The 121896-nt window shown below is 33.6% G+C and overlaps 2 long non-coding RNA genes across 3 annotated transcripts; both read left to right on the top strand.

Annotated features, from left to right (window-relative positions):
* Positions 1–1179: 1179 nt before the first annotated feature.
* LOC150007707 (uncharacterized) lies at positions 1180–63239 on the top strand. Of its 2 annotated transcripts, none has more exons than XR_016511648.1 (10): positions 1180–1233; positions 3124–3150; positions 14576–14605; positions 15321–15338; positions 20088–20120; positions 20241–20267; positions 29531–29578; positions 35184–35231; positions 57678–57728; positions 63185–63239. It is a non-coding gene; the product is annotated as an uncharacterized LOC150007707 (long non-coding RNA). The 2 variants fall into 2 exon arrangements; XR_016511647.1 differs by having other exon boundaries at positions 3121–3150.
* A 35058-nt stretch (positions 63240–98297) lies between these two features.
* LOC150007706 (uncharacterized) lies at positions 98298–104768 on the top strand. Its single transcript, XR_016511649.1, has 5 exons — positions 98298–98368; positions 99665–99712; positions 101439–101486; positions 102730–102747; positions 104724–104768. It is a non-coding gene; the product is annotated as an uncharacterized LOC150007706 (long non-coding RNA).
* Positions 104769–121896: the final 17128 nt, after the last annotated feature.

The raw sequence follows: 121896 nt of genomic DNA, 5'->3' as shown, positions 1-121896 counted from the left end.
TTCTTTTGTTTTACAGAAAAAAAATAGGATCTTTGCTTAATAATACTTTGCCAAGTTATTATGAAATCTATGAAATCTATTTTATAACTTTAATTATAATTGTCATACAAGATTTGGCAAAAATAGGAGATGCAAAACAGTTTATTATTGTATTATTATTTATTGATTAATGTATTCTTTTCCATATGAATAATTGTAAACCTATTTTGACTCCATCTTGTATTAAACTAACTGAAATCAACATTTCTTGTTAATTAAATAAGATTGAATATATGTATGTCGACTACTATGTTTATACCTAGTTAGTACATACATATAACAAGTCCTAATTAAATATGTGATAAATAAATGAATCAAGGTTAATATCTATGACAAACGACCAAATCTTCCTTCCCATATTGTTAAGTGATAATTCAATTATTGAAAACTTAATAAAGACAGTCAGGGACCACTGCTTAATGCAATGAAATAAACTATTGCCTTTTAAAATGTTTATTTCCCTTTTATATTTCATGCTAATTAAGTAACATATTTAAGTGTTTATTAACTGTTTGTGTATTCTGTTTCTTAAAAGAGAAAATTCTGAACAAAGGGGAAACAAACAAAAAGCAAAGATGAGGGAAGAAAGATTTAAAATGAACAAAACTAGCTCATTCTCTCACAATACATTTTGTTGCTTCCCCTCACCCCCTAACGCCCCAGCCACATGGCCATACAGGGAATGGTAGCAAGTCAAAGACTGAAGCTGGAGGTGGGTTATACTGGGCTTTATTCTCATGTTAGCCATTCAGGAACCTCCAAAGAGCCACTTTATGTCTAAATGTTCTATGCATTTCAAAAGATCTGATCATACAGAGATGATTTACAAAGAATTTTAAGGTTTTCAAATTTAAGTGCTGAACAAATGCAAAGTGTTCCATAGCCAGTAAACAGTGAAGCAAAACAGGTTGGGGAAACGTCATTTTATGCTTCTCTTTTGTTTAGTCATTTTTTGTCTCGGTAAGCCTAATTCTCAGCTATCTCCCTAATAATGATGTTCAGTTCTTAACAATGCGGAGTGATAAGTGCAATCTTTTTTATATTTGATTTTGGTTTTGTAAATTTTCCTTTAAAAATTTTTTTGTTTGTATTTTTATGACAGTACTTTATGTTAATTTATGTATCTTTTCTCTTTATAAGAGCCAGGGAAAGCCCCTGAAACCAAACAAGGAATTATAAAAGTTGCAGCACAAGGTAAGCGATGAAATGCTTTAAAAAATTGTTTTCCCTTAAGACATAGCACTTTATTGACAAAAGCAAAAGCTGTTCATTGCAGAATAGCACCATCTGCTGGGTTATTATAGAAAACATTGCATTGTTACATGAAGATACACATTTCAAGTATTTAGTAATCGGAGAAAGCATGACTAGTAATCAGAGAAAGCATGACTCAGACAAACGCCAAATCTGCAGAAGAACCACTGAAGCATCTTGACTCTAGTTTCAGTCATGGTGCTTTTACTTAGAACTTCAAAAATAAACCACAGATTGATTGGTCAATGGATAGACAGATAACATATAGCAATATACAAATAATATACAAAATTTCCAATGTTTTCAGTTATACCTTCTAATTTTGTGTCATGCTAGAAAAATCTGTCAGAATGTTTTTAAATTTCTATTACTTCATCTATAGACCAAGACTGAAAAAGCAGGTTTCAGATATGGTTACAAAGTAAGGGCCCTACTTTTTATGAGATATTTGAGGAAATCTACTTTGGGGTACAAGAGTGATGTTTTTAAAGAGAACTTCAGGAAAATATTGAGTCTTCAAGTCACCATTTTGGCAAAAGCAGTTCTTTAAAATAACTTTCCTATAAAATTAACTTTTAGCTATCAACTGTAATCACATTTTTTGAGAAAGTTCTTCTAACTTCCCTATCCCAAGCTCGAGAGAATGGAATGCAATGAGTTCATGTGACTTTTATTCTCAAACCATGAGTAATAATATGATGGAAGAATAAGGAAAGGCTTAAAATGTTCTGCCTTTGTCATCTATGGAAACTTTACAAAACACACTTAGGGGAAAAAAAGGTGAAATAGTTATTGGAGAAAATCTTTATTTTCTCTCCTATGCTACAATATTGAACAATTAAGTAGGTACAGTTAGGTGATGGACCATTTGTTTCTGGGCAGAAGGCTCTTGTAGCAGACTTCTTAGCATATAACATGATTGCATCCTGGACCTGACTACTTGCAAAATCATCCTGGCAAATATTGGCAAAGTGGGCTGGCTAACTGCCATTTGACCCAACAATGTTGTTTATAAGCAATATATGCTAGAATGATTAAGAGCTATGATGTAAGACTTTAGTTTTCTTTTGATCATCAGGGTGTTCAAGAAAACTGATTCTTCTTTAGATGAGTTCTGAAAGAGAATGTAACAAATATTATAGGATGTAAAAAGGCAGGGCTAATACTATGATCACTTTTCTCTTTTATATTCATGAAAATTCAGCTCAGTGTGAATTCCTCAAGCAAATGACTACTAGTTCAAGGGAATCATTGCAGTTAAGGTATATATGTTCTTAGAAAGAACTGAGGCTTCTGAGGTCATGGGGGCAATGGAACTATGACTTGAGTCAGGAATTTAGTGTTACTTTAGCCTCATAATAGAGGAGCTGTGAGGTCGGGAGAGGCTACAAAGATAATCTGAAAACTGCCTTCAGATTTGAGTTTGGGCCATAGGCTCTTCACTTTTATATTCCAACTACATTGGACAGTAACTTAGAGTTTCAAAAGCTTGTTAGAATTCTCCTTTTAAGGAAATTAGGTGAAAGTGCTGATTAAGCACAGTGTACAGGTAAGAGTTTGGGCTACACACATACTTATTAAGTTGGCTTCTTATCTATGTAAGAACATTTTTATTCATTTCTTGCTTTATGTTTATATCTCAAAAAAACTTTGTTGAAATAATATTTTCAAGTTATTCTTCCATTTCAGATTTAGATAGGTTAATTAGTGCATAGATATCCACTGAATTTATGAATACATGTAAAACATTCTTATAATCCCAGAAGTATTCTGAGGAATCGCCATTTAGTATGTTTTAACACTGTTTTTTTCTTGTCCTTATTTCAGCAGCAGCTAAAAAGGATGAAAAGAAGGAAGGTATGTTTTAAGCAAAATGTCACTATGCCTTTTGTGTGAACAGTTTAACAACATTCAGAGTGAGGCTTTGCCTGCCATCTTGTATATATTTCCTTTAGGTAACTGGTTCTATTATGTGCCTACATTTTGCAAAAATATGATTTTTATACTTCACGTAAAAGAGTGAGATATTTTTTAAAAGTAATTTTAACCTAGTCTTTCTAAAGTTAGAAGGTAAAACATAACCTCTCAAAATTTCAGGCCCCCTATCCATTAACAATTTTATCAAATTTCAAAAATATGTGAAGTACAGACCCATTCTCCTATAACAACTGCTTACGACTCTGACAGTGAAAGCAACTGATATCACTTTGTTGTGTTAAGTTTCACATCAGTCACCTTCAAAAGATATCTTTATATTGAAAAAGTCCAGCTTTCAAAAAAAAAAAAAAAAAAAAAGGATGGAATTAAATTTGTGAGGAAGACCTGACTCAAGACTATTGCAATGAAGGTCAAATCTATTGCAATAGGAGAAATGGAATTTTTCTTTACTGAAACAAAAATGAGAGATATTAAGCTCTGGGATGAGCAAGAAGAATAAAGGTACCAGAGGAGGTCAGCTGGGTTGGAGGTGGGTGGCAATGTGATTGGGCCACCTGTATCTGCTAATTGTTGCTTACTGACGTTAAGTTTCTTATCCTCCCACAGAGACTGAGAAAGAGGGTCACTGTCTCCTTGATGATTACATTTCAAGGGGTTATCTCATACATCTTAAGAAAGCTATTTCTGGTTGTAGAAGACTTATATTTCAAAGGAACAACAAAGAATTTGTAATACAAGCTCTCTAAAGTATAAGTTCTAACAAAACTGAGGTCAGGAGCCTGTCGTCAAGAAGAAACTTGTTGAAGTTTAGTCAAGCTGATGAGAATGTTAGGGACATCTCAGCCACTGTGATTCTGTTTAGAAAGATGTTTCTAATGCACCCTGGTAGCACTTAGACCAGCTCTCTAGTTATCATCACTGTTTATTAATCTAGGCTTATTCTCTCAGTAAAAATAACTTGTAGATATAAGCAATCACTTCTAACTTTGAAAATGACAATAATATTCTGATTAGTTTTTATATAACCTGAGGAAAATAAGAAAGCAAATGTTGCATTGTATGTCTAGTGTCATTAGGATTATATATAATTGTAATACCTTGGGAGTCTCATTCTGCTTCTGTCAAACAGTCAACAGGCACAAGAGGGAAAAATATTTTAGCTGATTATTATTTGTTTAGAGAGAACAAAACCATAGTATCATCATGAAGTTAACTAAGACACATCAATGAGTTTATTATTAAGAGACTGAAATCAGTATTAATTCCCCCGTAAAAAATAGCAAATATTTTAGTATATTTTTGGAATTGCATAATTTATATGAGGAATGTTGTGATGAATATACAGAGACACTACAAAAAATGCGAAGTAGTGAGTTTCTGCCACAGTTTTGGACAAATAATAAGTCCTTGAAAGTGTTCATCTTTCCTCCACCACTTCTTAGGAATAAGAAACAATTTACCATTTAATTTAGGTAAAGAATTAATATAAAGTTATTTTTTATTTATTTGCATTCAAAGACATTTGGGTTTATAAAACCATAGTCTAAGTACAATTGCATAGCTTTAATCATATATAAATATTTTTGTTCATTGCTATGCTCAAAATTTTTTATGATTTTCCTAGATTATATGCCTCATTCCTTTTTTTTTTTTAAGAAACTATCCATGTTCAACATGCAATATTTGGCAGAGGTTGGGAATATTTGCTTTTGGAGATTCATGTGATCTATGACCCACCAGCTACAAAACATATAAATTATATGCCCTTGACTATTTATTAACATTATCATTAACATTACTATGATTATTAAAATATTAGTTTTAAAAGATTTCTTATCCCTTATTTGGAAAAGTTTTATAATTGCTAAAGTGATTATATTTAAGAAAAATAACTAAGCTATCTACAATAATTTTTATTGTTCCCAAAATATAATAGAAAAATTGGCTTAATGTTCAGCTACTCTAGGCAGTCATTTGGTTTATGTTTCATGAGTTCCTATTTATCTTTCTCTCTTTACTCCTATGAAAGGCAGAGAAATATATAGACATAAGCTTCTCAGTTCCTTACTTTCTGTCATCTCAATAACAATCACAGATATGAGCACATTTTCTGCAAGGACAGGGAGCATATATTTCTTCACATGAACCAAATTTATAACAAATCACCAAATACCATTTGGATTTTCAACATTTATTTTACACAAAGTTTATTTCTATTAACATTCAAACTTTTGGGGTATAGTTCAAAGATACTAATTACTGACAACTTTCCTGGAGAAAGAGAAAATGAGGAGGATTTTAGGAATTTAATTAGAATGCTCTTGAGAAGTTTTTTTGCTGGTGAATTTCAAAATACAGAAACAAAAGTGCGTAACAATTTTCTTGTTATCAAAGATGATCTGTGCATCAGGCCACAACAGGTTTCTTGCATTAGTGAACTCTGAAGATTTGATTTTCATGTTATTATATTATCTTAAACTTGTCTCATCAAGTCTTTTTCAGAAACCTTAACAAAGGAGACCCTTGGGTCCATGTGCTTTTCCCATCAATTTTACTATTCTTGGGAGTACTGGCTTCAGATCAAACCATACCTTAACCCAAGCAGAATGACATTACTGAATATTGAATGAGGTCCTGCCTTTTTCTACTGAAGTTTTCCTGTATACCACTTTTCCTCCCCATTCAGACACTTTCCTCATGATTAATCAGCAAACATTCTCTCTTACTTTCTATTAGGGTCTCTACATCAAAGTCCTAACATTGTATTTTTCCCTATAAAATGTACTTATACTCTATTTTTTCTTATGTAAAGACCCCACTCTGCTTATAGGCACCAAGACTCAAATTCTGGTATAAGCTGTAACCTCTGTTTTACTTTGCCCTGACAATTAGTCCCTCCATAATTTTTAAATTGCCTGAACTTTTTTTTTTTGTTTAATCCTTAAATTAATTAGAAATACATACCTTCCTTCACAGCCTCCAGTACTCTTGCTGTGATCTCACATTGCTATTTGTGACCTCACATAGGTATTACAACTTCTCATTTAAACCAAGAAAATATCTCTGAAATGAGAGGTTCCCAAGTGCAGGGTCAAGGACGTCTGGAAGTCACCGAGATCCTTTCAGTGGTTCTGCTACGTTAAAGTTATTTTTATCAAATTATGAAGTCATCATTTGCCTTTTTCACTCTTATGCTCCCATGAGTGTGCACTGGAATTTTACAGAGACTATTTAATATGTGATATTGCAACAGATTGAATATATAAGCAGATATGTAAATCCAACTGTCTTCTCAATAAGCCACAAGATTCACAAAAGTGTGAAACAAAGAAAATGATCTCATCAATTTTTGTATTTTAAAGTATATTTGTCCTAAGAATATATTATTTATGTTAACATGTAACATGTTTATTATTATTTAAATAAGTATCTATATTTCAAATTTTCTCAGCTTTAAGTTTTAAAAACATAAACATAAATTGGTAGAATCCATATAAATAAATGCTGTTTGAGGTCCTTTAAAGTTGCTAAGAATTTAACAGAGTCCTGAGATGAAAATGAGAAACTCTGACATAATAATTATCCTGCCTATAATATTTTCTCTAAATATTTTCTTCCAAAATATTGAACTGGCTGCAGGAAACTTTTCATGTCATTTTCTGTTTAAAATATTTGGTGGCTCCACGCTGACCACAAAATAGTCTAAAAGATTTAATCTGCAATTCAAGTCCCTGCAGTCTCTTTCTTGACCTCTTGTCATGCACACACCTGGGCAAAGTCAAAACCAAGGCCTAAATAGTGCCATCTGTAAAGATGCAATGGGCACTTTTGAGATTGAGAAAATCACAGTTGGCCAAAGGAAGGGTAGTCAAAAATGCCAGCTCTTCATGGTCCTTGTCCTACATACACACCACATACCTAAAGGAAAACAACACAACACAAGTTAGGAGCGCTCCATTGCCGAGATGCCTATTCTAGACAACAGCTGAATAGTTTCATGATCTGCAGGTCTATTACAAAGTGTTCCAAGAAGGAGAACCACGAAAGTGATGAGAAGAAACTGTCTCATGACCTCCTCCAGGACAGATAGGTTGGAATGTGGAAGATGACCTCACAGCAGCTCCTCACGGGCTCGTACCATCCTCTTATGTTCCAGAAGGATCACAGAGCATCTTGTCAAGACTCAAATTAGCTGTGATTCAAACCTTTGCCTGCTTGGCCCTTATGGATATGTACAAAACCACCACATCACTATCCTGGAGCCTTTACGCTAGACTTCCCCCAAATTTCCCCCTTTATGTATCATATACTTCATCTATTCTAAGCCATTCTCAATTGTACATACATAATGTGCTATCTTGACTTTGTTTCTGCTGTTATCACAGCAGAGCTTACCCTTTCCTTTTCTTCTATAAACAGTCAAGTTCTTCAGGGCTCAGGAAAATTTCTCCTTCCTCTAAGACATATCTCCGATCCTCCCACTTAAATATACTTTCTTTCTTTTATAACCTCCCATCAGATGTTATCTCTAACTTCCTACCATCATTCAGGTCTTGCCACCTTGTATATCATATTACTTTTTATTCATTTTCTTTAACTCTAGTTGACTTTAAAGCTTTTGACTGAAGGCACCATGTTTAATTCACTTTCATCCCCTACAGGGATTAACACATTTCCTCATTTCACACACCACTCAACAAATACTTATTTTGTGAATGAATCAGTAATGTAGGACTTTTAAGATAAATATAATAGCCACAAGAATTATGAGTAGGCACTTGATTTTTTTCACATCCCAGCAAGGAAGATTCTTTATTTATAACTGGGAGTTATAATCCAGTGAGCTCTTTAGGGCTGCGGAATTATAACCAATTGCTGGCAATTTAATCTTAGATGTATTTGAACACTAGCTGCTATTTGGGTTGCATGAACACATTTCTGTAGATCTCATCCAGTTAACCTCAGCTTCTTGATGAGTTGCCACACAGATTGTCTTCTGAAAGATACAGATCCATTGAGAGCTAGCCAGATTAGATTTATTGTTTTCTGTAAATAGAACAAGAGCAAGTAGAGTTAAAGACATGTGAGAATTAGTCCCAAGTTTTAGGGCTTCAGAGTGGAGATTTGAAGAGGAATCATAATAAAAAACAAAGCAGAGTATCTGGTTTTATAATTGAGTAATATGTAAATTGGGTAAGTTTCACAAAGTAGATAGCGTACTTCATTACCAACATTTTTAGGCTATGAGAGAATTATTTTTCCCTTCAATGTCAATTGGTAGTTCATTTTGCTCTGGCATCACTTATGAGCAAAATGGACCACACCTGGTACATTACTAAAGATGAGTGGTGAATTAAACAGATTGCAAGCACATCACTGCTTTTAAGTAACAGCTGCTGCAGGCCTCAATGTTCTTAATAAAAGACTTACTCAGATTATGGGGCAGATGGTCTTAAGGGAAGTGTAGTCACAAAGTAAGCCTTTATGATGTGTTTAAGCTGTTTCGGCAGAGTGCTGAGAGGGCATAATGAAGTTTACCGGCATTAGTATTAATGTCTGGTGCTTAATAGCTCTTCAGAGTTAGAATGTGATCTTTATATTACAAGCATTAGATTCTTTGGTTGCTTGAGTATTTAACTTGTATAAGTCTGCTGCTCTGATAGCTCCCAACAGACACGATTTTGGTTAGTGTATTAAGTAAATTTTACTATGGCTGCCACTTCTTACAGCAACAGTATTAAACTTTTTAAAGACCTAGTTGGTTAGATCATGGCTTGTAATTTTTTTTTTAAATTTACTTATTTGTCTGTTTGTTTGTTTGTTTATTTTATTTTTTGAGAGAGGGGAAAGGAGAAAGAGAGGGAGAGAAACATCACTGTGTGGTTGCCTCTCACTCACGCCCCCAAATGGGGACCTGACATGCAACCTAGTCATGCGCCCTGACTGGGAATCGAACCAGCGACACTTGGCTCGCAGGCTGATGCTCAATCCACTGAGCCACAGCATCCAGGGCAGCTTGTAATTTTTTATATTTCAACATCATGGAAAAGGAAAATAGATTTAAAATAACAGATGTTTTACAAATATGTATATTGTATTTAGCTTTTCCACACCTATCACATGCCAGTATCTAGTTAGAAATGGGGGTGGGTGGGTGGTGGAAATAATCTTGCTCTAACTTGGAAATAATCTTGCTCTAACTTGCCACATTTATCTTCTTTCCCTTTCAACATTCTTCCCAAGCTTTATTTCAATTGTATTCTTGAATAACTCCATGTTTACCATAATCTGCCTGTGTTTTTCATATTGGCTGCATTCTGGGCTCAAAAATTTACTCATTAAGGATTACATGACCTCTCGGGCAGGCAAAAATCCTGCTCCACTCTACTGGCACCAATGTATTAAAAAGTCATAATTCCCATTGAACTATCAACTTCATACTTTCAGGGCTGTTCTGTAGAATCCATGTCCGCAATTTCTGATTATTGACTTTGCATTCTACTACTTGCTAAATTGACTTATTATGTTGAGTAGTTTTTTGGTAGAGACTATAGGGTTTTCTATGTACACTATCATGTCATCTGTAAAGAATAATGACAGTTTTACTTCCTTTTTCCCAATTTGAATATCTTTTATTTCTTTTTCTTGTCTGATCACTGTGGCAAGAACTTTCAGTACTATGTTGAGTGGTGAAAGCAGACCTTGGTCTTGTTCCTGATCTTATGGGAAAATCTTTTAGTTTTTTCCCATTGAGTATGATGTTACAGTAGGTTTCTCATATATGGCCTTTATTATGTTGAGGTATGCTCCCTCTATTCCCACTTTGCTGAGTGTTTTTATCATAAATTGGTGCTGAATTTTATAAACTGCTTTTTATTGATATGATTGTGTGGTTTTTGTCCTTTCTTCATTTTATGTGGTGTATTATGTTTATTGATTTGCAAACATTATAACATCCTTGCATCCCTGGGATGAATCCCACCTGATCATGGTGCAGGATCTTTTTAATGTATTTATGGATCCAGATTGCCGATATTTTGTTGAACATTTTAGTATCTATGTTCATCAGAAATATTGGATTGTAATTTTATTTCTTCATTAATTAGGATAGTACTGACCTCATAAAAAGAGTTTGGAGTCTTCCTTCTACTTGATTTTTTGGAGTAATTTGAGAAGGATGGAAGTTAGTTCTTTTTTGAATTTCTTGTAAAATTGATCTGTGAGACCATACAGTCCAAAGCTTTTTTGTGCCAGTAGTTTTTTTCATTACTGCTTCAAATTTGCTAGTTGGTACTGGTCTCTTCAGGCTTTCTGCTTCTTCTTGATTCAGTTATTAAAGATTATATGTTTCTAGAAATTTATCCATTTTGCCTATGTTTCCAGAAATTTATGGCATTTTTGTACACCAACAATGAATTATCAGAAGGAGAAACAAGAACAAAATCCCATTTACTATAGCAACAAGAAAAATAAAGTACCTAGGAATAAATTTAATCAAGGAGGTAAAAGACTTGTACTTGGAAAACTACAGAAGACCGAAGGAAGAAATTGAGGAAGATACAAGTAAATAAAAGCATGTACCATGTTCATAGATTTCAATAATTAAAATGTCCATACTACCCAAAGCAATCTATAGTTTCAGCATATTCCTTATTAATATATCAATGGCCTTTTTCACTGATCTAGAACAAATACTCCAAAATTCATATGGAACCAAAAAAGACCTCAAATAGCCTCAGCAATCTGGAGGAAAAAATATATAGTTGGAGAGATCATAATATCTGATATAAAATTATACTACAAGGCCACTGCAATCAAAATAGCTTATTACTGGCATAAAAACATGTATAGATCAATGGAACAGAATAGAGAGCCCAGAAATAAACCCAGGTCTCTATGGTAAATTAATATTTGACAAAGGGGGCAGGAGCATACAATGGAGTAAAGTAGTCTTTTCAATAAATGGTGTTGGTACTGGAATACTACATGCAAAAAAAAAAAAAAAAAAAAGAAAAGAAAGAAACTAGACGACCAACTTATACCATACACCAGAATAAACTCAAAATGGATAAAGGACTTATATATAAGTCATGATACCATAAAAGTTCTAGCAGAAAACATAGGCAGTGAAGTTTCAGATATCCCATGTAGAAATATTTTTGCCAATATATCTCCTAGGGCAAAGTAAATAAAGAAAAAAATAAACAAATGGGTCTACACCAAATTAAAAAGCTTTTGCATGGCTAAAAAAGGCCTTCAAAATGAAAAGGGAACCAGCTCTATGGGAGAACATACTTACCAATGATACATCAGACAGGGATTTAATCTCCAAAATACATAAAGAACTCATACAACTCAACACCAGGAAGACAATCCATTAAAAAATGGGCTAAGGGCCTAAATAGACACTTCTCTGAGGAGGACATACAGATGGCCCATAGACATGTGAAAAAATGCTGAACATCATTAATCATCAGAGAGATGCAAATTAAAACCACAATGAGATATCACCTCACATATGTTATATTGGCCATCATTAATGAAGCAACAAACAATTTGTGCTGGCGAGGATGTGGAGAAAAGGGAACCCTGGTGCACTGCTGGTGGGAATGCAGACTGGTGTAGCCACTGTGGAAAGCAGTATGGAATTTCCTCACAAAACTAAAAATGGAACTGACTTTGACCCAGCAATTCCACTGCTGGGAATATATTTTAAGAATCATGAAACACCAATTCAAAAGAACTTATGCACCCCTATGTTCATAGCAGCACTATTTACAATAGCCAAGTGCTGGAAACAGCCTAAGTGCCCATCATTGGATAAGTGGATCAAAACACTGTGGTACATTTACAAAATGGAATACTATGCAGCAGAAAGAAAAAAGGAACTCCTACTTTTTGTGACAGCATGGATGAAACTGCAGAATATTATGCACTAAGTGAAATAAGGCAGTAAGTGAAAGACAAATACCATATGACCTCACTTTCAAAAGGAATCTAATGAACAAAAAAACTAATGAGCAAATAGAACCAGAGATATGGAAATATAAAACATACTGACAGTGGCCAGAGGGAAAGGGAGAGGGGAAATAAGAATGGAAAGAAGGGGAAAGGAACTATCAAAGAATATGTATAAATGACCCATGAACATGGGCAATGGTGTGGGGATTGACTGTGGGTGCAAAGTGGGGGTGGGTGAGCTGGGTGGAGGAGGGCAAAGGGGGAAAATTCAGGACAACTATAATAGAATAACAATAAAAATAAATTAAAAAAAAACACAAAATAAATTCATTTAAATAAACCCCTCCAAAAAAGAGGGTAAAAAAAGAATAATTGTTGAAAAAAAGAGACTTCACTTTGGATAACATACACACAATAAAATATACCAATGATGTATTATAGTATTGTATACTTGAAACTTATATATAAGTTTATTACCCAATGTCACCACTATAAATTTAAAAAAATGAATGAATAAAAACTAAAAAAAAAGAACCCATGTCTTCAAACAGAAGTAAGCACTGTATATTATTAATATATTGTTAGGTATATGACTAAGATGATATTTATCATATTCTTATATAAATTTTTAATATATTTTTCTATATACTTGAATTACTCATGAAGGAAATGAATAAGAAAGTGCTAGCAAAGCACATATGTTTTAGATATCAAATTTAGCCTAATTCATTTTAATTCCTGTTGAGAAACTGAATGGCAAGAAAAAGATCGTTTCTTTGCAGGGGTGGTCATGTATACTTATAAAGTCTTGTCTGATTTTTTTTTTTTTTTACTAAGCCATTCTGGACACAACAATGTTTAAAAAATGATTACTAAATAAATAAATGTTTTGTTCTCAGGATTTATCTTCTCGGAAAATAAGACTTGTTTTGTTTTTTCCTTTATATGTAAAACATATCCTTATTACAGAAAAATTAGAAATACAGAAACATTGTTTAAATGACAGTGTGTTCTTTATAGTCCCCCTACTGTTTAGAGAATACTGTTTAATATTCTGCCAATTTAGAGGTGAAAAACCATTTCATGAAAAAAGCATATTCTTATATTTTTTATAGTAATTGCATTTTTTTCATTGGAAATTTAGAAGCGGAATTACTATGTCTAAAGCATGCACATTTTTATGATTTTCTAAATTCTGTCCCAAGTTGTTTTCCTAAAAAAGTGTTTCCAGCTTATCATTCTATGGAAGTAGGTTGCTATTTTCATTACACTGTTATTGTAATTTGTTATAATTTTTTCAAATAACAACTCAGTTTATCATCTAACTGTCTTTTGTGAACAAACTACTACTCATTTTCATCTTCAAACATTTTGGGTCCATTACTTACTTCAGTGTGAAAATAAAATCATGGTACCAACCCATCACTTGTAAGGCACAGAAACCCATTAACTTGCAAACAGTTAGTGGATGTCTGCCGTTCTAGGTCTAACCATATACATGTCAGCCAGAAAAGAGTTTATCTACCTTTTGCAAGTAGCAATTTGGAGTTCATTGTTATGATCCTAATTTCACTAATCTTCAGAGAATTTCAAAACTCAATTGCAGAAGATGTAAAACAAAGAACACAGAATATAAGAAATAAAATATTCTAAGCAAAAATCTAAGTTAAGATGCCTTCATCCTAAAATAAATAAGGTCCAAAACCTCTTTATTTGAAGTGATAGGAACAGATAGTTTCACAGCCTATATACTGGAAATAACAAGTTTCTCAGATCTAAGCTGAATACCCAAAAGACTAAAAATAAAACTGATTATCTGCTAACCACTGAATAAATCTTACTAAACAGCAGTTACTAAGTATAATGATGCATTCATTAGTAACCATGAGCCAACACCCACCAGTTTCTTTTCCATTGCAATAGGAACAATTGAATGTTTACACTGAAAATATAAAAGAGACTCAAAGAGACTGCACCATTTTCACCTGGACTGCTTGGATTGAAAAAATGAAGAAATTATAAACTATATATGCATGGACTCCAACCCATCTTTATGAAAACAGAGACCGTATTTGTTTAGTTTGACTTTCTGTGAAAATATTATTATCTTCAGTGGGTACAATGCAATCTCTGAAAATTGTATATGAATAGCCTTTTATATTTTTCTATATTTTATACTTTAAAAAATTTTTCATTTCCTGCTTCATTTCAATAATCATCCTCTTAAAATTTTCTCATTAAAGCTAAAATTTTTTAAGATATATCATATAATCAATCCATTTTGTTGAAAATGTTTTCAGAGTGAATGGAAATTTTTTGGTGACCTAATCAGTTGTTGATTTATCTTATCTGCTTTATCAATAATTCTTCTTTATGTTTTCAGATTCCAAGAAAACAAAAGCAGCTGCTGAAGGTATTGGAAATATTTACTGATTCTGTCTTATAAATTGCTTCTTAAAGGATTAACATAGAAGAAAAAGCTATATATATGGGATATAAGACAGAGAAAAAATATTGAGATTGAAAGAGAGAAACAGAAACAAATGAGAAAAACAATCAAGTATTTTCTGACAATACTGCTGAGAAATATTGGGCTACTGCCCAAAAACTAAATAATGTATATTTTTACCTTACACAATAATTATTTTTAAAGAAATATTTTCTTGACAAAAAAAATTGAACAATGCTTAGTATCATGCATTTATTTTACTAGAAAGCATACATTTGATTAATCTTGGGTACAGTAGCATCAGTTAGGAAACTAAATTGTTTCTTTAACTGTTGAATAGAATCATAATTCACATAACAAGTATACCTATTTCTTCAGTATTTATTCACATGTGCTTTTGTATTTACATGTATTTGTGAAGATTGCAAGGTATAAATTATTTAAAGTGGTTAGACAGTATAATCCTAAGGCAATTCATTTTCAAACAGTATTTTACAATCAAATTAAGGAAACCCCTACAATAACCAGCAGTACCTCAAAGCAGACTCACTGTGAAATTTAAGGGGAGTGGAGAGAGGTGTAGTTGAAAAAATTATAGTCAAGCAGTATGTTGGGGGGTACAACTTTATCATTAAATGTTTTAAGAGCAATGGTTTTCTGTTTATATTTCTTTCAACAGAACAACCCAAGGGAAAAAGTAAGGAAATGCATGTAAATGTATGTTTTCCTTTGCTACTACTACTGGCCTGGCACACATAGACTTTCAGTTTTGAATCTTCTTCTTCTATATTTTATGCATGAAAATTATTTGTTGTTTTTTTTTATCAGAATTAAAGAATGCACAACCTGGTGGTGTGTCAGAGTGAATTGAAATACATGGCATTTATTCTTAATGTCCTTTTTCAAACTCATGCAATCATTTAATAATATTATCCAGGGCCTTGTAACCTAAAATACAACTGCATTCCATTAACAAAAACTGTATTATGTTGGTGTAAATTTAATCCCTATAATATGGTTAGTTCTGTTCATAGAAAAGTCTGAACAGAAATTATTTTTCAGGCTAGTTTTAAAACTTCTTTTCCATTTTTTCTTATTGCGATCCAAAATATATTGGCATTTTCCCATGATATATAACATTTTGTTCATAACATGACTTATTCTCCTACAACTGCTACTATTACCTCTGTGAAATACCATTGCTTGGGATCCATATCTTAAGCAGCATCTACTGTTGCTAAAGCTTTTTGCTGAAAAATGAGTAAAGCCATGAGGTGATGTCCTTTGCAAATAGATACTCTCCTTTAAAGAAAATAGGATATATTGAACAAAGAGAAATAAGAAACCTTACCTTAACCATATTTAATTAGCACAAGAAATCATCACATTTCTAGGTATGCAGCACTTTCAAAGATTTCAGTAATATTACAAACATATTTTAAAATACACACCAAATTAAAAAATATATTTATGCATAATTTAGTCCTGTAAAAAAGACAGGACACTGAGAAAGTCTATGTCATAAAAATGTTCTAAAATATCTTGTGAAGAGAATCATGAAATTATACTACAACTCAGCCAGAGGAGGGAGCAATATTCCTAGTAAGAAGGATGTGTTCCTTCAGTCCCAGAGTTATGTATGTGCAAAGCTACTGATGAACTCTAGCACATGAATACAGAAACCACTCTATAAATCATTGCTTCTATAGGAACATGAAGGATAATTGGAGTTTGGAAAAAATGGTATTAGATTAGAATAAATACATATAATTTCCTAAGGCCTTCACTTTATTGCAGTCTATATAGTTTTTAAAATTCCTGCAGACATCCTGTGACAACTTGGCAAATTGGGGGACATTGGTGTAGTTAATAAAGAGACAAGCCTTCTTAGGAGTTTATTTACATCTCAACTCCTTTTTTTCTTAGATAAGTTGGTAGATTTTGACTTGGGCAATAATAGAGAAAAGAAAAAGATTTGTTTTCTAAACAACTATTAATTCTTTTCGAATTGATATTTTTGTTCTGGTTTATCATCAAGATGTTTTTATTATCATTATTTCATCTTTGAATTTGTTTGATTTAGTTCTTTTGTCTTTAAGATTGCTTCATTCAAATGGTAAGAGTCTTCTTTCTTTGTGCTGCATAGTATTCCATTGTGTAAATGTACAACAGTTTTTTGATCCACTCATCCACAGATGGGTACTTAGGCTGTTTATAGCATTTGGCTATTGTGAATAACACTGCTATGAACATAGGGGTGCATAGGTTCTTCTGAATTGGTGTTTCAGGATTCTTTGGGTAACAAGGGTTTGATTTCCAAAATATGTAAAGAACTTACACAACTCAACATCAGGAAGACAGACAATCCAATTAAAAATGAGCAAAGGACCTGAATAGACACTTCTCCAAGGAGGACATACAGAGGGCCCACATGCATATGAAAGAATACTCAACATCACTAGCCATCAGAGGATACAAATTAAAATCACAGTGAGATACGATCTCACAGCAGTCAGAATGGCCATCACCAATAAATCAGTAAACAACAAGTGCTGGCGAGGATGTGGAGAAAAAGGAACCCTAGTGCACTGTTGGTGGGAATGCAGACTGGGGCAGCCACTATGGAATTTCCTCAAAAATAAAAACAAAAATGGAACTGCCTTTTGATTCAACAATTCCATTTTTAGGATTACACCCTAAGAATCCTGAAACACCAATTCAAAAGAACCTATGCACTCCTATGTTCATAGCAGCGCTATTCACAATAGCCAAGTGCTGGAAACAGCCTAAGTGCCCATCTGTAGATGAGTGGATCAAAAAACTGCGGTACATTTACACAATGGAGTACTACACAGCAGAAAGAAAGAACTCCTCCCATTTGTGACAACATGGATGAAACTAGAGAGAATTATGCTTAGCGAAATAAGCCAGGCAATGAAAAACAAGTACCATATGTTACCACCCGATAAAGGAAACTAATGAACAACACAAACAAACAAGCAAATTGAACCAGAGGCATGTAAAAAAGAAGCATATTAACAGTTACCAGGGGTAGAGAGAGGGGAAAGGAAAGAAGAGGGGTATGTAATGGAAGGGTCTAGTCAAAGAACTAGTATAAATGACTCATGGACATGGATAATGGGGTGGGGATTGACTGTGGGAGAAAGGGTGGGCTGGGTGGTGGGGGGAGCAATGGGGGAAAAAGTGGGATAACCATAATAGAAAAACAATAAATAAATTTTAAAAAGTTTTCTTCATTCAATTATACATCCCCAACCCTATATTCTTATTTTGACCCTACTCTTCTAGTTAACACAAATTAAAAGGTTGTATTTTTTTTTAGTTTAAAAATAAATCTTGTCATGGTAGGGGAAACAGAGTGAAGAGTACAGGAGATCTTCATTTACATTTTTATAAATTGTTGTGATTTATAATTTTTTCAAAAAACAAAAAGTAAAAAAAGAACTCAAAAAGTCATTCATAGGCATGATTTTGGAGATCCTGTGGAATTAATGGTTAAATTAATTTATATTTATCAAGGGTAATTTAATAATTATTTCTTGAATTATTCCATACAACAAATGCTCTCAATAATCTTTTCTTGCATATTGTCCCAGATTAGTACAGTACTTTCCTTATTTGATATGATTGAAAGGCCTTTATTTTAACTTTGAAATCTCACATATAGATGGTGTTTGATTTTGATGCAACCCAAGTCTGCTTGAAGTAATTTTTTATTGTCATCACTTTACAGAGTTCCTATAAATGTTTTCTAATTGGTGTTTTCCACCAGCCATATATTAAGCTATATATTTAATCCATGTTTTCCAGACAACTTTTGCTGATGTTACTTTGTTGAATTTTGCTAAGCTGCCTAAACTTCTTCCTTGTGTTGTAACACTTGGGCAAGCCATTTGTTTTGTTTTCCTACCTGCACGGTATCTTGGGGGTGAATACATTAGTCCTTATACCTTTAAAACTACAAGCCTGATAAAACTGTACACTTGACAGATTGTGCACTTGACTTGATTACACTTTGTTTCTAAAATGTAGTTCTTAGAATTTTTTCAGTACAAATATCTTTTAGTTTCCAAATGTATTCATTAACCAGAACTTGAAGAAATCTCTCCATTCTTTTTCTTTAGAAAAAGTGAATATACTATAACTATGTTAAAACATTTCTTGAAAATTCTCTTTTAAATTAATTCTACAGGCCTATCAAGGCAAATTAAATAAGAAAAGAGATGTACATAATAGTGCTTTATATGAAATTAGTTCTTGTGCTTCATATAGAATTAGTTATTATAATGTAAATATAAGTTTGTTCTTAGGCCAGAATAATGTTTTGTCTTGTGCAATATTGACAAAAGTGGCTTCTTAAAAAGGAACACTATCTGAAAAGGACTCTCTAAGGAACCCCGTTTAAGCAAAGAATGTGTTTTGCTTCTTTCTGAAAATTCCTAATCTATTTACTTTCCTAAATGTGCCTCAGCAAAGCCTTTTTTTAGCAAAACAAATATCTCTTCAATATAAGAAAAGATCACCCTAGAAGTCTATATAAAATCTGTCCATCTACATCTGGAAATATTTGCTAACAGCTACAATAATTATTCTCAGTGCTTACTTTTACTCCGGCCCTGGCTGGTTTAGCTCAGTGGATTGAGCGTCGGCCTGCGAGCTAAGTGTCGCTGGTTCGATCTTCCAGTCAGGGTACATCAGAGAAGGAAAACTCTGACTCCAAAAAACCTCCGCTGCCTTGCGGCATACCTCTTCAGGGGAAAGGCTAAGGGAGTAAACCCCGACAGAAAATCCGGAGCCGGAGTCCCTAAGGCGGTTTGACGTTGTAGTCAACACCGGCAACTCCTGCGGCGCACCTGAACCCAAGCTGTATCGACTCCGTCTTTCCCTTGGACCCTTCAGCTGCGAAGAGAGGGGGGGGTCTGCTGCATGGGCAACAGCAGACCCTCCATATCACCCTGCCCAGGCTCTGTAGCTTCAGCGTCATCGCATGATGTCGATTCAACACGGGAGGAGACAGATACCATGTCACTCCCGAGTCGGACTGCACAGCCATTCTCGGCGGTGCAGATAGACTCTTAAGAAGCTACACCATCGTCTCTCGAGACGGACGGCTGCCGACGACGACGACTTTTACTCCAAATTTATTTTGTGTTGACAGAATACCAAATTTGATTTTTTTTCATCCTTTACAAAACAAACCATATTTTATTTTTCTGGTTAATTACTTATGAAAAATTTTAATTTCTTTAATGTTCAGAATATTTTCATGTTATTCTGTGAGGGAACTCTGTGGAAGAAAATACAAGGAAAGACGGGTTCTAAATATACAATATTAGTCTTTTTATGACACACACATGTTTCTTTGTGTTAAAACAATTAAGTTGTGACACAGAACTGTAGTAATAATAACAATAATATGTTTCAGAACAGGAAAAAAAAGAAAAAGATGTGGAACCAGGTAACTGCTTTTAAATGCCTCTATATTCGTAATTTCAAGTTATTTAATTTGCAATTGACTAGTGAATTGGGATCAAATAGCATAAAATGATGACTTTTTTTCTTTTCTTACTTGATACAGCAAAGCCACCAAAGAAGGAGCATCCAAGTGAGTCAGACAAGTATTACTGGGTTCTTTCTTCCTGATGTCCAATGTTTATTAACACTGCAGCCTCAGGAAGGCAGTGAGGGTCATGACATAGTCTTTTGTCCAAGTTCTTCACATAATGTTAACACTAATGAAGATTTGGAAAATGAAAGACAAATAATATGCTACGCTCTTGCTGTTCTGTGCGTTCTGTGAAGCAGCAGCATCAGAAGCACCTGAAAGCTTGTAAGCAAAACAGAATCTCTAGTCCCACTCAAGACCTTCTGAATCAGAATTTAAAACCTCCTGAGACCACCCCCTCTCCCCCTGCTCAAGGATTTGTCTATGCAGTGTTTGGGAAATACTGTTTTACAGTTTAGTGTAAAAAAAAAAAAAAAAAGAAATACAAACAGAACAAGACCAAAACACTTTCTGTGAATGCATCTGATATTGATTTGCCTTTAAAATATAAAATACCTAATTCCAGCAAATATTCTCTCCCTATTTCAAATGTTACTTAATGACATTTCTTAAGTACTCTGGGGAGTTGCAATAAGAGCAGAGTATTTTTTCCCTCAATATATTTATAGTCTAATGGTGAAAAAATTAAATTGAGAATCAGACAAGCAGAAAAACAAACATGAAAACAAACAAAACCTACAACTTCAGTTAGTATAGATACCAAATAGTTTTCTAAAAGATTTCTAGCATTTTACTTGCCTTATCAGTGGTTTCAAATGAAAATAAATGCAAATTTTTGAAAATTTTTATTGATTTCATTTAAAAATATAACTAGTTGATTTTGCCTGGCAAAATTCTACTCAGGAAACTTCACTGATGTTTCTAGTGGGTGTGTAGAGGTGGTCAGAGACTAGTATAATGTCTATCAGTTGGTCCTGCTATTTTATTGTACCTAAATGGAAATAATGTTTCCTCGATATTATATAAGTAATCATGTAAATATAGCTCAACTATATATACTCTTACCCCTGCCAGAGACCACAAACCACCATAGAGTTGAAGTCATATTTCTTATTTGTATTCTAAGTTTGCAAAACTTCCTCAGGCAACCCAAATCCATTTGGATGTCTTTCCAACTAATTCTCATAACATTATTTTCTGCATTTTATAAAAACACTCATATACTTTTATAATCATATTACATTTTCTTCATTCACTTTAAATAACCAGAATTTAAGGGATAAGAGTTAATTTTTGTATCTTTATTTCCAGAGTGTTTATTATAAAGTCAGGCACATAGTGAGGACTTGATAATGGTTGACTAAATGGAAAGGGAAATATCAAATAGGATAAACACATTTATTCTTAAAATTTAAATATGAATGACTTTCAACTAATTCACATTAACATTGATATCACTTGTCATTTTGGAAGGAATATTTTTGTTTATCTCACAGAAAACAGACTATCTGTTCAGGGATAACATTCCCACATGTGGACCATAACACATATTCTCACTTATGCATGCATGAAGAAAGTCAAAATAAAGCATACAACATAGAAACAGAGAGAAGCAACAGAATGACTATGGGTGTAATCAGTTTCAAGAGTTTTAATAGCTAAACATTATTATCTAGTATTGAACATGACAAAATACAATAATTTAAATTCCTTAAAGTCATTATGTGCTCCATTCTAGGGTGTGATGATGATGTAACAGCTTAACAATGACTAGCTTTATATAAAAAATCAAAACCATTGGAGAATTTATCAGTTTATTTTATTCATTTCATATCATTTTATAGGCTTTAAGGAAAATCATGAATATATAAAAACAATTAGATTCTTAGGTATTTTAGAGTGGAAAACAAAGTGAATGAGTTGTGAATGAGCATTCTGTATTAGAAAAAGTATATGAATATTTAAAAAATCTATGGTTTGTGGCATATGTTTAAGGTATATCTAAGTATATCAGACCTATTTTTTAACAGGTTAATAGTTTCCAAGGATAAAAAATGAAAATAAGTTTAAAACTATGTTAAACAGAGACAAGTAGATGTGTAATTAATTTAGACTTTATTATTTCTTGTCATTAACAGTGCCAAGTGAAAAACAAGTGAAAGCAAGTATGTTGAATAAAACCCTTTTTAAGAAAGCATATTTCAGCAGCTTACTCATTAAAGTTTTCTGTTATAGACATTGCTAATGCTAATTTCTAAAGCTGGCTTACCAAATATTCCTTGCCATGATTATTTATTTTGTTTATAATATGTATAATTATTTAACCTTTTATTTTCTGTGAATTCATTCTTGTTAAAATTTATTTATAGATTTTTCATTTGTACATGTTAATTTGTCTCACTTAACACTTTCCATTTTTGTGAGGAATTAAGTGATCTCTTTAGTCTCTTAAACTCATTAGATTTAATTTTCCTTATGATTAGTCACTTGATCAAACCAGTAGGCAACATTATTTGTTTACCAGTAAAGTCATTTTATCTTTAATACACTGAAGCTTCCCAAAATTTTACTATTACTGCTGTTATGTCATAGTTTTCATTTTTAAGATGTGTATTCTCAGATTATAAATATTGACTGATAACTGTAATATACTATGGCATTCTTTTCAATAGCAGTTTTAACAATATGCTTAGGGAGAAATGATTATTTTGTCAGTATCTCTTGATTCAATAAAGTGACTAACAAATCGTCGTAATAAAAATTATTTTAGGATAGTTGCATATATTTAATTCTAGAGAAAAATATGCTTTTAGCTCCTCTAAGCTTTGCATATAGGATTTATGGTTAAACCTCAGTTGTATGCATAATGTAATTTTTTTTTTTACAGTTAAAGCTCCTTAAATATTCAAAATGGTACTGGTTCATAAAACAAATCTATTTTCTATTGATTGCTGTTTTTGGAGACAGAGTGTATCACTAGTGGATATAGCAGAGAAAATTGGAAATCCAATATTGAATGACATTGAAAGTATATCTCAAAATTATAGATGGAAATGTTCACATAGATATAGCAGACTTTGAAAGAGAGGTTTAATATGAATTTAAAATTCCTTTTATATTGTATAAAAATTTTAGTTAATATAAATATGATCAGAACCTTATTATAAAGCCTTTAGGATGCTAATACTTAGTAGGTAGAAATGCATAATCAAGAAAATATGTAAAATAAAACTGATAATTTTCCAGTAGAGAATTTTAAGTTGGAGATTATTCTTAAATGAACATTTTCTTCATAAAAATATAACGTAGATAAAAATATTCATTTACAATAAAAAACCTTGTAAGTTCTGCTATTTATGAAACACACTATCAAATCAAGTTTTGACGAGATCAGCATGTTTTCCAGAAAACTAAGTTTCCAAGTCATCTTAGACCTAATATAAAAGATTCAATGGAATTCATATTCAACTCCCTGTATGGTTGAGAGATTTGGACTTGGCATGGGCATTATCCCTAAATACAAAAAATTAATTAGAGATAATTCATAAATTGTTTAAATTCTCCATTGATAATGTAACCAGCCATTTCCCCTACTGAAAAAAAAAAAAAAAGTATTTTTGCCTTAAAACCATGCAATTTTTTTTTAACATAGCTGCTATATACAATGGGCTGTTTATAAAGTTCATACCCAAAGTGAACATTTTATATCATTACAAATACTCTTAAAATTCCTTAAATCACCCATATGTTAAGGTGTACACAATTTTGCATATATGACTTTAACATTCAGAATATTCATTTACATGATCTTAAATTATGAGAGTAAATGAAATAGAGATTTATAGTTTAATGAACATAAATTGTGTATGTGATGAGATTTTATATTATTTAATGTAAAAAAATAGTTGAGATTCACTGGGTTAGAGCAAGTCCATGAAAAAAGTAAAAGGTAATTTGTCATTAGCACTCACTTAAGTGGAATAACTAGAATATGGATTGAGTTTTTGGTGTAAAACTTTACTGTAGATTGGGAGGAAACCCAAATCACTGGAGGAAAAATGCTGGAGGACACAGACAAGCTTGGGGGCTGTATTAATTCAGGGTCAGGGTTCTCATGGTACCATAAACAAAAAAAGGGGGGAAAGCATTTAAATTCAATGATGTAACGCTAAGGAGAGACACATAACATTTCCACCTATAAAGTTACATGTCAGCGATTATGTGGTTGGAAGAAGAGTACCTTGGACGAAGCAAGGATGCCAAACCTAGATTTACAATTTCTGCAAATCGACAGAGTTTTTTAGCATAGTACATACAAAAATGCCTCAACAACCCAGTTGTCCTTGCAATCTCCTGCACCTACTTCTGCACACATTGGATAGTGATGTAGGGGTTGACAACATCATTAGTTATTTCCAAGTCTCCAGAGAACCAAACAAGTAGATTTTTAGCGTCCAGCATATTTCAGATTTCACACACTCTTCTTGGTGAATCTTTAAGGGAGAGTTTAGTAGATAATGCTTAGTAAATAATTTTGATCACACCCACCTCATTTTTTCAAATAGGACTTCAAGACCAGCTGGGTACTACACTTATCAGAGGGTTACCTTCATAAAGTATATAAATGTTGTACACCTGTGAATAATATATTTTTTGTAAACTGTAATTGAAGAATAAATTTATAAAAGAAGAAGAACTGGGAAACACTGACATACATCACTTCCTTCCATATCAAGGACCATGTGGATCTGATCATGTATTTCATGTGCATGTTCAACCATCCAAGGATCAGTCTGAATTTTGAACAAGAAAATAGAGCCAAGGTAGAGATCAGGACTAAAATATAGTAATTTTTAATCATGGGTCTACATTTATATGAAATGTCAAGTCAGGCATCTTTTAACCCTTGAGTTTCACACCACACTAGATTATGTGGTGTGCTCAGCCACCAAGCCTATGTTGTCACCTTAACTACATTTAAATACCTAAACTTATGAATCAAATGTCTTTCACTTGATTTACATGTTAGAATCATCCAGAAGAAGTTAGTATGCAGAATTTTAAAATAAATTTTTTAAATTTATTCAGTTATATAATAGTTGAAGAATATTTGGGGAAAATTTATGACAAGTTATATTTGTTAGAAAAGTAAAATTGCTTTTTGAACTCAAACATTTTTCATGAAATTTACTGGAGGAAAAAGTCTATGGGCCTGAACCAGTAGACCTGATATCAAATGAGGTGTTCATGGCAGTCTTGGTTTACTAATATTATTCCCTAATAATTATTAATAGCACCTCTTTTTACTTGCTTGGTTTAGATAATAAATTATATGATTACTACCCAAATCACAGTTGATGGTGAAAAAATGAACTCAAAATAGTGCAGATAAAGTGTCAGGGTGATGGTTTGGGTAGATTTTAGTATCAGGAGAAATAGAATGCGAGAGACCAGGGATTGACTTAGGTGGCAAGGCAAGACATGCTTCTTGTTTAATCATGTGTACAAACCCACAGCTGACATCCTGGGTGACAGCCTCAGACTGGGCAATGTCATGGTTCAGAGTCACTGAAACGCTTCAAAGAAGTCCAAGTTAGATAATTGAGTACTAACAAAATAGAATCTGAATCTGTTTGAACATAAGAAAGGAGGGAGAGAGGATTTTAAATGAGAAATCAGAAGTACATTTTAGTATTAGGAAAATGTAAGAATGAACACATTAAAATAGTTCTACAAAGTATGACTACTGGGACCAGTACTATGTGTTACAAGTCTTAATAATAAAACAATATCCTGATACTATGTTTTAAAGAGTAGAATGGTATTATTGTAAATTGAAACAAGTTTTCCAGTAAGACAGAGAAAAGGGAGATATTAAACAGGTCTCAGCTGAACAAAAATTTGATATAAGAATGAGCAGCCATTTCAGACAGCTAGAAAATGGATATATTATTTTTTAATGCTGCTGATGTAGATGGTATTCATTTAAAAAAAAAAAGTGTATCTGTATTTCTTACAATTCCAAAATATCAGTTCCGTATGTTCCAGACATAAATGGTAAAGACAAAACAATGTATTAATTCACAAGAAAGTATAGGGAGATTTTATATATATACCCCTGGCTGGTTTGGCTCAGTGGATTGAGCGTCGGCCTGCGAGCTACGTGTAGTTGGTTCGATCTTCCAGTCAGGGCACATCAGAGAAGGAAAACTCTGACTCCAAAAAACCTCCGCTGCCTTGCGGCATACCTCTTCAGGGGAAAGGCTAAGGGAGTAAACCCCGACAGAAAATCCGGAGCTGGAGTCCCTAAGGCGGTTTGACGTTGTAGTCAACACCGGCAACTCCTGCGGCGCACCTGAAGCCAAGCTGTATTGACTCCGTCTTTCCCTTGGACCCTTCAGCTGCGAAGAGAGGGGGGGTCTGCTGCATGGGCAACAGCAGACCCTCCATATCACCCTGCCCAGGCTCTGTAGCTTCAGCTTCACTGGAGAGGACACTCCAGCGTCATCATCGTAAGATGTCGATTCAACACGGGAGGAGACAGATACCGTGTCACTCCCGAGTCGGACTGCACAGCCATTCTCGGCGGTGCAGATAGACTCTTAAGAAACTACACCATCGTCTCTCGAGACGGATGGCTGCCGACGACGGATATATATATATATATATATATATATATATATATATATATATATATTGAAGTGTTGGAGGATTTACATTATGTATGCAAAATTAAGCCATAAATTAAAAAGCTGATACATTTTATTACATTAAATGAAGAACTTTAATCCATAGACACTATAAAGAAGGATAAAAGTCAAGCTAAAAACTTGTAACACATATTTGTGACACATATAAGTAACAAGAGATTAATAGCAAAAAAATAAATACTTTTAAAAATAAAAAAGTAAAAATCTTATAGGATAATGGGCAGAAAAATGGATAGAAGACATAAGCAAGAATAAAAAACACAAATAGCATATAAACATTTCAGAAGATGTTCAGCTTCTTAGTAATAATGGAATTTTATTTAAAACCACAATAAGATTCTATTTTACACATACAAGATTAACCAAAAATGAGGAAAAACTGATCATTCTGGTAATGGTGATGCTATGAAGCAATAGAGACTCTTACATACACTGTTGGTGTGAATGTAAAGTTTTTTGGAAAAAAATGTGGCATTTATCTAAAGAAGTAAAATGAGCACATGCCATCACCTAGTCACTTGGCTTCTAAGAAAATTATTGCACATTGCAGAAGGAATGTACATGAATGGCCATACCAATATTATTTATAAAAGCAAAAAATTGGACATGACCTACTATCTATTGGAAAGAGAATGAATATATAATTTGTAGAATATGTATACATTGAGCTACTATACAGAAGTTAAATAAGTCAACTACAGCTACGCACATCAACATGACCTCTTTTAGAAATAAAAGTGTAACTGAGCATGCAACAATTTGCACAGGGCAGCACCAAACCTGAAAAATGTTTAAGGGCATTCCATTGGTAGCTGCTAGCACCTAGCACGAGGTTTTTATAGAGAAATGAGGAAGTGAAGCAAACAAATTACTTAAGTGGCTATAACATAAGTTGCCTTGTTTGGGAACATTTAGTTAATTTGCTGTTGTGATAGTTGCTCTTGAATTTCATTTTCTCAGATTTGAGAAAAATCTAGTTGACTCTGGCTTTGGTTTGTTTACATAGGCTACCAAAGGCACTAGCGCTACTCCAGCCAAATGGCCTGCTTGTTGAACTATTTTACCACTGCATCTCAACACGATGCTTTGATAGAAGCAAATCACAAAAATTAAACAATAATATACTTCAATTTACATACATTTATTTCACCTAAAACATAATTTAATCTATAGAAAATGGTCTTGCCTTTGTTTAAAGATAAATATATGTAATAAAAACTGTATAGAAAAATAAAGAAATAATTAATACAAAATTTAGAATCATGACGACTAAGGTGTAGGGCGAGGCATGTAATGATAGCTGGACAAGTAAGAGGTTTCCAAGAGTGATAATATCATGTTTCTTAGGCCTACAAAGGTTTCAAACATTGGCATTTTTAAATGCCATTCATTAAAATGTGCATCTATGTATGTGCCTTAACATCTTCTGTTAGTATATATTCCACAATTAAACAAGTTTCAGAAAATAGAGGACGAGGAGATGAAAGTGGTGATGTCGAGTGTAGCAGCTCCTCTGGAGGCTGTGCTGGACCACAGAGACGTGAGGCAGCTGGCCGGGGGGGTGGGACATAGAAATGAAGGTTGGGGTTGTCTGAGGTTATGAAGTGCGACACATGTTCCTGAGCTGATGTAAAAGCATCTGTGAAGTGAAAAACTGATGAAGAAGCAAAATTTGGAAGAACAAAGGCCTTGACAAGGCAAAAGGAGATGGGATGAGGACAAAAATGGAAGGCTTGATATTAAATGGGAGCACAGACTGATATTCTTTTGGACTGGAAAGAAGAGAAATCGTGCCAGTATGTGCTGGAGAGGTGGTGGAAAGAAGAAGTAGTCTAGTCTGCTTCTGGGTTGTTTTTTTTTTTTTTTCAATGAATTTCCCAACAGCAACTTGTTTATGTTACAGGATATTGGGAGTTTGTGGAGGGAAGAGAATGTTGACAAAATTTTATTGGCTCATTCTTATTTTTATTATTTTCCTGTGAATGAGAAAAACCTTCAACTTTATTAAGCCTTGATTTGAGGTCCAACATTTTGTGCCAGGACCAGCGCTCCAGATTATGTACTAAGCGCAGCTCTCCTATCTTCCACACCAGATATTCAGAGAAGCTCCAGGAAGGCATTTTGGCCTTTTAATTCTATTTCTTTCTCTTGCAAAGCAATATTTAAATAGAGTTTTGTGTTATATTATAGCAAATATCTTACAATATAAAGCCAATTCATTGAAGTCAAATACTGCTTGATATCCCCATAATTAAAGGATAAAAAGAGAAGACCTTGCAGTCTCCTTCCCCATAACTCATATCACTTTAAATTTAAATATAATAAATTAGAATTACAGTGTTTATTGTGTGGAATAAGCTGCCTTCTTTTATGGTCATTACTTACATGAGCTAAAATTTTAATATTGCTTTGTTTTATCTTGGAAGAGAGTTTCTGTATTACTGCATTTTTATATTACTTTTTTAAAGTTCATTAGTTTATAAAAATACAAGCATGCTATAGTTTTGTTTTCTCTCCTGCTGGCTTTGCTCTTAGATGCCACACACATTTTATCTTCTGGACAGTTTAGTTGTGTCTGACTTCCAATACTATAAGATATCTACCTGGCCTCTCTGATATTTATTTCTCATTCTTTAATATCTGAATGTGCAGAAATTGATCGAGCCAAAGAAGAGGTTGGTGCTGCCTCAACTAAAAAAGGTAAATGCAACTTAAGGAAAAAGATGTCATGACTAAAACTTATTTCTGCAAAGGTTTCTAACTTAATCTATTGTTTAGTGCTTATAGAAGAGCTTTATTTATTGATTTTTCTATTTCATTGATTTGAAAACAAACTCACTTTGCACAAGATTTATAGTGCTTCTATTAACAAGGCTTTGTCTTCAGTGTTCTAACACCAACAGTTTTATTCCTTTAGGACCATAAACTAAAACTAGCAATCGCAGTTCAATTGCAAGTTAGTTTCTGACAAATTGAAGAAATACAGCTGTTCAACTCAGTGGGATCCCAATTACTTGGAAAGCATTCAACTGAAATATATGACCTTAGTGGTTGGAGCTCAAATGAAACTTGGACTTGTAGAACTTACATGAATAATGTACATTTTGTGCAAGAATAATATCAAATTTAAAAAATGTGTTCCTTGGAATATTCACTTGGAAACATTTTAAGAAACATATTAGGAAGTTTGGAATTTGAGTTTTCAAAGCTATTTCTCTTGTTGAATCAGAAGCAACTAATTATGTGGGTATTGGAGACAGTTTTAAGAATGTTTTATGAACATTAAAAATAATCAGCAAGATGGAAAATTTTGCATATTCCCAATTAGGAATAAACTGCAACAGTTCTGAAATTTGTGACAATTTTACAAATAGACAGAAATGAAATGAGTAATGTATCCAATGTCTTTGGAAGTACATAAAGAGACAATACCACAAACCCATTCTCAATATACACTCACATACACACACAAACCGGCCTTCCAGCCATTTCAGTGACAAGGTGATGGTCATCAAGTCATTAGATTTGTCAACTAGACAATTGTCTAGTTAATGATTTTCAAAAGAGAATCTTCAGAGGAGTGACACAAGTAAAAGCTAAAGGATGACAAATTGAGGGAAGAAAAAGTAAAAGATATAGGTAATGATGCTGAAGAAAGTTGCTGGGAATAAAAGCAGTAATGGAAAACCAGCTTGGTGTTCCTGTTTAATCTATATCCATCTCTTTTTTAACTTTAGAGTTAAGTGTTTATCCTTCTTTTCAAGACCAGCTTCTCCAGCTGTGTCTTCCTTAATTATCATTCATGTTGTCTTGTAGCATCCTCCTCTTTCTCATTGCTGGTTTTGTTCCTCAGTTTGAAAGTAGTATTCTCAGCTTCAAATTTCTCTTTCTGTATTCCTATAGCTCCACGATTTTCTCTCCTCCACAGGTTAGTCAGTCTTCTGAACGCTGGAGTGCCAACGTCCCTTCTCCCTTCCCATGAAGATGAGGTTTCTCTCCCTGCTTTGCCATTGACGCTCTTGCTAATGCTGATGGCACTACCATTGCTAAACCAATGAAACCATTCTAGATTTCTCAGTTGAATTTACCTATTTGTCTCTTCTTTCAGCCTCTCTGCTTTTGGGTTATCATGCCAATATAATCTTCTGGGTCTCATATTCTCTAACATTTGTTTCTGACTTTTTTGTGTTCTTTTTTCCCTTTGCTGCACCTTGATTATTGATGTTCCCAGAATCCATTATGAATCTTCTAAAGTTCTCATTCTGTAATCTCTCTTTGTGAGATATGTCGCTCTCAAGATTGAAACTCTGCCCTTTTAAGCTAAAGATTCTCAAGTCTATGTTGTCAATTTAGAACATTATGAAAAGGCTTTTTTCCATGAAAATTTCAGCTACTTTGTTTTCTTCATATTAGTCGGGATCCCTGAAGGAGTTCAATAAACATCTACTTTTTTTTTTTTAAGTAAATCCCTCCAAATGTAGAGAAAAGAAAATTTATTCTCTCAGCACTAAAGGAGGTTGCAACGACCTTGTGGTATTGAAAGAAAAATTGATTAAGATCTTTTGATTCCAAACAGAGCATGAGCTGTTTGTTTCTAACACTCACTGTCCATAGAATTGGGCTTAGTGAATTTTACATCAGAACCAGAAATAGAAGGATTGTTATTTTATGCACAATGTCTTTTGTGTGTGTGTGTAAATATTTGGCATTTTCAGTGACCTTTTCTGAGTATCAAAAAGAGCACTGTAGGCGACTAGCCTCTTCTACATAACATTAGTGCAAGGAATTATGAACCCACCCACCAATAAAAACAAACCTTGGTGTTTATGTGTAAGTCACATTATGGTAATTTTCTGAAAGAAATTTATCTTCAGAGGATTAAAATTGAAAAATTCATATTTTCTGCACAATATTAATAATGTGTTTATATATAGAAGAATTGCAAATTAACTGTATACCCAAGATCTATTATAACTGCAAATCTTCAGTGCTTTGCTTCCACATTGATTTGAGAGAGAACATTAGAAATGACATTATATACCACACATTTTGCTAGCTCCTTAAAGCATCCATAATAAAATCTAACTCTTTAGTTTGGAATTCAAGGCCTTCTGCAATTGGCCTAATCTTCTATTTTTAGATTACTTCATATTTTTTCAGTGGGAATCTTCTGTGTCAGTTAAACTTCAGCATACTTTCCTCTAGGTACACCTACGGCTTTTTGCTACTTTGCCTTTCTTTACATCTTATTGCTTATAATTAAACTTTTAACTCTTCTGAGAAAACCACTGACACCAATAGAGGTACATATCTCCTTTTAAGTTGTTTTTGGTTTTTTTCACCCTATATTTATCACAGTGTTATTTACAATAACAGAGTTGTGAAAGTAACCAAGCACCCATCAATAGATGAGTGGATAAAAAAGTTGTGGTATATGTTACTCAGCCACAAAATAAATGAAATCTTACCATTTGCAATAGCATGCATAGACTTAAAGAGTATTATGACTAAGTGAAGTAAGTCAGGAAGAAAGACAAATACCATATAATTTAAATTCCATGTGTGGAATTTAAAGAACAAAATAAAATAAACAAACAGAACAGAAACAAGACATAGATACAGAGAATGTTTTGATGATTGCCAAAGGAGAAAGATGTTAAGAAGATGAGTGGAAAAGGGTGAAGGGAGTAAGAGGTACACATTTGTAGCTACAAAGTAGTCATAGAGATGTAAACTACAGCACAGAGAATAGAGCCAATAATATTGTAATAACTATGAATGGTGCCAGATGGGTACTTGAAATATCAGGGCATCACTTTGTAAATTATAAGATTGTCTAACCACTATACTCTTCATCTGAAACTAATATAGAATAATATTAAATGTCAAAAAATAAAATAAATAAAGCACAGGTTAAAACTAAAAAAACAAAACTAACAACAAAATTGATCTTCTTTCTCTTAATCCAAAATATTTATTATCAAAATGTTTCATATGTCAATTAATAATACATTTAATCACTTGGTTTGTCAGAAACAATGTGAGATGTTATGAGAAATGCAAACTTTATAATTTTAAATATCCATGGGTCAAATAAAAACTGACAGTGGAATTTTGGAAATATGCTGCACTAATGTATGATGAAAACATTGCACTGAAACTTGGGATCCAACTGAACAATGTTTAGAGTGAAATTTAAAAATATTCACTTAAAAAGGCTAAAATTCAAGTATTAAAGAATCTAAATCATTTTTAAATACATGGAGCATAAAACCCAATGCAATTAGAAATTTTAAATGTAAGAGCAGAAACTAAGTAGAAATTAAATTATACAATAGAGAAAGAAATAAAATAAAAATTAGATTCCCTATAAAAACTAATACAGTTGATAGACCTTTATTCAGAATTTTAAGAAGGAAAAAGGCACAAAGCATCAGTATCAGAAAATAAAGAAACATAATTAAATATCCTACATATAATAAAAATTATAAACATTTTAATAAGTTTGAAAATTTTAATTAAATTGATATTTTTGAATCCATAATTATAGTTCTGCATCAAAGAAAATTCTAGCCAGATGGCTTCTTTCACAAAATTTTTCAAAACTCTAGGGAAAAAATTAATCTGTATCAAACCTTCCAGATATAGAAGATGAGAAACATTCACCAATTTTAACCTTAATATCAAAACCTAACAGGAACTGAAAAGAAAAGAAAAGAAACAGGCTATCTTCTCTTGTAAACATGAAGGCATAGACCTGAACAGATTAAGTCTGATAATATATGTGAAAGATAAAATGCAACCACGTTGGTTTTATTTCAGAAATGTTATATTTAAAAAATGCAATTAACAAGAATAATAAAATAACAGGAATAAATAAATGCGTCATAGTAGATGAACTTGATAGAATTCATCACTAGGGTAGAAAAAATCTTCCTTTAGCAAATGTCAAACTCAATGGAAAAAAGTGGAAAGATTTTCTCCTGAGAATTAGAACAAGACAAAGATATATGCTATCACCACCTATTACACATTGTACTGGATATTGCAGCAGTGGAGCAAAGTGAGAAGAAGAAATAATAGGTACAAGAATAGAAAAGTAAGAATAAAACTCATTACTCACAGATGAAATTATCTACTTGAAAAATTCAAAAGAATGTACCGATAAACTCTTATAACTAATGAGTGAATTTAACAAGTTTTCTGTAAAAAAGCAAATCTCTCTCTCTCTCTCTGGTTCTTGACACTAACTTTTTGAAATGATCATGGCAACTTACCCTGGAGAGATTTTTTAATGCTCTGATTGTATCTTCATATGTTTCTTTGGAATACTTTTTAATATGTTCTGTATATCCCATATTTGATTAAACTGAAAGCCAAATCTTTGGCTTAACTGGATTTTAGTTGTTTTGTCAAGAATCTTTCAGAGGCTATACTGTATACATCACAATTCATGTCATTAAGAAGCACAGAATATCTGGCTGTCCTATTATGAATGAATGGTTCTAAGTTTTACCAATGTCTTAGGTTGGTGACAACCACATATCTTCATTCAAAATTGCATTTTTCACCCTTGCAACTCTGTGTGGTAATATTTGGCTATAATGCCAATACTCAGTTCCTCACTCATCTTTCATCTAAAAGTTGTTAGTCTCCTCTGAAAATCTTTACTTAAATCAATTATTTCAATGGGGAACACTGATTCTGTGTGATTCTTACTGTTTTGGTGTATAAATAGGTAAACAGTGAATACTCCAATAAAGCAAATAAGTCTCAGAGAAAGCATAGTTCCAAGGAAACAGCACCTAAATGATAATCTTGTTTCTCTTTTGATTACTTGTGATTTGGGATGACTTTATTTAATATTTAAATAAATCTCAAGTGAGACTACACTGTCCTTTCAGTTGATTAAGCTATATTAAGCTTGAATTTAAAAGAGCATCTAGTTGACATTTTAAAGACACTAAATGACTCCAGCAATAACCTGAAATGCAGGTCGATTAATCATTGTCTTGTCAAGTGGAATTCTTTGTAGAGCATGTTTATCAAAGTACAATATAAAAGAACAAAGTAGAAAACAGTATGGAAAAACTAGTTAGAAAAAAGCAAGTGGTTTTTTCCTCTAATTCTGTAAGATTAGATTTCAAATGAGTTTCAGTTGGATTACTGAGAAATAAATGTTCCAAAAGCTTTGAAATAGCTTGTTGAGAAGAAATTTTTGGTATTGAATAGGTTAAAATGCTTTTTTGAGCAGAAGCAGCATTTCCATGAAGGACTTTTATTCAATCCTTATCTCTCTTTGCAGCTGCACCTGGAAAGAAGGAAGAGAAAACAACCAAGACAGTGGAGCAAGGTAAAAAAAAATGAAGGAGGTTGGCATTATCTTTAGAAAGACAACAACATGAGGAGGACAGCACTGGACTCAGACAGGCGGAAGACAATACCCGTTAAATCTATTGCTCTCTGTCACTGTCCTCGAATGTTCTTCTGTGCCAGGGAGACGGTGAGGCAGCAATCTGGGTTTTGCTCTTTGTATAACTAAACTTTGAATGTAAGTTTAGAACAGGAAAACTCCACATGCTGCTTAATTACATCAGGAAAAATGCAGAAGATTGTTGGGAATAAGGGAATGATCTGGGCCAACTGGTAGGCATTTTTAAGTTTGTGGTTTTAGTAACACCTGACCAAAAATAGTTTGAAGAATAAAGATGAAACAATTCCATTTATGCAAAAATAATTTTTATTGCTTGAAAAATAACATGAAAAAGTTAAAACAAAGGAAAAGACAACAACTAAAGTAAGCTATTTGAGTTTATATTATAACTTCATCAATTGATTCTCTCATGAGTTCTGAAATTTTAATTTTATATGTCATAATGCTATAAATAATGCTTTTTTATTTATGCCACTATATAATTCATATATCACTCCAGATATGCTTGAGAAAAATGCTACATCACAGTAGAGTTAAATTTTAGAGTTAAAACGTTTAAGATATGTTAGATTTTTTTGTTAGAAATCAGAGTGCTAATAATTTTATTTGTTGCTCCCCCCCCTTTGGGATCTTATGTATTATATTATAGTATTTATTATTTACTATGATAAATAAATAAAATCAGAACTAGCAATAATTTTATCAAGAAAAAGCCAAAATAATTTCTCTTCTTAACTTGGAAATGTAATAAAATTTCCAATATTAAAAATTTTGCAATATTCTTCAATTCCTCACATTTTATATAAGTAAACTAAGGCCAAATATTGAGTTAAACCAATGTTAAGGATTCAGTTAAGACAGTTAGTAAAGTATTTATTTCTTTGGGCTTTTCTAAATAAAAGTTACATTATAATCACATTGAAAGAGGTTTCAAATTAATTTTGGCTTCTGGGGACTACCTGGAATTTTAGAGTTCAATGGAATGTTTCTGTCAGCTTATTTTTGAAGTTGATATTGTAGTCTCTGAAATAAAAAGTAGAGTAAGACTATTGGATCCTAATTTCAACTTGTTCACTTAGGCAAAGTTCTGAGCCTAAATTTCTTTAAAAATGAAGTTAATTATATCTGACCTGCATATCTGACAAGACATAGAGCCAAAATAAAAAAAAAAAACATATGTGAAAGGAGATGAAAAAATTATAAATTCCTAGGTAAACATATAGTATTTACTTAAACATTTTTCTTATAAAATCTGCTTCAATATAGTTGAGATCACCTATCAAATTACTTTGATTTCACTAAGTTTCATACTTTTCTCCTTTGTATTATAAAGACATTGATTACTCATTTTTTTGTGGCTTTTATAGATTTACTTGATAGCCACAGAATATTAGGAGAAGAGTGATTAGAATATTTATTGACTACACTAATAATGGTGCCTAAAAGATAACTGATTTAAGCATAAATGGTTCATTTTCTCTTACCTTCATGTTAGTGTCAGCTTTATTAATTCCATAATGTTTCCTCAAGTTCATAGGAGACTGAAAATGGCTCTTATCCATTTTGAAGTAGATGTGAACTTACTCCTTCAGCTGATTTTGTAATTCATTTTTAAATTAACAATACCTTTTATCTTATAAAGACCATAAGCTCTTGGCTTATGTAAAAAATTTAAGAGGTAATTTCCATCACTTCCTTCTATTGATTTAGTATATAATTTCAGTTTTAAATGTTGTAAAAGAATGGCCTCATATTTTTCAACTATAAAAGTCATAAGAAATAGAGTATTTGAATAACTTGCATATTTTATGATGGTATATCTATGACTAGTAATTGATATGAAAATATATACTTTGTGACTTTAAGAAAGCAGAGAGTTTATGTGAGAATAAATCAATCAATGACATCCTGTAGATGTCATCATAGTGTTCTAATATTTATTCATAAGATGATGTTTTGAGACTGTCATGTACTTTTCTTTCTAATGTAGTTTTTAATTATCTTCCAAAGTATACATAACCTCAAACTGGTTCATACTGCATGGAAATACAATTAAATACTTTATAGAGAATTATTTTCATTCATTTAAGTTTGAACATGTAGACTTGTTCAAGAGAAAAAAACTATAATTTTCATAATGCTTAATGGATGTCAAATAAACTTCAAGATCTATATAAAATTGTGTACAATGAACTTCTGAACTTAGTATGCATTATAATTTGGAAAACTTGGGAAATATTGATTAAACTAAACTGTATAGGAAATTCAGGTAGTGAAAGATGACATGAACTTTATATTAATGTAACTTGACACACTAGATATTATATCATAAGTAGAAACTTGGTTAACCTAACTTCTGCAAAAGTCCAAAAATGTAACTCTATGTCATCTCTAATTTATGATGAATCATGTGTTTTTTAGTTATTATTCCCATAGAGATAATAAATTAACTAGATTAGAATTTTGAGCATTAAGAAACTCTTTATAAATTCCTTCACCTTAAGGTGCATGCACATGCATGCACGTACACAAACACCATTAACTATTCTTGTTTAGAAAGCAGTTAACTAGAAGCAGCAGGAGAAACGTTTTCCACAATAAATGTTACTCTTTTTCTAGTGAGAACTGAGGACTGCCAAAGATAAAGCACATGTTATTGTGTGAGAATTCATTTTTATATATTTGTATACCATATCTAGAAAAAGTACATCACCTTTCATTAAGCTTAGTTTATTCATTTGTTGATAATTTCTCATATATAGTGCGTATTTTCCTCCTTGATATTCCTTTTCAGAATCAACCTACCTTCCTAAATCCTATTTTCCTTTGTGTTTTTCAATATCACTTTTTCTGAGGAGAAAATTTTAAATAATATTTGCTAGTTGCTAGCCAGTGGAGCAAAATGGTCACTTTAAGGAAGCGTACAGGATCTTGCTACTTACCGGGGCAAGGAAGGAGACCAGCCAAAACCATTAACTTCAAAGACCTGAGTTTTCCTTCAAAGTGACTTAAGTTCAACAGAGAAAAGGTGAAGTAAATAGTAATAAATCAAATTACTCTCAAATCATTTTTCCTTTTCTTTCATTCGTACCTGTGTATGACGTCCTTAAATTCTTCTTTGAGAGCCTCTTGTAAGAACTTATGAATAGTGCTGGCATGCAGTAAGTGTTGAATAGAGATTTGTGGGGTAAAAGGAAACATAGAGGCACTGTCGATGACAGGACTATCAGTGACCCAGACGGCAGTGAGCTGTGTGCCTCCATGAGTACTGTGCCACTAGGGGAGCACTTTAATATCAAAGTGTGATTTCCAATAGTGGAAACTGCCAAATATTTCAGAAAACAGATGATAAATGATTAACTCCTTCAACTACCCCCATTTTGAAAGTGGAAATAATAGAGAAAAAAATAATAAATGTCATTAATTAATTACACTTTTAATGATAAGATCTTTGTAGATAGTGCTCTTACATAAACAAAACTGCATTGCATTCGTCATCTGGTTAAAGATATTGAAAATATCAAATTTTAGTAATTGCCATTATTATATTGTAAACTATTTCTAAAAACCAAGTGGGATAGAACATAAAACAATTGCCTGTAAGAACAATGTATGAGTCTAAATATAGAAATGTTAAGCCTTATCCTTGCTTTTCTTCTTTATACAATTAGGAAACTGAATTAGACTATCTCTTCTTCTTTCCCTTTTAAGGGAAGGCTGGTCTAGAAGGACTTTCATTTCTAAAATGCTAGGGAAAAACATACTTTATAAACTTGAATATTTATTGATACTTCATTATCCCAAAACTAAATGGAAAGATTTATTATAAAAATATTAAGTGTACTTTTTCCATCCTCTTTATAAAAATATAATTTCAAAATCCAATTAAGTAGAAACCTGACAAAAATATGAAAAATATTAAATAGAATTGAGTGTTTATTAACTTTCATATAGATTTGAACTAGTTTTCATTTTAAAAATGGTAAATTCAAAAAACGTGGATCATAAATGTATTAAATGCAGTTTATTTCTTGTAATAAAAACATCAATTTTGCCGTAAATCAAGAAATGTTTCTAAATTCATAAATTTGCTAATTTGTGATTACCTGAAGAGTTTGTCTTTTTTTGCCTCTGATGCTATTTTGTAAACAATACTACCCTACCCTACATAATTGTATTAATATTTTAAATTGTCACAGCAACAGGAGAAACTCAAGTAGTATTACATGATTTGTAAACTTTTTTTCACCCGCCTTTTCAGATTCTTTTGTTCTTTGTATCTGCACTGGTCTATGTAGAATCTGTGATGTGTACCTATTGCAGTTTCAGCACATACTTTAAAATGAATGTTAATATCTAAGAGCAATGATTTCCCTGGAAGAAATGTATTTATTTAAACGATGAATGTTTACATTTCATGGTGTGTTAATATTATTTAAAGAAAGAAAACAATTTAACATTTAAGATCAATGGAGTAAAACTAAACGCTTAGTTAATACAAATTGTATTAAATTACTTGTTTATATCTGATTATAAAATAACCTATTTGCACATGTGGTCTAAGTCATGCTGTTGACTCTCAATAAATGTTAAATGATAATAACAATTTACTATTGATTTCTGTGAATTCCAAATTTCTAAACAATAGCTTGTACTTTAGTTGTTTAATATTTATTGAGCGCCCACAACAGACTAGGCGCTGGAGATTGGGTGTGAAGAGCATGGAGTGAGCTTCAGAGAGAAGATGGTCCACATACGGAGCCCCTGCAATGCATGTGAATATGAGTGTACACAGCTTATTTACATATTTTCAGGGAACATTTTGCAATTCTCCACTGTCTCACTTGCTCACATAATACATTTCACTTCTTCTTACCCTGACTTTAACACTTTTAGAATGTTCTCACAGTTCCTTTATCTCAGGCATGGGAAATGTCTTTCTAGTCCCTTCTTCTCATCATGTTTCTGCCCGCTCCCCTAATTCCTAATAGAGACAGGTCTAATCCTATGTATCACAGCAAAGCAACGTAGTAAAAAAGTTAATATTTAACATTGATCTTCAGGGTGCCCCCTCCTGCCATGCAATATTTGGTTCATGTGATTCAAACACATATTGGTAGGAATGTAATTCAATGTTAAAGAGAACTTCAGCCCAATAAAGGAAGAAAATGTGCCAGGGATGTTAGTAAGATTTGGAAGTGATGCAATAAGACATAATATCATATTATCTAATCATCTCAAAATCATCATATACAACCGGTGCAAGCACGCTGCTGCCAACTCCAGCCCTCCCGAGAGCAGCAACGGCTCAGGGCTGTACACGACGGCCACCCCAGCGCCCAGAAATCCTCGGGGGTACTTCTGAATGTTCCTGGTCCCAGGAGGAGCCAAGGAAGGTCAAAGCCGTGACAATAGGGAAGACTTCCTGCAGAGCACCTAGAATTTCTCATTTTTATTTTATTTTTAAATTATTTTTACTTTTATTTAATTAATTTAAAAAAAATTTTTATTTTTACTATTTATTGACTTAATAATTTTTAAATATTTTTATTTTAAGTTTTGTTTTAATTTAATTTATTTTTTAATTTATATATTTCATTTTTTATTTTTACTTTTTATTTTTGTTATTTACTTTTATGTTTTATTTTTATTTGTTAATTTTATTTTAATTTTGTTTGATTTTTATTTGACCTATTTCTTCTTTCTTTTTTTATTTATTTATTTTTATTTTTTTATTTACTCCTATCTATTTGTTATTTTTAAAAATATTTTTTGGTGAGATCAACCTCTTAAGGACAAGTAGATTATACTCAAAAGCCTTAATCAGATGATCCTCTTAGGGTTTAATGAGCTTAAGTATTAGTGAGCTTAAGGCGTTAAAAGGCTTAAAGCATTAGTAACATTAAGGAGTTAATGAGCTTAAAAGATTTAGGGCACGTGATCAGGGCGTGATCAGCGCTTGCCAGGCACGTGATCGGGGCGTGATCAGCGCTTGCTGGGCACGTGATCGGGGCGTGATCAGCGCTTGCCGGGCACGTGATCGGGGTGTGATCAGCGCGAGTCGGGCACGTGATCGGGGCGTGATCAGCACGTGATACGGGAGTGACCAGCACGTGGTTGGGGCGTGATCAGTGCATGTTGGGCACGTGATCGGGGCGTGATCAGCGCCAGTCAGGCACGTGATCGGCGCGTGAACAGCGCGTGTCGGGCACGTGATCGGGGCATGATCAGCGCGAGTCGGGCACGTGATCGGGGCGTGATCAGTGCGTGTTGGGCACGTGATCGGGGCGTGATCAGCGCGAGTCAAGCACGTGATCGGCACGTGATCAGCGTGTGTCGGGCACGTGATCAGCGTGTGTCGGCCACGTGATCGGCGCGTGATCAGCGCGTGATAGGGGAGTGACCAGCACGTGATAGGGGCGTGATCAGCACGGGCCGGGCACGTGATCGGGGCGTGATCAGCGCGAGTTGGGCACGTGATCGGGGCGTGATCAGCGCGAGTCGAGCACGTGATCGGGGCGTGATCAGCGCGTGTCGGGCACGTGATCGGCGCGTGATCAGCGCTTGATAGGGGGCAGGTGGCTCAGACACCAAGTGGGCCATCTCTACTCCTGTAAAGGAGGAAAGAGGAAGGACATCTCTAAAATCAGAGAAGGAAAACTCTGACTCGGAAAAAAACCTCCGCTGCCTTGCGGCATACCTCTTTAGGGGAAAGGCTAAGGGAGTAAACCCCGACAGAAAATCCGGAGCCGGAGTCCCTAAGGCGGTTTGACATTGTAGTCAACACCGGCAACTCCTGCGGCGCACCTGAAGCCAAGCTGTATTGACTTCGTCTTTCCCTTGGACCCTTCAGCTGCGAAGAGAGGGAGGGTCTGCTGCATGGGCAACAGCAGACCCTCCATATCACCCTGCCCAGGCTCTGTAGCTTCAGTTTCACTGGAGAGGACACTCCAGCGTCATCGCAAGATGTCGACTCAACACGGGAGGAGACAGATACCGGTTATAAGCTCATCCGATTGGCGAAGGAAACGAGCGCCAGAGGTCTCCTCTGACGGCGGGAGAGGTCATCGCACCTCACTGGACAGCTATCGCCTGCCTCAAGCTGGGCAGCCCCAGCCAATTAGGTGCCCTCTCGCCATGGCTCGCCTGCCCCACTGGGTGCGTGGGGATCAGAGAGGCGCCTCTCGAAAAGTGGGCCACAAAACACCCGCACCAGTTAATTCCAAGCAAATAACAAGAAAGAAGCCTCCAGCTCTTCGCCTCACTAGCTGGAATATCAGGACCATGTGCCCCGGACTTACTGCAGACCTTCCATGGATCAGTGGTGCCAGGAAAACCGCTGTCATCGATAGGGAACTGGCACGACTAAACATCGACATTGCGGCTCTACAGGAGACCCGGTTGGCCGACAACGGAACTATCAGAGAAACCAACTACACCTTCTACTGGCAAGGGAAGTCTCCGGACCAACCAAGACAGCACGGTGTTGGGTTCGCTGTAAAGAACACGCTTGTTAACTCCATAGAGCCACCCACAGGAGGCACAGAGAGATTACTTACCCTCCGATTGTCAACAACTTTCGGCCCAGTCAGCATTCTTAGCGCGTACGCCCCAACCCTCTGCGCCACCATCGAAGAGAAAGAACAGTTCTACCATGCACTGGACGAAGCGTTATCCAAGATCCCCAGAAGTAACGCTCTCTATCTCCTTGGAGACTTCAACGCAAGAGTAGGAGCCGACCACATGGCCTGGCCCACCTGCCTTGGAAACTTTGGGAGAGGAAAGATCAATGAGAATGGTCAGCGACTGCTTGAGCTTTCGTGTCACCACGGCCTGTGCGTGACAAACACATTCTTCAAGTGCAAAGAGATCCACCAGGTGTCATGGAGGCACCCCCGCTCCCGCCATTGGCACCAGCTTGACCTCGTCATCACCAGAAGAACGGATATTGGCAGCACCCTCCTCACCCGCAGCTACCACAGTGCAGACTGCGACACGGACCATGCCCTCGTGGTAAGCAAGGTGCGCATAATGCCGAAGAGGTTGCACCACTCCAAGATGAAGGGTCGCCCACGCATCAACATCAGTTGTGCCAGCAACCCAGTTAAGACCCAGCAATTCATCAACAAGATGGAAGATGCACTCGGCGAGGGAGTGGCGGCAGATGACATTATCGAATCTAATTGGCTACGTCTCCGCGACGCCATATACAACTCCGCCATTATTGCTTACGGGAAGAAAGAGCGGAAGAACGCTGACTGGTACGAGGCTCACTGGGAAGAAATGGAACCCGTGATCGAGGCTAAGAGGAAGGCCCTACTGGCTTACAAGGCCACGCCCACGCCCAGTACACTTCAAGCTCTACGGGCTGCCAGGAACAAAGTCCAGAAGACTGCCCGTCACTGTGCCAACACCTATTGGCTAAACCTGTGCAGAAGCATTCAGGAAGCCGCCGATATAGGCAACGCACGAGGAATGTATGAGGGCATCAAGAAGGCAACAGGCCCAATCCCCTCCAAGATCGCCCCCCTTAAGTCCAAGACAGGTGAGGTCATCACTGACCAGGAACAGCAAATACGGCGGTGGACCGAGCACTACCTCGAGCTGTACGCAACGAAGAACACCGTAACAGACACTGCTCTTAACGCCATCCCAGACCTACCAGTCATGGAGGAGCTAGACACCCCACCTACTGCGGCAGAGCTCGGCAAAGCCATCGACCGCCTCGCTTGCGGGAAAGCACCAGGAAGCGACGGAATCCCTCCAGAAATCCTAAAGAGTGGGAAACCAGTCCTGCTACAGCCGCTCCACCATCTACTCTGTCTCTGCTGGAAGGAGGGTTACATCCCCCAGGATATGAGAGACGCCAACATTATCACCATGTACAAGAACAAAGGAGACCGCAGCGACTGCAACAACTACCGGGGCATCTCTCTCCTCAGCGTCGTCGGCAAAGTATTCGCCCGGGTCGCTCTTGCCCGCCTGCAGACCCTTGCTTCCCGCATCTACCCAGAGTCCCAGTGTGGCTTCAGAGCTGGCCGATCAACAGTGGACATGATCTTCTCCCTACGCCAGCTGCAGGAGAAGTGTCACGAGCAGCATAAACCACTCTACCTCGCCTTTATCGACCTTACGAAGGCGTTCGATCTGGTCAGTCGAAGCGGTCTCTTCAGCTTGCTACGGAAGATTGGCTGTCCACCACATCTGCTTGCTGTGGTCATGTCCTTTCATGACAACATGCACAGCACGGTGTCCTACAACGGCGCAACCTCTGAGGCCTTCCCAGTCAGCAGCGGAGTAAAGCAGGGCTGCGTCCTCGCGCCTACGCTGTTCGGAATCTTCTTCTCCATGCTCCTCCAATACGCCTTTAAGGACAGCAGCGAGGGTGTCTTCATTCACACCAGATCCGATGGCAAGCTCTACAACCTGGCCCGTCTACGAACCAAGACCAAAGTCAAAGAGGTGCTCATCCGTGAGATGCTCTTCGCCGACGACGCAGCCTTGACATCACACTCCGAAGAGGGATTCCAGCAGCTAGTCACTTGCCTTTCCCACGCATGCAAGGAGTTCGGACTAGCCATCAGCCTGACGAAGACAAATGTTATGGCTCAAGGCACGGGGACTCCCCCATGCATCACCATCGACGGATACACCCTGGAAGTTGTCAACGACTTCACTTACCTCGGGTCCACCATCTCGAGCTCTCTGTCAGTCGACTTGGAGGTCAACCGGAGAATCGCCAGGGCAGCCACAGTTATGGCCAGACTGAACCGGCGAGCGTGGAACAATTCCAGCCTCACTGAGAAAACCAGACTGCGCATCTACCAAGCCTGCGTACTCAGCACTCTCCTCTATGGCAGCGAGACGTGGACCACCTACGCAAGGCACGAAAGGAAACTCAACAGCTTCCACATGAGGTGCCTGCGACGCATCCTGCATGTCGCCTGGCAGGATAAGGTCCCCAACACCGAGGTGCTGAAGCGAGCCAATATGAGCAGTTTGCATGCAGTTCTTAGCGAGAGACGCCTCAGGTGGCTCGGCCATGTCAAAAGAATGGATGCAGGCCGTATCCCCAAAGACCTCCTCTACCGCGAGCTAGCAGAAGGCAAGAGGATGACAGGGCGCCCAAAACTGCGGTTCAAAGACATCTGCAAAAAGGACATGACACAATGCTCCATCAATCTCAACACATGGGAAGTTCAAGCAGACGACCGCCTAGCCTGGAGGCTCGCGGTCAGGCAAGGTACGTCACGCGCGGAGGCTGCGCGCAACGAGGAGGCGGTCCAGAAAAGATCGAGGCGGAAGCAGCGTCAACAGCAGCAACAACAGCCATCTGCCTTCACCTGTAACAAGTGTGCCAGGGATTGTCACTCCCGAATCGGACTGCACAGCCATTCTCGGCGGTGCAGATAGTCTCTCAAGAAGCTACGCCATCGTCTTTCTAGACGGACGGCTGCCGACGACGACGACGGCTGACGAATCATCTCAAAAGTAAACAGTTCTTTGTTATTAATGATAACATGATCAATTGTTTCATGAAAAATATGCTATAGGCAAGTACAAGTGATACGGAGAGATAATTGTAATGCCCACATACTTGTTTCCATAAAAATATTCTGCTGCTGTCTAACGTGACCTCTTTTTCCCTTCATATCTCATTTTTTGAGGGAAGAAAGCACACTAAATCAATAAGATTACCCCAGGAACTTCACCTTGCACTTCATACTGGGATCACCATTCTTACCACTAAATTTACCTTCCTAACTCTCAGATCAGAGGAATTGGTTAGCATATGGGCTAAATTAAGCTATCTTATATTTTCAGAACAGACAACATGCTAAGGACCATGATTCATCCAAGTGTTTTCCTTTTTTTTTTAATTTATTTTTTATTGTTGTTTTATTATAGTTGTCCAGTTTTTCCCCTGTTACTCTTCACTGCCCTGCCCACCCTGCCCCTGCTCCCACAATCAATCCTCACCCTGTTGTCCGTGTCCATGGGTCATTTATACATGATCTTTGACTAGACCCTCACTTTCCTCCCTCCTCCTCATCCTTCCCCTTCCTTTCTTGTCACTGTCAGTCTGTTCCTTGTTTCCATGCCTCTGGTTCTGTTTTGCTCATTTGTTTGTTTTGTTCATTAGGTTTCTATTATAGGTGAGATCATATGGTATTTGTCTTTTGCTGCCTGGCTTATTTCACTTAGCATGATACTCTCCAGTTCCACCCATGCATCAAAGTATTTTGATAAAAAAAATTTTAATTATCTTTAAAGTTTTTAAAAGCAACAGACTTTTTTACATCAAATGTATGTTCTTGTTTTACCTAGCTTATAATTCTTAAACCTTGTCTTGATTAAATGTGCAACAATTTTCACACAAAGCTAATAAAATGCAATTACAAGTATCTTCTTTTTTTTATGGTGTTCCCATGAAACCTTATTGATAAAGGCAGGTGTTAGTACAGATGTAGTCCAAGGGACCATGTTTTGCTGATCCCTGTCTGATAAGATCTAACCCCTGTTTCTTCATTCCTATTCTTTTTTTTTAAGCTCAGTCAAATCTAATTGCAAATATGAAGAAAGTTGTCATGTGATCTCTGAACTTAATGACAGTGTACTTCAGATTTTTTTGGCAATACTTTATATAATTTAATAATGTTATAATAATGTAAAGTGTATATTCTTCGTTATTGTCTATATCTTAATATTAGGTTGATGGTTCTTTAACACATACTTAAATCTGTAATAGGCCATTTTCATTCTCTTCATAATGAAAATTCTGTTACAAATTCTACTTTTCATCACATAAATTTTTGACCACCATAACCAGAATTTGGAATGTAAATATAATTTTTAATTATATAATATAGATAATTGAAGATTAAAGCTGTGTTCTTTAGAGATAAAATCTATATCAAAGGCTGTGGAAATGCATTTTAGTATTTACATCACGAAAACACCACCTCACAAGCTCAAGAATATTAGGTGTTAATTATGTCTCTTTATTCTATAATATTTACTTGCACTCCTGCTCTTATCCTGAAGCCACAGTTGGGTTTTTTCTTTTTTGTCCCTTATACATTTTTAATAGAAAGTATATTATAAGCTGCTATGTTACAAAGCTGAGTGGCCAGAAAAAAGATTTTTCTGAGAAAATTTTTAATTAACACTTTTCTTTCACTTATAAATTGATTTTCTACTATAGGTCAGTTTAGAAAAAAAATAAAATGATTTGGCATACACTATATTGAATCAAGTTACTTAAAATTAATTATGATGCCATATTCTAGAACAAATTGAGTTTAAGCTTTATTATCTAGAAATCAAATTGCAGAAATCATTTGAAATAACCAGCCCTACATAAAAGTACACTGTTTCTTTTTTATCACTGTAAATAAAATTACAAATTTTAGGTCAAATAATTTCAGGAATGAACATAAAGATTGTATCAACATAAAATTTACTTGCATCTTATTGACTATTGCTCCAAATTCTTCATAGAATGATGTATTATATGCTAATTGACATGTAGTTCTTAAAAACCTGAAAATGCAATTCATATCTTCCCTTAGAATTATGAAAGGGCAAAATGTAAATTAAAAATTACTTCATTATTATAACTTTCAAAGCTAATTTCAGTCCATTTTCATCTGAGAGAGATACTTGGTCAGATAAACCATATGAAAAATCTATATTCTCATTAAGAATCTTGGCAATGAAAACCCTGATGAACAATTTTTAACTTGGAGTTAGCAATTGAATTGTTGGTTCTTGAAAAAAAAAAACTGATGGAAGTCAAGGATGATTAGAAATAATAACCTGCTTAAACAATGGTGTGTAAAGTTTTTCAAAATAAAACTTAGGGTGTGGTCTAGCTCTTCCAGGAATTTATTCTGTGGTGTTAGGTTAGTTCTTTGCCTTGTAAAGCCTCTTTTATATGCCGAGATTATTTGACTAAGCCATCTCTAAAGGGCTTTTTAACCTAATATTGACTAATTCTCACTTGTAAGAAATGTCTTCCATGCCTATGACATTTCTACTTTGCCTCAAATGCTTAAGTATAGAACTATTTTTCTGATTGTAAGTACATACTACACAAAAATATAATCAGGAAAGTCAGATTTAAATTCTAAAATGAAAATGTTTTTAAATATTATATAAACCTACTTAATAAATTATAATATTTGAAGTATTTGTTCTACTTAAATTTCAAAAAAGCACATCTCTGGAGCAAAGTATACTATTGGATGATCATTTAAATGACATAAAGATTCTCTAAATATTAATTTAGTTAGAAGGATCACTAATAATGGCACACAGGATACAAATCTTATACCCATGACAACCACATGAAAGAAACTATTAAAAAAAAAAGAAAATATTGTTTTTGGAGACAAGAGTGTGTGGATAACAAAACTGTGAATAACTAACTGGTAGTTTCAATTTGGACTACTTCTAAACAAAATGACAATGACTTTCTATATATCGTCAGTTGATTCAGTAATTATCATATTCTATTATGAGCAAGATTTTCTTAATTAATTGACACAATGACAGAAAAAAATGTTTAGCTTTAGAGTCTAAAGACTACTCATCACTGGAAGTACATAAGTTTAATAGTATAGGAGGATACCTCAGGTTCCTTCACCACCTTGGCTCCCTGTTTCTCACCCATTTTTTATATCCAGCAATCCAGGCACGTGAATTTCACACTCCATGGTTTGCTAATGTAGTGTCTTATGTTAAATTTCTTTTCAATTTCCTTTGATGTCAAACTTTATATTCAATTTTAGAATACACCGCACATGCCAGTGCTTCTGTAAGATCTTGTCTTATTTCATCAGATAGAGTTTGTCAGTCCTTCTGCTATGGTCCCAGAGTCCTGTGTATGTGTCTCTACCATTGTATTTAAGCTATCTATGTACATGCATTCTAGCAAAGACTGGACTTCATGCAACAATCTTGTTCTTCTATCTCCAAGCACAAATGAGACACTGAATAAACATTTATTGAATAGATCAAGTTTATCTTTTTAAGAGATAGGAAGGATAATGTCTAGTGTGTTGAAAGGGTATTAGATTTTGTTTTACTCCAGTCAAACCTTATTGAGAGTCTCAGACTTCAACTTTCTTTTACATATATGCTTCCATATTGTTACAGTGATTTCTGAAGAAGCTTACAGAAACCTAAAGTATTAGCAATTTAAATAAAAGAATGTATAAAAAATTATACATTATCAGCAAGCTAGTTCAACATTTGAGCCCTGGCTGGTTTGGCTCAGTGGATTGAGCGTCGGCCTGCGAGCTAAGTGTCGCTGGTTCGATCTTCCAGTCAGGGCACATCAGAGAAGGAAAACTCTGACTCCAAAAAACCTCCGCTGCCTTGCGGCATACCTCTTCAGGGGAAAGGCTAAGGGAGTAAACCCCGACAGAAAATCCGGAGCCGGAGTCCCTAAGGCGATTTGACGTTGTAGTCAACACCGGCAACTCCTGCGGCGCACCTGAAGCCAAGCTGTATTGACTCCGTCTTTCCCTTGGACCCTTCAGCTGCGAAGAGAGGGGGGATCTGCTGCATGGGCAACAGCAGACCCTCCATATCACCCTGCCCAGGCTCTGTAGCTTCAGCTTCACTGGAGAGGACACTCCAGCGTCATCGCAAGATGTCGATTCAACACGGGAGGAGACAGATACCGTGTCACTCCCGAGTCGGACTGCACAGCCATTCTCGGCGGTGCAGATAGACTCTTAAGAAGCTACACCATCGTCTCTCGAGACGGACGGCTGCCTCCTCCAGTTCAACATTTGAAAATAAATTAATGTAATCTATCACTCAACAAGCTAAATAAAAAACAAGTAAAAACTATGAAAACTATATCTACAGATCCAGAATATTATTTGTCAAAATATAACGCCCATTCATGGAAAAATCTTTTAGCAAACTAGGAATAGAGAGGAACTTCTTCAACTTTGTAAAAACATATACAGAAAACCTATAGTTAAGTTACACCATGTTTAATGAAGAGAAACTAGACACTTCCCCACTAAGATAAGAATAAAGCAAGGATGTCCCCTCCAACCACACTTATTCACCATTGTATAGGAAGTACTAGTTAACCCAAGAAAATAAAATATAATTATACCAACTGGGAAGGAAGAAAAATAAAACTGTCTTTGTTCACATACGATGTGATTGTCCATATAAAAAATCCCAAAGAATCAAGAAAAACCTGGGAGTAATCAGTGATTACAGCAAAGTTGTAAGATACCATGTTAATATGCAAATCAATTGCTGTCCTATATGCCAGCAATGAAAAATTTAAGTGAACAAAGTTAAAGTTACAATACAATCACATTAACACCAAAAAGAAAATATTTAGATATAAATATAACAAAATATCTATACATCTACATGAGGAAAGCTACAAAACTCTAATAAAATAAATAAAATAACTAAATAATTGAGAGATATTCCCTGTTCATGGGTGGGCAGACTCAAAATTGTCACTTCTTCCCAAATTTATCTGTAGATTCAATGCAATCATATAAAAATATCAGTGGGTATTGACAAACTGACATTGTGGGTAGCAACAAACTGATTTTAAGTTTTTATAGAATAAGAAAAAACCCAGAATAGCTAAAACAATATTAAAGGAGAAAAACAAAGTTAAAAAACCAATACTACTGAACTTTAAGACTACAAAGCTACAGGAATTAAGACAGTATGATATCAATGAAAGAACAGACAAATAGATCAATGAAACAGAACAGAGAAACCAGAAATAGATTTACAAAAATATAGTCAACTTATCTGTGACAGTTTAATGGAGAAAGAATAAATAGACTTCTGAACAAATGATACCAAACCAAAAAATTAACTAAAAGTGGATCATTGACATAAATTTAAACATAAATCTATGAAACTTTTAGAAGATTACATAAGAGAAAATCTAGGTAGTGACTTTGGCAATTACTTTTTAGATACAACACTAAAGTCATAATCCATGACTAAAAACTGATAAGTTGGACTTTATTAAATTAAAACTGTTTCTCTACCAAAAACACTGTCAAGAATATTTGAAAAGAAGACACAGAATGGCAGAAAATACTTATACATATTTGAGAAAGGACTGTTATCCAAAATACACAAATAACTCTTAAAACTCAATCTATAGGGAAATGAACTACCCATTTTGAAAATGGGCAAAGATCTTAACAGATACCTCATTAAAAAGGATTTATAGATGGCAAATGAGCATATAGAAAAGTGCTCAACATTATACATTATTGGAAAGTTGAAAATTAAAACAATAAGATACCACTACACACCTATTAGAAATTTGTCAAAACATTGGCAATATCACATGTTGGGGAGGATGTAGAACCATGGAAACTCTTACATGTTGCTGGACAGAATGCAAATGGTAGTCACTTTGGAAGGCAATTGGGTGGTTTTTTGCAAAACTAAATATCCTCTTAGCATACAATTCAACAATCATGCTCCTTGGCATTTACCCAAATGAGTTGAAAAGTTTTGTCCACTAATGTCCTGCACACAAATGTTTATACCAGCTTCATTCATACTTGCTAAAACTTGTAATCAACAAATATACTTTTCATATAAGAATGAATGGAGCAATTCTAGTACATCCATACAATAGAATTTTTATTCAGTGCTAAAATGCACAAGCTGTCAAGCCACAAAACAAGTTGAAGAAACCTTACATTCTAAGTGAAAGAAGATAATTTGATAACTCTATCTATATGAGATTCTAGAAAAGGCAAAACTATAGAGATCGCAAAAAGTTCTGTGTTTGACACGGGTTTAGGAACAGGGAGCAATAAATAGACGGAGCACCAGGAATTTTTAGAGAAGTGAAATTATTCTGTATTATACTCTAATAGCAGATGGATATCATTACATGTTTATCAAAAATCCATAGAATGTACAAAACTAAGAGCTAATCCTAATGTAAATTGTACACTATGGTTAATAATGATGCATCAACATTTTTTTAAATTTAACAAATAGTTAATGTTTACATTAACGTTTTGTAAACAAATATTTAGAGGAAAATATTTTAAAATTAGCAGATATATATGTTCCAAGTTCTTTAGCCAACAGAATATGGAATGATTAAATTAGGACAAAGAGAAAGTTAAAAATGGCTCTGACCAACTCATAATTAATTACAAAGTTAATGGACAATGTCCTGAGTAAAAGTAAAACCTTACATCTTTCAGAAACACTCAAATTTAGTATTAGATAAAAATCTATATACATATCTTTTTTTCTTTTCTCATGTGAATTCCAAGCAGTATTTTAAACCACTTAGGCAATGAGAATGCTTTTCTCTGTATTTATTTACAAAATTTATATTTTGGAGTTTTGAAAAGTTATAAAAATATTATAAAACACTCTGTGTAAAATGTCTCTGTCAAAATTATATCCAAATGAGCATGAACGAGAACAGGTATAGGTAAGACATTCACATATTAATTATTAAAAATATATGCAATTCCTAAATATCAAATCACTTAATGAAATTAAGTATTATTTTATAAAAAACAATACATATGTTATGTAATATTTTAATATTTTTGATGCTGTGTAATATGATGTATATTAGTAACACTACTCTGGGAAACTATTAGGTACCATTAAACTTACAAATAGGGCTCTCCATATTGTTCTTTAAAATTATTCTTTCCAAAGAAAAAAAAATCCAAAAGGTTGATACTTTGATTTTATTCATCATGTTCATTAAAAAAAATTTTCATATTAGTAGGCATCTACAAAAGTGATTTTCTGACATATTCTGAGCACTTCAGTAGTGCTAACTGGGGAAGATAAGTTTGGTTCTTTACAAAGCCATGAGCCTGACCTGCTGATGATCCTGTTAGGATCTTTTGAATCTTTCAATTTCAGGATTTTGGTTATTTTTTTCAACCTAGCTGTATTTGACATTGATGTTAAACTAAGATGCTCCAACAGAAACATTTTTGTTAATATCTTAATGTCACCAATAATAAACTGATATCAAAGTTGATCATTCAGAGCAACAAATAAGAAATAATAGCCACATCAAAGATAGTATTTATTACTACTATTTTCTTAAAACAGATTGGGGTTCAAAATATTTGTGTTTGTGCCAGAGAAGATCTCTAGTGCCTACTTCCTCTGTTATAACATTGTCCATTATTTCGGTCTTTTGTCATTTCATAGGCCTTTTTAGAATTGTTGAAGGAAACTATTGTTATATGTACATTTTATCTGTTTAATGCTAATATTTGAATAAAAATCAAATACTATTTTCTATTTATTTTTCTTGGTTGTATATATTCAGGCCCTTAACTTTAAAAAAATCCTTGGTTTCTTGAAATTGAATATTTTTTCTTAAAATACATTTAATCTATTTAATTATTAAAAACTTGTCTTGCATAGCTATTTTGATAACAGTCTGAGTTTGTTGTTCATTTTAAAATATCTGGCAATAGCTAATCAAAATTCAGAAAAATTAAGTTATTATTACAAATTATATGAGGCAAGTTATATGAGACTAAATTTGAAACATGGAAATAAAATATTATAATCCATTACTTCGGTATTTTTTAAAATGCCTATATTAAAAAACAGTTTTTAGTTTTCTGGTTTATTTTGCTTTCATCTAGTTTATTAAACTAAATCAAGTCAATCTCTGTGAACAAAGTAAATGATATTTTGGCGTACATTATGTTACTGGTTGTAGTGAGATCTTCCATTTAAAAATGAGACTACAGATTGCTTTTCTTCTGCAACACTTGCATATAATCTGCAATTTACTTGTGTTTCCAAAAGAGTGCGACATTGCATTTTTAGAAATCTTGTTAACAAAGAAATACAATACATTCAAAACAAAGATTATATCATCTCCAAAGGCCTCTCTGTCACACATTTCATTTCTTAAGTGATGGCAGATTATCACTCTGTAAACCAAGTAAGCAGGAGTTCTTTTTTAAATCTGATACTCAGCTATGTAAATAATCCTACACCCATTTATACTGTTAAATTTGCATTTTCTGACCAGTGAAATTCTAAACCCAACTGCCATCTTTTCACTGCAAACCTTCTCCAATTTTAAAAGAATTAATAATTTCTCTGTTATCTCTACATCTCTTATGGAAAAGTTACGTGGCACATGGTGTAATATTTTGCTATTTATTAGCGGACCCATCAACAAACTGTTCCCATGTACAGGCTACTCCAAAACATAGTGGTATAAAATAACAACAGATTTTACTTTGCTCATAATCTAGAGGGTCAGGAATTCAGGAGAGATCAACTAGGCAGTTTTCATTTAAGTATCTCATACGATTGCAGTCAGGTATAGGCTTCAGCTCTAGTCATCTGAAGTAATCAACTTCTGGATGTCCAGATTGGCTTTCCTGCAATGCTGGCAGTTGTTGCTAGCTGTTTTCTGGGAGCACAGCTTGGGCTGTTGACTGGACTGCCTATGCAAGATCTGTTCAGTAAGTGTCCAGCCATGTAACATGAAAACTAGAGACATTTATTGAAGAAGAAACAAGATAAAAGAAATGTTGTACATAGGACAATGGCATCTCAATCCCCTTCAAAGTAGGCACCTTGGGACCTTACAAGGTTCTCCAAATCACCATCAGCTGGCCCGTCATATTTTCTTGACTCTTATTGATGGTCTGAAATCTCTTCCTTTTCAAAGATGATTTTAGTTTTGGGAAAAACCAGAAGTCACAGCGCACCAAATCTGGGCTGTAGGGGTCTGAGTCACCTGGGTAATTTGATGTTTCACCAAAATGCTCTGCATAAGATGTGATGCTTGAGTGGGCATGTTGTTGTGACAAAGCTGCCAATCACCAGTTGCCCATAGCTGTGGGCTTCTGAATCATCTGAATAGTTTCCCTGGAGGAATGTTCAAGCTTAATGCCAAATTCGATGAAGATTTGTTGCTTTACTTATTCAGTCGTTTTGAATTTGGTGGCCACACAGTGCACACGCACACCCAACAGTGGCTACTACCCCTACTGACTAGTATCTCGTCGTCGGCAGCTGTTCGTCTCGAGAGACGATGGTGTAGCTTCTTAAGAGTCTATCTGCACCGCCGAGAATGGCTGTGCAGTCCGACTCGGGAGTGACACGGTATCTGTCTCCTCCCGTGTTGAATCGACATCTTGCGATGACGCTGGAGTGTCCTCTCCAGTGAAGCTGAAGCTACAGAGCCTGGGCAGGGTGATATGGAGGGTCTGCTGTTGCCCATGCAGCAGACCCCCCCCTCTCTTCGCAGCTGAAGGGTCCAAGGGAAAGACGGAGTCAATACAGCTTGGCTTCAGGTGCACCGCAGGAGTTGCCGGTGTTGACTACAACGTCAAACCGCCTTAGGGACTCCGGCTCCGGATTTTCTGTCGGGGTTTACTCCCCTAGCCTTTCCCCTGAAGAGGTATGCCGCAAGGCAGCGGAGGTTTTTTGGAATCAGAGTTTTCCTTCTCTGACTGACTAGTATAGTGAAGTTGATATTGTTCACACATACCCACTCCAGTCCACTCTCCTTGGCTACCAGGTTATATTGACATTGTGTAAACTGTTCTCGTATATTAACAATGGTTGGACTTTTTCTGGACAGACCTCATATGTACCCTCTGCTGCATGGTGGTGTCAGAGTACTTACATGGTACCCAGTTTCCTCAGAGCTAGTGTTCCTAGAGCATCAGGTGGAAGCAGCATGACTTTTCTTGCTTTAACTCAGAATGTCACAACATCACTTCTACTGCATTGTGTTGGTTATAGGTGACTCACAAAGTCCAGGCCTCCTTATCCCATCTTCTGTCCTAAAATGTATTTCCTTTCCACTTCATCTCTGTTGGTCTAATTCCTTTCCATCTTCCATGGTCTGTCTCAGTACCACCTGCTAAAGCCTTTCCTGACACCATCATTCAGCTACTAGAGCCTGTGCCTTTGTGGTTGACTTCAGAGAGACATCAGTTTAAATCCCAGGTCTCCTATATGAGAGCTACATGACTTTGGGAAAGTTACTTCACTCATTATGTGAAAGTCAAAAAGAATAACAGGACCTACCTACCTTACAGTGCTGTTGTAAATGTTGAATGACAAAACAGAAGACATTTCCTGTGATACATAGTAAATAGACAATGTTAGGTGTTACTGTTTACCCTACCTTCTTTCTCCAAAGCACATAATTTTATTGGATTGACCAAAAAGTCCATTTGTTTTCCCCATAAGATGGCCCTACTAGCACTTAGATGTATTTAGTTTCATTTGGGACAATTTTGTTAGATTGTATTGTGACAGCTGTCATATCAGTGTGCATTAAAAAAAAAACTGATCAAAATTGGGGAATTTTTGTGTAGCCATTTTAATATCGAAGATGGAAGAACGTACATAAAGTTTTTGACATAAGATGCTTTGTTATTTCAAGAAAGGTAAAAATGCAATTGAAATACAAAAATATATATATATATATATTTGTGAAGTTAAGGAGAAGTTGCTGTGACTAACCAAACATGTCAAAAGTAGCTAATAAGCCAGTCAATGAAAGACAAATACCATATGATCTCATATGGTATTCCTCACCTCTAAGAAGAATCTAATGAACAAAATAAACTAATGAGTGAAATAGAACCAGCGGCATAGAAACAGAGAACAGATTGACAGTGACCAGAGGGGAGGGGAAGACAGACAATGGTGGGAAAAAGGGGAAGGGACTCGTCAAAGAACATGTATGAATGATCCACAGACACAAACAACAGGGTGGGGATTGATTATGGGAGTGGGATGTGGGCTAGACAGAGGAGGGAAAATGGGGAGAAATCGGGACACTATAATAGAAAAACAATAAAAAATCTTTTTTAAAAAGTGCTTTGCAAAGTTTTGTGCTGGAGATTTCTCACTGGACGATGTTCCAGAGTTGGGTAAACTAGTTGAAGTTGATAGTGATCCAATTGAAACATTAATTGAGAACAATAAATGTTATATCATATGGGAGATAGCTGACATACTCAAAATATCCAAAGCAATAGTTATTGGTGAAAATAAAAAATGTGTATCTCATTTATGGAAAAAAATAAACGTACTTTTTGGCCAGCCCAATATTTGTACCTATTTTGTGTTTATCGTAATTTGACCCTTGTGATAATAATTCAGGGGTTTATTTTATATCTTCTGCATATTTAGTTCAATGTTTTATGGGTAAACTATTCTAGCATATATCTGTATTTTGAATATCAATTCAAAGCCCCTTTGGTTTTTTAGGATTCAATAAACAAAACACATTAAGAAACTTTCCATTTTTATCTCTATTATTCATTGTAACCTTTGTTTTCATGATTCTTCTTGCAGAAATTAGAAAAGAAAAATCTGGGAAGACTTCTTCATTTCTGAAAGATAAAGGTAAATAGAGCCAAAAGATAACACAAAAAATTATGAACAAAAATATTTGAATGGGCCCATAGTATATTAGTTATCATCTTTGCAGATGTGTGGGTCAAAATTTCATAGGTCACCCTGATATGTTTGAAAATGTATATTTCTTTACCTCTCCCACAACCAGTCTCTTAAAGTTCACAATGACCTAAAAAAAGTGCTATAATTATAATTTCAAAAATAGAAAAGTAAAAAAGAAAAAGGATTTTTCTTAAATAATGAAAGGGTAAAAAAATGTTTAAAGGAAAGTAAAAAAAAAAAAAAAAAAAACAGAAAAGGCTTCCCCTCATGTGCTCTGCTTCTGTTCTTTCTATTCATTCATAAAATATATATTTGGTGCACAGTCATTCCAAGCACTAGCTAATCATTGAAGAAACAAAGATGACAAAGCTAGGAAAGGGGAGGAAAACTGGGGAATCAGAACAGTGAATTTTGTTATTTTCAGACTCTCTTAGTCATGTTCTATTGGCTTTAATCTTATCAGCTCCTTGTTGCTATAAAAAGGAATGCCATTCTTATTTAATTGTTGGGATTTTTCTCTTCTGAATGGACTGACTCGCCTCTCTGTCCATCTAAATCTCAGACCTCTTTTTGAGAATAATTTCCATGTAAAGCATCAAGTTTTCTCAATGGTCACTGAAACCCCCTCTTCTGAATTCATACACTTGTAATATGTATAATCTTATCTATTTATCTAGCTATCTAGCTGATTATTTAATTGAAATGTCATCTACTTAAGCATCAAGACCTTGTGTGATTCACCTTAATTTTTATGTGGACTAATCAGTACCACATTCAATAATTATTTTTTTGAGTCTAGTATGCAGTAATCAGAACACATACTCCCTAGACACTGAGAACACAAGAAAAGCATAGTCTGTGCCCTTCTGATATCTATAGTATTAGCGACATAATTAGTTTAAATTACAAGAATCATGGAGATATACAATGTGCTATAAAAAAGTGCAATATAAGATTTTAATTAAATGTGGGGAATTGGAGTAGACTTTCCTGAAGAAAACTTATATTAAATTCAAGTGAGAAAGATGAGAAGTTAGCCAGACAAAGACATGTGAATCATGTGGGAGAAGTGCAGAAGCAGAGTATCTGCTCTTTGCCAGACACAGTGAAATCTACTTTACACATTTTGCTTTAGCAAGTTGTATTGTGTATCTCAATTTTTGTAAATGTGGAAGCTAGGGTACAGATCAATTAAGTTACTCAGTGTTTCACTGTAAAGTTAGAGGCAAAGGGAAGAACCAAAGTCAAGGCTGTTAGATTTTATAATCCATCTTTTAATTTTCACACAGATACTGCTTGCTCCTTTAAATTGTGTTCTTGTATTTGTACTCTTCAAGGAACCTTTGCTTTGAGTGTAGAGTTCATTACATAAGTTGGAAAATCTATTTGATATAGATATATTGGCTATGTAGCATAAAAAATAGTCCTTAGCTATTGGAGTGACTCTTCTTATTTACCACAGAGGAGTTTAGTTTAGTTTTCTGCAGTGCTTGCTTACCTGTACTTTGGAAGTGGCTTTTTCTCATCCTGCACTCATTTTACCTCACAATTAACAAAAACATTTTCCTTGATTGTGTGAGGTGTCATTGTAACATACTACCAGAAAAATCTATACACACACACACAATACACACACACACACACACACACACACACATTCATTTATGATTTGCAAATCACAATTAACAAAATACACACTTTCCCTCTTTCTAAATGTAGTATAAAGTAAATTTATTTTGATATGCACTTATATCCCAGGAATATTTGAGCCACATACTACTATTGTTCAATATAAAAGCATCTAAAAAAATCCCAAAACTACTTTTCAGGCAATGATGATTATAAAAATCTAAACTGCTACTTAAAGTTTCTACTTGTGCCAAAGCCTAAATTAACTGGAAATGGCAGTTGTAAAACTCTGTCCTAGAGAACATTATTTCGGGGATTTAAATCCATACTGACCACTTCAATAAGTAGAGTCCTGTCATTTCTATTATTGTTGTTATAACAGTTATGAATGCACAACTGTAGGTAATTTCTTAATGAATACTTTTTATCAATGTTTAATCCTCTACTATTTTCAAGGTGTCTCCACAGTCACTAGAATATCATGTGTAAAGGGTTTACTGCATGTAATTATTGATTTAGAGCTATTCAAAATGCACCTCTTTTTTATTCCAGCTGCATTAATGCCCTAGAATATATTTTTGTACATAAATTAGATGCTATTTTAAAATAACTTAATTACCATATTTTCTTTATTTTATGAATATCATTTATCATTACAAAAATGTTTTAAAATTAGCAGGATTACCTATAAGATTTCAAAGACTTAAAAAACTTCCGCAGTGTTGTTTCTAAAATGTTTCCTTGAAACCTGCTGCTGCCGAGCTGTGGCAGAATCTGAATGTAGCAATTTCACTGTCTTAAAGGCCAATTCCTTCTCTGAAGTTTTTGTATATTGCAAGTAGTCTTTGTATATTGCAAATTATTTGTACTGTGCAAGTTAAGTGGTTGCCTATGATTGCCAGTCTCTCACAGATTCCACCCATAGTGAAGCAATGCTTCAATTCTAAAATCAGGATTATTACACAAAAATCATTTGGGGCCACATTTACCTGGGACATAACCACCGTGAGTAAATTAGGCATTAAAAAAATATTATTTGGTTTGTGTCTTTATTTAAAGTGGTGTAGAGAAGATCTAGGGATGATTGTTTAAAATACAAAAAGCCGGAGAAAGACATGTCTTGTTGGCTTTTGCTGCTGACCCAGCTGCTGACACCGCTGGATGAGGGGACAAGCCTAAATCCTCTCAACACACTCACAGGGACAGAGCTTTGTCTATGTGGCCATGGTCACCCAGAATCCAGACAATCCTGTTAGTAATCCCCGTTATTGGTTATGTTCCTTCTGTCATCCCCCCCTACACTATGTCACTACTTGCTTCTTATTGCTGGTCTGACTTATCTGAGGATCCAAGATTCATCTATGGACTGATGAACTGCAAACTGAACCCAAACAAGGCAACAAAGAGATAAATTAATTCCTCCTCTGTTAAGAATGCAATAGTAACAACACACTTAGGTTCCTGTGGTATTGGATTAGTGTGACAGACACAGGAATTATTGTATAATTTGTGACACAGGCCTGTGTATGTTTGGCTCTAACTATCAGTGAATGTTCAACAATGCTTATCTTCTTGAACATTCTGTTGCTCAGGACTATGACATAACGATCCCCCAACTTATTTTGTCTTCCTAATGCTTTGTCTTGACCATTCTTGCTAATCAACCAAAAGCTAGAGCTAAGGATGGGCTAAGTTGTCTGAGGACTTTGAGGATAATCCGCAGTGATCTGTACTTCATCATGGACACTCACCCTAGTTCATTACTGCCTGTGTCTCTGGGGCAGTGTAGGGAAAAGGAAAATCTGAAATAATCTTTTTATTTCTTTGTGAACATTTTCTCCCTCCCATCCTCCTTGCCCAGATTATTTGAGAGTTCCAATTTCTATCACAGCAATTTAAATATGTTCCAGATTCTAATAATAATCGAGATTCATAAGCCTACCTGAGGGCTCCTAGACAAATGCAAAGAAACTACTATATTTATAAAAACAATACACAAAAAATGTGTTCTCCATAGCTTATCTCCTACCAAGCAAGACCAATGAGTTGAAAAAATGATTTAAACTGACCCAAGCCAATAATATCAGGACTTTCTAATACAGAAGTCCAAAATTTCTATGTAAATTTATCTCCATAGTTTTCATCAGATTTGATATGTTACTCACTTGCTTGGGTAATTAGAGACTGCTCAGATTAGTCTGTAGACATCCTACATTGTTAAAACATCTTGAAGTCAAAAAAGAAGCTGAGAGAAAATGAGCTACAGGAAGGTCAATGCACGAGATGACCCAGCCTGGAAACAGAATCCATCTTCCCATTAGCAAACTTGGAAATGAAAATCACTTATGTTTTATGAGAAGTTTTTTCATATTTAAGGTGATGGGTTTATGACCTTCAAATATTCTGTAAAAGCATAGCTGTTAATTTACTCCTTCCTTCTTTCTCTAGAAAGTCAAATCTGTCTCTTGGGTTCTTTTCACTAGGCCTTGTATTTTATGACTACATTCATCTCACACTAACATATACATACTCACCCATTTAAATAAGCATGCTTAATATTGAATCCTGAAATTCCAGGAATTGTGCGCTTCCACCCCACTGGGAATCTGTCCCTACCACCACTTCTCACTTCACAACATATTAATTCTTTTGATTTAGCTGAGAAAAGCAAAAGCAGCAAATAACCCTCATTTGGCTTGAAAGAAAAATGAACGAAGATTTTCAAAGTGTGTTGATTTAACCCATAGCTCTTGATTTCATCTTTTCATGCTAAAGTATAGAAAAAGAAATTGGCTTCATTTATACTTTGCACAATAAATATAAACACAAACATTTCTATTCCACCACAGCTATTTTTAAAAATTTTACAAACATATGGATATTTAAGGCTGTTGGTTATCTATCTAGAAAATCTTGCTTTGAGGGACATAGCTTTTTCAATAGAACTCCTAAATCCATTCTTGATACTATCCAAAGTCACCTGGACTCAATTAATTCGAAGTGATCATTTGAATGCCATATCAAAACAGGTGCTATCATCATATCCTCTGCATTCCCACCCAAAACCATTAGGTGGGAATGCAGAAAAGAAGTGAAAGTATGTATTTCTTTCTTTCTTCTTTTCCCACTGTATTAAAAGTCATGTTGGTCAGCAAAATGGACAGTGAGATTTAATGTTGCAGAGGCAGAAAATACTTTTTTTAATATGTAGTTTGTTGAGAACATTTAATATTGTTCAAGATATTGCCTACATACTTGTCTGGAACCCATAATATGATCAAAATCACTTTGTATTTACACCTGGTAGAATAAATAAAGTTTTACTTGATTTACTTTAAACAAGGACCACATTTTTAAGAAATTGGGAGTTCATAGAAGAAAGTGTCTCTCTTATTTTATTTCAATCTTATTCTTGAAATTTATTACATAATCTATGCAGGGTTTTTTCACCAACCCCCACCTCTGGCCATGTGTTTTTAAAACTTACAGATAAAATAAGTTCCTATCCATCCAAATGCCTGCCCTCTTAGATGAACAAATACATTGTAACTTTTTGAAAGTTTACATTCATTTCAAATAAAAATAATCACAGAACGGCTTATTGTTCTCTATATTGTTGTATTTTTGTCTCTGTATGATTTAAATTATTTTTGAAAGAAAACATCATATCATTTCCATGCATTCACTTTACTGATAAATCACTGATTCCGTTCTATTTGTGTTCTCAATTTTTTTATCTTGGCTTAAAATAAATGCTCAATATTTCTTTCCAGAGCCTATTAAGGAGAAAGAAGTGAAGTTGCCTGCTTCCCTAAAGGAAAAAGGTAATGTCATATAATCAAATGTGAAAAAACATTGATCTGCCTATTGAATATTCAGTTATGCACAACAAAGTAACATATCATTTCTTTATAATGCTTTCAAACTATAACTTTCATATACCCTCAGATGTTTTTGTGCAAATAGAGAAAGGCATTTCCAATCATAAAATTTTAAGCTGCACTATGAAACCACAAAGGAAAGAGTAACTATGTCAAAAATATCGAAAAAGTTTTAAAAACGCATATGCTATTCTGATTTTATCAGTCTAGAGTGGGAAATACACATTTTATAATCCTAAAGTGAATCTTACTAGGAATAACCATGGAAACCAGACTTATGATAAAAAAAAATACTTAAAATTTGTGATATTTTGACATACTTTAAGTTTAAAACAGTAAAATCCTAAGCAAATTTTATGGCTAGGAGAAACAGAGATAAACTGTTGTCCATTATCCTTATCTTATGAATAAATAAAGTGAATAGTAAAGAAACTTTTCAAAGTGGTTGTAATTTCCAACAGAGGCAATATTAAAATTCTGATCTTAATCAAGACTGGGCTCTTGCCTTTGCATCTTATGGGATCTCCTGTCTCCCCATTATACTAGTCTTGGAGTAATGAAGATTTTGATATGCTATACATCAAGTTATGTCCCCGAAGACATTAGTAAATGTGCTAAGTTCAATGTAATACATTTAGTTTCTAATTAATCCCAGTATTTTCTATGGGCAAAATTGCCTAATATTTCTTGTTGTAAAAATGAACATATTTGTGAACTAGTGAAATTATAAAATATACCTACCATATGAATGTTAGAAATAGAGCATGGTTCTACATTTACCTTGAAGATCTGCATGAAATATTGACCAATTATTGCTTTGCAAATTTGGATGGGAGCTCCCTGGGTGAAATATGAAATTGGCCCTTTGTAAATGGAGGGCACGGGGAGATTGAAGAAAGACAGACCACTCCAGATTAGCAAGAGGCAGGTTTAATAAACAAAGGAAATTATTTAAAAGGCTGGTCTTGACTGGCCGTAAAATGAGTAGATTTCTCCACCAGCCTGCCAGAATATTAAGTTGATATATAGGCCTGCACTAGGTTTAGTCACATACAAATAGACTTCATAGACTTTAATCATGCACCCAGTCCAGATAGTCTCATCAGCACATTATCATCTCAAAGTTGTGTCCTTGGGCAGCTTCTCACTGGGGGAAGGCAAGCATAGAGTACATTCCAGGCACAGGAGAGAGAATGGGGAGCTTCTAGTTGCCCTGGTGGAGTTCAAGGGTCAAACCAGTAGTAACATCTTAATGACTTTTCCCAACATCAATATACAGATACTTAGTAGTAAAAATTCCAACTTACTGGCACTATTTTATTTATTTAAAAAATACTTTATAAAAAAATACTTTTTATTAACTTGTATAAATATGTGTTGGAGTTGTGAGAGAGATGGCAGAACTGTGGAAAAAGAAAGCTGACAGGGAGTCAATCAGAGAAATAAAGAATGCACAGAGAGTCCCCGTTAGCTCATGATATAACAATGTATAAAAGCCACACTCTTAATCATATTTTCCTAACTTTGCAGTTAACTTTAAGGTAAACAAAATTGTTGTTTAATGAAATACCAGAGCACAACATAATCTTTTTTTCTCAGTCCACACATGTACTTGAATTTTTAAAAGGCAACATGGATTCAAGTATATACATAAGAAAACTTAATGCTAAACCTATTGTAACTTCAAAATAAGCAATATTTCTACTTTCCCCATTAGTCTACTGCAAGCTAACTTGAATACAGAAATTTACCCAAAAGTTACATCTAAATGTATCTTTGATTTAGGCATTATTTCTGAGCAAAATGATATATATATTAAAATATTCATATTTTACTTCAGAAATGTATTATCATATCTAAAACTATATCTTTACAATTGCAGATGATAAGAGTTATTTTGCTGTTATAAGCAATTTTATATTACTCTGGCATAATATGTTAATTCGGATACTCTACCTTACAAAAGGATTATTACATGTTATCTGAAGAGTCTAATAGGCAGAGAAATGTTACTATATATTTCAAATAATTAATTAATGCTGAAGATTAAATATTAATTTATTTTGGAAAAACTAAAATTTTTTAACAAGATCTAATTGTTGATTGTAATGGATATTTACATAGCAATCTAAATGGAAATGATTTGATGCCATTAATTAATTTAATCATGCAATGATGTTATAATTCCTTTGCTGATACAAATATCAAAAATGAGGAACAGACAGGAATATTATAAATATCCACATTTAGAAAGTTCAGTTAAAATTTTTCCCCAAAAATAAATGTATATGGACTACATATACAAATGAAAAACAATTTGTTTCCATTAAAAATACTTGGTGTTCATTTCGGTCTTTGATCATTGAAAATATCAACCTAAGATTTTACTCTGCCTTCTTTTATCTTTCTGTCATTGCACTTCTCATGGTCAGTCTGGCACCAGCCAGTTCATGGTCAAAAATAATGGTGGTGGGAAAGGAAGCATTTTAGACAAAACATATTTTAAAAGTTATATTCTATTTGACCAATACTAAATTTTTATTTTATTATGTCATTTCTTCCTAATTTTTAATGACAAGTGTGTGTAGACAAAGGTTTGCATAAAATGTCAATTAAATGCAATAACCAAAACCAAGCTATTAGTTTAAATGTTGTTCTATTATTTCTTTTAGAAATTGAGGCTTCAAATAACTACATGAAAATATTTAACTAGTCTTTTTATTTTACCGTTTAAAGCGACAATGATCTCACTTGAAATTTTATGAATTAAATCTCATCATTTTTTCCCCAAACAACCTAAATTCAAGCCTGTGATACTGAATGTGAATTAAAGTTGTTGGATATTCTGACAAAAAAAAAAGTTTAATTATAATATGCAAAATGACTTCCATTTTGAATTTCCAGAAATATTGTCACATTAAGCTTTCTTTCTTTCAAGGGGGTCAATGCCATATTATATATATCTGATATATTATATATATCAGAACAGTCACAATACAAGCAAATCCTTACTAAAAGATAAATCAATTAAAGAAAATTTTTGTCATGTTAAAAGTAAATACTTTCTCAAATGCCTTCATTGGGTGTCCACTGAAAAAAGTACCAGATATGTACACTTAAATGAAAAAAATCAAAACTATGTAAAATTAAAAAACATGCTTTTGTAAAAACCAATGCCTCAAAAAAGAAATAAAAAAGGAAGTTAGAAAATATATTTAAACAAATGAAAATGAAGACATAACATAACAAAACACGGGATGGGGCAAAAGCAGTACTTTATAGAGTTTATAGCAATGAACACATACATTAAAAAAAGAAAAGAGGTGTCAAATGAACAGTCTAACTTTATACCTGAAGAAATTTTAAAAAGAACAAATCAAGCCCAAAGTTAGCAAAAGAAAAGAAATAATAATGATTAGAGCAGAAATTTAAAAATATAGAAAAATGTACAAACATATAAGTCAGGGTGTTTTTAGAGATAAACAAAGTTGATAAACAAACAAAAAACAGTGAAGAATGAAATAAATAAAATTATAATTGAAAGAAAAAAAATTAAACCTAATGCCACATAAATAAATAAAATCATAAGAGACTACTAAAGAGCATTTAATAGGCAAGATATTTGATAACCTAGAAGAAACAAATAAATTTCTAGAAATGTACAACTTACCAAGATAAATAATAAAGAAGGGCAAGATCTTACAAGATTAGTAATGAGTAAGAGAATGATTCTGTAATCAAAAGCTTCCTAACAAATGGGACAACTGTAATTGGAAAACAAAATAAAAATTCTATAAAAATAAAAAAAGAAAGAAAGAAAAAGAAGAAAAAAAAAGCTTCCTTAACAAAGTGAAGCTCAGAACCAGATGGCTTCACCAATGAATTCTATCAAGCATTTGAAGAAAAGTCAATGCCAGTTCTTCTCAAACTCCTCCAAAAAATTAAAGAGCAGCGAACACTTCCAAACTTATTTTATGAGGGCATCACTACCCTGATATCAAAACCATGTAAGGATGCTAAAAGAAAAAATTATAGACCAACAAACCTAGTGAGCATGGATGCAAATCCTCAACAAAACAGTAGATATTTACTCATAGAAACAGACCAAAGGGATGGCTACCAGAAAGGAAACAATGGAGGAATGCATGGAAAGAGAAAAGGAAAATATAGTATATAATATTGTGATAAGTTTACACAGTGACAGATGATCACTGGAATTAGTAGAGTGATTACATTGTAATGTATGGAAATGTCAAATCATTATATTGTACACCAGAAACTAATATAACCAATGTAAAATTGAATACCAAATATACTTAAATTAAATAATAAATTTTTAAAAACCCAAAACAATAAGTTAACTAAATTTAACAGCACCTTAAAATATTATACATCATGATAAAATGGCTTTTCTTTTGGGGGAATGCAAAGATGATTCCATATGAAAATCAATTATTGTGATACACCACATTAACAGAAGGAAAGATAAAATTCTCAAAATATACAGAAAAAGCACTGACAAAATTCAGCATTCTTTTACAATTAAAAACTCTCAACAAACTAGTAATAAAAAATTATCAAGATATTAAGAGCAATACATAAAAATGTTCATAGCTAATCATACTCAGTGGTAAGAAAACTGAAAGCTTTCTCTCTAAGATCAAGGACAAGACAGGGATTCTACTCTTACCACTTCTATTCAATATAGTATTGGAAGACTTGGCCAGAGAAATTAGGCAATTAAAGAGTATAAAAGGCATTCAAATAAAAAGGAAAAAGTAAAATTATCTTTCTTTGTAGATGACATGATCTTATATGTAGAAAACCCTAATGATTCCACCAAAATACTGTTAGAACTAATAAATGAGTTCAGTAAAGTTTAGTGATATCAAATCAACATACAAAAATCAGTTGAATTTCTAAGCACTTACAATTAACCATCTAAAAAGAAAATTAGGGGAAAAAAAAGCCCAGAAGTATATGGTTAACTGATCTTTTATATAAGTACCAATACACAATGGACAAGGGCTAGTTTTTCACACAAGTGGTATAGGAAGAACTGAATGCTCACATGCAAAAGAATGAAATTGGATCCTTATCTTACACTGTACATTAAAAAGAAAAAAGAAAAAATACCTCAAAATGGATTAACAGCTTAAATTCTGCACAGCAAAGTAAACAATAAACAGTGCAACCTATGAATTGAAAAAAAAATTATTTTTGCAAACCACATCATATCGAAATATATAAGGAACTCCTATAACTCAACAGCAAAGTGAGAAATGGATTAAAAACTAGGCAAAAGACTTAGTAGACATTTCTCAAAAAAAGACATACAAAGGTCAATGAGTATAAGAAAATAAGCTCAACATTATTAACCATCAGGAAAATGCAAATAAAAATCACATTGTGTTATCATGTCGGCAGGCAGCAGCCATCCGTCTCGAGAGACGATGGTGTAGCTTCTTAAGAGTCTATCTGCACCGCCGAGAATGGCTGTGCAGTCCGACTCGGGAGTGACACGGTATCTGTCTCCTCCCGTGTTGAATCGACATCTTGCGATGTCGCTGGAGTGTCCTCTCCAGTGAAGCTGAAGCTACAGAGCCTGGGCAGGGTGATATGGAGGGTCTGCTGTTGCCCATGCAGCAGACCCCCCCTCTCTTCGCAGCTGAAGGATCCAAGGGAAAGACGGAGTCAATACAGCTTGGCTTCAGGTGTGCCGCAGGAGTTGCCGGTGTTGACTACAACGTCAAACCGCCTTAGGGACTCTGGCTCCGGATTTTCTGTCGGGGTTTACTCCCTTAGCCTTTCCCCTGAAGAGGTATGCCGCAAGGCAGCGGAGGTTTTTTGGAGTCAAGAGTTTTCCTTCTCTGTATCATGTCACACCTGTTAATAATAATGATAGTAACAACAACAAGAATTGGTGAAGATACAGAGAAATTAGAACCCTTGTGCATTGGTAGTGGGAATGTAAAATGGTACAGCCTCTATGGATACAGTATGAACATTCCACAAAAATTAATAGAACTACCATATGACCCAGCAATCTCATTTCTGGGTATTTATCCAAGTAAACTGAAATCAGGATATTAAAGAGCTATTCACAACAACCTGGATGGGGAAACAACCCACCTGAGCATTGACAGATGAAGGGATAAAGAAAAAAAAAAATATATATATATATATATATAATGGGATATTACTGAATCTTTAAAAAGAAAGAAATTCTGCAATGTGTGGAAACTTGAATGAACCTTAATTAAGGATGTAAGCTAAATGGAATAAGCCAGTCACAGAAGGACAAACAACTGAATGGTACACTTACATGAGGTGTCTATCATAGTCAAACTCATAGAAGCAGAAAGTAGAGTGGTGGTTACCAAGGGCTACAAAAGGGGTAAGTGGAGAGTTGTTCAATTGATAAAAAGTTTGTTATTTAAAAGTGAAAGAGTTCTAGAGATTTGCCATACAATATTGTGCCTACAGATTAAAATGCTGTACATTTAACATTTTTTAAGAGAACAGATCTCATTTATTTATTTTTTCACCACAATAAAAAAGGATCTTTGGGTGGGGAAGAGAAATTAGGGGAAAATGAGGTGGGTTGGGTGGGGGAGAGAAATTAGGGGAAAAGGGGACAACTGTAATTGAAAAACCAAAATAAAAAAAATTAAAAAAAAAGGATCTGATTAATCAATCTTTTCAATAAAAATGTTAAATTTATCTATTTGGTATGAAATGGAATTGTGGGTTTGTATATCTATAGCATGTTAAATTATGTAGACACATATTCCAAATTATGTTCTAAAATCTAGCTATGCACTAAAATCTCACATTGAGTTAAAATACAAATTTTTAGTCAGGTCCTATCACCTGACTAAATTACTGAATCTCATTCAGTAATTTTATGGTGGGAAAAAGAATGGCTTTTTAAAGTTTCATTTACCAGGGAAAATAAAACTTATATTCCTGCTTTGATGCCTTATCTTTTCTCCATATCCTTACAACGAGAGATAAAATATATGGATAAATAAAAGAGACATAGGTAGTGCAAGAAAGGGAAATACATATGGAGGAAAAACAAAAAGAAACACAAAGCAATTAGCCGGAATAAAGCTGCATGTGTGCTGGGCTTTGAGTGTTTAAGCAGCAGAGCTGATGAGAAGTTTGGTTGAGGCAATAATGCATATTGCAATAAGCAGGGATTTTAAGCCAGTCTCAGTGCAATTAATCATGTGCTGCAGTGGAGATACCATTTAAGAAAAAATGCTGGAAAGAGTTACTGCCAGCATCTTTCTGCGGCTACAGTTTATGAGAAACTGCATACAGAAGGCGGATTGGAGGAAATAGACTCAACCTCTCATCCACGGACCTGAGATAAGTCACTTGCAGGTGGGTGACTTGTTCAGGAATATCCCTACCCGCACTGAGGGGCAGATGTCATGAGTGACCAAAGTAAAAACTTGACTGGAGTGCTGAGAGGGAAAATGGGGTCTAGTAAAGGGACCACAAAATCATCATTCAAAGAAAATAAAGAACATAATACAACCCTCAGGTTGAAATATAACCCCACATTCTAAATTGTATGAAGAAAAGTAATGTCTGAACTTAACCCATGTTTCTATATTGCTATAACTAATGATCACAAATATTCTGATGTCCAATAATTGACATAAAAAGAATTAAGATTTTTTTTCTGAAAAGTTTCAGTTTTATTGTTATGTAATGTCCTAATTTTCTAAACTGATATTACAGAGATTCTTATAAACAAAACCAGTTAATTTATATGTTTGGTTCACTATTCTGAATATTTTACATTTCCCAAATAATATTGAAAATCATATATAGTCTCTTTGCTTATGATATTGTCATCCCCTAAGAAATTTTAGTATTTGCAAAAATATTGCTTTAAAAATCAAATACTTCATCTACAATACCTGATCTAATAATCCACATTAGTTTTTAAATTTTGTATAATTGTTTTCAGTTTTTTGTGCCCTGCTTCTAATTATTTGTTGATATGATTTAATTATGCTTTGAGGAATTTTAAGAAGAAAATATTATAACAGTCATGTCAACAGTGAAGAAATTGATGCAGAAAGCTGGATTAGCTACTTTGTATCAGAACTTTAAGTACTATAAAATAATCTCACTGTCTTTTTTTCTTCAGTATTGGAATATATGAGCAAAACTTATCCTAACATCAAAGGATTTTTTTCATAATATTTTTTATTATATTTGGTAGGATGAAGAAAAGTTACAGATAATTTTCTGATTAAAAAGATTCGTATTCTAGGGTATAAAATGTTAGTATGTGCCTTTATAAATCCATTGTTACTCATTCCTAAAAAAGAAATTGTTTAAGTGGAAAGTTGTACCAGTAACAGCAGCACTTCCGCTCTGAGCAGCAACTTACAGCCTAACACTTTTTTGATTGTGTCCATCACACCAAACTGCAAAGCTGATAGACTAAAAAGGGGTATGTGTTGGTAAGAAAAGTAATTGAGTTTGCCAGAGTTTTCTCTATAATCATTAGCTTTACCAAATAAATGAATCCAAGCACTGCGAATTTTTATTCCCATTCTCCAAAACAAAGGTACAATGATAATAAATGCACAACTATCCATATATAGAACATATGGACAATAGTAAATACAAAGCCCAATATCCCTTCCTTAATATCCTTTCCATTTAAGTCCTCACTAAACGGGGCAGAGTTGAGTGAGAGAATGAGTGAGTCACTGTCACTCTGCATGTTCATTTTATTTGTCACTCCAGGATACCTTATGTAAATGTTCAGACATGCTTCTCTTCTTGCAGGGAATTTTTTAAAATGTAGTAATAAACCTTTCTATTTGTCCTGTTCACTTAAATAATTTGAACATATTATCTTTCATATAAGGTCATCTATTATTTTTACATCTTTGAACCAGATATAAAAGTATCCCTAAACCTAAACCTTTTATTAATTTAATTGAATATTCTAGCTAATGCACCTGGAAACAAGTCTAGTTAAAGAGCAGCTCTTCCTAGATAAGGAAAAACCAAAAAATGTCTGCTTATTTACCTGCACAAGAGATTTTTGCACAGCTTTCTGCATCCATTGAATGCTTTAACGAGAACTGGCTCACTACCTGAAATATACCCAACCAGCCATCCTGCTATCTTCAAATAACATTGCTGAACCTTGTTCCGCATGACTATTTTTCTGTGCGACCTACACTATGTTCAACCTCCTTCAGTTATTTCTTACTTATTTCAATGCGTATTCTTCATGTTGATGCTTCAGGGAAGGAAAGAATAATGAGGCACACACAGCGATTCATAAGAGAGTCGGTAAGGGGCAAGCGACACTATCAGATCTGTGGTACACTGTATTTACATGTATAAGAGACAAAGGATCACAAAAATGAAATGACAGAAGAGTCAGGAAAATGTAGGCATTTATTCTGTGCTGCAATGAGAGAATGCCCACTGGCTCATTTAGTGCTTTTATTGTCCACTCTGTCCGCTCAGTAAACTTTATTTGGGAGCACCAAACTCCTACGGGAATCTTGCCCAGGGAGAACTGCAGAATCAAAATTTAGGCGTAAAGGACCGAGTCAGGAATTAAGTGTTTGCATTACAAACTGGAGGCATTTTAGAACTACAGATATAGAAGTTTATAGAGCATGATTGTTTTTTCTTGTTGAACCAATGGGAATCAGACGCGAGAGAGAGAGAGAGAGAAACACAGACACATAGAAAACGTGTTTGGGCAGGGAGTGTTTGTGTGTGTGCATAAGTGTTATGGAAAAAGCACTGTGCTCAGTAGCTTGAGACTCTAGCTTCAGCTTTAAAATAAGCAGCTACAAACTAGTTAATTCACTTAGCTACTCTAGATAGTTGTATCTGCTAGTTGTATTGATAGTCGCAACAACTAAATATAAAAATAAGAAGATAATGTGCAGAAATGTTGAATGTCTGGTGAGTAGGTTCTAGTGTGCTTTTCCACCTACACAAGGTTTTACTTAATGGGACAGGGATTTCATCTCTTATATTGGTCTAAACCATCTAAAAGTGAAGCTTATAAATTTAGTTTTATTGACATTTTAAAACCACAATTTAAATTGTTTTGTATCAATAATAATTTTAAGTGTTGATATAATATTCTGTGGATATTTTAGGTTCTAAGGCTAAATGAGCAAGATACAATTCTATCCCCTAAATCGTACAGTACTTAGAAAAATGCTGGCAGAGGAAAAGTGTAGTGAGCTCTCATGCTGCCTTAGACCTGGCATACCAGATTTTTTTATCCGATAAATGGATATCTATTATTTAGATACTAGCACATGAATGTTCAGAAATTACTTATTCAATCTAATGATAGCCACAGATACATTAGATAATCATTGTTCTAATTTCATAAGAGAAAAATTGAAATTTAGAGTTTTAAATGCCTCACATTAGAACATTTGTCTAATAAAGGAAATAAATTTTAACTGAGGGATTTTGTTGTTGTTCGGGTTGATTTGTGTCTTTCTGCTTTTTTCCAACTGCGCTATCAAAAACAAATAAATAAACAAACAAACAAAAACCTATCTCTGTACTTCCTTGATTTAGATGAGGTTGCTAAACAGCATAAGAACACCATCACCCTGCCCCTTTTTATGGGTGGAGGGATTCCTCAATTTATAAACACATATGACCCTGTTTTAGAAACTCAAGTAGGAAAAAGGGGAGAATAGAGGATGCTTGAAGTTTCAAAAATATGTGAATATACTTTATAAAGAGGAAAGAATATTACATAGTACTTAAAATATTTGAGTAAAGACATGTTGATGCAGATAAGATGAAAATTTGTACAGTAGGAAATGTCAGGTAGTGGTTCTCTGTGTGACCTCACTCAAACTGAGAACACTTTCTTGTTTTGGAAGTCTGTGAACTGAAGAAGTTACAAATCAAACTTAAAGGTAGTCAAATCTTGTCTTTCTCACCATTGTATTTATCTACACATTACATATTAAAGTACGTAATACGTCCACAGTAGATAAAATCAAATGTTATCTATTAACACAGACTGAGTATCTGCAAAACAAATTTCTCTTAAGATGTGTTTAAGAAAAGAAACATGGGTTCAGTGAAGGTTCTACCAAATCCCAAATCATGGAGTCAAGCTACCTAGTATGACAGTAGTTCTCCATCCCACCCAATAAAGCCTCGTGCAGAAATTAAAATGTGAAAGTGCATGTGTTTTGCACCCCATATTTTTAAAAGTAATAGGATGAGGACCACAATAAAATTGCGTAATCATATTTAAATGATTACTCAAATTATGTAAAATTTATGAGCTTAGAATAAATTTATGAATGTTACTTTTTTATTAAATATAACTGTTTTACATAAATATATATTCTATTTAAATATATCTTATTTAACATTATGGAAAGTATAAGAAAATAATTTAAAATATTAATAAAGAGAAAAGCATGCACTGTTTGCTTTGTGTCTGACACTCTTTTAAAGTGATTCACATGTAATGTTTAATTTAATTTTTATAACAATTTATTTCATGTAAAACTTGAAGTACTGAAAGTGTTGTGCCCAGTTCATACAGTCAGCTGAGGTGAATTCAGGACTCATGCCTGGCAGTATAACATGTGTCTTTAGCTACCATACTTTCCAGACCCCCTCTCCAGACCAATGCTCACACAGAGTTGACTAGGGATAACACTGCTTAAGTTCCTTCACATACTTTACAGAAATAAGTCTGATGACCTGCTGTTGTTATGTGTGAAATCTTCACATCATTAAATATTGAATACAACTCTGTATGTATGACACAGCTATCTACTATCTGTCAAGGCTCAGTCTGTTTATTTAGTTTAACCAGCTTCATTTAGGAAACTCATTTATATGATTCATGACTGGCTGAAATAAATAGAAATTTCAGTGGCCATATTTTACATGCCAATTACAATCTTGATGATACTGTTAGTAATTTGTCTGGGTAATATAATCCAGGTAAATACAAGTGACCCATAAAGTATAGAAACTGGCTTACTACATAGTTTGTAATGTACAAAATGCTTAAAAGCTTTTAATTCCACCTGTGGCAATGTTACTTAAAACAGTCTGCTTGGGAATATTTAAGGGTTTGGATTTTGGAAAAAAAAATCAGAATTTAAACACCAGTTTTGCCACTTACTAGGGAGTATGTGCTTAGACAAATTATTAAGCCTCAGTATTGTTATCTGTGATTTGAGTGTAATTAAAATTTTACTGTATAAGAGTGGTATGTGAGGGTTATATAATATAATTTGTTCATTTTTACAGCAAATGTGTATTGATTGCTATTCTGTACAAAACATTGATCTAGGAACTATTATATAGCAGAGAAAATACAAATTCACATCATAATTCATAAAGTTCATATTCTATAGGGCTAGAGAGCTAGTAAACAAATGAATATTTAATATTTTATAAATAAAACATAGATAAATGTATATTATGCACTTGCTTAGTGAGTACCATGTAGCAAATGCAAAATACCACTACCTACAATAATAATAGTAATCTTTATTGCAATGTAAGGCATCTATAGTCTGAAGAAGCAAATGTGATAATAATGAGATAAAGTGGCAAAGTAAAAATCAGTGATATTCAGCTTCTAACTTGCAAAGTATTTAAAATAGAGGCCTTCTGAAAAGAATTCAGATTTATAAATTGAATTAGTAAAAAGAATAGGATTTATTAATTGAGTAGATTTCTTTCTTTACATTGTATGAACATAGAGCAGTTTCATAAACAACATTGATCTCCAATGCTTCCCTTTTCTGACTTAAGCAAATGCATGCTGAAATTTGGATCAGCCTGTTTTTCTCTGGATAACAGAGTGTTGATGACATTGAAAACTTACTAATGAAGCTGCCCCTCCCAGGCTTACCAAAATTTACATTTCTGATAAAATCAACAATCCTGAAAAGTCAGTGCTGCCTGTCAAATGTCAGGCAGTCTACCTCAGCAACTCAGAGTGGGGACTTTTTGATTCTATGTTTCTGCAGTGCTTGTATGGGGAGGCGAAAATGAAGGGCTCGAGTGACAAATATTTAAACCAGATACTTTATTATTAGACAATTATAATTATAGTGAAAAATTAAAGCACTGATAAAGATGGAATGAATATAAAAGATCCCATTCCTGAAACTTCTCAATGAAGCCTTTGGACTAAAGTTTGAATATATTTATGTGTGTGCGTGTGTGTGCATATGTATATTTTACATACATTTAGTTGTCAAATTATATATAGAAATAGAGTTCTCATTTTTTATATGACTAGAAACATGCTTACTTATATGCCTCAAAACTAAGTTAGGCTTAAACTTCAGTAGAAACACCATCTACCTTAGAAATCTATTGATAGTTTCCCACATATCAGTTCTTGCTTTGCATATTCAGGGGTAAAGTTTTAATTCTGTAAGAAAAATAATTAAACATCAAAATCATGAACTTTAAATTTAAAGTTTAATTTAAAGATAACTAAGGCCTTTCCATACATCAATTACAATTATCACAGAAATCTTACAATTTTATTTTGACAATGACAAAATTAAGCCTTGAGGTTTTTTATGTAATGCCTAAGGTCACAAAACTTAATGAGCTTTCTTTAAAGTTAGATTATGTGATCGGAAAGCCTTGTTTCACACCAAGTCATAACTTGTTAGTGCTGTTGATATAACACCTAACGTCAGTAATTCTCTCCTACCAAGAGGATCCACAGCCACATGCATACTGGATAGTGCACATTCATAAGAATTTTTATAAAATTCTGTGTACAAGATAAGTGCCAGTTCTGATTGTATTGAATTTGTAGCTAATAAAAATATTCCCCACAACTTTTCTTTTTCAAAAGATCTTTTGACAAACATTAAAAATAAGATGATTTCATTTTAAGATTGGACCATGCACTTGACAAGGAAAGAGTTATGTGTAGAGTGAGAAGTGAGACTCTTTCAAGTAATTTCCTCTACTTGATGAACAAAATATTTATGAAACCCATTCTAGGACATTGAACTTTTATATCTCACACCAGATGCACAAGATAAGTCAATTTCTTCTAGAACTACATATACACAAGAAGGACCATTTAAAAAATATTTATCATTTTCATTATTCATACATTTAGCAATATTTTATTGATCATATACGAATAATGATATTATTATTGGTATATAATCATATACCAATGTCAGATATTTAACCAAATACTAATGTTTGAGTAGTAAACAAAACATAGTTCTTGCCCTTATGAAACTTAAAATCTAAAGAGGAAATACAGGACATAAACAAAAATTAAGTTAAAAATTAAATAAAATTTTGTATAACATTAAAGCACATAGAAACATTAAAATAGCACATGTTCTACTCAGTGAAATGAATGTATTAACAAAAAGAGAGAAGTATGTGCTAAAGAGTGTAAAGTGAAATAATAACAATAATAGCACTGGTATCACTTTTTTAAGAGTGTATATTTAAGTATTATAAGAAGTAAAGTATGATAGCCAATAGACATGTGAAAAGTTGCTCAATGTCACTAATCATCAGAGAAATTAAAATTAAAACCACAATGAGATATCACCTCAAACCTCTCAGAATATCTATCATCAATAAATGAACAAACAACAAGTGCTGGCGAGAATGTGGAGAAAAGGGAACCCTTTTGCACTGTTGGTGGGAATGCAGACTGGTGCAGCCACTGTGGAGAGCAGTATGAAGTTACCTCAAAAAATTAGAAATGGAGCTCTTTATGACTCAGCAATTCCATTTCTTGGAATTTATCTGAAGAAATTCAAAACACTAATTCAAAAGAAATAAAGCACTCTTATTTCATTGTAATGTGATTTACAATAGCCAAGATATGGAAGCAGCCCAAGTGTCCCTGAATAGATAGATAAGTGGATAAAACAATTATGGGACATTTCCACATTAGAATACTACTCAGCTATGAAAAAAAAAAGAAGAAGAAGAAGATAAAACAATTTTTTTACCCTTTGCAAAAACATGGATGGACCTGGAGAACACTACGCTAAGTGAAACAAGCCAGGCAGAGAAAGACAAATACTATATGATTTCACTCGTATATAGAATCTAATGAACAAACTGAAATAACAAGCAAAATGGAGGCAGATTTATAGATAACAGGATGACAATGGGCCAGGGGGTGGGGGGTAGGGGGTGGGGGATATAGCTAAAAGGAAAAAGGACTCATGGACATGGACAACCATATGGTGATTGCAGAGGTGTGTGGGGGAATAAAGAGGATAAATGGTAATGGGGAAAATATACAATAAAAAAAGAAGTAGGATATGAATGGCTATGTAATTCCCTATTATATAAAATTCTGCATTTAAACAAATTAGGGTGTTTTATTATTGTAAATCTGAAAATGAGACTCTATTGAGCTAAAACCCAAATAAAGGTTGGTAGCACTATCCCTGACACACAGTCTATACTCAGTAAGGCTCCCAACTATGAAATCAGTTGTTCTGCTATTTGAAAGGAAGAAAAACTGGAATGTACCAGAGCCTTTTTATTAACCAAGACAAAACTTTATGTCAAATGAGAACTATAAGGCCTAGGCAAGATTATAAATAAGATAAATTACTAGGAAACATGGAAATATGGTCAACTATCGCATTGGTTGGATGATGTCATGAGTATCAGCTGTATAAGCTTATAAAGTAACATATTTATCCTATACTGATATACATTAAAATGCAGAATTTCTAGATAAAAACCATTGTCTTAGGACAATAAGACATAAGAATATTTCATTTTATAATTGTTTATATTATTACATTGAATTTAAGCCAATTTAATTTATTTTAAAAAATTAATAATATTAATAGAAACAATAATTATACCAGTCTGAAATTATTAAATTAACCACCAGATGGAGCTCCATGAATTGAGCGTTAAGTAGTTGAAAATAGAAAATTACTTGATCAAATTTTTAAAAATTACATTTTTCTCCTAATTGGTTTTTATTGATTTTCTCATTTGAAATACTTAGATAATGTATGAATCATAACAAACAGACTTATATTAAAGACAAGATGCCCAATTACTTGATTAGAATGAAACTGTTTTAGGAAACTAGATTTTAAAATCAAAGGTCTGCTTAAGTTACTTTATAATTTACCAATAATACATGTTCCATTGTATATTGATAAAATTATGTAATTGTAATAGAAATTAAAAACATATGAGAAAAATCTATAAAATCTGCCTATTAAACTACCTAATACTATTTTTATTAAATAATTTTTCTTCCCTTGTTTGTTTATTTGTATGTGTGGGTGTGTGTTATGTTTTACCCCAGAACCTGAAACTAAAAAAGATGAAAAGGCATCCAAAGCAGGTAAGGACACTTTGTAAGCTTTACAAAGTTATAGACAAGGCTGGTTTAATAACTAGGGCTGGGTGAAGCTTTGAGGTGCCCAAAACATTGAATAATACTGGTGTACCCTCTCATATATTTTAAATGTAATCAGTAATAAATTGACATTTAGGCTAAAATTAAAATAGATTCTGTGTTTTCTGGTAGCAGATTTTGGATAAGTTCATCAAAGTGCTGAACTGTTTGCATATGCTGCTACTTATTTATCTATTGGACAATTGAATACTTTTACGAAGTGCAAAGAAGATAATATGAATTTCAGAGTCTCTAGCCAAATTATGACAAATGCCTAAAACTTATACTTATGATTGACTGACTTTATAAAATCACCTGTATTTAACTATTTTTTCTTACCTCAAAAACAGTAGTTTCATATGGTTTAACCTAAAAGATACAATCATTTTGTTTCCCATTAATTAAATATGCAGATTTTTAGAAAGGTAATCTCTTGCCTCACAGTTCAATAATTTGAAAATTGGAATACTTTTTAAAAAGACTTTCTAAAAACAGGTTTTTTGAGGGAGTAAGTCGAGAGATCACCTGGGCACTCTTAAGATAGGTGTTAAAAGTTACGAGAAACATCATAAAAAGAGGAAAATGTAAAAAAAGAAAAATAAAATCTTGAGAGAATTCCCAATTAATTACAATCATTCTAGAGATAACCTTATTCCAAATATTTTATATCTTTTTCAAGATATATATATGTCTATATGTATGGAAAAGAAGATTATCTCTATCTCCCTATATAGTAAAAGTAATACTATATACAAGTAGGCATTTATAACAGTGGTCTTAAAATATTTGCATATACTTAGCCTCACAAATTTTAACCTATATTTAAGTAATTCCTATTTCACCTTTTTATGTATATGATAAATATTAACCTGAGTTATTACCATACTGTCTCTTAAAGGTACTGACAACATATAAAATGGAATCACTTGTGTTTTCTTATTTTTAGTGAATAAACAATCATTTTACATAACTTTATATAATCTGAAAACATTCATTTTCTGGAAGACAAGTGAGAAAACTAGCAATTTTAAACTGTAAGAAAAATTCATAGTTCAGATAAAAGGACGTATTGAGTCTTTACATCAAGAGCTATAATTGAGCTTTGGACATATCTGCAGAAATAGAAAAAATATATAAAAATATTGCTCTATTTATAACATCTTACTGGTGTCAGTGAAAGTTTGCTGATCAGATAAAAGGTGCATTATCTCACTCCTTATTGTAAGCATATCACTGTGTTTTATGCTTTCTTTTCCTGTTGGTATATAATGGGAAAAGTGATATACTATGCATTATAAATTTCCTATTATTAGTTTACATTAAATATTTTTGTATAGTTATGTTATAATTATTTTTTAACTTCCTGAAAGTCATTACTAGAACATTTGATTAGAAAGTATAATCAATCAACAATTATGCTAATATCACTGCCATATGTCCAGAGTTGCTCTTGGTGTTACTAAATTTACAATCAAGTTATAAGAAATTGTTTCCATTCCAAGAGAGTATAATCAATGACATAGACATGAACTACTGAAAGATGGCTACAGGACAATTCATTATATTAGGAGTGTAGAGAAAGGAGTCATCCCTGTAGTCTGTGGCAATCAGTGAGAACTTCAGGGAGATGATGGATTTAGCTGGGGTTTTAGAAATACGTAAGAGCACCTGGGTCAGGGAGATGATTATAAAGGATGATGGAAGCAGCACTAGCTTTAGACTAGAAAAACAAGAATTTGACTTTCTTTGTCACATGCTAGGTATGTGACTTTCCTTAAATTACTAAACATTTCTGAGGTTCAGTTTCTGTATCTATTAAATGGAGATCATCATACTTACCTGGTAGGATTGTTATAAGAAACAGGGTTGATGTTTGCCATTTGGTTCAATTCAGCTCTATTTAAGAGTTAACCCAGCGGCAGGAATGAGTGTTACATTAGTAGAGGACTGTGAGGAGAAGACCAGGGACTAAAACAGATTCCAGGGACCACATAAGAAACTGAAAATAGCAAGATTTCAGGAGTGGAATGCGGCCACATGAGGGTGGTCCTGAAAACCCTGGGAAGATGATTCTAAGGATGTGAATGAGAAGAAGTGAGATCATAAGTCTTATAATCACATGCAGAATGAAATCCTTAATAATATTAAATCAGAAATTTAAACCAAGAGTATTTTATAGAAATCTCAGTATTATAAAATATAAGTTGGGAAAATTGGTATAGAGAAGAAGCAATAAGGAAATGAATTTTGTTTACTTTCAAGATTATTAATAGTTATTAATACTATTTAATGTGGAATTATTAGGAATTAAGTTTTTAAAAATCACTGAACCTAGCAACCATTTAAAATGCTAATATCACTTTACTATACATTATTTCATTTATATAAATATATCCTTTTAAAACACAACCATACTCTCTGTATGGTGCTATCACTGCATTAGTAGTTGTCATGCTATTTCACAGGAAAAGAATAGACTTTGGTGACATTAACTATACACAACTCCAAGGTCTCAGGCATGAGAGAATGAAGAAAGTGATCAAATACAGAAGTTGCAAAGGAAGACAGGTGGTGTGGGTGCTAATGGGACACCCCATAGAAATGTCATAGTGACACTTGGAAATTGGGGAGACTCACTTTGAATCCTCAGACTAGGTTCTCTATCCATGAGTTTAGAGTTTTCGAGTAGAATCCAAGAAAAAAAAAAAATGGAGGGTTTTGTTTTTTTTTTAAGAAAAAGGAACATGGAGAGAGAAGAGAAGGAAATAGAGGGCAGCTTCTTGGAAAAGACACAGAACTGGTCAAGAGAAGGAAAGTATGTCAGGAAACACAGTGTATCAGCATCCCAAAGCAAAACACTTCCAAGAAAAACTGAAAAAGTTAGCAGTAACAATGTCTCAGAAAGGTCAAGGGACGTGGTGACCCAGAAAAAGCCATTATATCTGACAAAAACTTGTCACCCTGTGACCTTTTGCAGAGCATTTTCAGTAGAGTGGTGGAGAAACCAGTTTATAGGACTTAACAAGCGAATTTATTTATGATAAGTAGAGGCAGAGCAGAAACTATTTTTTCAGGAGTTTGTAGTTAAAGGGAAACCACGTATTATATCCCAGCAGGTAGAACCACTGAGGAATGAATGTTTGTTGTTTTCATGTTTGTGATGGGGTGGATTTTTCCAGAGAGATGAGGAGCAGAAAATCCAGAGGAGGATATTAATTAGGAGAGAGCTGCCCCAAATATGGCAAGTGTCGAGATACACAATACAGATGGAGGGAATTAGCTTAATGACAAGGAAGAAAAATGTCCCCTGAGCTTTGAGAGCATAATGAAAAGTAGATTAAATTAGAGCGTAGTATATATCACAGGAGGCTATGCTAAGGGATCTTTTCTCCTAAATTTTTTCTGCAAAGGTGACCACTAACATGTTTTTGCCAAACTCCAAGGATGCTTTTTTGTTCATACTATTGTTGACCCTGAGACAATATTTGACCACATTCACCATCTCTTATTTCTCAAAAAATTTTTAAAAATAAGCCTTTTTTGACAAAAACTAAATCATTTAAGCCTACACTGTTGCAAATACAACAACAACAAAAGATGACTATGATTTTAAATATTGGAGCAACATTACAGTAATTATTTATTCTTGATATAGCATATTATTAGCCACTAAATTCCTTTGTTTTTTTACCCTGTCTCCACTAAAAATGATAACAAATATGACATGTATTTCAATAGGTAATTGGAGAATAGCTAAATGTACTTTTCAGGAAGTAATGAACATTGATTACAATTAGTATTATAATTAACAATAAAAATAGATATAGTAAATAATAATCAATAACTTATTTTTTAAGCTAGTATTTATAAGCAAACTCTTCAGAGTTCTATAACAACCGTTCTAGCTGCCTTATCAATATCTTCACATGGCTATTCTGCTCACACCTCATTTTGTTTAAAATTGAACTCAACATCTCTTCCATTGTCTTTTTTTTTTGTTCCTCATCTCAGGAAATAGAATTCATGATTCACCATTCAGTTGCTGTTGACTTAAACTTCTGAGTCACTTATAGCTTCTTCTCTTTCACCATCCAGTGCCCAAACAGGTGCCAATATGCCTCTCCCAAATTTGTTTTCTCCTTTTTTTATTTTTATCTTCTAGTTAGCCCCTGGTTTGAGTTTTTCTTCTCTCCTGCCTGAATAAATATATAACTCATGACCTAATTAACCACTTCATTTCCTTTTCCTCTTCAAAGATCCACCACAAGCCCATGCTAGTTATCTTTTCTAAATGGATATCTATAGAAGATACTCTAGGTTCACTGACCCCAACAATTCTTTCACACAGGTCCCAGTTGTCTAATCCTCCACCATCGCTCCTCTCTCCATAGACATTTTTAAAAGATCATCAGTTCTATGCATTTTTTGGTCTAGTCAATGTCTTTCAAATATTTTTCTTTTACTTTAAGTCCACAACAAAAGCATCTTAGCTATTTCCCTTGCCTCCAATTTGGCAACTTACTTTCTCAACAACTGTTCTTTAGCTATAAACACATACATGAGTTCTCCAACATTGTTCTATTTGTACCACTTTTCCTCTAACATATCATGATATCTGTGTTTGTTGAATGAGTTTCTTCTAAGTTTGTGTTTAAGTGCCTATGTTATATTGCTGTGAGCTGTGTAATCATCTCTAATTTCTGAGACAGAGTATCACTAAAAAGCCACATAGCTACAACAGGTCAACAAAATTATTTGCATGAAAAGGAAAGATAAATGGCACTGGCTAGTAATTTTTTAAATCTAGTTTTTATATGTGTCTTGGTTTTTGAGGTACAGCAAATACAGAGGCAGTTTTTTTAACATAGAAGATAAATGGAGGGAGTCTGGTATAGAGAGAAGAACTCTAAGACAATAGATATAGAGTGATTTACCACAAATTACTTAAGTTCCTGGTCTGTCTAAAAAATAGAGTTACCACTAATATGTTTCATGCTAATATAACAAGCTTATTGTGAGAAGCATGTGATGTAATGTGCTTGAAAGTGTTTTCAAGAACTATAAAACAGCAAAGATATATAAAGTGTTATTATCTATACCCTTGCTATTCCAAGTGTGTTCCACAAAACAACATCAGCATCACCTGGTTGTGTGTTATAAATATAGAATCTTAGGACTCATCAAGGACTGATTAATTAAAATTTGGATTTAACAGGTTCACCAATTTATTAGTATAGACATTAAAATTTGAGAAGTATTACTATAAAATCCATATACATCTACCAATGCCCTTACCTTCAGGAAAGAATAACATCAAACTTCTCTCTTACCATAATCTTGGCTAATTTAAAGTGGATATATGTTTTTGAATGATTGCTTTATAACTAATAGTGAGGTCCTCACATTCATTGAAAACTGGTTTGCATCGTCCACCCACTATCATCCATCCACTCTCTCATTCGATGTGTGATTTCTAGACTTCGTTCATCCCAGCAATTACTGAGGAAAGAACCATTCTTTTCTTCTGACAGCACAGACAAATGAGCACTGGGCATCCCTACGCATTCATTTAAGCTTAAAAGGAAGAAATAAATCCATATTTTGCTAGAAGAACACATGTGTCATAGACAAAATATCTTTATATTTTATCATCTGTCTAAGCTGTTGACACAAAGGGTGAATGGCTTAGCCAAAAAAGAACAGTATGTACTCATACCCATCAATCAACTAAATCTCTTTGGCTTATATTATTTAAGGAACTTCTAATTTGTTACTTTATTCAATTTATGTCTGTTATTATATAGAATAAATACATTGCAATATCTATTTTTAAATTACCATAGAGATTCTTCAAAAGAAATATATAAAAACTTTATTAACTGGATCCTTTAACATAATAGACAGATAGAAAGGAGTCAATACATGCTTTATGTCTCTGTCTCTGATGCATTCTCACACACATACACTACTTAAATATTTTATATACATCTTTAAGTTAACCAGAAAACATTGACTATGCAAGATTTCTATAAATTGTAGAAATAATTAAACCTTAATTTTATTAATTAAATTATGATAGAATCAATAGCTAACTTTAGTTCAATAAGTATTTATTGAATTCCTATTATGCATTAAGTACTTCATTGGATTTTAGGAATGTAAGGATAGCAAATTTTAACTCTCAAGAAATATATTTTATCAAGGCAGAGATAATTAAATAAAGCACTAATATCAACAAAACGGGAATAAGTAATTAAAATCAAACAACAAGAAAAGTTGTGCAGAGTATGCTTTCCAAACTTAGAGGAAAATTGTAGTTCTATTGGCCTTGGTTCAGGGAAAAATTCCCAAGGGAGAAGACACAGGTATAGTCTTAGAGAAGGGTAAGTAGGCAGATGAAGAAGGCCTGAATAGGGTGTTCCAGACAGAGAGAAAGCATAAGCCACAGCTGGAGGTGGGAAACAGTGAGGAGTCCTGGGAGCTACAAGGGTTTTGCCTTCACTTCAGCGTAAAGTATGAATGGGTGATAAGAGTAGGTGAGGCTAGAGGGCAATAGCAACAGAAAACCATGACTTCCTAAATAAGGCCTATGTCCTTTACTTAATGGAAATTGGAAACAAAGTTTTTGAGCAAAATGAGATAACAGCTTAAATTAAAATTACAAATTGTTCATCTGAGCTAATCACAGAAATTGAGAATTAAAAAGGATGCCAATAGCTTCTGGAAATCAGTTTTCTGAAGGATGAGACTATTTCACTGAAACTCTAGAGTTCTTAGAAGATCTTTGTAGAACATTAGCAGGAAGAAAAGGAAGAGAGCCATTAAAGAAGTATTTAGGAAGTAAAATTGCCATAATTTGGGGGGAGGATAAGGAAAATTCAGATAACTCCCAGGTTTCTGTCTTGGAATAGTAAATATGTGGACAGTAGTGTCATATCTGGCTGGTTTGGCTCAGTGGATTGAGCGTCGGCCTGCGAGCTAAGTGTTGCTGGTTCGATCTTCCAGTCAGGGCACATCAGAGAAGGAAAACTCTGACTCCAAAAAACCTCCGCTGCCTTGCGGCATACCTCTTCAGGGGAAAGGCTAAGGGAGTAAACCCCGACAGAAAATCCGGAGCCGGAGTCCCTAAGGCGGTTTGACGTTGTAGTCAACACCGGCAACTCCTGCGGCGCACCTGAAGCCAAGCTGTATTGACTCCGTCTTTCCCTTGGACCCTTCAGCTGCGAAGAGAGTGGGGGTCTGCTGCATGGGCAACAGCAGACCCTCCATATCACCCTGCCCAGGTTCTGTAGCTTCAGCTTCACTGGAGAGGACACTCCAGCGTCATCGCAAGATGTCGATTCAACACGGGAGGAGACAGATACCGTGTCACTCCCGAGTCGGACTGCACAACCATTCTCGGCGGTGCAGATAGACTCTTAAGAAGCTACACCATCGTCTCTCGAAACGGACGGCTGCCGATGATATATAGTGTCATATACTTTGATTAGAGTTTCAAAAATAAAAGTATCATTTGGAAAAAGAAACCTACTAATGTTTATTGAATAGTCACCAGGTATGTGCCATTATAATATGTTATGAGTGTTTATTACCAAAAAGAAACATAATAAATCAAGAAAAATTTAATGATCTCTACTATGGTAGTTCAAGGGCGTGTATTGAGTACCTACTAGTCCAAATACTAGAAAATAAAAAACAATAATAACATTGGTAGAGCAATTTATCTGTTAACCAAGAGGATTTACTCACATATATACATTATATTATTTGAGCTCATAATAATCTTGTATTTAGGTCCCAATATTTTATCTATGTAACAGGCATGGAAGCTGAAATAATGATCCAATGCATCCCCAGTTCATAGACAGGATGACCTTACTTTTTCAACATATCAATGACATCACTCACAACTCAATTTGATTTGTAAGACAGTGAGTGAAAGACTTAAAAATGTCACAAATATTCCTCTTTGACTTTAAGGCAACCATAGATAAAGTGTACCTTTCTCTTGCCAACAGATTCTGGATATAGTTTACTACAAATGATAGAACCTCAAATATACTTTTACCATTCTATTCTCAGAATAATATAAATAGAGATGGAGTTGCTGGTGGAAAACAAACAAAAAAGTTAGAGTTGTGGTATACTTATTTGGAATTTAGAACCCAATGCAATCCTTAGATAATACATGCAAATGATGTGAATAACACAGCAGGGCTACATGTTCCTCAGGGTAGGGATTTTTGTTGGTTTATTTCATGTATTTTCTGTGACTGGAACAGTTACCGGCACATAGGAGGAGCTCAGTAAATGTTTTTGTATAAACAAATGTAAGAATATAGTTATATAGTCAAATGACATGGAAGCCTATTGCCTAATCTGTTAAATGGTGGAATTGGTCTCATGAGAGTAGCTGTAAGTGTTAAGATATTTCATTTAAAATGCTTATCATGGCTTGGGGCACAAAATTAATATTGAAGATGCAAGATAAAAAGTATACTAATCAGTACGTAAGATAATTTTCCAGAACTAAAATGTGATATAGTCTTTTAAAATCTGAAAGAGACCCACACTGGCTATTTAGCTTATGGAAATTAAACATTTTTTATTTATTAAAAATAAGACATAACCCTTTTTATGACTAACCTCTGATTATTAACCACTTCTGTATTAAAGCCTTCTCTTTTTTTATTTCCAATAGTGACCTTACTACTGTAAGCTCGAAATTGAAATTTTTCTGAATAAATTTATCTTCTAGAGATTAGGAGATGAAATATTTCTTAGCCAAGTCAATCAATCAATTAAGTACAATCTTATTAGTAGCTGCTGAACAAATCTATGATAGGTACAACTTTTCTCAGCTTGTTGAAAGGAGAGACACATGCCCTGAGGATACTAAGGAAGTCCTCTTTATTAAGAGAAAAAGGAAGAATAAAGACAGCTTCATTTAAAATTATTAAACTCATGCATTAGTGTAAACAAAGTATTATTATTCAACATATAGATAGTTCATCTTTTTATTTAATAGATGTATTTCAGACTCTTCCAAAGTCATAATTTTTAGTTTTCAGTCTTTTTTTAGAATTTTTTTTCTTCTTTGTCAGGGGAATAAAAAATGCTCTTTTTAGCTCCTTTAATAAAGATTTCTCTGAAAATCCTCCTTCCCACTTTTACTCAATTTAAAAACTAATTGAAAAAGGTGGTCGTAATGAGATTTCAATGGAGATCTTCCAGGGCAGCAAAAACAATGACTAGAGAAGGCACTTAGACTCACCACAGCAAAAGCTGATGGTCTCATTCTTCTAAATTAAAAGAAAAACTCAGAAGCTTTTAGACAGTTGCCTGTGAAGATGTCAACTCTATTAGAGGTTTCTGTTTTCAGACTACTTTGTGAGTTAATCTGATAGAATAGTACAAAATTTACAAAAATCCAGTTTTCCCCGTGATAATATATTTCTTTATGTCTTTGCCATTCTAAAATGGGCTAGTTTCATTAATTATTTGAACTTGTTTCCAATCCCCATTTTTTTATTCTATGATTAAACAAGTTTTTATATTATTTATAACTCTAGATATATCACCCAGTTTTTAAAATGATGCTCTTAGCTCAAGTGTTGTTTTTTTAAAATTTATGGATCAACACAATGATTTTTACATATGGAAGTATTTCACAAGGCTGTTATGAAGTGTTTCACACATGTGATACTTAAAATACTACTAATATTTAATAAATGAATCATATTACAGAAGAAAATATTTTAAATACCTCTTTTGGACAAACATGAGGAATATATTTCTTTCATAGGCTGTTCAATAGATTTTCAATAACATGAAAAACCTTTAAAAAAAATGAGACTACTTATTTGGGTGTAGTACAAAAGGAAAACAATATTAACTACCCATCTCTTCTATTCTCACATCCCTGGTTTTAGAACAAAATACTCCCAAGTTCAGGTATTAAGATCAATGTGACCAATAACAAACATGGAAGACAAAGACGTGCCTTGGTCTATGCCTAGCCACTTTAGACAACCCATCAAAGTTCAGATATTTTACTTTGCTCTTCTCCTCAGAAACTCTGCATCCTTACTCCATGCCCTGACCTTTAAAACGAGGGTTAAATCTCATTGGGCTTACATCATGGTGGGGGTTCATTTCTTATTATTTCATTTTTTTTCTAAGACCTATTTAGAGGAGGATCAGAATGTAATGGAGAGATATTTAGGGTAATACAGTTCAGTAAGTGTTAATAATTAAAACATACTGTGCCAGGTAGTGCTATTCAACTGAAAGTTATCTTCAAGAAAAGTTATATTCCAGACCAAAACTACTCAATAGTCACACTGAAACATGGTATAATTTTCTCCTTTTCTTGAGTGAAAGAACCTTAATCAATAATAATGAGAAATCCCATACACAAAATTTTACATTTTATTTTCACTTATCTCAAACAAGGTGATATACACAATTTTGAAAAACCTGCTGTGTAAAGAAAAAAATGAAAGATTTATGTTGATATGTTTCAGAAAAGGGCCACAGAGTTAAAAATAACTCTTTTTGAAATCTCAAATATATTTGCAGTGTCTTTGACAAGTTGTCAGTGGGAGTGTGTTTAGTTTGTGCGTTGCTAAGTAGAGGAATGTTCCATTTAAGTAGTTTCCACTTGTTCATTGAAGACGATTATTGTTGACTGTGTTTGAGATAATGCACAGTGCTAATACTAAGATGGTAGTTGCAAGCCTTGCCTAATGAATTTCACAAGTTAGTTGGGGAGGACAAATGAGTAAATAATTACTAAGTATTGCAAATAATTACAATGTGTATGGATAGTGGTTTACATAGGATGCTAACAGTGCAGATTAGAGATGTATAAAATATCCTGGAAGGAACTCAGGAAAGGCTTCCAGCGGGAGACAATAGCTGAGCTGAGTCTTAAATGAGCATGGTATGGTGACAGGTTGCAAGAAAGTGGGAAGGACATCAGGTAAGGAAGGAAACGGGGAAATGAAAATGATGTATTTGAGGCTATAATGTAGGTAGAAACTGAGAAGAGAATGAAATACAACTGGAAAAGTGGAAATACACTCAAGATATATTTAGGGCATGTAATCAACTGGACTCCGGGAACAACTGAATAGGGATGGCAGAGCATGGAGAATACTTTAGGGTGACTTCAGGCCTTCCTCCTTGTTGGAATTGTAGGTGGACTGTGCTATCATTTACCAACATAGGAAATGTTTTTGGAGGAGAGAATAATAGGTCATGAGTTCAATTTTGGACTTACTGAGTCTAAATTTCCTGTGTGTCAATGATGAAATAAATCCATATACCTCTTTATATTCCATTCTTTTGCAACCTTGAAAGGATTTTTGTGATGCCTGGAATTCACATCCTTTTCTAGGCTCTTTGAAGAAGATGTACTTAGCACTGCATTTCAACCAAATCTAATTTCTATCACTGTTACCAGAATGAAACTTGTTCATAATAATTGTTTCAATTAATAGGTAAACCTTATAGGATAAGTGTTCTTGAGGAACTTAAGTGTTTAGCATGTACTAAGTATAAATGCTTGCTGAATAAATAATAGAATAGTTCAATAATCATGGTGTGATGTCAATGCTAAAGTTCTATATCCAAAAAAAGAGAGAGAGAGAGAGAGAAAGCTTTAAGGTAATGGTTTTTATTAACCTCCTCTATTTTTCTATTGGTTAACATTGACATCTTCTAATCTCTCATACCTGATTATGGTACAAACAAATATTTGCTACTAAACAGTTCCATCTACATCACCTTACCCCCTTTGAATATCAAGGGGCATGGCCCAAAGGATCCCTCACCACTTATTTAAGACAAAAGATAAAATAATTCTCAGAGGGATTGTGAGACCAGAATTTTCAAAGGAAGAATGCTTTAATAACAACTAAAAACATTTCATAGAAATGTACTATAATAAATTATAGTACAGCTTTAAGAAATTTAACAAAATTGGTGCCTAGAAAACTCAACGCAATGCAAAACCAATGAAAATGAAAAAGTCATTTCTGCATTGAAGTTTCACTGGGTTTATGTATGTGTCAGACTACATCAGCCATAGACCTCAATCAAACAGACCTTAAAGAATTTCCCAAACACTACCTTATCATACTGCCAAAATACTGTTGCTTTAAAATTAAAAAACAAGAAAAGAAAAGAGTATTTTTACATCTTATCTACTAGACAGCATTTCTGTCTATCCTAACATGAAATAAAAATTTTCTAGACATTTAATTCCAATTATCAGAGGCATTTTTTACTTATCAAATGGCTTTCAGAAAACTAAGGGGGAATTTTCAAGCATTCGTTATAATTTCTTTCCTTGATTTTCAGCACTACATAGATAATGCTAAGCCTCACATCATCTTTTACTAAATCCATAAAAACATATTTCTTGAAAATTAGATAAATAACATTATATTATTGTTTCAAACAAGTAACTTTATACTGTGCATTTGACAAAAAGCAACTGTCTCTATATAAGAATACTTTTATAGGAAAAAGAATAAAAAGAAACATTTGTTTACTCAAAATCAGAAAGCATTTTATTTTAGAGTTTTATAATGTATTTTATATATTTATACTTTTTCCATTTTAATTTTGATTAAAATATTAGAAAAACTCAGAAAACAGGTAGCTGAGTAATAATGGCATCTAGAAAATTGAAATAAGATTTTGGAACTAATTCAAGCATCCTATAAAATCCTTTTGATATTTTCTTGCCTCCTCCAAATGGTTTGCTTATTCAGTATATACAGCACAAAGTTTAGATATTAATCTTTGAGTCAATTTAAAAGCTAAAGTGCCTGTTAGACAGTTTTTTTCCCCCTGGCTAAGATGTATATCCACATCAGAGCCAACATCTGCTCTGTATTAAATAGATATATTATACTTGGAACATACTCACTGGTCTTAAAAACAAGGTTTGTTACACTGCCCTTAGACTTAAACACGCTTCCACAGCAGAAAATGTATCTGAAGTTGGGTAAAGAGAATCAACCAAGAGCAATAAAGTCAAAAAGAATTAATGCTGCAACATTTCAGGTTGATTTTTATCTAAACTGTGTCTCCTTAATAAATGATTTACTATTTAGATTTAAATTAATCTTAACATAAGTATAAAATTTTAGACCTGGATGAGATCTTAGAAATCAGCTAATCTAACTTCCTCGATTTCTATTTTTCTTTTCTTTTTTATATGTACTTTACCCAGTGATCACCCTAATAAGACTAGTACCTACCTGGCACTAAACACAGATATTGCAATATTATTGACTATATTCCCTAAACTGTGCTTTATATGCCCATGACTGTTTTTACAATTGGAAATTTGTACATTTTAATCTCTTTCCCTTTTCACCCATCCACCTACCCACCCACCCCCATTTGGCAGCTATCAGTTTGTTTTCTGTATCTGAGTTTGTTTCCATTTTGTTTGTTCACTTACTTTGCTTTTTAGATTTCACATATAAGTGAAATTATTTGGTATTTGTCTCTTTCTCTGTTTTATTTCACTTAGAATAATACCCTCTAGGTTCGTCTTTGTTGTCACAAATGCTAAGATTTCAGTATTCTATTATATATATGTATCAAATTCCTTTACCTATTTATCTATGGAGGACACCTGGTTTGCTTCCATATGTTGATTATAAATAGTGCTGCAATGAACATAGGGGTGCATGTTCTCAAAAAGAAACATTACTGACCAGTGCTCTGAATATCACTGTATAGAGTTCTACAACTTTCATTTTTTTCTTATGTTTAGTCAGAGTGTATAGCTGTATAACTATGCCACACTGATGGGACTCAGAGTAACAATTCTCTTATTGAACTGCCGTGGTCTAGTGTTGTTTTTCCATGTTGAGAGGAGGAGATGGACTCCTATGAAAACTGTTACATATTTAGGGTAGAGATATCATTGAATATGCTATTTACTATGTTATATAATCTTCCCCGCATCCCCCCTCCCCGAGAATCCATAAAACAAATTTATCTCAGGTATCATTATCAGGGATTGTTGTGCTTCTCTTAAACATTTATATCTTAAAACATTGTATTATACTGGGACAGATAATATCTTGACAATGTTGATGAAAATTTTAAAGTTGTCTTGTATTTATCATCTTGGAAAATGAAAGGTTAAAACTAATGCTTCAAAAAAAAATTATGTGCCCTATCAGCATAAGATTAAAGAGTTAAATTGCACACAAGAGGTTGTGAACAAATTATTTTTAATGATACAATGAAATTAAACTGTGTTATACTTAAAGTAATTTTAAAATTAGTAACTTAGCATGAACATTAAATTACATAGCTTATAAAATTTCTATAAGGAAGAATGTCTTGGGTCTATATTGTTTGATTTTGACTTTCAAATTCATAATGTTTTCTCATATTCAATGACAATTCAACATGAATTGAATGACTCAGTCTTTAATAAAATTTTTAAACTTTTTTTAGGCAAAGAAGTCAAGCCTAAGTCTCCACGTATGTTAGGTGCATGCCAAAATGAATGAATGAATGAATAAAACAAATCTTAAATGCATGCTTTTAATCATTTTATAATTTCACTGCTATTTTGATTACATTTGAGACAATTATTTTGTGTATACAATGTACCTATTATTCTAAGTGTTCTCAGAATATGCTATGCTAAAATTTTCCTTCACTTTTTATTCATTTCAGGTACAAATCAGTACCTTTAACTTCTCATTAAAAATTGTAGTTCACATTTTATTTTTACTCAAAATAACTCCTGTGGTTAATAATAAAGAATCTTTATTTGTTTATATTAATTTGCTGTAATTATAAGGAGAAAATTAGCATGGCTTATTAAAAAAATGAATAATGTGTAAAAGGAATAAAGTTGGCAAGACTGGGTTTACAGTTGTGAGTACAGTAAACACAAAGTTTATTCTTATATTATTATTTATTAATTGTTGTATTACTTTCCATACAAACTACTGTAAACCCACTTTTGCCCACCCCTGTATGCATGAATACAAGAAATAAGTATCTTTATATGGTCACCGTTATTATGTGAATATATTTTTTCAGAGCCACAAGTAAGAAAAGAAGAGAAACCAAGTATGTATATTTTATGTATAGATTGATACTTGCATTCCATATTTATAATCAATAACATAGCATGTCTTGCAAACATTGCTTCCCAGTGTAAATATTACACCAAAATTTTATCCTTTACCAATTTTTAAAATAAAACAAACGTTCTGTACTACCTGTTCTTAGGGGGGAAAACATCTCAAGATATTTATAAAGTTCAGAAAACAACAATTGAGTGAGTTCAGTCCTACAAAACAACTATTTTTGCTGATTTTATTTGCTGATGTAAATATTTCATCATAAAAAAGACAGCTGCTCTTACTCCTCTCTTTGTGCAGAATCCTGAGTGAGATAAACATTTCTGAGGCCTGTAAAAGGCAGTAGAAACTTTTTAAAAAGAACAAAGAGCAGTCAGATTCCCATAACAGTTAAAATTTTGGTTCATGTTTCCTAATTGTTTTAGGGTTGTAGGGCTGCTATAATAAAATACCACAAACTGGTGGCTTAAAACAACAGAAATATAGTTTGTCATAGTTCTACAAATGAGAAATCTGAATCAAGGTGTTAATGAGGTGATATTTTTTCTGGAAACCTGTAGGGAAGAATGAGTCCTTACATCTTCTGGCTTCTGGTGTTCTCCAACAACCTCTAGTGTCCCTTGGCTTGTCAAAGCATTGCTCTAATCTTAGCTTCTGTCATCACATGGACATCGTCTCAGACTCTTGTGTCTCTATCTTGCCCCTTTTCTCCTCTTCTTATAAGGACACCAGTCATGTTGAATTAAGGTTTCATTTTACTCTCATATGACAAATTCTTATTTAATTATATGTATAATGACCCTATTTCCATATAAGGTCACATTCTGAGGTACGGGGATTAGGACTCCAGCATATCTTTTTGAAGACAAAAATCAGTGCACAGAAGTCTACTCTCTGACCCCTCAATTTATGTCAATTTTACATAGTGCAAAATACATTACACAATCCTTACATCTCATTCATTTTAGCATAAACTTGAGTCCAAAGTTTTATAAATTCAATGTCCCAAATCTCACTATGTAATTCAGTTATGGGTAAAACTAGGAGTATGATTCCTCCTGCAGAAAATTCCTCTCCACATGTGAACCTATAAAACCAGAAAACAAATTACTGCTTACAAAATAAAATAGTGGAGCATAAATAAGATAGACATTTCCATTCCAAAAGGGAGAAATTGAGAAGAAAAAAAAGAATCATGGTTTACAAGCAAATCCAAAACATAGCAGGCAAAATTCCATTCAATTTCAAAGCCTGAGAAAATCCCTCTGGCTCAGATGCTATATCCTCTGGTCCTGGTAGGATGTGGCTCTCTTCCTCTTGGTCCACATGGGTGGCACGCATGACCTCTGAACCTGACGAGGTCCCATCAGCCCAGGTCTGAATCCATTGTTCTGCCCTCAGAGATAACATCCTTTTATTTTATCCCATTTCCATCCTTTTCTATCCAGGCTGCATTTTCTCTACTTAGTATAATATTCTCAAAAACATGACCAGTCTCACATTTAGTTAATGGGGGTCCAACCTATTAGACAGGAAGGTCCTCCACAGATCTTTCTTGGATCACATGTCTACTGTTGCCTTCTGCTGAGACAGTGAATTGGATTCATAACTCATACATTTATTTTTTTACCCACTTTAGCAAAATATTTTGTCCAGCCACACCATTGGCTCTGTCTCCTGTTCACTCTATTTAGATAGGTTGAAAATTTTTCAAATCATCAAATGCTGGTTCCTTTTACTTAACAGTTCATTCCTCAATTTAGCTTCCTTTTCACGTTGTATTATAAGGAGTAAGGAGAAATCAGGCTGACGCTTTGACACTTTGCTTGGAAACTTCCTTAGCTAAATAGCCATGTTCTTCACTTACAAATTCTACCTTCCAACCAACAGAACACAATCCAGATCACCTTTTCTCCAGTATCCAATGAAGTTTCTCATTTATTTCTGAGATCTTAGCAGAAGTACATTGAACATTCGTATTTTTAACAGTATTTTGTTCATGATGACATATGTATTCTCTAAGGAGACAGATGTTTTCTCTATAGCTCCCCTCGATTCTTTTTTAATCCTCAGCAGAATATTCTTTAACATCAATTTTCTGCCAGTAGTCTTTTCCCGTAAATCTGGGCTTTTTATGTCAAGTGCCTCAAAATTTTTCAGCTTTGACCCATTACCCAACTCACCAGGTACCAAAATTATTAGTGTTCTTAGGTGGCTGGAATAAAGTACTAAAAACTGGGTAGGCTAAAACAATGAAAATTTACTCTCTCATAGTTCTAGAGGCTAGGAGTCCATAATTAAGACATTGGCAGAGCCACACTTCTTTTGAAGACTATAGAAGATAATCTTTTCTTACCTCTTCTAGCTTTTTTGTTTGCCAGAAATTCTTGGTGCTCCTTGGTTTTAAGAAGCATCACTTCAATCCCAGCCTCCATCAGCATATAGTCATCTTCTTCCTGTGTTTGTGTTTTTTAGAGCTATGTATTTTATTTATTTTGTTTTATTTTATTTTCCATTACAATTTATCCCCTTTATACCCTCTTCCACCTCCACCCACCCCCCTTTTCCCTGAAATCACCACACTGTTGTCCAAGTCCATGAGACCTTTTTTTTTTTTCTTGGTCAATTTCTCCACTCCCTAACCCCGTCCAGAGCTGTCAGCCTGCTCTCTATGAGTTTGCTTCAATTTTGCTCATTAGTTCAGTTCATTCATTAGATTCCACATATGAGTGAAACTACATGGTATTTGTCTTTCTCTGACTGGATTATTTCACTTAGTGTAATGTTCTCTGGTCCATCCATGTTGTCTCAAAGAGCAAAAGTCTCTTCTTTTTTACAGTCAAGTAGTATTCCATCATGTAAATGTACCATAGTTGTTTTATTCACTCATCTACTGATGGACACTTGGGCTGCTCTGTTTCTCTTTTTCTTTTTTATAAGGTCATTAATCAGACTGTAGTCACACTCCCGTATGACTCCATCTTACTTGAACGAATCACATCTACAGCTACCCTATTTCCAAATAAAGTCACATTCTTGGGTACCGGAAGGGGATTAGGACTTCAACATATCTTTTGATGGGACATAATTCAAGCCATAACACTTTTTCTAAATTACTAAATCACTAAGTACCCAATTACATATGTTGCAAGAAACTCTTCCAACTTTTGTTGTCAACTCATTTATGTTATGTTGACATTAGAACTATTTTCCACTGTAAGCATCTAGGGAAAACAGAAAATTCAGGTTAAAATCAATCAGCAGTAGCAACAACTTAGTACATGGCATGATTCTAACTATTATGTGTTTAATAGTCCAGAAAATAGCATAAAACTGGAATGATCTTAAGTGCAATTCTCTTTTTTTTACTATGGTCAACAAAATAATTTCCAAAAATAAATTTGTCCTTTAGTTTGTTTTTTCAGATTTTAAAATTTCTACATTTTGTTTTACCTTCAGAGTCACAAGTTCCAAAAGAAACAAAATCAGGTAACTTTTTTATTCTTAAATTGATAGAGCTGATGATATCATCTTCATTTTAGAACTAAAAGTGTCTTATCACCCATCAGTGGAGATTTACACAGAATTTCCCAGATCCTCGTTGTTTTTTTACTCCATTGATTAATATGGTTCTATAGTACTGGATTAGTTGTGAATGGGGATATCCCATAAGCAAAAATATCAAAAATATGGCTTTAAATAAGTTTTGAGCCCTGGCTGATGTGGCTCAGTGGATTGAGTGCTGGTCTATGAACCAAAAAGTTGCTGGTTCAATTCCCAGTCAGGGCCAGGTCTCCAGCCAGGCCCCCGGTTGGGGACATGCAAGAGGCAACTATACATTGATATTTCTCTCCCTCTCTTTCTCCCTCCCTTTCTCTCTCTCTAAAAATAATAGATAAATAAAATCTTAAAAGAAAAAAAAAGGCTTGGCAGAGACTCCAGTTTTTAGGAGGCATTTCTTGGGGTTTTTCAAAACCAAGTACGATAATGTTTAACCTGTGACTTTCTTTTCTGATAACACACCAGAGTCATGAAATCATAAAATCATAGGCAACTGAGATTTGAAGTGAAAGTGGACAAGAATTATTATTATACATAATTACATATAATTAATAATTATTAAAAACCTGCTATGAGTTAAGAAATAGCATAGAATTTTTATTATCATCATACAACTATGAGGGACATGAAACATGGCAATTATTACTCAAATTTAATATCCGTGGAAACAATTCAATAGACCAAGTTCATAAATTGCTTTTCCAATATTTTTAGTTTAATAGATACTGCCCATGTCTGATTTATTCAAACTCCTGGATGCTCCAAGTAAGAGCTAGACTAACAATCATTGTAATAAGAGGTAATATTTGTTATTGTTAAATAGTATAGTTTTGCAGTGATTTAATTGAATGTTATTATTTATTTTTATAAATAAAAATTTCTTTATCTTCATCTAAAAAGCTCAAATATACAGTATATATATACATGAATTTTATTTATAATAGTCTTGATTTCAAGATTGATGTCTTATTACAGCCTGATCTTTAGATATCATGGGTGCTTAAATGTAAATAAGAATTCTTGGTACAGTATATGGTTTTGATGCAACCAAAACCTTTAAAGTTTTCATGTAAACCAGGATAACATGGAAATTTAGGAATAGTTTTTCACTATGAGCACCGTTGTTGAAATATTCTGCTTAACAAATTATTGGCTTAAGTCAAAAAGAAAATTCACTGTATGTTAGTTTATAGAACTATAAATATTTATTTTTATTCTTTCTAGAAAAAGACACAGTGAAACCAGAAATGGCTGTTTCACATGGTAAACCAGGTATTTTGCAGGTGGTATTTGAAGTATCAAATTCCCTTTTAATGTTCTAGTTTTAGCAGAATGAAGAGTTTAGAGTCAATTATAAAGTTATGAGTTAAGATTAATGCTTTGAGTCATCCAGATACTAGAATATCTAATTTTAGTCACCTTCACAATGTTTTTTGCACTGAGTACTTGACCAGTCCCAAGTAAATACACAGCTAGTTTTACTTCCCATCAAAAATGCTACAAGCATGAAGACATCAACGCCAGCACTCAGGTGAATGAACTCAATATCTCATTTTGTCTTAGTCTATTCAGGGCAAGATGTCTTGAAAGAATGTTTGTAATTCAGATTCACTCATTCAAAGGTGACCATCATAGACTCGAAAACAAGAAAAGGAAATCAACATTTCACCCCACTTCCTTTCCTCCTTTCTTCCTCACTCCATCTTCATTTCCCTTCCTTTCTTTTTATTCCTGATCTACATTTTGAACAAAATAGAAGTAAGCCAATGTGTTCTGGTCATAAAGATAAATACATAAGTTACCAGGATGAGTTTATTAATTAGTTTTTATTTAAAATAAGAAACTTTGAGGCAGCCCTACACCTCAGTTACTCTGTAGAATTTTGTCCTTCATTCCTTGCTAAATTATTTACCCAATGTTGTAAACATTGTTTTCCCAGAATATTTAAAAAATTAAAAACATATTTTCTCTAAACATATCTTAAGAAACCTTTTGCTTACATTTTTAAAATTTTTACTTTAAAGAATCTGTTTACAATGAGTTTGAGTCAGGATCGTTTTATTTGTTTATGTTTTAAAAATATATGAGGTATCAACAACAGAAACCATGAAAATAAAGCAGAGCTGGAGTGTGGAAAGGAGAGAATAGCTGTCTATGTCAACATAAGCAAAATCTTAGAAACAAATTTTAAAGAATAATGGAAACCTGTTATTTTCGTTACTGTTCTTGATGTTAGTCATTTTGAGTGAAATTACAGACACAATGGAAGAGTTTAGTCTTTGAGTGTATGACAAATGCATCATTTTCCCACAACACCTTTTATTTTTAATTTCAGTAATAACATTTATATTATTTAAGTTCTGTTTCTTAATAAAGCTTTCCCATTTGGATATTTGACCAGCCAATTACTTGGAAAGTTTAGTTTTGTATAGAATCATTGTAATAATATCTCTACTTTCACCCAAATCTTTGACTATATTGACAAAAACATAGAGAACAGAAGACATCCCATAAATGTACTGTTTTTACCCTGCCTCAGTTTTATATCATAAAAAACTTGAGTTCCCATGTTAACCCTGGGTTCCCAGGGAGGCATCTTGCATGACAAAGATAAAAAAAATGCTTCTTCATATTCTAATTAAATAATAAAAAGAAGATGCATGTTTTATAAAACAACACTTCTATATAGACAAACACAATGAAATTCAGTAAAGGCAAGGGATAATGAGTGTTTGGGCAGGTTAAGGGATGATTTGAAGCAGAAAAACTTTTATGGCAACATAGCTACAAAGGCTATCTGCAGGTGGACATGTTTTCTTTTTGTTTCTATCCAATTTAAATAGTCGACATCATCTGCTGTTTTAAAGAAACAGTCACTTTTTTCTCAGTATTGGTATTATTTTAAAGAAAATACAAAGTATCAAGCTTGAAATATGTCATTGTTTTGTACTCATACATTTAAAATTTCTACTTGTGATATTATTTTTTCTCATCACAGAAGAAAAAGGTGTCAAGCAGGTAAAAGCTACCCCAATAGAGAAAACAGGTAAATAGATATTTTATACTTTTCTTCTATGTTATCAGTTCTTTGTTATGTGGGTATATACACACACACATCTTCATTGAAGTTTGTACACTTTTATTGCCATAAATTCTAAGATTCTAAATTCTTGTAAGTAACTAAATTATACTCAATAGAAATTAACACTGGAAAACTGGAGTCACATTTTATTTTTTTAAAGTGTGATTGACCTAAGGTTACATATAATTCATGAAGAAATCCATGTAATGAATTGATTATTATGTACTATTATGTATTTAATATTATCCTCAAACTACATTTTCTCAAATTTTAAAGACAAAAACCCTGAAATTGTCAGTTATTTATGTGTTATATAGAATAATTTTCTCTCATGAGAACTCCACAGAGAATTAGGTGATTGTATAACTTTTAAAATCTATCCTAGATAATGACCAGCATACTATGTAATATCAAAGGAAAAACTATCCCTCCTTTATTATTTTGTGTGAGAAAAATAAAGAATTGCACACACTCTTGCAGTTATAGAGGTCTCTTCTGTAAAGATGAACAAAACGGAGTCTTCATTTCTATTGACGTTTTAAAACCGTGAACCCCCTCCATTTGATTCTGTGACAGAAAATCCTACCCACCTCAGTCATTAATAGAGTCCAATCTCTTACTAAAAATAATTTCCAAAAAAGTCTGTGAAGTAAATTTCTTTCAACTGAGATAATCATGATAATAAAGGTTTAAATACAGTTTCTTAGAGGGAAATATAATAGAATTCAGGAAAGAACTATTTAGAGAAATTACAGACCATTATTAGGAAAGAAAAAACCCATAAGGCCCTTTTGAATCACTTCTTATGACAACTGTACTCTATTCAAACTATTGCCTAAGCTCATAATTGCAGTTAAGGTGGCCCTAATTTTCACCCTAAGGTGTGAATATGACCTCCTAAGAATATCAATTAGTAATATGGGTATTTGGGGATTACAAAGAAAGCAGCCCAACGTACAATATTTATGTAACCAATGCATCGATTGTTTAAAATTTTACACACATTTTTTATGTGCCTTAGTTTTTTTCACTAGCAATGTGATTTATCTACTTGTTGACAGTGAAATAAAAGAGCTCAGAGCATATGGATTAGGGTTAGGATGAGAAGAAAATTTAAAAACTAAGAAAGTTAAGTATAAATGCTAAAGAGTTATTTTTCCATGGCATACTCATCAATATGGCATTTATTTTTCTCCATTCTCCACAGTTAAGACTAAACCAGCAAGTAAGAGATGAAAAGAATAAAGCCTGAAAAGTATTGCTTGGTCATTTAACTTTAACAATATGCTTTTTCTTTAAACTGTTACTTTTAGCTTTGCCTAAAAATAAACTACCTATATAGGTGATAATGTTATTGCTATGGCTTTGATTTAACTTCCCTTTCTTTCACTACTAATTAATAGTTAACTATAATTATGCAGAAGAAATGTTTGAAAGTTGTTTTGCTATTATTAATATTAAAACAGTGACTCTATGTTGGGGTTATAAAATAACACTAAGAAGTTAGGGTAAATGAGAATCTTTTAAACAACATAAATAACAAAAATAAGAAATTCTATACAACTGTTAGCATTATGAACCACATACTGTTTTAATTTATTTGCTTTAAGAAGCATTAATTATATTATAATGTATTTGTTGTTATTTAGGAATCCATAAATTATAAACATTTTATGATTTATTTATTGAAATTATGGAATTTCCTCATGAGTATAGACTTTAAAGATCAGCTACTTCATTGTTCAGGAGTCACATAGAGGATATTACAGTTGTATATAATTTAAAAGCTGACTATAGGGCTCAGGAAGGCATGAACATTTTCCCGTTATCACAAAGGTAATAGTTATGTTCAAAATTGTGTCAAAATTGTGATGATGGTTCTCGAATGATATATATTTGTGGAAGGGAAGCTTAGATGAAAGCATGAGGAGCTATTGGTAAACTATTCTCTGGCTTCTGTTTAAAAATAGATCAACAAGATCCAAAGTTGAAATTGGTGAGACCAGTTAGACGGCTATATAAGTTTTTCAGTAGATCTGCCACAAATATATGGAGCCCAAATATTCCTATCCTAGAACCTGTCGCATGTATTTTGAAAAACATTTTTAGTTATTATTACTATAATTTGTTATGCTTTTATTGCTATTACTATGACAGTTTAATAACTTGAATATTAAGTTTTTCATTTTCTTATGTTCTGCATGCTTATTTAATATTAACATTTATGCAAACTAAGTTCATAGAATTTTATTCTTGAATGCTGTCAATCCCTAATACAGTATATCCAATTTAGTCTTATGAGAGCATAGGTCCCACATCTTCCCACTTTCTTTACTGCTAGTGCACTATGTTGGAGAAAAGTAGTAGTGCTTTTGGAGAATCTCCAAATTCAGGAGTGAGATAAGCAAAGGATGGGTAAATATCAATAACAGCTCAGGAGGATTGGAAGTGAGCAGAAAGAAATAATGCTTGGCAAAGGTCATTAGTTCCAAATATTCTCAACTTAACTCAAAATATTCTACCCTACATGTCTTCACTTGAAATTCCACTTTCAATGAAAGAGATCTCCTAATTTTTTTAATTCAAATATTTTTCAGACTAGGAGAGATATCAATTACATTTTTGGATTTCATTTGTCATGTCCTAGACTTAGTTTATGTTCATCGATGAGAATTCTAACTAGACCTGGAAAGACAGTGTGTTTGGTCCAGGAGAATAAAAATATACATGTGGTACTTTGTGAAATAGGTCTGGTCTAGGTTAACTTTTCAATAAGAAACAAATGTCCAATGCCAAATTGCTTCTGACCCAGCAAGAGGGGAACTAGAAAGAGTCAAGAGGTAAAAAGAGAGCTTGTAATATGCCAAAGGTAAATGTCCCCAAGGAATGACTCAAGAAAGAAAGAAAAATCTTATTATTATTTCCCTCTTTGTTGTATTCTATCTTCTTTTTATACCACATAGCCCCAAGCTGGCTAGTACCTTCACACCTGTCTTACAAGATGCCTGGAGAATGAACCTGACCTTGTTTTTATTGTGTTTCTATGGCAATATGCTTTCTGTGTTCCAAGTTACATGCAAATGACTCTGAGTGCAAGCTTTCCATATAAATGAAAATGACATGCAAATTATAAAAATAAGAAAAGCTTACTACATACACAATCCACAGATTTCCAGTTAATTTTGATTTCTCTTTCTCTAGAAAAAGCTGAACATCAAGAAAAAGAATTTCCACCTATAAAAACAGGTATTCTCACTTTTTTGATTTACATTGTCATAATTCACGACTTCTATTAAATTTAAAAATTAAAGAAAAGCATAAAAGTGCTTTTAATTTTATTTTCTGAGGGTACTCAGTCCTGTGATTTTGTGGTAAAATCTAGGTTATATGACATGGGGCTGTGGTATTGTTGACAATTAAACATTTTGCTAAATATTATAATCAATATATATGAATTGCCAAACATGCAATTTTTCCTATTATACAAATTTCCGCTCTTAAAATATCTAATAATATCCAATAGGTAATATTTGTTATTTATTAATGTATCCTTCTAGCAATATATATAAATACATATACACATAAATACTTACAAATAATATATATTCCCGTTTTTTTACATAAATCATGGAATAGTATAATAGCCCTTTCCCTATACTTTTCTGTTTAAGAGTGTATTTTGAAGGGCTTTTTTAAATGATATACAATGACAAATGTATCTATTCGTCTAGTTTTATAAGTTTAACTTTGGGTAAAACTCCTTAAAGTAAAAAATATTAGTAAAATGTAATTTGTTATAGGTATTTATAAAAAAGTTGTATCAGTTTGTATTACCTGCTGTAAATGAATTAATTAGTTGATCTAATTTTGGATGATTCAAATTCTCCACAATCGTGAACAAATATTGGCTTTTTTTTTTTTTTTTTTTTCTGTGTTGCTGGCTATTTTTAATGACTAAATAGACCTTGCGGTGTGAGAACTAAATAATTAATGCTTGTAGTTAATAACTTCAGAAGACAAGTTACACTGGAGAGAGATCATGTATTTAGAGGGTACAGCTTTGTGTTTTCACCTACTATTCATTTATTCTTTCTAAGGTCTTTTAAAGTAAGATTCTTCATTTAAAAACTAGATTAGAAGAGTTTAATAGTTAATTAATATTAATATGTATTCTGTAAAGACAGTGACAGAACATGCATTTTATGGTATTCAGAAAGAGTAAGGAGTTCAAATTATCATGAGCATTTATATTGCATCAAATCAAAGATGAGGTTTTACTAGAATGAAGAAGATACCATGAAGAATCTACCTTTTGAAGGTTTACAACTACTCTTTTGGAAAATGCATTGGAAATATGGCTTAAAAATTGTTCAAAATGCATTGTTTAGTCTTCATTTTAATTATACATTTAATCTTTGCCTCTTTGAACTTGAACAGAAATAGGAAATAAAAATGGCTGATATTTTACTTATAGATAGGAAATTATTGCTAATGTACTTTTCTTTTCTTTTTGACTTTTCAGACAAACCAAAACCAACTCTAAGTAAGTGTACTATTTTAGAATTTTAAGAACTTGCTATTTAATTATTTTAAATGTATAATTTATTTATATCATACATGCATTTAAAAAGTATAGCATGTTTATTAATGTAATAGCCATTATGCAAATTAACTATACAAATGATTCTAATTGAGAAAGAATAGTGTGTATATTATATTTATTAATTCTTGAATATGTATTTATTGAGCACCTATTAGATATATTATACCATACCAGCTTTGTGAGAAATGCCTAAAGTGAATTTTTGCAGTTATATCTGTGAAATTAATACATTTAACATGATAGCTAATACCTGTGCAAAAAATAAAAGTAGTGTCATCTCTCTTTGGTATACTTCAGGTTGTTTGTTAGGATGTATTGAGTAAGCACAGTATGGAGTTTCCTCTAATAGTCACTACTGGGTTAAGGAAAATACAGAACACACATCTGTCTTCAATTATTTAATTTTAACACATTAGTTTTTTATTTTGTCAAAAGTGAAAAATAAGTTGTTTTCAGAATTACAGTTTTATTTTGGTGTTTGAAACAATAACCTGGACCATTTTATGAATTTTTTTAAATTTATGAATATTATACAATTTTATTTAAAAATGAAATATTTATTTAATACTGTAAAATTATGACCCTGGGGTAAAAATATGTGCATTTCAATCAAGAGTGTATCTAGAAGTTGTATGTAAAGTTTTTAAATGATAAGGACTAACCTGGTTCCTTAAGAGTGCTATGAAATATTCTTACAAATGCAGCTATAGTTTTCTTCAAAATAGATTCTCTACCAATGTAAAACATTAAATATTCCCTTTGAGTTGGAGAAGATCTCTAGCCTATATAGTTTGTATTATTGTTATTAGTGTGAAGAGTATAATAAAAATTAACAAAAATTAAGGATTGAAAGTCAAAACTGAAATGCTAATGCAAAATATAATCATTTACAAATTTGGTATTTATGAAAATTTATTTTCTGTCAATTACTATAAAATATTTAATCAATTTTTCTTGAATTTTATAAATAGCTTCCAGAAAAGGTATATGCAATTGATAATTAAATGTATCAGGTTCTTACTTCCACTGATTTGTAAGGAAAGATATATGATCAAAAACCTAACATATTATATTTTTAAATATTATTGGTCTATAATTTTACTTAATGAACAAAGCAAAGGACTGGTTCTGCATTATCAAAGGCCAAGGACAAATAGCATTTTATATTTTGTCTCATTACTCCACCTGTGGTCACCATACATTGAGTTTATTTCTGTGATCTTTTTCAACCTCATCCCATAACCCCACCATAGAACTTGGTAAATCTTATGTATGAAGTCGCTTTATAAATATATTCAATAACTGCATGCATTCATGGACATAGGAAGATCAAGTTTAAAGCTTATATAAAGGAGATTTATAATTTGTAATTATTTATAATTAAGAAAACCAACCAAAAGAATTTTTTAATTCTACCATATATGAAAGGACTACATAAGAGTGTTTGTAAAGTGGTTCTATTTTCAAAATAGATTTCCAGGTACAGTTTTCAGAAGTATTAGTTATCAGGGGTTTTTTTTCCACATTGAGTATAGGCCTCTATTGTCATTGCTATTAGAATTCAATCAGAAATATCTGCAGCTGATGCTCAATTGTCTGCTACTTCAATTAAAAAAAAAAAACTCTCTTTCCTTTCTTTTTCTTCTTTTTTTCCCTATTGTATATTGTTTTCTAAAGCAGAAACATCAGAAGTCAGCGAGTCAGGTAACTATTTACTTTTCCAGAAGATATAACACAGATCTGTGGAAACACATGTAAATTTGAGCCTCTGTCTAACTGTGTGATGTTTGGGAAAATTCCTTAACTCTCAGATTCCCAGTGTCCTCATCTATAGAATAGGCATAGTGACTTCCCCAAAGGCTTGTTGTAAGTATTAAATAAAATAATCAGGAAGAAGAATGGGAAGAAACCAATTACTTAGAATACACATAACCATATTCTTTTCTATTATTAGTTCATTTAAACCTTTGTACAGGACCAGTTATCACGTGCATTTTAAAGATGATGCAAAAGTGTGATGAAAGGAAGTCTATCATCTCAGAGTGTTTACATTGTAGAGACAGGAATTGGCTCCAAGTAGCTGGCAAAAGACTTAACAGTTAAGCCCATTCAACCATATTTTAGTCTTCTATTACACTATGGCAAATACATGGGGAAGCTTTCTACCCAATCAAGGCAGGCCAAAGATAAAATGTACACCACTTTATTCCCAGAGAGGTGGTCTATTAAAGCTATGACTAGAGGGCTATGCAAGGAATTCAGAATTGGATGGTTATGCCCTCTTGATCCTATTCTGTGAGTCCATCATTTCTAAGATCTTAATATTATGAATATACAGTAGCAAAGACTTTTTATATATAAAAGGACAGGCCCAACCCAGAGCTAGTTTGAGAGTAGAGGCACACTTCCATTCATTCCTTTATTCAACAGATAGTTTTATATATCTCAATAAATGTTTGATTCCTTTCTAAATTTTTGTCTTTGTAGCCATAACTAATAGTTATGAAAAATTAAACTGATTTTGTTTGTTCTTTTTTAAGATTTGATTTTACTGTCCATCTGGTAGTTATTTGTCTTTATTCACCTTTGAAAGGAAACTAATTCTCAATGATATATTTTTATGAAATTTGGAAACTTCATAGCAAATATTTAGATTATTTATGCCATACAAAGTAGTTTTTTGAAAATTAGGTATAATTATAGTTAAACCAAAACACTTAATTAAAAAAAGATCCTGCTGATTTTAGTGTGTCTAAAAAGCATAAATATGTTGTGACACCTGCAACGATTAATAGCATTTTTGAATATCACACATAAAACCAATTAAAATACTTAAAGACCCATGTTCTCAGGCAATAGAGAGCTATATTTATTCATTAAATCTTAGACAATAAAGAAAAAGTGAAAAGATATTAAAAATTTTTATATACCTCTTGGTGTATAATTTCTTTGCATTTATCATTTATCTGAGTTAAGCAGAACTTGTATTTTGTTTTTGTTTTTGTTTTTGTTTTTTGTTTTAAATAGAAAAACCTGCAAGAGTATCAGGTAAGTACTGCTTGTACTGATGATGAATTCCCTTTGGTGCACAGTATGAATTTCAAGCTGAAATTCATAAAATATTTATATTTTTAATGTATTTAGAGATTGAGTGAGTCATTTCATACTAAATCCTCTCACAGAAATTTGCTAAATTTTAATGTTCTTATGGTGAAACATAAAAAACAAAACTACATTTTTTAAAATGAAAACTTGTAACAAATATCTTATTATGTTTTTGAGTCTGAAGATTAATGTGACTTGCATTTCAAGACGTAAATCTTTTCAGTGATTGAAGTAGAATAAAACAATAAATGTGTTTCTGCTTTAAACCTTTTATCACTAAGAAATTTTGTCTGCAGCACATATGATCAAATAATTGTTTTATTTTTGTTGTTTCTTAGTCTTTATTTACTTAAATACAATTATATATCTGAGATTAACAGTTAAGAATGGATCTAATCTTGTATAATGTAAACAGACAAAGCTGTCAGAAAACACTCTAAAATATCAAGGTCTAGGTACAGAGAGGTGTTCTAAATATACAGGACAAAATTGTAAATTTTTCTATATGTGCCTAAAATTTCAGGAAGTAGTAATTCTTTTTCCCATGTCTCCAGATTAGGAAAAATAAATCATTGCAAATCAATGTTTAATGCAATATCATGTGAGCCACATATGTAATTTAAAATTATCTAGTTGACACATTAAAAGTATAAAAATAAAATAATTTTAATAATGTTATTTAACTCTATACATACAAGTACTATGACAATATGTATTCAATATAGAAATATATTGATAGTTTAAATTATTATTTATATTGAGCCTTTGAAATTGTGTGTGTATTTTACATTTACGGTACATTTCAGTTTCTACTAGTCACTTTTCAATTCCCCAAGCTACATATATCACTCAAAGTTCATTGGCAGCAGAAAAATGAAACCCCACATGGACTTGCTTCAGAAATTTTTGAAAGGATAATAATTACAAGAGCTCAGAATTGCCTCACTAATGCAAAGCCAAAACTTAGAACTGATCCTCAGGAAAGCCCTCTGAAACTATCCTACTCCACACCCTTCCCTTACAGCCGGAGGTGGTCAGGGCAAACTTCCTTAAAGAATCAATTCCAGAATTGTACCTTGAAGAATGGTTAGGATTGGATAACTGAAAAAAGATAAAAGTGTGTGCAAAAGAAATCTCACTTCTGTGTGTTTTGCTGTTACTCTCATACTATTACCACACTCCCACACTTCTGACAATCTTACTGGTTTGGCTCAGTGGATTGAGCGTCGGCCTGCGAGCTAAGTGTCGCTGGTTCGATCTTCCAGTCAGGGCACATCAGAGAAGGAAAACTCTGACTCCAAAAGACCTCCACTGCCTTGCGGCATACCTCTTCAGGGGAAAGGCTAAGGGAGTAAACCCCGACAGAAAATCCGGAGCCGGAGTCCTGACTCCGTCTTTCCCTTGGACCCTTCAGCTGCGAAGAGAGGGGGGGTCTGTTGCATGGGCAACAGCAGACCCTCCATATCACCCTGCCCAGGCTCTGTAGCTTCAGCTCCACTGGAGAGGACACTCCAGCGTCATCGCAAGATGTCGATTCAACACGGGAGGAGACAGATACCGTGTCACTCCCGAGTCGGACTGCACAGCCATTCTCGGCGGTGCAGATAGACTCTTAAGAAGCTACACCATCGTCTCTCGAGACGGACGGCTGCCGACGACGACGACGACGACGACGACACTTCTGACACCAAGTGTGTGACTTCTTTTTCCACATCAAGTAATTCTCTGTGACACCAGCTGGTTGTCCTACAATTCAACCAAATACTGACATTAACTATATGTGGCACAGATCTCAAAAATTAAAGGGCTCAGAACCATGAGACACTCTCTCCAACCTTAGATTTCAATTGCAGGTAGTTGGTTTCCAGGTTATCCACTTCTGTCTGACATGGCTACAAATTAAAGGTTCCTCTAACCCCTTGCCTCAAATTTAATTATTTGCTAGAACAGCTAACAGAACTCAGAAAAATACTTACTTATGTTAGCAGTTAATTATATAATAAAATATATGATCCAAGACAGATGAGCAGCCATACAAAAAGATACAGAAGGCAAGGTCCAGAAGGGTCTCAAGGGCAGGCTCTTCTGTGTCTGTGGAGTTGGGGTGCACCACCTTCCATGTAGATGTGTTCACCAATCCAGAAGTTCCTTGAACCCCACACTTTTGGCATTTTTATGGAAGCTTTACCACATCAGCGTAATTAATCATTAACTCAATCACTAGCCCCTCTTCCCTTCCTAAAAGATTGGTGGGGCTGAAAGTACCAAGCTTCTAGTCATGGCTTGATCCATTTGATGATGACCCATCCTCAAACAAAATAACTCTCCTGTCACCCAGGATATTCCAAGAAATTTAAGAGGTCTGTGCCAGAAACTGGGAGCAGAGACCAATAGTGTATTTTCCATTATTTCACAGTAGGTGATTAAGAAAGAGTATATAAAGGCAATAAAATAAAATAAAAAATAGTTGGCTGGAGTTGGAGTTGAGGGCTGCTACCATTACACCAGCCTATAATAATTTTCTTCATTTGTAGTGCCTTTATCTGGTTTTGGAAATAGGATAATGCTGGCCTTGTAAAATGAGTTTGGGAGACTTCCCTCCTCTTGCATTTTATGAAATAGTTTGAGAAGGAGAGGTGTTAGTTCTTCTCAAAATATTTAGTAAAATTCACCTGTGAAGCCACCTGGTCCAGGGTTTTTGTTTCTTGGGACTTTTTTTTTTATTACTGTTTCAATTTCACTAGCTATAATCTGTCTATTCAAAATATCTGATTCTTTCTGATTTAATTTTGGAAGATTGTATGTTTTTAGGAACTTATCCATTTTGTCCAGATTGTCCACTTTGTTGGCATATAGTTGTTAATAATATATTTTTATAATCCTTTGTACTTCTTTGGTCAGTTGTTATTTCTTCTCTTTCATTTATAACTTTATTTATTTGGGTTCTTTCTCTTTTTTCATGGTAAGTCTGGTTAAAGGTTTGTTGATCTTTTTTATCTTTTTAAAGAAACAGCTTTTGGATTCATTGATTTTTTTATATTGCTCTTTAGATTCTATTTTGTTTATTTCTTCTGTGATCTTTATTATTTTCTTTCTTCTACTGACTTTGGGCTGTGTTTTTTGTTCTTTTTCAAGTTCCTTTAAGTGTGAAATTAGATTGTTTATCTGAGCTTTTTTTCTTTTCTTTTCTCTCTCTCTCTTTTTTTTTTAGATAGGACTGTAATGCTATGAATTTCCTTATTAGGAATGCTTCCTCAATGTCCCACAGATTTTGAATTGTTTTGTCCTAATTTTCATTTGTTTCAAGGTGTCTTTTGATTTCTTCCTGGATCTTGTTGTTCACCCATTTATTATTTAATGTCATGTTGTTTAGCTTCCATGTCTTTGAGTGATTTTCAGTGTTCTTGTGATTGATTTCTAGTTTCATAGCATTCATGTCAGAGAATATGCTTGATATAATTTCCATCTTCTAAATTCATTGAGACTTGTTTCGTGTCCTAAAAAGTGGTCTATCCTAGAAAATGTTCCATGTGCATTTGAAAAGAGCTTTAGGGTGAAATGCTCTGAAGATATCAATTAAATCCATTTGATCTAGTGTATTGTTTAAGGCAGCTGTCTTCTTGTTGATTTTCTGCCTGGAAGATCTATCCATTGAAGTCAATTGGGTTTTAAAATCCTTGTCTATGACTGTATTTCTGTTGCTCTCTCCCTCTATGTCCATCAAGATTTGTTTTACATATTTAGGTGCTCCTATGCTGGGTGTATAAATGTTTACTAAGGTTATATTTTCTTGTTAGATTGTTCCCTTTGTTATTATGTAGTGGCCTTCTTTGTCTCTGACTATAGCCTTAGTTTTGAAATCTATTTTGTTGGATATAAGTACTGCTGCCATAGCTTTTTTTTTCTTTTCCTTTTGCATGAAATATATTTTCCCATCCCTTTACTTTTAGTCTGTGTATATCTTTCCATCTGTGATGGGTCTCTTGGAGGCAACAAGTTTCGAGTAATGATTATAAGGATCTCAACTGCATGAAAAAAAAAAAAAAGAAACTGTAAAAAGGACCAATCAGAAATAAAGAATGTGATATCTGGATTAAATAATGCACTGGAAGGAATAAATAGTAGGTTAGATAAAGCAGAGGATCAAATCAGGGACTTGGAAGATGAGATAAAAAAAAAACAAACAAAAAAAAAAAAACACCCAGGCAGAGCAGCAAAAAGAAAAAAGGAATTTTAAAAAATGAGGAGAATTTAAGAAACATTTTGAATAACATGAAGTGTAACAACATCTACATCATGAAACTACCAGAAAAGAGATTGAGCAAGGGATCAAGAACCTACCTGAAGAAATAATGACCAAAAATTTCCCTAACCTGGTAAAGGAAAAAGACACACAAGTCCAGGAAGCTCAGGGAGTCTTTAACAAGTTGGACCCAAAGAGGCTTACACTGAGACATATCATAATTAAAATGACAAGACTTAAAGACAAGGAGGGAATCTTAGAAGCCGGAAGAGAAAAGCAGGTGGTTACCTTCAAGGGAGCAGCACCATTTAGACTGTCATTTGATTACTCAACAAAAGTATTTCAGTACAGAAAGGAGTGGCATGAAATATTCAAGGTGATGAAAAGCAAGGATCTACAACTAAGACTACTTTACCCAGCAAGGCTATACGTTAAAATCAAAAGAGAAATAAGGAACTTCCCAGAAAAAAAGAAAAAAGAAAAAGAAAAAGTACTGGAACAAATATTAAAGGGCTTGCTTTAAGAAGACAAAAAAGAGAAAGAAAGAAAAAAAAAAGAGGAAAAACAGTCTAACAATAAAATGGCACTACATGCATATCTATCAATAATCACCTTAAATGTAAATGGCTTAAATGCTTCAACCAAAGCATATAGCGTAGATGAATGGAAAAGAAAGCAGAATCAATTTTTTGATGATTCATAGTCTATTATGGTTTAATCAATCATTGTTTTGGGGTTTCTTTTTTAAAGAATATGACTTTCTAATTTCTAAATATTTGTTTAATTTTCACTCTGTATCTTTTTTGTTTGTAGATATGGTAAATATATAAGGAATAATTTGCTTTTCATAGAATTTGGAGAAACACATCAAGGGGTGTTAGATTGTTTTATATTTAAGATCTATTACCTTAAAAATCAAAAGCAAAATAAATACACCATTGAATGTCAAATGGAGCAACAATTTCCTCCTGATATTATTTTAGGAATGTTGACATCTTTTCCCTTGGAAAACAGATAACTGTATAAGTTAAAACTTTACTTTCCAAGAACTTTCCCAACAGAAAAAAATATGAAATAAAACAATAAATTGAAATAATGCACTATCAACCCTGGCTTAGTGTCTCAGTGGATTGAGTGCCAGTCTGTGAATCAAATGGGTGTTGGCCCAATTCCCAGTCAGGGCACATGCCTGGGTTGCAGACCCAGTCCCTAGTTGGGGGCACACAAGAGGCAACCACACACTGGTGTTTCTCTCCCTCTACTTCAACCTTCCTTCCCTCTCTCTAAAAATAAATTTTAAAAATATTTTTATAAAAGAATATACTATCAACTGGCAGATGGTGCCAAGGAAAGATCTGCACCTAAAGGAGTACAAGGCCCTTGACATAGCTGAGACATTCATAATCAATTTATAACAACAGGCACTGGGGTTTCAAGAAAAAAAGATGTTATAGGAACCCATAATTCTTTTGTTCTTATTCCTGGTAGTGAACATTTAAGTAAAGTTAGGTTATCTTTCCCCTCAAAATGAGTATTTAAAGGGAGTAATATAATGAGAACATTTCTTGAGATAATTCTGTGTGGAAATTTAGCTTTGTCATCCTGTCTGTAACATTGTTCTTGATTGTGAACAGTGAGTATTTTGCCAAAACTATCTGCACACAGAGGTTTGGCATTATTATAGTCTCTGAGATCTAATTTTGATATCAAAGATAATGAATTTTAAATTTATAAGGCCACATTGATAAAATTTTATCTTTTTTAAAAGTTAATTAATTTTTAATGAAACTTCAAACAATCCCAGCAGAGAACTAGCCAGGATTTCCATTTTTAAGACAATTTCCTTTATAGTGTACATTTGGGATTTGTTCTTTATATACTTTAAAAATGCTCAGTGTTTTGGGTTCTGCATTATTTTTCTTATATAAGTATGGTAAATTAATAATAAGTTTGCAACAATATTAGATATCATAAGTAAGCTACCTTGAAAACTTGTCTGAAAATTTAAATAAGCACAGGGTAAAACTGAATAAGGATTCTATGAAGGTAAAGGTTAACAATATTTTCCTTAATTTACATGTTTGTATATCTTAGGCTAAATATTGATTTTAAAATAATATAATTACACATAACTAAAATATTCTTTTGTCATAATAAAAGCATAATTTTTTAAATTGATTATATATACTTGCATCAAAAATTTTCAAGAATTTTAGAAAACCTGAATTTCCCAACAAGTAGGTAATTCCCATTTGAAAGAATATTTTACTTTTTCAGACAATCATGTGATTATTAATGAATCAGTATATTATAAATGGTAATTTGGCTAAAATAATTAATTTTCTCAAATTCTTTATTATCACATGTAATATAGAAGTTATTATATAAAGATAATAGATTCACTATTCTTCAGCTCTATGTAACATGTTATTTAACTTATTCAATGTTTATTATAATAGTTACTTTTATATCTTTTTGGTTATTTTCACCATCTCCTATTGCTTATCCTCATTTATTAATTTATATTTTATTTCTTAAAACATTCATATATAAAAATTTTGAGTATGAAAATTTTAATATCTGAAGTACTTTGTGATATAATTTGTTGTTTGTTGTTTCTTCAGACTCATACTCATGACGACCTTTTCCTTCTGTGATCAAAATTTTGATTTGATCTTACATTTTTTCCTTTCCCTTACCACAACTGGCATTATCTTTCTTTGTCTCTACTATCTTTGTCCTACTCAACTTTCATTCCACAAACCTTGGTTCCTCACCATTTGTGGGGTGCTGTCCTGGGAATGAGCCCTGGCTTGTCAGTTTCCCCAGGTCACAGGGTCGCCCCCACACCAGCACTCAGACATCATGGTGGGACTTTATGCTCACCTGCTGCGGGACTGGGCCAAGTCCCTTCCAGTCTCAGCTGATGATTTCAAGTTGGCCTGACTCACTTTTCAGAAAATATCTATTGGCTATATGGTGGTTCCTTAATCTCTAGTCTCTCAGCTTTCTCGTTGCTTTCACCTGTTTCCTTCTCTATAAACACTGTTACCTGGTATGTTTTTGATTCTTTGTCTCAATTCACATGTACTTTAGACTTCATTTCATTTTGCAATAAACATCATCCATGAATTTTGTTTTCTGTTTAATGGGATGTTTGGAGGGTCAGGTGTCAAGTGAACGTGGCCCGCATGCATTATTTAGGAAGTTTTTATTTATTTATCATGCTTCCTAAGAATATGTAGAGCAGACTAGGCACTACACAGAACATTTTATCTTAAAAATAAGAAAAATTAATCAACAATCTTTGCCATCAATGTGGGTTTATTAAAATGTTTCTTCTCTTCAAATTACAATTTCTTTTCATCTTTTTCGTTATTTTACCGAACACTACCTTCCCATTCTCAGATGATGAAGCATTGCTTCTCAGAAACCATGTCCTTCTTGACTCCATCCCTTCTTGCCTCCCTTAATCCTCGTTCCTCAGTCACAATCCTCCTCCTTTTCCCTACTTTCTCGTGTAAAATTTTCTTACCCATTTTGCTTCCTGAAGCTATTCTGCTTTTGCTCTGCTTTCACATATAATCATAATACCAAAAAAATGTTTCCCACCAATTCTTCACTACCTCTTCAGGCTTTAATTTTATGCAACTTAAATATTATGCCCTGACACTTTCTTCAAATAGGGTATGTACTTCAAACTCAATCCAGACCTTCGAAATGCAAAGCTCAATTACCTTTTCTCACTTCTCCTCCATTCTCAACCACTTGGATTATTCAACATTGTTGGTCTCCCATGCTTTTTGAAATGTTTTCCTCTCTCAGCTCTCATAACATCAAACTTCTTGTTTTATTTTGCTTTTAGTATGGGATTCTGCTGCTTTTGTTTCCAGAGGCTGAGTTCTTGCATTCTCAGCTCTCTTTCCTCCTCTTCTGAGCTCTTCTTCAGTGAGGTCATCCAAACTTGCCAGCTACCTCTTTGTGGATGAGTCCCCTGTTCTGAAGCCTAACCTACCTCCTCAATAATTTCTCTCATTCTTCCTTAGCTACTGATAAAGTTTTTTAATATTCCAACTTGATTAGGTCAATTACATAATAAATATTCAATATTTATTTATGACAAATTTAGAATAAACTCTACATTTCTTAGCCTGAGGGGTCTCGAGCCTCTGATTCAGGCTTAAACTACATTTTAAATATGTTTTTCTGTAATCATTTTTTATACCTATCACAGGTTTCAACCCAAATTATTTCCATGTTCCTAACATTTCTACATCCAAAATTTTGGTCCTGTCATTCTCTTTGGCTGGAATATTCTTCCCACCTCTGACTAAATGAATCTTCAAAGTCCATCACCAGTGATCTAGGTTCCAAAACAAAACAAACAAACAAACAAAAAACTTCTTTGATCTCCATAGGAATAAGTGACCATTCCAGCCTGGAAACATCTCGCATTTATTTTGACAATTGTCACATACTACCTTGAGGTCCATTGTATATTGTAACTCTTTCAGTACATGTCCATTTTCTCCACTTGACGGACAATTACTTTCAGGTAGCATTGTTCCTTTTTGGTTCTTTCAGGGCACATAGCAAAGAGCTTTGCATATAGAGACAGAACAGTTTAGTTAAGATCACAAGGGTCTAGAAGTGGAGGAAAATTAGCTTCCTATCTTCTTCTAGCATTTTTTAAAATGTGTTGCTTGACAGATAATTTTTTTTCAATTTCTTTACCCTCAAGTTTCTCTTGTAAAATGGAGATTATTCTATATTTCATAAGTCTATTGTGAGGCTTAAGCGAAAACATGTAAAATACCTAAAAGAGTATATGGCGCAGAAAGAGAGCTCATTGTAATTATAGCTGAAAAGTACCTGTTTCTTAAATGAACAAATTACAGGAAAACCTCAAGGTAAAACTAGAATTTGAAGGAATAAAGAAGCTAAGGCTTTTATTCTACCCGTATTTATTTTCCCAAGGGTAACAAATAAATCCAGAGAATAGATGTCTTAGTTTTAAGTGTGCTATAATCTACAAAAATAAAATGAATATTTCTTGTGTACAAAGACCTTACATCATTTTAATTTTATAAGCATCTTCCATAGACATTACCAGATTCTTATTACACAATTAAAATATTGTTAATTAATTTATCTAGAACTCTCACATGGTTCTTTATATATAGGGACTAGTTACTTCAAAATACCATGTAACCATTTATACTGTACCTTTATGTAAGACCATGGTCATTTAATCCAGTGTTTAACTGAGTTAAGCCTATATTTAAATCTTTTAGAAAACTAATCAGATTAAAACTTTAATTAAATTTGCTGTGAAAAAGAAAAGCTAGTAATTATGTTTGTATTTTACATAATAATATCTCTTCTTAAAGGTCACCTTTCTTTCTTACTTGAGAAAATTTTCATGCTGACCTACCTATTTTACACCTTTTCTGTTTATTTGGGAACAGCTAGCATGCAAAATATGAATAAATAATACAAAATTGACCCTCTTCCAGATCATTACAAGTGCTAAAATATTGATACAAAATGTAATCATTTAATTATACAGTTTTAGAATGATCTCAGACTCAAAATTACTTCCACAGTATTCTACTATGTGCTTTTAAGTAGAATACGCAGAAGACCAAGCAATATGCATAGTGCATCTTAAGAGTCATTGTTTCTATAGTTAGAGTTTAGTTTAACTTTTAATGCCTTTTAATTGCCTTTGCAATTGTCAAATGTCATTTAATAAAATATGTGAGCGGTGTTTTCCTTTTGCCTTACATTGTGTGTGTGAATCCATTTACCTCAGATTTTCTAAATTCCAAAAGTGATGGTTGTTTTGAAGAGGAGATTTAGGAGTCAGAGAAGGGGGGACATTTTTGGGAGGCACATGCAGGCCATCTTTGCTTTAGCCAGCCGTTGCTGTTCAGCAGGTCATAGTCCTGGCATGGCATTCATTCCTCCCCATGCTCTGCCTGAATCAGAGACACTGCCTTGATCCCTGGAGGCTCTTGTTTGTAGAGACACTAGATGCTGATTTTATAAATTAAGAGATCCTGTGACTCCTAAAACCCATTAAGTATAATACTTTCTCTTGGGAAATCTGAAAAGTAGACTTTTTTTTTATTATTCTTTAGATAATTCTGAAGATGTTCTAGTTTCAAAGAAAGCTAAAGGTGAGCATATTATCTTAAACTCACTTATGAATTTTTTTCCTCAAGACCATAATATTTCAACTGCCTGTTTTATTTAACTATTATTGACCTAGCCCTTACTTTTCCTAAGCAATGTTTATATGGTATACAGTTTTTTAAACAAACAGCTTTTCTATTATTTATGCGTGTGTGTCTTCATATACTGAAGCTACTAGCTGGACATTGATTTATTTACAAGTAGTTATTAAATTCATTTATTGGCAAATCTGCTTGCAAGAGCAATATTTCAAAATAGTTATAGCATCAAGGATTAAGAGGATGTTATTTGAAAGCAGAAGAAGCACACAAATGTTCAAATATGAGTTTGACATATTGTTATTAAGAAAAATTAAGATAACTTGCCTATACTAGCAGCAATAGCATAAAGGGAGGGAGGGAGGGAAAGGAAAGGTAGGAAGTGAAACCCATGGGCTGTTCAGATTGAAGCAGAATGCATGGGCAGTTATGAGGGGCTCAATTGTCCACTGCCAAAAGCATAACTCTTAATACCATAGTTTGGTGGGAAGAAAAGGAATTTTCTTCTAGGAAAATAGAAGTCCATGGCTTTGTATTTCCCAGACACAGTTCAGCTTTACCGGCAGCTCCCAATCTTTCGTGATTGGAGAGGTTTTCCGTGTGTCACAGTGTTTTTCAGCTTTTAATCCTGAACCACGTGGCACCTTTTTACCCACCAGACCTTAAGCCTGGCTGGTGAGGTGCTTCTGCCCTCTTTGAATTTGCATGGCTCTTCTCCTTCTACCTCCTTGCAAACCACATGGTTATTAGGTATTTCTTAGGAAAATGGTTGTGCTACACTCAGTCCCATCTCCCATCCCCAAACTGCGGGCTTTGGGGACCCGCTCTGTAACAGAAAGCCTCAAATCTCAGAAAAATCTTGTACAACCAGATGCATAATCTTGAGCGAGTCTTTCCAGAACTAAATTTCTTAATCTTTATTGCAAAGGTTTCAACTAATTTGATGCATTTTTTCCCTGAAGGTTTTCCTGGCTGCCTAGTATGGCTTATTATATAATAGATATTTTCTATTCTACTTCTAAACTTGCCTGTGGACAATTAGAGTTTGCCTAAGAGTTGTTCTTACCATGAAAATTCAAATTCTGTGGCAGTTCCCAGAATTAATTAAGAGTGTAGGAAATAGTGCTTTGAGAAAAGACATGAGGAATTGGGTACCTGAGTCTTTTGATAAGTAATTTACACTTGTCTTAAGGTACATTTTTGAGTGCTGACATTTTAGATATTTTCAGTAAATGAATTATTAATAACAACTCTTAATATGTTTTTGACTTCTAAACCATTGCTTTTCAAACTATTTCATACATGAATGACCTCACAGCCTTGTTAAAATAAAATAAGTCTGGGTTTGTACCTAAGATCTACATTTATATAAATTTCCCAAATAATGGTGAAACTGATGGTACCTGGATCACACCTTGAGAAGAAAAGTTCTTGAACTCATTTAAAATTTGATAAAACCTAAACCCTAACTTTAAATGAAACACACATACCCATACTTACATCTTAACATTTCAGGATTTACGGGAACCCCACCCCCAAAGCCCAAGAAAACCAGCTAACAACTTCTAACCCAGAGAAAAGAGTTCAAATCAATAGCATCAAATTATTCATCACTAGATAAACACATGTTACATATCACAACAGCAAAAAACGCCCTTGTTTCTAATAAGAAAAAGGAAAGGATTCAGGATTCCAGTCTGCTGCTATTTTTTCATGGCCAGGGTGATCACTAAAAATGCATGGCCTTCCCAAATTTAGAATTATTTTAACTAAAATGGTCATTTTATAACCAATTTTTTCTACCCATACCATATTACAACGCTGAGCATCAAAGTTCTTTTTTGAAGAAAGAAAAAGGGTCTACTAGTCCTCACCCCCAACATCTATCATCAGTAACAATTTCCTATTTGAACAATTGCCTCTAGAATGTTATATTCTTTTCTTTCACTGGCTCCTCTTCTGTCACTGGCTCTTATTTATCAGTTCATAGTATGAGGATGAACATAATCTGAATAATAACCTAAAGTAAAGTATAAGAAGGACAAGTAATCTTTGTTCCTTTTCATACTATGCACCTGTTTAGACATTTTCAGTCCCCTACAAACTTGTTATATAATAGCTGTGAATGTAAAAGTCATGTGCTTTTATATTTTTGTATCCACTAGAAGAAGCTGAGGATGTATCTTC

This window comes from Furipterus horrens, unplaced genomic scaffold (assembly GCF_987537825.1).
Source record: "Furipterus horrens unplaced genomic scaffold, mFurHor1.1.pri manual_scaffold_6, whole genome shotgun sequence".
In the NCBI taxonomy this organism is placed as follows: domain Eukaryota; kingdom Metazoa; phylum Chordata; class Mammalia; order Chiroptera; family Furipteridae; genus Furipterus; species Furipterus horrens.
The sequence above is the reverse complement of the archived record's forward strand: the minus strand, read 5'-3'. Positions and strand labels throughout refer to the sequence as shown.